At 38.7% G+C, this 123,956-nt stretch overlaps 4 protein-coding genes across 4 annotated transcripts; 3 read left to right on the forward strand and 1 right to left on the reverse strand.

The window, feature by feature from the left end:
- The first annotated feature begins 2,763 nt into the window (after positions 1–2,763).
- tssk6 (testis-specific serine kinase 6) lies at positions 2,764–7,204 on the forward strand. Its single transcript, XM_084725453.1, has 2 exons — positions 2,764–3,018; positions 6,485–7,204. Exons 1-2 carry the CDS (start codon positions 2,764–2,766, stop codon positions 7,202–7,204), a joined length of 975 nt encoding a protein of 324 aa, XP_084581579.1.
- Positions 7,205–9,329: 2,125 nt separating this feature from the next.
- Positions 9,330–22,559, forward strand: hdgfl3 (HDGF like 3). Its single transcript, XM_084722475.1, has 6 exons — positions 9,330–9,612; positions 11,895–11,971; positions 14,074–14,212; positions 14,505–14,666; positions 19,479–19,613; positions 20,869–22,559. The coding sequence occupies exons 1-6, from the start codon at positions 9,529–9,531 to the stop codon at positions 20,893–20,895; spliced, it is 624 nt and encodes a 207-aa protein (XP_084578601.1). The 5' UTR covers positions 9,330–9,528; the 3' UTR covers positions 20,896–22,559.
- Positions 22,560–27,106: 4,547 nt separating this feature from the next.
- LOC146333383 (histone-binding protein RBBP7-like) lies at positions 27,107–41,057 on the forward strand. The gene is given in 13 exon segments (XM_084725602.1): positions 27,107–27,122; positions 28,449–28,593; positions 30,756–30,901; positions 33,213–33,386; positions 33,497–33,612; positions 34,467–34,627; positions 34,710–34,836; positions 34,937–35,014; positions 35,551–35,627; positions 36,592–36,649; positions 37,044–37,154; positions 39,001–39,054; positions 39,057–41,057. Coding segments are annotated over 13 exon segments (1,431 nt in total). The 3' UTR covers positions 39,225–41,057.
- Positions 41,058–46,420: 5,363 nt separating this feature from the next.
- Positions 46,421–60,103, reverse strand: txlng (taxilin gamma). The gene is made up of 11 exons (XM_084722487.1): positions 60,055–60,103; positions 57,773–57,881; positions 56,851–56,995; positions 55,547–55,638; positions 54,146–54,316; positions 53,459–53,653; positions 52,299–52,418; positions 52,034–52,108; positions 51,600–51,692; positions 51,406–51,501; positions 46,421–48,569 (listed from the first exon to the last, which is right to left on the reverse strand). The coding sequence occupies exons 2-11, from the start codon at positions 57,863–57,865 to the stop codon at positions 48,141–48,143; spliced, it is 1,509 nt and encodes a 502-aa protein (XP_084578613.1). The 5' UTR covers positions 57,866–57,881; positions 60,055–60,103; the 3' UTR covers positions 46,421–48,140.
- Between the last annotated feature and the right edge of the window lie 63,853 nt (positions 60,104–123,956).

Here is a 123,956-nt window from a genome sequence, read left to right on the forward strand (position 1 = left end):
CAACTTGCATCATAATGCATGCCATATAGGGTTAAAGATAGCAGAAATCATACCTTACAGACTGCACATCTGTCTTCTGACCTCTCCTGTGAGGTAGATGTTGATAGTTGTTTATTGCTGCCATCTGCTGGAAGACTTTATGAAACACAGTCCTCTCATATGTTAAAAACAGCTGCAGCAATGATTTTAGAAAATAGAAATTAAATAAAATGTTCTCATTGATTAATCCTGTGGTTCCCAAATAGGGGGCAGCCCTCCCCTGGGGGTGCATGGAGCCTCTGCACGAGGGGTGTGTGGATGACCAGGGTAATTATATAAAGCAAAACAAAGTTATATGAATCATGATTTATGTAGGGGAAATAAACAAACCAGTTTGCTGATGCTGCCATGCTGACCTATATGTCACTAAAATTAATCTTGAATCCTTTTTAATCAGTTTCATCTCCAGTTATGATCATAATCATGGGGTCAGGGGGCTTCAGCTTCCGAAGGGGGACATGCCAGGAAATGTTTGGGAACCACCAGATTAATAACAAATTAATAACAAATAAATAAATAAAACAAGTAAGAACTTAAACACAAAGTAATGACATTAAAACAAAAGACTTTATAAAACAAAAGACTGATCACTTGTAAAGACTCATAAATGACATTTTAATATAAAAATGTTGCTAAAACCATTTTATTTCGATATTACAACAAAGGAAGCTATGACTGCTGTTTACTTGCAGTGTGTGTGTGGGTGTGTGCACACACGCATGCATGTGTGTTCTATGTCAGCACTGTGCTTCTCTGCTGGCAGTGTTCAGCATTCAGGGTCAGTCTGGGGTTCAGGCTACTGTATATAGTCCTATATTATATTAGGCTTACCACCATGATAAAAATAGACATTAAATTCATGATGTGTTCTGCACAGTAGTACATAGTTAATTTTCTTTAAGTTAATTTTAAATGAATTATGTCATTTACGCAAGTAGCCTAGATGTAAACCATACCGCAACTGGTCATTTGAAAAGCATAATGTTGGCCTAATAAGCTAAAATTGTGACAGGAGCATCACTATGGGGACAGCTTAAGAGTGGTTCAGACCGCCCTTCGAAAGGGCAAACCTTTCAGACGGTACCTCAAGGTACAGCTTATGATGCACATGGCACTGAGGAGGCTCTGGGAAACGGGCCCCAGTACAGTACAGTACAGTCCAGTACAATTAGTTCCCAGGTTGATCAACAAAGGGTCCCCAGATCTTAAGAAACCTGAGGTAGACACTGGACACAGTAAACTGAATTTCAGACAAGAAACCATGTCTTTTATCCATTCTTTGAAGCAAGGAGGGGAGACAGATCTCTGCTCTCTCAGGATAACCATTTTTCCCATGGCCATACCAAACACAAGGGCTTGTTGTAACACTGAGAGAAGAATTAAAGACAGTTGGAGCAACTAAATATCACAAAAAGACCATCAGGGATTAGTTGGCTGATTATGTTTATGTTGCTGTACAAATGAAAAAATGTCATCAGAGAAACTCTTGAACTTGGGGCAAGACCAGAAAAAATGGCTGATGCTCCTGTCAAGTCTTCACTACAGACATACATTGACTGCTCTGTTTTATACGACCATTGACAGCTGACTTCTCACTCTTCATAACCGACCACTAGGGGCCACAAGTGATCAACAACTGCCTCAGTTTGATATCTTCTTTCAGCTTGTATGTGGAGGTCATGTTAATGTTGGTGGAACTGTGAAACTCTGAATTCTGCTGGTTGTATCTGCCAGTTGTGATGACATTGCAGTAGGTGCTTCACCATCCTTTTCCTGGCAGGGATCTGCACTCCACTGAGTGACCTCTGATAGTTGGAGATTTGATGGCTTGTGTCACAATATAGTATCAAACTCCCTCTCATTTCATGAAATTTTTGTTTGTTGCTTTAGCCTGTGTTAACACAGATTTTACTGTGACCTGCAGTGTTTTATCGTTTTTCTTAGTTTTCACACCAGTTTCAATGTGCAAAAATCTGAATGCAACGAGACGCACTGACTTACTGCCCCAAACTTCTGTTCTCACATAGGAAGTGCCAAATAATCACATGTTCAATACTCAGTATATATTCAACAAAACTGATGATTACTCCAAAAAGGGAAAAATAAATGCACTTTTTTCTTTTTTGTTTACTGTCCAAGTGCACTAAGTGTCTTGTTGTGATGCAAAAAAAATAAAAATAAATACTGAATCTAAAAGCAAGTAGAAAAACAATCTTTCAACACAGTACACCAACTCATAAATTCAAAACTGTGAACAATTGGTCATAAAAACATCTGAAATAAATTATAATTTATTTACAAATAATTTAAGGCAGTATGTTTATTGCTCCATATGTTCCCTTTCATTTACATCAGGTCATAGACTTACATCTCCTGAAATATTCTTCCTGTTCAGACACCAGGTTTTATCAACACATATAGCTGGGTGTCATCTGCATAGCAATTAAACAATATCTATACCTGTGCATGATGTAGAACATTATCTGAAAAGAGCTGAGTGAAGTGAAGATGATTCAAAGTTATATTGTTGCTTTATGGAGGAAATGTATAATTTACATATAGTTTACATACAATTTGAAAGTTCTCAGAATCATGTTTCTGTAAAATGATGTCATAATGTTAAGATTCTATAAACTGTACCAATCTGACCGAGTTTCACTACTAACTGGATCTGGTTTTGGAGAGACTTCAGTACCTCAGCTTCCTCTGCTCATCATTACATTCATGATGACTGATAAGTACTTGGAGAGACAAGGCTATGAGTTCAAGAGCAGCCTGGGAGAAGGCACGTATGGCAAAGTTGTGTGTGCATACTCCATCCAGCTGAAGAGAAACGTCGCTGTAAAGATTATAGATAAGAAGAAGATGACATATAGTTATATGAACAAGTTTCTGTATCGGGAACTGGCGATCATCAAGTCTTTGAAGCATCCCAACATCATCAACACGCTTGACATCCTTGACTCAAACACCGGGAAGGTAATAAATATTTTATGTTTATCTTCTTTTAGTCATAATAGTTTGTAGTTAGTACTAACCAGCTTTACTGGTTAAACTGAGTTAACTGAGTTACTGAAGAAAAGATGTTCAAGGTTGTTCATTTAGCTACTATTCATTCCCCTACTTAATGTCTTTAAGACTTAACGTCTGAAATGTTTGATTATGCTTTCAAATGTATTTTTTGTCAATTGTCAGTGATCAGTGATCACAGTTGTGGATCCACTGTGGATAAATGTCTATAAATCTGTTTAACTCTAGAAGTGCCATAATTCCATAACTACTCGAATGGTCATAAGCATCATTTTGACCTTTAACCTTCAAACTCTATTATCTCTCATGATAAACACCAGACTAAGAGATTAATGCATTTATTCTGTTAGTTTATCTTTTTAAAAATAAAACAACGCCAAAATGCAAATTTTGTAAAAATGTATTTATATATTCAATATGTATGCCATCATGTGTAGTAAACCGTAATGATTGCATATATTCACAGCAGTATTTTTCAGTAGGATAATAATTATCAGTGATCTGATTCAAATTCAAGACTCATTCAGATTCACTCAGATTTTCTAAGATTATAAACATAATAAATTAAATAAATTAATAACCAATTTCTACCTAGAACATCACAAACAATGATCATAGCCTATGGGAAAAGGCTGGAAACGAGTACAAAAATAAAACCAAAAGAAGTTGGAAATGTTGCAATAAGTAATACGTTAGGATACTTTGTTTCAACATTTGAGAGTTTTAACACAAAAATTCAGTGAGTTATAGGTGCTGAGACCAAAAGTGTTACAACCGTCCCTGGGCCTCCCCTACTTCATTTTTAATTGAATCCAATTAAGTTTTATTAGTTTTTTAAATTTTTAGTTTTATTGACAAAGACAGTCATAGTTGCTAAGCAACCGAGATGCATCTCCAACTGTGCAAAAAATTAAGTATAACAGCAGCAGTCCCTGTGTGGTCAGTATGGCTTCCTGTGGCTGAAGCAGGTAAAATAATCACATTTTCTTTGCCTTTTGTGCAATTTAGATAAAACCTCCAAATGAAAATACAGACACTTTTAGGAAAAGTCAAGTACCAGCAGCTTTGTGTTTTTTATTTCAACAAAGTTATTGCACATATAAATTTGAAAATGGTCAAAATGGCCACCTTGACTGTTCCAGTATTAAAAATCCTATTAAAGGTATCCTTATTACTTCCAGTCCCGTTGCATAATCATCAGATGCAGACCTTTTTGTCAGTATCAAAGTAATTCAGCTGATTTTAATTTTTATTTAAGTTTAAATTCAGTGAGGTTTATTTTCACCAGCTTCTCATTGGGTCTCACCAGCTGAATTAGCTGTGCAGTGCAAGAGAAAGCTTGGCTGATGTTCCACAGGTGTTATTTTTACACCATGATCCCATCTTGCAGCTTGCATGGTGCCTGACCTGACAGGAAGCAGAAAGTTAATAAGTTGAAGTTAGGGATCATCTCAAAAGTGCATGCAAATGACTAAAAGAGCTTCTCACAATAGCTTTCTCATTTTTTATCATAGGCACGTTAGACCAGCTGCTCTGGGTCTCCTCCCATTGTATACATAACTTCAATTTTTAAAGCTAAACCATTCAATATGCTCTGCTCATATTTTTTCACAAACCTCCTGTTATTTCTCCACTCGGCCTGTTAGCTTTGATTAGGTTGTTTTTTTTTTTTCAATCTTCTGATGTGGAGTTTACAGCAGTGTATTGTTGCCACACCAGAAAAAGAGAAACAGATCAGTACCACATTATAACATGAAAAGTTTCTTGTTATAACAAGATATTTTCACATTATTACATACTCATAACATTGTAACAAGAAACTTTTCTTGTTCTAACAATATACTGTTCATCTTGTTGTAATATGAAACTTGTTATAAACGTTTTATGTTCTAACAATAAGTTAGTTGTACGGTCGTTTGAACAACAAGTACATGAGCACAGTTGATGTACTTTTATGATTACACAGGCAGATTTGGTCTCTGCAGCGGCAAAAGACCAATATCGATTATAAGCCAGCACTTTGGCCAGGGGTAATGGTGGGGCATTTTGATGGTGGGGGAAAACAGAGCACCCAAAGGACTCCCACGCAAGGACAGGGTGAAGGTGCAAACTCCACACAGAAAGGTCAGGGTGAACTGAGATTTTAACCTACAGTCATATTGCTAATAGGCAAAAGTGCTAACCACTGTGCCACAGTTAACTTCATTTTATTATAGACAACAGTGCTCTAACAGCAGCTAGAGCACTTACAAAAACAAAAAGAGGATATTACTCCACTACACCCCAGATCATGCACTGTGATCATCAGATTCTAGGCTATTAACAGTACAAATATGGAACACACTGCACATCTGATCCTCAAATTCTGTGAATGACTTCAAAAAATGACTTCAAACACACCCTCTTAGAACCTGTTAACCTACCTGACTGTCTTATTTATTCCTCTGATCTATTTCATTTTGACTTGATCCTGTTTCATTTGTCATTCGTCTTTAAGGAAGTAGGTCAGGTTTACTTTTGTAGTCAACATAACACTGCTGGCACTGAAGGCAGAAAAAGGGCAGAAATGCCCTGCGCTTCCATCGGAGATTCTGCAAAACTGTTTCCTGTGAAACTCCAGCAGTGTTTGGTGGACTAACAAAATAAATCTGAGCCTCAATTAGCATGAGGATGAGTAGATAATGACTGAATTTTCGTTTTTGGATGAACTATTCCTTTAATACTTGAGTATTTTAAATTTTACATTTGATTGCTATAACAGCTATGCATGTTTGGTGCCTTGTGTACCTCTTTTTTATCTGATGTATTTTATGTTTTTTCCTTTCTTTGTGAAACACTTTGGACTGCATTTTATTATTATTATTATTATTATTATTATTATTATTATTATTATTATTATTATTAAGAAAGGTATTTTAAAAATGTCAACTGTAGAGAAGCTCAAAACAAGTTCAATGGCCAAACACAATAGCAGCCACTATGAGGGGGAACGTAGAGCCCTTAGGGATCCATAAAAATGAAACACAATAGACACACTGTTATACACACATTATCATACATTCTGTACAAAACATGAAAGCTTTACAACAACCAGATTTCTGCAAGATTTCAAGTTAAAAGACTTTAAGACCATTTGAATGCCACATACCTGCCACCAAATAACTCCAATACAAGGAAGTATTGCACTTTAAAGAACCACATAAATAGGAACCATCAGATGTTCTTCAATGGCTCTAAGAACCATGTAAGAACCATTATTTTCCACAGATTAAGTTGATTATAGCATGTATAATGCAACATATTTATAATGTTCACCATGTGTGCTGTAGGATCAGATTTTTCTCATTTAATTTGCCTTGCATCTGTTGCGCACTGTGTTGCATATGTCTTACTGTGACCTGTTGTATCTCTGTAGCTCTATGTGGTGATGGAGCTCTGTGTGAAAGGAGACCTCTTGGGGCTTATCAACACCAAAGGGCCCTTACCTGGCCGTTCCAGCTGCAGGTTTTTCACCCAGCTGTGCAAGGCGGTCCAGTATCTTCACAACAGCAACGTGGTCCACAGAGACCTGAAAGGTGAGAACCTGCTGCTGGACATGAATCACAACCTCAAAGTGGGTGACTTCAGCTTCAGCAAGAGGCTCACCTACACAGAAGGGCGGATGGTGCTGAGTGAGACTTACTGCGGCACCTTGTCCTATACAGCACCAGAGATTCTGAGAAGCATTCCGTACAACCCCAAAGTGTCGGACGTGTGGAGTATGGGTGTTGTGCTCTATCTGATGCTCTATGCAGTAATGCCCTTTGATTCAAGCAACATTGTGAGGATGGTGGATAGACAAATGCAGCATGATATCAACTTCCCAAACACTCCGTCTGTCTCATCTGAGGCACAGGACCTCATCCGGAGCATTCTGCACCCTGCTGTGGAGCAGAGGATTACAATCCGCAAAATATCTAAGAATCCCTGGATGTTGCAGGGAGGCAGAATGGAGGACAGTGATGAGGCCCCCACATTGACCACTGGCTCTGGGCAGGACGGACCTCAGGATAAACAGGACAAAGAGGATGAGAAACCTTCAAAGGATGATTCAGATCCAGGGGAAGGACCCTCAACTGCTGCTCTGAGACACTGACAAAACTTTAAATACATTCATTCAAAATTCTTAATTAAACATCAACCAGCTGCAAAGTGTATGTGTGACATCCCTCCCTCTGTCTCAATGACATATGGGCCCTTATGGCCCCTGTGCTTTTTGCTGTCTCTCTTAACTTACCCACTTTCCCATTGTTTCATTCCCTGAGTCAGTTTATAACATATGGTCAGAGGTATGTCAACAGTAAAAACTTAGATGTTAGTCAAACTTCACATAGCGGTTTAATCTTTGATGTAAAAATGGAAACCTATTGAGTGTGTTGAGACAAAAGAGTTTGAGATACATCCACCTACTCAAAGTGACTTTTACCACTTTCAAATCAAACCTGTCAGAGAACTACAATACAAATACAGTATGCAGGATATACTATAAGGATCAGGTGCCTCAGCTCGCTAACATCACTTGGGAGATGCTTCCACCATGGCTGCCGACTGTCATTAAGAAGTGGACTGACCAGTGAAAGAAGTACTCAGACCCTTTACTTTCATAATAGTAGAAATACCATCATTTAAAAGTACTCCATTACAAGTTAAAGTCCTGATGCGTAAGTAAAAGTACAGAAGTATTATCAACAAAATGTACTTAAAGTGTTACAAGTAAATGCATGAAATGCACTGAAAAAGTGATTAATGTTACATGTTTTAATCTGGTTCATGTAGTAAATTTTAATTTTATTAAATCTTACTGTCTTTTTTTAAATTCATTTAAAAATCCACTGACTTAAAAAAAAGTTCATTTTACTCAGTTAAAAGTAATTAGAAAAAAAATATGTACAATTCCATTTCCACATATTGTTATAAGATGTCAAGCAACTCAAGAATGGGCTACCATTGTCTTACATTACTTGCACTCTTGTTTGGGAGAGCAAAAATTGTGTTTCAGATCATGACAATAAAGTAACAGTAACAGTAGAAAATATTTGGTTTTATTTATTTTTCTTAATATTGAACTTATTGAAATTAAGATACTAATAAGAGCTAACAGGAGCTCAAATTATAGATGAATTTAATCTGAAATGACTGAAAAATATAAGTACACTCAGCGGAAAAAATATATCTGGATTTAGGTAAAATTATTTCATGCAGTCACTTGACATAATGAAATAAATAAAGTAAATTCAACATAATTTTCAGTGTGACTGCTTTTATAGTGTTATATCTCTATAGAATATTATAGCCCATTATACTCATTTTATCACAACAGTTAGAGCATTTTAAGAAGAGCATTTTAATGTTGTGGTGTGGAGCCATTTTGAGATACTCTGTACATTAATGGGTATAGATTAGTAGTATAGTACTACATCATATGACAAGAACATATCACATTTCCTGTGCAAAAAGTAACTTGTATATAATTATGAAATAAATATAATGGAATAAAAATAATTCCCTTTGAAATGTAATGCAGTAGAAGTGTAATATAACAGTGGAAAGTACAGGCTTGTTAAAATTAAGTAAATGTAATATAAAAAAGTAAAATAGTAAATAGCAATAGTAATAGTAGTACTTAATTACTTTTCAATAAAATAGAGAAATTTTAACTGGAGTTAGGAGTTAGATGTTAGAGTAGGAATATGCAGTTGCTGAAAGGTGGGTTATTTGATCATTGCTGTTAATATGTGTTATATCACTTCTGAATAACAGTTATTACAAACTCTAAACTTGTATAAATAGTTACATTTGAAATATTTTGGTGGAGCATCTTTTCATTGTTGGATTAAATCACACATTTAAAACAGTATTTTAAGCTAATATGAATAAAATAAATTTTACATGCTTGTAAGTTATTTTATTTCATTTGTTCATTTGACTGGGACAGCGCACATTAATGAACATCAGAGAAATACAAGATGTAAACGTGACAATACACAATCTACAATACACAAGTAGAAAAAGACAAAATACATTGTGCAACGTTACCATGGGTTAATTATCAATAAAAAAATCTGCGATGTTTGACAATATTTGCATCTGACTTTGAAGAATAATGCAAAGTTCAATATAAAAGCATTGCTTTTATTTCGAAGAGCGGAAGTTCGATTTTTCCTATTCTGCCACTTTACGTTTCTTACAGGTACTCCAACTTAGGCCATTCTCTATTCCGTTTACACCTGAATTCGTGCGTAAGAGGATAGCCCTCTTCCAGGCCCCGTTTTCCGCGTTTTTTAATTATTTATTTCCGTGTAAACTGCAGCCTTGATATAAAAACATTGATGGTGGATAATTTCGCCCTGCGTTGAGGGCCCCAGGGAGAACTGCACAGCTTTATAAAGTCACCTCAGAGCGCAGGTTTCATCCAGCGACATGGCTCGACCACGGCCGCGGGAATACACGGCAGGAGATTTGGTTTTCGCTAAGATGAAGGGATACCCGCACTGGCCGGCGAGGGTGAGTCTGGGTTGCGGCCGGGCTGGGAGCACAGGGAGGCGGGGTTGATTTACACAATACAGCCGCTGCTTGGCTGGGGGAACCGGAGGGATGCTATGGTGTCCCGAGCTCGGCTGGGACCAAATACACAGACACGTTTGGTGTGTTTGTTTCTGTTACTGACGACTGAAAAACGGTGGAGAAAAACCTTTGTTTCCCGCCAGCATGAGTCAAAATGTAGACATTATAAAATGAGGGGAAACGTAACATTTATTGCGCTCCATTTTCTTAATACGCTTCCTGCTCCATTCAGCTCCTGCTTGAATTGTGTAAAGATATTTTACGTGTTAATGTTTTCCTTCAATTACTTCAACATGTGTTTTTCATTTATTTCAGTACATTTAAGTGTCACCCGTGGAGTAAATGAGCCTGTAGTTGACCTCAGGTAACCCGTAGTAACGTACACGCGTTTCATTTTCAATAAAATATGTACGTATGTATGTTATGTATGAAGAGTACAGCCACCCAGCAGCAGGCAGTATGGCCTCAGAATCAATGGCGCACATGTTCTCATGTCAGGAGTTACTGTGATGTCCACAGTGCAGGAGGCTGTCAGGCTCCATTTGGAACCTTCCAAGTTACAACGAGCATCCCTGCCATTATACACACTGACTCACTTCAGATCAATTTCACCACAGCACAATGACAATCTGTATCATTTAAGGTCATGTACAGGGTGAGGAGGCTTACCTTAAAAATGTACTCTGATACAGTTACTTATTACCTCGTAGTCAGTAACATAATCCAAATATCACGGTATTATAATAATGTAACCTGATTACTTTCTGTTACTTTTGGATCATCTCAGTACCACATATAGTGAAATAGTTTTGCTTAATGTAGTGTTTTAGGGCTGCAACTAATGAGTATTCTTATTCATATTTTTATTTGTTTTATTTGTTTTGTTTCATAAAATGTCATATTTTTTTTACATTTTAGTTGGTTCTTAAAATGTGAAAAATATTGATCAAAGCTCAAGATGATGTTCTCAGATGTCTTGTTTTGTCCACAAGATAAAAATATTCAGTTTACTGTCAGAGAGGAATAAAGACACCAGAAAATATTCACATTTAAGAAACTTAAATCAGAGATTTTTTTTAATTAAAAAGTGTCTCAAGATGATTGATTAATTAATTAACCTGGTCACAATCTTGTTAGTCTTTCCTGTAATGATTATTTACATTATTTCTCCATTAATCAGCTTGCTGTTTGGTCCATAAATTGTCAGAAAATGGTGAGAAATGTTGATCGGTGTTTTCCCAAAGTCCTCAAATTTTTTGTTTTGTCCTGAGCCCATATTCAGTTTTAGAGCTACAATAATGAATCAGTTACTTGATTGTTAAATGAATTGTCAACTATTTTGATAATCAACTAAGTGGTTTGAGTATTTTTTTAAGAGAAAAGTCTAAATTCTCTGATTCCAACTTCTTAAATGTGAATATTTTCTGGTTTCTTTACTCCTGTCTGACAGTAAACTGAATGTTTTTGGGTTGTGAGTAAAACAAGACATTTGAGGACATCATCTTGGACTTTTGGAAACGCTGACTGACATTTTTCACCATTTAAGACACTGAGAAATCAAGAAAATTATTGACTGATTAATCAACTATGAAAATAATCATGACTTGCAGCCGTATTCAGTTTACTGTCAGAGAGGAGTGAAGAAACCAGAAAATATTCACATTTAAGAAGCTGAAATCTGAGAATTTGACTTTTTCTTTTCAATTAAAAATGACTCAAAAAGATGCAGATCAATTTAATAGTCAATTAATAATAGATTACTTGTTGCAGCTCAGTGTTTTCCATTGGTTAGTTAGTACAGCTGTTCCTTCCTTTGTTGTGCACAATTAATTGACTGATTGATTTAAAGACAAAAATGTTGAAATTCCCACCCAGTGAATCATTTTTTCACTAGAGGTCATGATAATGAATTATCAGCTGTGTGTGCACTGTGCATGGTAGGATATCATTCTTTATTTTAAAATTGTAATCCTACTAATAATCCTCATTTTTACTAAATGTATCTGTAATCTGATTACATCTTTTTTTATCTGTAAATTCAGTGGAATACAGTTACCATTTTTGTATACAGATTACATAATGCCATTTCATGTAATTCATTTCTCCCCAATCTTGGTTATGTTTGGATATTGATTGATGGATACTAACAGAGGTATGAGCATTAGGAGGTGTTCTGTGTGATACATATTCAGTAACAGTTTCTCTCTCTCTGTGTGCTTCAGATTGATGAGCTTCCAGAAGGAGCTGTCAAACCGCCTGCCAACAAGTACCCCATCTTCTTCTTTGGGACCCACGAAACGTACGCACCTTTTCTCCACCATGTGCAGTATTCCACTGACACTTATTTTGTTTAAGAGGAAAACAACTGACACACTCTTATTAATATGAATGTGAAAGAGTAGTGTTAGCGTCACACCATATTGGAACTGCCACAAGAAATGTTTCCTGTACAAGTAGGGCTGGCTGTCGTTTGACATTTTTTGATATCCCTGCCAAGGAAATATCTTGTACATTTTATACTTTTTTGTACTTTTTAATACTTTAATTTATAGAATATCAGCATGCTTTTTTCACTTGAGAGCCAAAAGATGAACTAGTTGTAAACAAACAAACAACCTCAGTGGAGTTACATTTTAAGTTGAAAATGCATCCTCTCATCAGTGATACTTTCTGTTGTCTTCGTCACTGTTCAGAGTCCTGAATAACATCCATTTCTCCCACTTTTCTTCTAGTTGTGTTTGTTGCAATCTCAAAGGATGTGTCAGTTTTTCCATTAGTGTAGATTTCTTCTACTATCTCCATCAATTGTTCCTGTGAAGTGAGAACCACTTTACCCCATTTCCTTGTGATAGCTTTCGTGCTGGCTCTCAACAATATTTTGACCAGATATCTCTCCCTTGTTCCTACATTTTCTTTTGTCAAATGAAAGTTACACAGAGTACCATGTAGATAATAGGTACTTCATATCCCAGCATCTTTAGCAAAGTTTTGTACACTAAAACAAAACAGGGATATTTTGTGGCATTTCCAAAATGTATGCAAGTGATCTGCATCTAGTATTCTTCTCTCCAGCATGATATATTTATTTAAAAAAAAAAATGTAAATACATTTTTAAATGAGATTATTCTTAAATATCTAATATCTAATTTTTCTTCTATTTATTTAGTTGAATGCTTATTTGCCATCAATTTTTGATATAGTGCAGATATAATTCAGATTTTTTTCCTTTGTGTGAACTGATTATAATTTGGATCACAACATTCCCTTCCATGGTGGGGTGTATTTTGATTTCATTCTAATAGTAGTACCTGTAGAATTCATGCTTACCCAAAACGTATTTATCTTTCATATTCTGAGAACTCTCTCACTCCCCATCCTTCTCTAAAGTGCACCAGGTTGTGATTTCCTCTGTTAGCCATAATTCTCTATCAAGTTACTATAAAATTCGACCCAGTTTAGGAAATGTGGTTTCTTTCTCTATCCTGGAATTTTAATTTTACATTTAACAAAATATCAATATGTTTGAAGCAGGGACATGAAAGTTCATTCTTAGTTTGACAAAATAATTTTAACTTGTGGTTCATAAGCATTTTTTATGCTTTCAACCACATTATATGGTCTCCATCCACAGATGGAGTTTGTTCAGTTGTCATCACGTGACCTAAATATGGAACTTTGGTTGTATGATTACAATCATATACCACCACCTGTTACCATGGGTTTCATGATTTAGATCAGCAAATATATGCTCAAATTATTGGTGAATTATGAATGAATCTAGTACTTGACAGTTTTGTATACTCAGTGCTACAGATACATTTCTGCCAGTACTAGGGTTGGGCATCGTTTAAAAAATTACGATACAAGTACAATTAAAGTGATACCAATACCACTGGAGTACTTTGGTTGATACGTTTTCTCAAAGGTTTTTCTTTTGTGGTGATTGGCTGTGAACAAAAGCATATAAATTGTAATTTTTTTCTAGATTTTGGTACAAATAGGTTGTAGGTATTGTTGAACTGGAGAAGTTTTGATCCTACTTGGTACTATTTAAACCTTAAAGGTATTGAGTACCAATACCCAGCCCTAGTCACTACTCAAGAACAAGTATTGGTGTTTGATATCCAGGCATATGTGTAAACAAACACTTGATAAAATAAGTGGATTTTTCTTTAACAGGTTATTACAGTTTAACACTCACAATGTTTTGAGTGGGAGTTTCCCAGCTGCTCATATTTTCTGTAGAATTTTATATCTTTGAAATTTAAACCTGTTTTGTGCAAATGTCCAATTATTTCGTGCTTACTGCTGAATGCAAGTCATGTAGCATCATGTGGTTGTCAGTCTGTTTTAGTAATAGTAGTAGCAGCAGTAAATGTTTCCTCCTCCTTCCTCTTTAGTGCATTCTTGGGCCCAAAGGATCTTCTGCCCTACAAGGAGTATAAAGACAAATTTGGCAAATCTAACAAGAGGAAAGGCTTCAACGAAGGCCTGTGGGAGATCGAGAACAACCCTGGAGTCAAGTTCACAGGCTTTCAGGTCAGTCGGCAGTCTATTATGTCTGTGGTTCAGAGGGAAGACAGAGGGAGAAAACATGAGGGGGGGGCAGAGATGGCAGACAGACTTGATGCTCAACAAAGCCACATTGTTGCCTCGCCAAAACTGTAAGACACAAGGGAAAGGACTGCTGAGCTGATAATGTTTGTGTAAGGAAGACTGAATAATTTGTCATAGCTTTAGCATTAACAAATTTGAGGTGCCAGTTACTGTGGAATTGGGCATTTCTGCTTTTAGTTTTACAGAAAAAAATATGATGATCTTTGGTCCACAGGCCATCCACCAACAGAGTTCATCAGAAACAGAAGAGGGGGGAAACACTGCTGATGGCAGCAGTGAGGGCGAGGAGGGCGACTCTGTTGAGGAGGAAGATGACAAGGAGAAGCTGAAGGGAGACAAGACCGGATCCAAACGGAAAAAGACAGCCACCTCCAAGGTACTTCAGCTGGGGGACATATGACACACACAAGAGCCAGGACGGTTCAGGTATAAAGGGCCGTCCACACCAAAAACTATGAACAGTAGTGATGTGAGAATCCACGCTGATGAACGATAGCGTTCTGTAAATGTTGCATACTCCAGCTATGTCTTCAGCTTAGGAAAATGGAGCTATGAGCTGTTATTGTTGTACGCTGCACAGAGGAACACAATGAAAACCAGAGGGACACAGTCTCATGAAGTTCTTTATAGACAAGAGGAGGAGAGCTGTCGTCAAAATTTATTCATACTTTTTTATGAGTCAACATCAATTCAGTATAGCGCTGCAACGATGAATCTAATAATCGATTATGAATTAATCGTTAAATTAATCGGCAACTATTTGGATAATTGTAAAGTCAAAATTCTCTGATTTCAGCCTCTCAGATGTGAATATTTTCTGGTGTCTTTACTTCTCCTTGACAGTAAACTGAATATCTTTGTGCTGTGGGTAATACAAACATTTGATGACATCATCTTGGGAAACAGTGATGGCGTTGTTGTTTTTCACCATTTTCTGATTTTATGGACGAAAAAACTAATCGTTTAATCAAAACAGTTGACAGTTTAATCAATATTGAAAATAATTGTGACAGGAACAACTCAAAAATGTTTGATTGTGACGGGATTATTCAATTGGTTAATCATTTTGAGTATTTTTTTCATTAAAAAAAGTAAAATTCTATGATTTCAACTTCTTAAATGTGAATATTTTCTGTTTTTTTACTCCTCTCTGACAGTTGACTGAATATCTTTAAATGGTGGACAAAACAAGACATTTGAGGACGTCATCTTGAGTTTTAATCAACATTTTTCACTTTATTCTGACATTAAGCAAATAATTTATCAATTTAGAAAATAATAAACACATTAATCAATGATAGTTGCAGCCCTAAAAACACTATATTAGGCCAGGCTATTTCACCATATTTGGTACTGAGGTAATCGAAAAGCAACAGAAAGTAATCAAGTTACATCACTTTAATATTTGGATACTTGGATTACGTTACTGACTACTTTTAATTGATGATGAAAGTAATCATTAGTTGCAGCCCTAATTCAGGTCATCAGGACCAAATAAACTTCTGTGTTTGTATCGTTCATCAAATTGTTCTGAAAATTATTCCAAATATATTGTTTGTCACTGGTGTTGTTGCTTTGTGTGTGTGTGCCTTCCACTTGAGTTAGAACGATTTTTAAAACAGCATATTACAATTCTCATTCTTGGTGTGGACAGACCATAATTGGAGTCCTGAAGATGATGTGACAGTTACAGCCAGGCTGAAGATGATGCCATCAGTTTCATGGCCAGATTTTATGAATTTAGAACCAATCTTTTAATCACCTCTCATATCATTTTGATTTGGCATGAATGGGGCTGGACAGTATATCAATATTATATGGATATTATGATATGAGACTTGATATTGTACTTTGTATTATAAAACTTGATTTTGTACATCATCATATTGTGATATAGCATAAGTATTGTCTTTTTCTGGTTTTAAAGGCTGCATTACAAGTAGTAATTTTCTGAACTTAGCAGACTGTTCTAGCTGTTCTATTATTTGCCTTTACCCGGTAAAGAAGCACCAATGTTCATATCGCATTCATATCAACTAATTTATATACTGTTAGGTAGTTTAATCTACAGCAATGCATCATATTATATAAGATCATGACAAGTTTGCTCTATTTGAGAATTTGTAGTATATTATTGTAGAGAGTTTGTATATTGAGATATATATTGTATATTGTGAAATAGGCTAAATTATTCATAAGCCATATCACTCAGCCCTAAGCAGGAACAGTAGAGATCATCAACTTTGTATCATTTGCAGTACTCCACCCTCAAATACTCTTATTGCATATCATCGACTCATGAGGTTGAAGGCATAGGAATTTAGCACATATGCATTTTGAGATTCTGAGTGTTGTACTTTGGAGTAAATGTTGTGGTCTGATCATGTACAAACAGCATCTCTCAAGGTTTCACTCGCTTCAAACAAACCAGTTTGTGTGACTTGTCCGACCACATCTGAAGACCGAAGTGTTTGTACCTGTTCCAAATGACCACACTTCAAAACCATGATCACAGGCTCCACTTGGCTGCATCCCACTGCCTTCCTGACCACCCTCCACACATTATTTATTGAAGTCTTTGTAGCCAAATGGGGATAACATAACCCTCCTCAGAGGCATTTGTGGTGTTGCACTTGGTTGCAGGCACAAAAGTGACAGAAGTAATGTCTCTACACATGTGAACAAATGCAAATTTGAGTCTTCCAGTTAAGGATTTTTTTAAAATATGGCAATCTTGTTGATTTCTTCCATTTTTTTCTGCTGAAAATGAATGTATAGCTTTACTGTGTGTTATTTCTCAACATTTCATTCATCCAGACATGTTCGTTTCTGTAACAGCCTCTGTTCCTGATGATCTGACTGTCTTCATCTCTTGCGTTTGACCTTGCCTTTATTTTGAAAAGAAGTGTGCAGGTTTGCAGGGAGCGAAGTGTGAGGCGAGCGCTGCCACACTGTGTTACTGTATGAGTGCAGAAGCCATTGCTGCTGTAAATGGAAGCAGGTTGAAAAAGTCACACGCATCCTGCTCTTCACTTAGCAACCACTGTTGCCTGGCAACTGGGCTCCATTACGCACAGCACATGTGGTGCATCCGAAGGAATGTGGCACTGTTGAGAAGCGGTTTGCTGCTGATGTGTGTGTGTGTGTGTGTGCCCTGTCACATCAGTGATACACTGTGTGTGTGTGTGTGTGTGTGTGTGTGTGTGTGTGTGTGTGTGTGTGTGTGTGTGTGTGTGTGTGTACACGGGGGAAATGGAACCTTCTCAGCTGAGAAAAGATGAAATGTGATCTCTGTGTTTATTGGGTGGTGAGAGGGGGCAGCAATCATTTTCATGTTCATCAACCTTCTCTCAGTCCCCTTTCAACCCCGCCCCCTCACACACACAGACACACACACACACACACACACATGCATACTGACCAGTGGTAAAATTATTGAATCTTAAAATGGAGCTGAAGCTTTTAGCGGTGGATGACTGATGCTTGTGTATTTTTATGTTTTTATTGGATGGGTTGAGCCACAGTTACTACTGATGCAAATACTGCTCTTACTGTTACTACCAGCATTTACTATTGCTACTTTAAAAAGAAATTATTAATGAATTAGTGTGACACTGTGCTTGCTAATTACTTTTTCATTAGGTAAAGGCCCAATCAGTAGTTTGTTGTGACCATTTGAGGAATCACGGGGAAAAAAATACTGAGGCACTGGTGAAATGGCACCATAAATTTATTCTTCAAGCAAAAGCAGATGGAACATAAATTTATAGTGCCATTTCACCAAAAGACTCCAGGTTACATGATCTGCTACTAACATCAATTTAGAAGCTGAGAAATGTGTATTTTGAATTACAGCAAGGAGATACTTTAATTTACTTTTGCATCATGAATTCATTTATTCACTTCAAATTATTCTACCGCTTTATATTTAGCATTGACAGTAAAATATTGATTATTCTGTTGTAACCTGATGTTTTATTTCAGCCTATTCAATTCAGTTAAATTTTACTTGCAAGGTGCCAAATCTCAAGTAAAAGACGTGTAAAACTTTATTTGTAAAGCCCAGTATCACAAATTACTCATTACTCATCCTCATGGGGCTTTCCAGTCTGTACAGTGTGCTACACCCCCTCTCCTGTAGACCCTTAACAGAGCCAGGAAAAACAAAACCACAGCTTTTAACAGGGAAGAAATGACAGAAACCTCAGAGAGAGACACAGAGGAGGGACAGACACACCACAGATGTTGCTTATACAGAACGGCAAAATCACAGAAAATACAGTATCTGAGCACAGAGTTTCTGATATATAGAATTATAACATATATACCTCCTGTCCACTGTGGAGACCTGGAACAGGCCACAAAATCACATTATTCACAAAAATTTGATCATATAATAATAATAATAATAATAATAATAATAATAATAATAATAATAATAACAATAATAATAACAATAATAGAAATAATAACAAGTTATCTCAGTGCACTATTCAGATAGAGCAGGTCTAGTCCGTACCGGTCATGGCCCACCAAAAGCAAGCACTGAGGCGACTGTGGCGAAGGAAAACTTCAAACACTGCATTCATTAATTTACCGGTTTATGTAACAATGCAGTTATTCCCAAAGACTGGGTCATGACCCACATCATTTTATTAATGAGAAGAAAAACAAGAGCCTGTGCACTTATTTTGTCTCCTTTATGGCTAAAATGTCCTCTGTTGTTTTCCTGCTAAGAGGAAATAAAAACAAATGAGGTGGCTTGTTAACTCTCCTGAATTTGTTTATTTCTCATTCCTAAAGTTTTAACATGTGCATACATTTTCAGTAAAGTGTCAAGATAATACAGGGTGATGCAGAAATGGTAATAAAAATGGCCGTGAATGTTTATTTATGCACAAATGAACTCCTGGAATTTATTGGTAAGGCTTATTCTGTCTTGGGTCAAGTGTGGGAAACACTGTAATAATGTATGAGATTATAAGAAAAAACATTGCTTGCCACAGCGGCACTCTGTGAAGTCATCTCACACTGCTCTACAGTGTGAATGATTATGATCCTTTTCTAACCATGATTTATCCCCTTCAAAGCATGACCTGCTGCTTCTGACAGTTTATCTCTGTTAGAAAAGAAAATTCTGACACTCAGCCAGTGTTCCTGATCCTCCTGATGTGTGTGTCTGTGGCAGAAATCCTCCAAGCTGTCGAGGATCTCATCTGGAGAGGACGACCTGGAGAAGGATGGGAAAGATGACGACCAGAAGAGCGGCTCAGAGGGAGGAGACGCCGACAACGACATCATCCAAAACACCACCGACAGTAAGGTGGGATTCATACTCAGAGCTCTCATCGGTCTTTAGTGCACATGAGCAGTTTAAAGGTTTATGTCCCATCATCCCTTGCTTCAAATCTCAGTTTTTGAGTGTCTTTTTGATTTTCCTGACCTGAAATGATTTAGTATTCCACAAGCAAGTTTGTGTTATTCTAAATATTATATGTAAGCAACAGCATTTTGTTTAATTCGTATTGTTTATTATTGGTCAATTAATTGCCAACTATTTTGATAATCAATTAATTGTTTGAATAACTTTTTTTAAGAAAAAATTCAAAATTCTTTGATTTCATCATCTTAAATGTGAATATTTTCTGGTCCCTTTACTCCTCTCTGACAATAAACTGAATATTTCTGGGCATTTGTGAGCAAAACAAGATATTTGAGGACGACAGCTTGAGTTTTGGAAACACGGATCGACATTTGTCACTATTTTCTGACATTTTATAAGCCAAACAACTAATCAGTTAATCGAAAAAATAATTGACTGTGAAAATAATCGCTGTAGTTGCAGCCCTACTTCTATCAATACTGTGCTTTGTACTTATAACACAGCTATACAGTTATTTGCATGTTTATATTTGCTCTTAACAATTTTAATTATGTTTTAAGTTCAAAGCACTTTTGTCTACATTCACCCCAAAATCCAAAATATATATTTTTCCTCTGACTTGTAGTTTTATTTATCCATCTAGATAGTTTCGGTGGCTGTAGAGATGTCTGCCTTCTCTCCAATGTAGTTAAACTCAGCTTGTGGTGCTCAAAGCACCAAAAACAGTATCTTTCTAAAAATCTTGACCCGGTTACTCAAAATAATTCACACACCTTGTTGTGGGCATTTTCATGTAGGAACTACTTTTTTTCTGCAGTAGAATCTACCAGAAATACTTTTGAATCTACTGGAACTACTTTAGAATCTTTAGAAGGCTGTTGTGCTCAAAGCATTAAAAAAACATTTAAAATTCAAAAACAGTGTCTCTTTCCAGAAATCATGACCCGGTTACTCAAGATAAACCAAATATCTTGTTGTGAGCTGTTATTCAGTCCCATTATATTGGAGAGAAGGCAGACATCTCTACAGCTGATATCTCCAAAACTCTAAAGAAATCTAGATGGATAAACAGCACTACAGGCCAGGGAAAAATATGTATTTTAGATTTTGGGGTGAGCTGTTCCTTAAAATATGACTATTACTATTGCCAACGGTGCTAATGCTAACTGTGTTTCTTTATGATTGTGTCCCTCAGAACCAGCTGCTCATAGAGGAACATTAAGAGACGACAGCATGGACGGGAAATCATTCTTTGTAGCTGTGATGTTGGATAGGTGAATCTACAACATGATTTCTCATCAGCACCATCTACTGGCTGCCATCGTCACCTCCACTTCTCTGTTGGACTTCCCAGTGTGTGTTCGTATGAAAGATGCACCCATACTAGTACTGGTATCAGTCGTCACGTGGATGCCAGGGTATAACTGGGCATTATGTCACACAGTTTTTTCAGCACTTCAACTTAACGCCAAGGGCCGTGTCACAAAACAAAGCAAAACCTTTGTCACCCAGACAAAGATTCAAATTTTTAATCACTTTTATCCAGTGACTCTGAATGCTTGTACATTTGTGTTGTTAAATAAACATGAAGTCTAGGATATTTAAAGGGGCATTAAGTACTTGAAGACTTTTATCATGCTCCATTGGCAACCATCAGCAGTTTATATGAAGCCTTTTTTCTACTAGGCTCAGACTAATAGTCCAGTCAGACTACAGATGTTTAAAATTATGAGTTATAACCCTTACATAACCTGATTAAGGACAGGTATTTGTTAGACAATTGATCTTTTTCAAAACTTCATTATTTTTAGGCCTTGACCAAATAATCTTGACTCAGAGTTTGCTTACTAGCTTTTTCCAGAACTATCAACTGCATCTCATAGACTTCAACAGCAGTTTGAGTTGTTAGCTCAGTTGTCACAAAGGGAAAGATTATAATATCTTGATGGAATCATCAGTTGGATAATTTCATACAGTGAGGAAAAATATTTACCTGCAGCCAAGTCATAATGCTGAGTCACAGTCGGACAATAGTCAGAGGTGAGCTAATTATAGTGAAGTTCAGTGAAGAACTAATAAATAAATACTGAGTACTACCACAAGTGTGTTGGCAGATGGTATTAGCACCAAGGTGTGTGTAGCTAATGCTAAGCTAATGCTATTTACGTGCTGGGGGGAAAAGCCAATATTGTTATTCAGACCTAGGGTGTAAATAGCCAGTATGGTTATTTTCACCAGAATGGCAGAGAAACCATGATTTTTTTTTCCAAAACCAAACTCAGTAGTTTTGTTTCTTAAACCTAACCAAACTGTGGCTTAAAAATGGAAATAATATTAAACAAAAAAACTGAAAATAAGTCAGTGATGTATAAAAAGTCAATCGAAAGGTAACACTGACTTCTAGTTTCACAGAGGACTCAAACCTCAGCCTCACAGGTTGGGTCTCTAGCTAAATAGCCAAATAGCTGCCCTCACACTGTTCTCGACCAGGCGCAGAGAGACTCTGAAATGGATTTTATTTTGGTTTGACAATGAGACTTCAGTAGCAGAAATGTTGATACGCTGCTGAATATACCTGTTGGCACTGTGCTGACAGAGACGGACACAATAACTACAGTGTTTTGATTTGTGCTAAAGGAGTTTAACACTGACCCATCATGAGTTAATCTTCACAAAATCATTTTTGGCAACTTTAAAGGATGAATGTAAACATATATTATCAAAACGTGATGCTATGTTAACCTGTGTAAAACCAAAGCAAACAATAAAACATTCCCCCAAACCCCCAAAACAAATTAAACGCAGTAGAGGATGAATTTCTCTCATGTCAGTGATACAGTTCCTCCAGGTTTAGGCTAATAATATGTCATTTTAAAATCTGCTACTAAAAAATAACAAAGGAGATGGAACCTAAATGCCTTCTAAAATTGACCCTTCCTACTTCCTTTCTCTTTTTGCTCTGTGCTCCAAGTAAGGGCTCATCAGTGAGCAGGTGTTCATTAAACTATCTGAAGGCGCAACATGGTGGTGAAGAGATGTCAAACCGTTTAACGCACACCTTCAAGCCTTCAACCTTCTACCATGGTCATTTGCCAGCAATATGAAATAAAAAGCATTCACTGGTTTTTTTGGTGATAGTTTTGTTATGAAGCATGAAGTTTTGTTATGAAAGTTATGAAGCAAGGTCTTACTGTTGTCAGGACAATTCTAGTCCCTTTTTCAACCAAACTCAGCTGGCTTGCCGCAGTTGATAGCATGTCCACACATCCGCACTTGAGATTCATCCCTTTGTAGATGAGTAACTTAGGTGTCCGAGTTATTTATTCATAACTAATATAATTTTCTTAAATCAGCTTTGTTTATATATGGTTGGAGGAGAGTTGGCTTCCTTGTAACTCCTAAAATGTCCCTTTTTCCTCCCAAACCCTGTCCTTTTTGAGGATATTCCCATAAAAAGGCTGCTGTGGATCATATGAAAAGTGCTGCTTCTTCTCAACCTCATGAATTACTCTCTCGTCCTCCCTTTGACTGCTTTGATGAGTCAAGGATATTGCATCAAGTTTTAACCAGATACCATATTTTGGAATTGTGTGAAACTGCTGAAGCAGAGCTAGGGTGAGAGATTTTTCAAGCAACTGACATGTCACTCAGCCTGTTCAAGCTGATTAAACTTGACCTGAACTACGTGTGCATTAAACGGTTTTAACACACACACCTGCCAGCCAATCAGAAAAGAGTATTCACCCCAGATCATGGTATAATAACAGTTAAGCAAGCTTGGTACCTTGTGGAACTTCGGTCAATTTCTTCTGTCCTGTTTCCTGTACTTGGATATGCTCTGTGCTAGATTTGTCTATGTTGAATAAAAAAACACATTTTGAAGATGAAACAGCATTGCTGAGGCAATTAGCAAAATGCTAGCTAGTTAGCTAACATTTTGCTAACGTTATCTCTCAGATGTTTGTAACTAACCAGTTAGCTGGCTTGTTAGAACTGTTCTTTGAGCAGAGAGAAAAAAGCGGGGAGTTACGAAGGGTCATCACTTTTCAGTCGAAAAGGTCACTGGTGTCACTTCCTACAGTACATGTGGTCTATGTGTGCTGGAAGAGTGAATAAGATTGCTTACTGCCTCTTTAATTATTGTTGAAAAGTGGCTTGTCATGTGTGCTCAGAAGGTCAGTCTTACAGTAGTTTGTGAAATCTGTGTCACAATAAAAATACAGTATTGGTGCATCTCTACTCAGTATGTGACATGATACAATACCATCACATCACTACATGTCACATTTAGGCCAGATGAAACAGGGAGTCGGGGTGGCATGTGTTCTTCCCAGTACTTCATGATCACATAGTGTAGATAGCCATCAATCAGTATTTATACTGGCCCGTGCATACCTATCTGTATCGTATCACTCATGATCACCTGTCACTGTGTACAAAAGCATTTGACCTCCATAAACAGTATATATACTCTCTACCATCTATGATATATGTTGGGTATTGCAGTGTACTGATCACTCTAGTTGTAGCTTGAAATTGCTTTTTTACCAGGATAATTATGGGAGGGACTTAAGGAATATTCAGTAACTGTCAAACATTATCCATCACCCTATATGTTACTCTTTTATGTACCCAGAAAAAGACGAATGGAAATACATAGATAAATGTATGAAGTGTTGTGCACAACTGGGTTACACATTGTAACTCAATATTAACTATATCTGTATATTTTACTTTTGTTGTAGAATATAGGACCACTATTCTACTTGGACTGCTCTAGGTAACAGCTCATCTTTTTATGGAAAGTGATACATCTGTTCTTTTGTGTATCTGTGAAATAGATCACTGTATATTTCAAAGCTTTTTATAGTGGCATGCTCTACTGTTGTACTCCGGATCATTCTTATATGAACGTGTCAGTTGGTTCTTAGTTTAAAATCACATATTTGTTGGTATGTGATGGACGTAGAGGAAAAATAATACACAATCCACTCTTTTCTGTTGCCTTGTCTCAACGTCTAAACGTGACAGTAAACTCAACCACATTACTTTGTGAGGAGACTGAGAGCTGTGGAGAAGCTTTCATCTGAAACACTGTCAACATCCAGTGTGATGATGTGTTTTAAAATTGGCCAACTTATCATTGTCCCTGTGAGAGTTGACTTAGATTGGTTAAAGATGACACCAGACTGCTCTGTCTTCTAACTCTGTGCCAGTTGCCTTTCTGTTGCTTTCACTGTTGTTGTCATGAGATATAGACCTATTTATTTTTTAATGATAGCTGACACATTCTGTATGTAAACCCATGCTTTTTTTAATTTCCTTAAAGTCTTTATTATGCTCGTATTTGGAACATGCTTTGCATTTTCAAGGTTTGTAATTTACTGTAAACTGTTTTTGCTGTTTATGGATGAGACTTTTACAAAATAAACTCATTGGAATGCATTGTGACATTCTGCTCATTACTGCAGGGGTGAAAAATGAAGAGACTTTCAATTCTTAGGTCCTTATCACTAGTGGGACCAAAAAAAAAAACAGATGGTGGTGCAACTGGAAATCAGTGGTACTTTGTTAGCTGCAAATGTACTTGTGCTCATCTGTGCTTTGGGCTAATAATAAACATTATGATGTTAACATTCTTGTAGTTAATATGCCACCATCAGCATGCTACCTGCTGTCTTTCCAGACTTTGCATGGGGCTAGAGGATTTGAGACATCACTTTTCACTGAGTGTCCATTAAACTCTTTGGAAAATGAGAACACCAATACTTGCAAATATTTATTTAATGCCTTTGTCTCGAGATAAGTGGTAATTATTTTGTTATCTCGAGATAACAAAGCTCATTCTCTCGAGATAAATTAACTCATTACCATGAGAAAATGAGCTATGTTACCTCAGGACAATAAAATAATTAATCTGTTATCATGAGAAAATCAGTTTTGCTATCTCAAGATAACAATATAAAACTTGTGAATTTGAGATAATGGTATTAAAGGTAAGGTAAGGTAAAGGTAAGTGATCCTAGACAAAGATAGTTGATTCCCAGGTCAAATACTGACGTTTGAGGTTGGTGGCAGAGGTGGCAAAAGGACACACATACTGTACTCAAGTAGAAGTACAGGTACTGTGTAAAAAAAAAAAAAGGAGTACTGATTTCACTTCTTTGCTCAAGAAAAAGTGAAAAAGTACAAGAAATGTAGTCAAGCCAACTAAAGTCCATTTCCACTGGCTGTTTCTGTGCAAAGCTAACTGAACCTCACGTTTTCTCCTTTTCTTTTCTGTTTCATCTTGATTCTTTTGTATTGTTTTTATCTCGTTATGTCTTTTTCATCTTGTTAAACTTGTTATCTTGTGTTTTGTTTTCTTACATCTTTTATGTAGTTTTTTTTATCTTGTTGCATCTTGCACAATGGCAGAAAATAAAACAAAGAATCCACTCAAATACATTCAACCTAAAGTAATGAGCCTGTTGAAAATGTACAGAGTAGAAAGTAGATATTTGTGTTTACTTTTTTTTGCTTGTTACATCTTTTCTGCTGTTTTTCACCCTTCATCTTTTTACTTTCTTTTTTGTCTTGTTACGTCTTATGTGTCTTTTTTGTGTTGTGTATTTTGTGCTCTTTCTCATCTTGCTACACCTTTTTGTATTGTTACATCTTTTATGACATGATTAGTTTTCTTACATCAAGTACAGATACCTGAAAAATCTACTTAAGTACAGTAACAAAATTTGTACTTAGTTACTTCTCACCTCTGCTCAACAATCAACCCAAAGCGTCAGTATTTGACTACCTGGGAATGAGACTCCACAGTCAAATCTTTCTCCAGGATCACTTACCCCACCTTTAAAAACATATTTGCAAGTACAACCACTGTCAGCTTCTGTATACTTCAGCACATGCTATTTTCCTTTAGCATTTATAAATGTCTATAGACAGAATATAATGCACTGTAACATATTCATCATCACTGTACAGTACAACAGTGTGATACACTATCTGTTTCAATCTGGCATCTCTCACACTGTGTATTCGGCCTGTGAGGGACTAATTGCTTCTTGACCACATTTATATTTGATGGTTTCAACACTTATGTCGTATGTATATATGTCGTTTCTCTCCATTTCCTGGCAAGTGTGTTTTCAGAGGTTGTGGACTCTGAATGGGAAAGCTCAATATTGAAACAGGGCCACTTTATCTGCGCAGTTCTCTGTCCTATGCGCAATGCGCAGCCTGTGCGCAGTGTTGGCCCTTTTTGGTATGCGTGCACTGACGCACGCGCAGTAGGTGTCGAGTAATTCGGCGCTGAAAAGGAAGGAGTGAGTGATACAAACTAAGCTCTACTTAGCCAGAGGAACAGCGTTATCAAGTAAAACAGCGTCTACCGAGTGACTTTGCTTTCGAGCACTGTGACACTTCGCAGAGTCTGGAACATGGCTGATAAGGAGGGTATGTTTTACAAATACCTAACGAATAGAGCGGTGGCCCGTTTTCCCCGTGTGCCGCTTTTGTGTGCGCACCACTGCCATGGTATTGTCTAGAAGGAAACCCTAGTTTTGCGAAATTCTCGCGGGCTTTGTATACGGTTTTTATTAGTTTGGGCATGTTGTATAAATTATGTTTTAGAATGTAACAACACTGAGGTTTAATACTGTTTATGGTTAACAACAATAAAAACACATTGTAAGGGTTATGCAAAGATGATTGTTTAGGTTGAGATGACCTCTGTCGCGAGATTTTTCGCGAGCCTGGGTTTCTCTTCTAGACACGACCCGCTGTTATGGGCGCTAGCATGACATGCTAGCTCAGAAACGTCCCATCAGTGGGCTCATTGGTTTTGGCCAGTCTGTGTGCTGCTCTCGGACGTGAAAAAGAACGTTATTTCAAACCTCTGAGTTACACTATAAATTCAGTAACATTATACACCCAGTGCATCAAATAGCACTTAGCTTATTTCAACTTTACAAACTGTTTGCTTGTTGTTACGACGCCACAAACCCCTTCATCAGAATACGCAGTAGTGGGTGACAGCAAGGATAGCACTAACTCTGAACCTATGGAAGATGATATACAGTACATGCAACTAGATAACGGCGAAGATAATAATACAGACAACCCAATCAGCTGCGAATCTTGAAGTTCTTTGTCAACATAATATACAAGAGAATCATGAATGTAATGTTTGACGCAAGCTAGCATTAAACATATGTTTGGTGTAATGTGAAAGCACGTTTGTCTGTCATGTCGGTGACCGGCTGAACTCCCTGTTGCTCCAGTGCAGCTCCCATTCAGCTGTATCAGTCGTCTGATACTACTTATACATAAATGTGTGCCTACACATACACACATCCTAAATGACATTAGGGCATTGGAAAAGTAATTAAGAAAATCAAATATAAGTAAAAGGCTGCCAATCAAACTAAAATTAAATAAGTAGAAACAGTCCGCCTTAGTTTGTGCAAAAAGGACAATATATATGCTATATATAATTGATTTTTGGTAACATTGATTAATTAATCAGTCGTTATTAAAAACAAAGATTTTGAATATGCTAAACAATACCACATGTGCTCCCCAACTCAAATTTTTTTCCCACAGCAATATATTGCATTTTCTCTGACAGCATTACATAGCTCATGAAACATATAAAGCAACGCAGAAAGTAATCTACTAAAGATAATCTACTTTCCTCCAATAAATATGTAAATGGAAAATGCACATTAGATGTCATTATACACACTTACCTGTAACTTACACCCTGTTGTTGCGTGGCAGTGTATGATGATGCAGTGGAAGAAAGGGTCATCAATGAGGAGTACAAGATCTGGAAGAAAAACACACCTTTCCTGTATGACCTGGTGATGACTCACGCGCTGGAGTGGCCCAGCCTCACTGTCCAGTGGCTTCCAGATGTCAGCAGGTATTTACTTGTTTACATCTTCCTGCTCATAAAACATGCTTTAAATCGCAGCAATAGTGTCTGTTCACTGACTTATTGTGGCCGGTGTCCTCAATATCTGTCTGCATTCTGGCTTTGTCTTGTCTCTTAGAGACATACCAAAGCCTTTCTAGTTGTGTGCCAATATCTACCACCTGCATGACCACATAGTCACTCAGAATCAATATAAGTATCAATAAAAGTATGTGTACACATGCAAGGAGTTTGACTCCAGTGTTACATTACAGTCAGTGTACTTATTACGGTTGGATCTAAATATTTGGGCCTTATTTTTTGATGGGTAAGAATCAGTTTTCATATTCAAATATTTGTTTTTGTGACATAGCTAGTTACATGTAATCAAATTACAAAAAAATAACTTAGAATCTGTTGCAATTACTGAGAAATAATAAAATGATGAGGCGAAAAAAAGCATTTATCAGTTATTAATGCTTCTGGATATATTTTCCTTTAAGTTGCCAGCATTAGAGACAGCTATGGCTGTAATAAAATACATTAAAATTCAGAAGTACATACCTGTCTGAGTGGGATTACTAGATAACAACAATACACTAAGAGATTCATTAGAGCCAAAAGCATTTTTTACACCTTGGAATTCTTTCCTTTATAAAAGCTAATTGTGTTACTATTTTGTGTTTACTGTCAGCAGTCTTTGACAGTTTGGAAATCACTTTTGCCTTCTTTGCCGGAATCTCTGTGCTAATGTAAACTGAAAGGCAGAGCTATCTGAGCTACACAGTATAGACTCTTTTGGGGCTGACGTCATGATTATGTCAGTGTTAGCTGGAGGCAAAACAAAGGAAAAAGTGGAGATAAACAGAGAAAAAAGTGGAGATAAACAGAGAAGTCCATTTAACCAAGCTGAAATGTCATCATCTTGTGTTGTTGGTGCCAGAATCAAAGTAGTAATGGCTCAGAATTGAAGTTTTATTGCATATCAGCTGCCACTGCCAGCCCAAGCAACGAAAAGAACTAAGGAGATTGCTGAAACTACAAAAACTGGGTTAAGAACTGTCCAACACATTATTAAAACCTGGAAGGATAGTGGTGAACCACCATCTTCCAGGAAGAAATGGGGTCAGAATAAATATCGAATGATCCTGATCGGAGATCACTGAAATGTTTGGTGAAATCAAATTGAAAAAAAAAAAATAAATCAACAGTAGAACTCACAGCTATGTTTAATAGTGAAAGTAAGAACATTTCCACACACACAGTGTGAAGAGAACTCAAGGAATTGGGTCTACTGTTGTGTAGCCTTAAGAAAACCACTTATCAGTGAGAATAATCAGAAAAAAAGGCTTCAGTTTGCTAGAGAACATAAAGTGATGGGGGCATCAGGGTAAGAAGAGAGGTAGATGAAGTGATGCTCCCATCATGCCTAGTGTCGACCATACAAGCCTGTGGGGGCAGTGTTATGATCTGGGGTTGCTTCAGTTGCTCAGGTCGAGGTTCAGCAACATTGTGTCCAAACATGAGGTCAGCTCACTACCTTAATATATTGAATGAACAGGTTTTTACATCAGTGGATTTTTTCTTCTCTGATGACAATGTCAGGATTCACCAGGGTCAGATTGTGACAGAGTGGTTCAAGGAGCATGAGACATACTACTTTGATAATCAATTAATTGATCTTATGGTCAGTATCTTATGATTAATTGATCTGATGTGAATATCTTCTGGGTTTTTTTACCCCTCTTTTACATTAAACATAATATCTTTGGCTTGTGGACAAAACAAGACATTTGAGGATGCCATCTGGGGCTTTGGGAAACACTGATCAACATTTTTCACCATTTTCTGACATTTATTAATTGAGAAAATTATCAACTGATTAATCAACTATGAAAATAATTGTAAGTAGTAAAGTATCAGCCCTAGAATTCAAGTTTCTTTTTTTTTTTTTTTTTTTTTTTTTTTTACCAGGGACAAGCTTTAATTGTTTGTTAATTCAGTAAAACACACCTTATTTAAACTTGACAGACAGACCCCCCCCCCCCCCCAATGTTAATGTGTTTAGGGAGGTTCTCTATGTCCAGTTTGGCCCCGCCCACAAAAAAACATAATGTTCATCACCAGAGAGGGGACATATAGATTAAACAACATGTTGTGGAACTGTGCAGGCCGGAGGGGAAGGACTACACCATTCACAGGCTGGTTTTGGGGACCCACACATCAGATGAGCAGAACCACCTTGTGATTGCCAGTGTGCAGGTTCCAAATGATGACGCCCAGTTTGACGCATCGCACTATGACAGCGAGAAAGGAGGTAATTTGCAGCAGTGAATTGTTGCACTGTTGTGCTTCATTACAAAGATCTGGGGTTTTTTTTATTTTTATTTTGTTAAGTTTAGATTAATATTGCCAAAACCCAACCACAGTTAGAACAGTGAAATGTCCACACAAGGACACCCAGTTAGCAGTTCAGACATTTTCAATATTGAAGCAATTATTATTAATCATGTTCCATTCAATCTTCATGCTGAAAGTGTTCTTCTGTCTTCCAGCAGGTATGTTGATGGTGCCCAGCTGTGTGTAGGTGTGCTGTGTTGCCAGAGGTAGTATCAGTATGTTAGTGTGGCCGCTGAACAGTTTAAAGGTACAGTCCGAGTCTAAACCTCAACGCACACAAAGCCAACCAATCATAAATATGTCAGAATAAATACAGACACCAATATGTGAACAGCTAATATGAATCTTACAATGTGAAGAGGAGATTATATATATTATTTAAGATGAATAAGTTTATGTTTGTGGCACAACACATATGTTAAGAGAGCCTTCACCATTTCTTTATTTTTTCAATATGTAGACAAAGTAATGGTAGACCTTATTGACGAGCATTAGAATAATTTTGCATACTCTTGGGACTTATTTTTTGCCAAAGTTCTTTGACTCTACAGTTTAGAAACAGTGCAAGTCTTCTACAGAAAACCAGCTATGAGGCCTGTGGCATCACTCATCCTCATCTGTCAGGTCTGCAGACAGGAATGTATGGTAGAGAGGAAATGACAATATATTTATCTCATAATATATCAGCCACTGTGCATCCCTTGTAAAATAGACAAACTGACCTGTCACAAGTAAGAGATAATGCACAGTAAGCAGGTCGTTATAATCAGTTAACTCTGACAGCGTGATGCTGGTTTTGAATCATCCTGAAGGAGTTTATTTCACCATTATGACCTGCTTACTGTACATTATCCTTCTTATTACACAGTTACTTAACAAAAAGTCACTAATTTGACACAATATTGATCTAAAAATAGTCTGATTTTAAAAATTATTTTATTGCTCCTTCAGAGTCCATGATAAGAACTGCATTCATAGCAATAAACTGTTATACAGAAATAATAGACCTTAGAATACTGTAATTGACCAATCAGAATAGAGTATGTATGGGTAGAGCAAGTTTCTCAACATCCACAAAGATCTGAATGAAAATAAACATAAGTATTAGAAAACCTGGTTCAAAAAAAGCTTATTTTGCTGTTTACACCATTTTTCAAGACTGAGTGGGTGTGTCAGCTCACATTTGATTGACAGCTGCCTCAGGAGTCCCAACACAGAAGCTAAGTAATGTCCTGCTGTGGACCGCTGTAGACACAGGCAGCAACAAAGTGTATTTTAGTACCTAAACAAAGTACCACCTAAACAAATAAATATGGGTTTAATGAGTCAGCTATGGTTATGGCTGCTTTACTTTGTCATCAGACAACATTTTAGAACAGGGAACTGAAGCTGCTGTCTCTGTTGTCTTTACAACCACCGCACTCCATGGACAGAAACCGTCTTTTTACCTCGCAGGGCACTGGAGTTGTAAGAGTCTGTGTCTGTTAGTTGGTTTGTGTTTTTGTTTGACTTCAGTGATTTAACACATTTGTTTGGGTCCAAACTAATGTTACTTGCAGTGGATCAAAGCAACAACCAGAGAGCAGCAACTCTAGTGCCCTACAAAGGGACACTGACTCTTTTTTCAGTTGAGTTTTGTGGCTGTGAAGAGACAGGTTTAACCTGCGGCCTCAGTTCACCCTCGGTAAAGACTGTCTAACAGACAAGAAAATTAGGGAGAATGTTTTAAATATAGCGTACACTTAAACCAATATTGATTTGGTCCAGGTAAAATGATTGTTTGTGTTAAGGAGTGATATAATATCTTCAGCTCCAGATTGTTGAATTAGCTCAGACTCTGAGAGCTGTGGAAGCAGAGAAGCTTGTTGCACCAACGTGGCAGCTGACGTAGATTTTTTATGACTGGTTTGTGGAATTAATTGCATAATTTTGATGATAAATCTCTGAGCACAGACATGCCCAGTTCAAACCCAAAACAGGAAAGTGCACAGAAACTTGGATGACAGTATTTTGAATTTAGGATTAAATCTGATTTCTAATACTTTTCATATGCTTACTATTATCTGCACAAGACCCTAAATTACATGGCTAAAAGACTTTAGTGGATTTGGGTTTACAGAGGCTTTAACAAAGCCATGCAATAAGTAAGGTTTTAACCTGCAGTTATTGAGTGTCTGGTGTCCATGTCCTTACTTGGATGTTACAGTCTGATTGTTTTGTCTTGCCAGAATTTGGTGGTTTTGGTTCAGTAAGTGGAAAAATAGAGATTGAGATCAAGATCAACCATGAAGGAGAGGTGAACCGAGCCCGCTACATGCCCCAGAATCACTGCATCATCGCCACCAAGACTCCTACCTCTGACGTGCTGGTCTTCGACTACAATAAGCACCCGGCTAAGCCAGGTTGGATCACTGCTGGACTTAAATACTAATGACTACGTGCACCAGAATGTTCACACTCCAGTGAATTACGCATCATGTTGGTGAATGCAGTGTGTGTTTGTGTGTTTCAGATCCCAGTGGGGAGTGTAATCCTGACTTGAGGCTGAAAGGCCACCAGAAAGAAGGGTACGGCCTTTCCTGGAATCCCAACCTTAGTGGAAATCTACTCAGTGCCTCCGATGACCACGTAAGTGACTAGAAATGTTAGTTCCACTTATTTTTGTCATTTTTAATTGGGTGACACGGGATCTTTAGGGGGAGATAGCAGGTCAATAATATATGCCACATAGTGAAACCTAAAATCTTGAAGGTTAATTTGAGATACAGCTTAGCCCTGTGTGTGAAGTTGTGTTTTCTTTAGGTGCTTGGCAACATTTTGAATGTTTTTGTGTTGATACAGTTTTCAAACTGTTTTTTGTGCAAAATGTAACTATTTTTGATTTTTTTTGAATTCATAAAAGTGTTCAAAAGACCCACCAAAACATCATGTTTAGACTCCAAGAAGTACATTGGATTAGCATAAAGTGTGCATGTTGGTAAAAGGGAGACTCTGGACTCCCCGGATATCTTCAGGAGAGACGTCAAAGGACTCTTTTTAAAATCACTGTGCTGGTTTTTCACTTGCTAAAATTTAACCTGACTTGGAACACTATTTACACAACTTCCCAACAAGCTAGCATGATAGGGTTGGTACACATGGATTACTTAGGTCTTCTAGTTTGATACGTTCCCAGAGCCTGCTAGCTGCATCAGCCTCTAAAAGAAAATAATGGCAGCTTGGGGCATGGATGTTCTCATGCAGTTGAAGGGGTTAAATTGAATAGTAATATACATATGAATACACATCACGTTTTGAGGTTCCTATAGTGAAAAGGGCCACATGAAGAGTACTTAAGCTTATCTGAACAGGCTGTTGGAGTACGTGAGACAAAAAGCAACCACTGGTGTAGAGTTTCATCTTTTGATAACAGAGCTTTCCCTTATAACTCATTGTAGCAGAGGGATAAAAACGTTGACTGTGCTCCTTTTATGTCTCTACAGACAATCTGTCTCTGGGACATCGGGGCCGGCCCAAAGGAAGGGAAGATTGTGGATGCCAAGACCATCTTCACTGGCCACACAGCAGTGGTGGAGGATGTTTCCTGGCATTTGCTCCACGAGTCCCTATTTGGCTCAGTGGCTGACGACCAGAAACTCATGATGTAAGTGACATCAAGTTAAAACTGCTCTGTTTAATTTTCAAATTTCTCTAAATAAATGACATCCTCTTTAATTCTCTACCAGCTGGGACACTCGGTCCAACAATACATCCAAAGCCAGCCACGCAGTAGATGCTCACACTGCTGAGGTCAACTGTCTGAGTTTCAACCCCTACAGCGAGTTCATTCTTGCCACTGGTTCTGCTGATAAGGTAGAGAAGACACAAAAATAGACTATAAACTCTATAAGTGGCTACATTGGAGTAAGTATTAAATGCAAATCTTGTCAATCTCATGTTTTGTTTCTCTCAGACTGTTGCACTGTGGGATTTAAGGAACCTCAAACTGAAGCTCCACTCCTTTGAGTCCCACAAAGATGAAATCTTCCAGGTAAGAACTTAAGCTGCTTGTTATTTGTAAGTCCAACACAGCTTTGTTCGATTGTATATTACAAGCATATTTCCACTTCAGTATCAGGCTCTTGTGCTGAAATAAACAGAAAAATGTGTTTTGTTTCATTGACAGAACTACTCCAAATTCAAAAAGGTTTTATTCCTCAGATTTAGCTTCTTTGACCAGGACAAATCTGTGTCTCCTTAACGCACAGTACAGTAACTGGTACTTGAACAAAAAGGTGTACAAGTGGCATTTTCTTTTCTAAGGCAACAACAAGAACAGTATTTTCATTCAAACATCAATGAAGCAGACCACTGTTTATTGTGTGTGGATAACAAGTCTTTTAATGTAACACAGAGCAATGTACGAGTGAAATGTTGTTTGTTGAAATGAATTAATGAAAGTCAGAATTAATTTTTACTAAAGTCTACAAATAGATATTTGGTGTTATTTTGGCATTTGCCAACACTTGTGTTGTGAACACTGTCTGCTGTGCTACTCTCATTACATTGATCTGTCCAATTTATTAGGTCCAATGGTCTCCTCACAATGAGACAATCCTGGCCTCCAGCGGCACAGACCGACGCCTCAATGTCTGGGATCTCAGGTAAAAACTGTCCATCACACATGTTAGCATCTATATGTTTATGTCAAACAGTGGAAGGCATCATTACAGTTTTGCTCAGGAGTTTAAACAGAATTTGTCCAAGTAGACCACGATGAGTACGGAGTAGAGCTTTCAAGTTGTAAAAATACATTTGTCTGTGCTCTCATGTGGTTGTAATGGAGACAGTGGTTTGTATAACTTCAAACACGTCTTAGGCATTTCTACACTGCAGTTACCAGTGTTGATATTTGTATGGAGTTGGATGTGTCTCAGATGTAGAGGGTGACACAGGAGCTGATTTTCAGTCCTGTTCTGTCCCACTTCCATTCTCATCCTGTTCCCATCAATCCACAGTGAACCCACACCATTACACATGTTTATATATATATATATATATGTATATATATATATGTATATACATATATATATGTATATATGTACATATATATGTATATATGTATATGTGTGTATATGTATATATATGTATATATATGTATATATATATATATGTATATGTATATGTATATGTATATATATATATATATATATATATATATATATATATATATATATGTATATGTGTGTGTATATAAAACTGACCCACTGTTATTATAATTCTAGCCACCATTGACTTGTTTCTTCCTAGACCATTGTGGAAAAGGGAAATTGTCTTCCATGGGAATCCCAGAAAAAAAAGCACTCGGGTATACTATGGGTTAATGGTTTGGATGTTCTATTTGTCAACTGCAGAACCCCAGATAGAAGCATGTGAATCACTGTGGATAACATATCATAGGGATCTCTGTTGAGGGTGATGATTAATGGCTAGTTGAGATTTAGAGGAAAACTTCATACCTAATAGTACTGCAAGTAGAGGACACATAACCAAATTCATTTAAAGTGGAAATGTCACATTGGGCATACAGTACATTAATGAGTAACAACGTCATTTTTGGTTTTCTAGTAAAATTGGCGAGGAGCAGTCAGCAGAAGATGCTGAGGACGGCCCACCAGAGCTGCTGGTAAGTCATATCCTGAAATCAAGATTACTCTACCATTTATTGTCAAAGTCAGCTGTAGGTCTACCATAGTTATGACAGCAGCCATCAATCTTCATGCACTTGAACACAAAACACACTGTATGTAATGAGAGCATTTTGATACTAAAAGTGTCAGGTTAATGTGGCTGCGCCTGCCAGATTGACAATGCTAGTTTGAACTTCATCACTTCAGATACTCATACATCATATCAACTGGTTGGTCAATAACTTTGTAACTGCATAGAAATAGAATCTCATATGTTAGGGATCAATATCAGAGTGCTGACCTTTCACTTGTGTAGTGTCCGAACATCTTGATCCTGCTTGCTTGTTAACCTCTGGGTGTTGTCTCTACTCTCCACCCTTCTCCCATCAGTTCATCCATGGTGGCCACACAGCCAAAATCTCTGACTTCTCCTGGAACCCCAATGAACCCTGGGTCATCTGCTCCGTGTCCGAGGATAACATCATGCAAGTCTGGCAGATGGTGAGTACAGCTGCTGTCCTTCACACACACACACACACACACACACACACACACACACACACACACACACACACACTCACACTCACACTCACATTCACACAGACAGACAGACAGACAGACAGGACATTCATATTGTAAAATCAGTGGTGTACCAGAGTTGTATGTACATATGTATATTTCTTAATTCTCTGAATAAATGAATAGTTTGGATTATCTGAAGTGTGGTTGAACATCTTCATAGTCAGTGTATTACCTGCAGTAGCTGGAAGTCAACACATCCCCAGTTTGTAGAAGCAGCAGGAGTACTGGTGTAGGAAGCTAAGTAGTGTACTCCTGTGGTCAGGGTCAGCAGCAAAACATTTAAGACACCTAAAAAAAAATCTTTATCAGTTGAAGTTTATGCTATATTTTTACTTGTTGTCAGACAGTTGTTGTCTGTGACAGGAAACTCACTATTTAAGTCCAAAGCCACCAGACTCCATGGGGAAAAAAATGTAATTTTACCTCGTGGAACACAAGAGCTGCTGGTCTACAGCTGCCTCGATCACCACATCATCAGAATAAGTGTTGAGAAAAATGTTTTAGACTTTTTGAAGAGGACATTGCAGAAAGGAGTTTTTGCAGGCTTTTGCAGAATACATGGCTAATCACCAGCTCAGTACTGCTAAATGCTAGGTAGTTGTACTTTTTAAAGGACATGAGCAGGCCAGAGCTTTTATATTACTCATAACTTCAGAGTGAATTCAAGATAAAGTCCATTTCCACAGCACAGTCATGTTATACTCACCACTCCGCTGCTTTGAGTCTCTATTTTTTAACATAATGTTTTCATACTGTAAGTTAAGTTGTTTCGTCTTTGCTGTACTCCTGATCAATGATAAACTTGTCAACAAAACTCAACACGTATCAACTTATGAAAGGAAAGCATAAATACTTAATGTGAAGGTTCTGGAGGAAGTGTTGAGTGTAATTCATGGCAGCTTTACATAATTCGGGTAAAAAAGGCAAGGTGAATGCCCGTCATATCTCTTGCTGCACTGATGGAGTTAGTGTTGTGGAAACTGACAATATGCTGAATTTATCAAGACAACAGGTAAATGTGGAGGAAGTGTTGGCTTAACTAGAGAACAGGCAAGACTATCAATATTGTTCTGTCTCTGATGTCGGCTAATACAGGCCTGGTTCTCTTTACCATTGAGGAAACTATTTGAGAGTTTATGATATTTTGTCAAGCATGAATATTGCATTCATATGCTCCTTGTCAACCCAGCCTCTAATAGTCAAATACAAGCTGTTTGCACGTTGAGGTAAGAACTTATCTACAAGTTGTGTGTTGAAGGAGAAATCTGTAATATAGATTCATGAATCATAAAATGTCACCAGAGATTAACATATTAAGTTGAAATATTCCTACAGCTGCAGTGTCCTGAAATTTCCATTCAGGGCCAAAAACACTGATCAATGTGAAACATACAAATCAGAGCATTAGTTGTAATAATCTTGTAGAAGGTGTAGATGTTTATGTTTAACTGTTAAAATGAGAAAAAATATTAATGGAGTTTGGCAGCAGTGAGACAGGCAGCCACTTAACGCCAAGTCCACTGTGTGTTACTTCAGAGCAGTGGGCTTTTGTTTTCAGGCTAACAGGCTGAACTTTACATTGACAGACAAGAGACGGTTATAAACAGCTGATCAGCTTATAGTGGAGGACTCACCGAGGCTTGTTACTGTCAGTTTATGATGTTGCAGGTATCCTGCACTCCTGTCTGCTGTACTTCTTTTTGTACTTAGACTAGCTACAGTATTGCTCCTTATTTCATCCTCTTGCTTCTTGTTCATCTCCCAGGCGGAGAACATCTACAACGATGAGGAGCCGGACAACACGCCTGCATCAGAGCTGGAGGCTCAGGGATCATAACCCAGCTGTGCACAAGTCTCTCTGCAGGCACGATGACCCCCTCCTCCAACCCCCTGAGCTCCAGACCCAGCCTGTCGTTTCCCTCTCTGGCTTATCTTGAGTGCAAAATGAAAAGTCTGCTGTCCACATCAAAGAACAGTGTGCAGAGTTAGAGACAGCATGGACTCCACCCTCGCTAACAGACAGTTGGATTCAGTTTCACCCTGATACACCTCACCATGGCCCAGGTACCTGAAAGCACTTAAGCACTTGGAATAGAAGAATTCAGATGTTCTACCTGTTCAGGTGGTAGTAACTCCAGTGTTTGGGGAACAGGATTTTGTGGTGAGGAGGCTTTGAAGACTTCTTTATGTGCACAAATTCTTAGCAAGTTATTGTTCAGACGAGTTCATTTCAAAGGGCTCATGCAGGGAAACATGAAAGTGTTCTTTTACATTTTGACTGATGAGCAACCAGAAAACCAACAGATAGTCGACTTCCCTCAGGATGAAGGTATGTAAGATAAACCTGGACCATAGATCTGTTAGATCTGAGCAATGAAATGCTTTCGGGACACCTGATCTACATCCGTCCAACGTGTGTGATTAGTGGTTTCCACTTACCAACTTCAAATCCTAGTAACTACTTTTCAAGGAATTAAAAGGTTCCTTCAGCCATTGTGGTCTAAAGACCCACAGAAATTAGGCAAATTAAGGCCTTCTCAAACAAGACACTATAATAATTGACAATAGACAATATAATAATTTGCATGATAATAATATATTAAAACCTCTATGTATCCAGCAGAAGCTTCTGTATCAACAGCAGAATTTTTCTGAGTGACATGTCTTTTATTTTGTCAGACAGATTGATTTTTCTGAAGCTTTGCTTCTGACATGAACACATCGACTGATCAAACTGTGTGTAGTGGATGATGTCACGTTCAAAACGTCCAACATGGTCTTGTTTTACATGTTCCACTGAACTCTGTGTACCCAACTATGTTGGGTTTTTTCTTATTTTTAAGTAAAAGAAGCCTCAGGTCATGTTCACTTGATGTTGATACACCATTTTGCTGCAGCTTAAAAATTTATTCTCAAAATCCTTTTGCACTCAATGCAAATAGTCAGGTGGGGTTGAAATCTTCTCTGAAATATTAGCAATTTCACACTGTGTATTCATGTTGCTGTAGTCTGGTGATATTAAAAAAAAAGCAGCGACTGGTCTTGCACATCATTTTTGTGCGTTACTATACAACAATGAAGCCATATAAAGCGTCTCCAGTTCCTGCTGGATTTCAATCTCAGTATAAATACATAATAAGGCCTGGACTTTGCTGTGTGTCTGTAGGCGTTTTTCTGTGACTCCATGCTGATGTGTTGAAGCGCAATGAACTAGAAAATGTGTGCGGCTGCAGATTTTAAAAATGGTTTCTGAAATACAATGCTCAGAGTACCTAACCAATCAGAAATGTTTAGAGCTGAAGGCCCCACCCTCAAAGTTCCTGTACTTTTGAAAAGTACTACCCCCAGAGCAGGGAGTATTTGGAGGATAAAATATTGACCCGACAACGTAATGTAGACCTGGTCCCTGCAGTGGAAACACTGAGGTCCTCAAAATGTGTTTAGTCCCAAAGGAAAGTTCCTGCTGTGGAAAAGCAGCTATTTGTAAAAACTAACCACGATGGGCGTGTCCAGGGAAACCTTCTTTCATACCTGATTTTCCCAGCTGTGTCTACTTTTGTTACAAAGTTTCAGACTTCACTCTCAGACACTTGTTGGCTGTCTTTGAATCAACATTCCCTGCTGTTGCCTCCTGTCATAAGGTACAGAAACTCTTCAGTATTTGGCTTGAGTGAAAGGTGTGGGACTAAATTAATGCACTTGAGGGAAACGCACATCTTTCTCTTTCCTCTCCTCTTTGTGTTCTTACATAATGTGAAATTGTCTTGTTTTGTTTCTTGCACCACAAATTGCAATAAAACTTTTATAACTTTTCAAAACTAAGTTTGCCATTTATGTAACTTTGACATTTCTTCAAACAACCTCACATTTCTTCAGCCTGGCTTCATTAGAACACATCCTACAAAATACTGCACACACAAATAACACCTCAATGATACTGTTGTCTTTGAGGCTGGTTACACCTGGTGTTAACAAGCATCCTGGGTGATCTGATCACAAATGGACAGCTCTGAGTACACGGTGAATGCACCCAAGATCCACTGAGACTCAGACCACATTCAGAGGTGGTTTGTGGCCACATTCTCTGAGCAGTGTGTCCTGGGCCACACTGAAGGGCCGCCTACTCAACTGACCTCCTGTAAGTCCATCATGTGGTTCACTGTAAGCCTTTCAGCAGACAATTTCACTAGTCACTGCAGTATCCCCAGACTCCCTTTAAAAAAAAAAGTTGAGTGAGGAGAAAGAAACTCAATATCTGTGAAATGGTTTCAGCAGATTTAGCACTAAATGTAATATACAGTTTCTCGCTACAGCCTGAGGAAACTCAAGACTATTTAGAAGAAGAGGCGTCAAATTGCAGACGAAGGCTATGGCACACGTTTTAGTTGACGAAACATTAAAACATTTTTTTAGTTCAGTGTAGAGGTTACATGTTTTTACAACTGGAGAATGTAAGGATCACTTCAGGCTACTACAATGATTAATGAAATTTAAAATGTTAAAAAAAAATAACTTCAGAGCCACTGGAGAGGGCAAAAGAGTTGCATGTGGCACTAGAGCTGCAGCTTGCTGGCCCCTGGGTTAGGAGAAATTTAAAGCGATAGTTCACCCAAAAATGAAAATTCACTCAATATCTCCTCACCCCTGTGCTGACGTGAGGATGTAAGAAGATCTCCAGTTCACAAAACCCTCCTGGAGCATCAGTGGAAAACAGTGTTGCCGCCAAATCCAGTACAATTGAAGTGAATGGTGACCAGTTTTAAAATGTCAAAAAAAAAACACAAAATGTCTCCATACTGCTCGTGTGGTGTAATCCACGTGTCTGTAAGCCACAACATTATAATTTGACCCCAAAAGACACAATTTACACCATGTTTTTAGCCTAAATGTCAACTGTAGCCTCTCAGACCTGATCCATGTGCACACGCCTGAAGCGGGTACACAGATATACGAGAGGCTACAGCTGACATTTAGGCTAAAAACATGTAAATGGCTCAAATTTTAATGTGGCTTACGGACACTTGGATTACACCACACGAGCAGTATGGAGACATTTTGTGTTTTTTTGTGTGTGTGTTCTTTTTTTTTTTTTTACATTTTACTGGTCACCATTCATTTCAATTGTACTGGATTTGGCTGCAACGCTGTTTTGCGCTGAAGCTCCAGGAGATCTTCACACATCCTCACGTCAGCACAGGGGTGAGGAGATATTTAGTGAATTTTCATTTTTGGGTGAACTATCACTTTAATAATTTAGGAATTCTTGTAAATTCAGCAAATGTTATACATTTATCTGGTGGTTGTCAAAGTGGGGGATGGGCACAGAGCCACCATGTAGAGTAGAACAAAGTTGAACAAATGATTGATTTGGCAAAATAAACAAGACTTATCCAATGTTGTCATGCTGACCTTCATCTCACTAAAATTCAATTTGAATCTTTTTCTATCAGTTGATTCCCCGGTTATTGTTAATGACTGATAATTGTGTGGTGGGGACTGTGAACGTTTTTTTCAGCTCCTGAAGAAAAGTCAGTTGGCAGAAAAAGTTGTGTCAGAAACATTGTCTCAGTTTGTCCCAAACTGTGCTGATGTAGCTATGTATTTATTTGCATACAGAGCAGGAAGTGACATCAGATCACAAGTGTAGACAAATTAACATTCTCAGAGCTGTCTGCTTGTGATCAGATCACCCAAGTTGTGTTAATATCAGAGGTAAAGAGCCTATTACACAAAAATGACACCAGACCCAGATCCTTACATTGAGGAAATAAATCCATAGTTAGTGCAAATTCTACAAAATGTTTATTGAAAAGCAAGACAGGACTATAAGAACATTGTACAATCAAAGAGGGGGGTGTGGGCTCATCCTTTTATTTTAGTAAAAATAAAGCTCTGAAGCTATGGTGACTCATGCCTCTTCTTTCACAGTTAGTCTCACCTGCAGAGGTAGATTCTGACATTACCTGAGAGTCAATCTGGGGCAACGCCAAACAAAGTATAGAATAGATGCTGAAAAGTCTCCCCTCGGCTTCACTACACCCGACCTCTACCGAGAGAAAACCACGCACACACCACCTGACCCTGTACGTGTTCACAACTGTTATGTTTTTTTAAATCCACACAATGAGAAGAGAAATGCATGAGAAGTTTAGAAAGGCCAGAAGTCACAGGTCAAATCAATGTAATTGCAAGTCACACATGGGTTAACCAACAGCCAGTCACTTTGTGTACAGATTTAAGGAATGATTAGTCAGTTTGATTCTCACTGACTTCACAATATACTGAGCTCAGGAAGGAGCCACTTGAAGAGCTGATGGCTGCTGAGCTGGAACAGCAGGTTAAACTCCGCTGTGGGAGTCTGCTCCTCCAATACACTGTTGACTTAACAAGCACTGCCCCTGCCCATCATGAGTCAGCTCTCAAAGGATGCTGATCTTTGATTTCACCCACAAAACACTGGGATTCCAAATAAGGATGCTGGAGAAGCAACTGCAGTGTGTTATCATGGACAATTTGGTGCTGTACTGAAGATACTGGGCCTGTTGCAGGGTTAAACATGTGACAAAGAGGCCCCAAACAAAAACTACAGGAGCCCTGAGAGGCAGCTGAGAAAAAAAACTGGTGATCTATTGTCTAAGTCTGATCTACGTTGTTTTCCCTCCCATTTTAGTGACATAAGATCAGGTGCAGGGCTGGACTTTAATTTTAAAATAAGAAAGCCAAAATCAGGAAAGAAGCTGTTCCCCGATTACTATTTAGAAACCAAAAGACAGGAAATGGGTGATTTTGTTCGATATTAAAAACAAACAAAGAAGACAAAAAACGTAAACAGAAAACAACCCATTTCCTGTTTATGATGCTGATAATAAAAACCCGTTTCCTGTTTTTTATTTTGACCACATGTTGGCATTTAAATTATTGATTTACATTCAAAAGCACATCAAAGAAAAACATAAAGGGTCATCTTTTGTTGTCAGATTTTTTTTTCCCATATTAAAACAAAAAATGGGAAACGGGTTGTTTTTGTTTCCTTATTTCTCAATGGGACTTGTTGGAGCTCGTTTCTCAATAGTTTTTTTCCTTTTCAAACTGAAAATCCCTTGTACACAGTAGTACAGAGATCCAGTGGATCACCAGTTTATTTTCCCACCTCGCCTCTCAGGGCTCCTGTAACAAACTGTTAAAGGAGAGTTAGCAAGTGTGTGAACGGAACTCGACTGGACCCTGCTGACAACAGATTTTCCTACATTGACGCCCTGATGAGTTTCCTCATGTACAATAACTGCAACTCCTGTAGTCGCTCCTGTTGATATGCATCACTGATGGAAATCAATATCTTTTATTCAAACGCATTAGAAAATCAAATCACATTCAGTTTTCTTCCAGTAGAAAGTTTCAAAAATGACAAGGTCCATTATTCTCATGTACTAAACTGTCATTTTTCAAACATCATTTACATAAAAATTATTTGCCAGTGGACAAAGGCGTTTTGTAACTCCTGACTTGCCTCTTCTCTGTACACCCTGTTGAGCTGACCAGACGGAAATCAAATCACACGGCTCATTAAATCAAACACTGATTGCTGAGATGCAGATTGAAATCATGCAACACATTTTGTGTCATCGCTGAGCTTTCATCTCTTTAGTGTCTCTCAAGTGAATGACAAACAAGAAACAGAATCAGTATAACAACGTTGACCTGTATTGTTCAATTTACATTTCAATTTCATATATTTCTGTAGTGACAGGACTATTCAAACCAGACTGAATACAGAACGGGTCAGAATGGGAGGAGAAACTGTCAAAACAAAGTTCTAATTCTGTAGATTTCAGTCCTGGTTGATCTGGTGACAACTGTGGTAACCAGAGTGAGTTTTAATTAAATATCCCAGAGCTGCATTCAGCAGAAGAGCAACTTGTGTATCTGTAGTTACTGTGGGCTGAGAGGCTTCATCGTGTTACAGTTTATTATTACTGTCGACAGCTGATACGCTCCTGCTAGTTTCCTCTTCATGTGAGCAGGTAGTCGGCTCTATGAGGAACTTTTTTCTTGTAATATGACTCTCATATATATATATATATATATATATGTATATATTTTTTTTAATTACGTCCTTCTAGAAATATTTTGACTTTTCCCAAAAAAGTTCCAGTCTAATTCTCACAACTTTCCCTTTTCTCAAAATGTTTCAGCCCACCACCACAGCGGCCCTGACACCTCACTGTTTCATTTAAATTCCACAAAGTTGGACTCGTGCTACATAAAGAGAAAAATGTATGACTGTTGCTGGAAAAGTTTCAAGCATAAACAGCAACAAAGGTAGACTCTGATACAAAATCATTTGAAGGATTTTAACTTTGAAGATAACAGATCTTAAGAGAAAACTGCACCCAGTACGATGTCTGAATCTGAATTTAGTCCTCTGACACTAAGCAGCAATGAATGGATCAATACATACTCTTGAAGCTACTGTAAGAAGCAAGCTGTCAGTTGGTGTCTGTAGCCACTGGAGGTTCAACATCAGCCCTGTTCAGACAGACAGACTGAGGGAAGTCTTGTTCAGTTTACCTACAAACACTGTTGTTCAGCTCAAAGACCATCAGCTCTTACAGCCTGGTCAGAGGTGGACATTTCTGAAGCTGGTTTTGGTCAAACAGAGCCTGGGCAGATTTATAAAAACAAATATTTATATTTAAAGTTAAACTTTGAGGGAGCAGATAAGTAGAGTCTAAAATAGAGGAAAGTATTACATAAGCCCTGTCACACCAAACTCAAACTTAAGTAATAACAATAACCACACTTTGCTGGGTGATCAACTGCTTAACAAAAGATGTGTGGGGTTTACTGGAGTTGATGGTACAAATATTTCTCTGGGGTAAATGGTGCTGACTTTTTATCCAGTTAGCAACCAAGATAGTTAGTTCAAATTAGTTTGAAAACATTTGGATACAGTGCAGTCCTACTAACAAAAAAAAACTGTTCAGGTTCATTTGAAAGATATGGTTATAGATACACTAATCCTAAAGTTATCCACAGTGCCTCAGCTGAACCACCTGAGTGATGAGTAGAGCTGGGCCATACGGACATATTCAAATCTCACTCTATTTTTCATCAAAATAATCATCAGAAATGTGGATATAATGACTAAGTGGGTAAAGACAAAGAATAGAGCAGCTACAACGGTCTGATATGTTCAGAAATTGACATCATTTTACTGTAACAGCCTTTAAAACCAGGGAAAGAAACACTTCTGCCATATCATCATAGAACTGTATTCAAAATTACACCATATCTAATCTCATATATGATATCTATATATTTTCTGGCCCTACTGACAAGCTAAATTGCATTTTAAAATTTTATCCATAATTCTTCCCTTCTTGGTGTTAAGTCTGAAAATGCAAAATGCCTCCACACATGACTAGAGGTGCAACAATGAATCACTTATCAATCGATTAATAAAGTAATCACCAACTATTTTGAGAATCCATTAATTGGTTTGAGTCATTTTTTAATGAAATGAAAATTCTTTGATTTGAGCTTCTTAAATATGAATATTTTCTGGTTTCTTCCCTCCTCTGACAGTAAACTGAATATTTTTGATTTGGGGACGAAACAAGACATTTGAGGACGTCATCTTGGACTTTGAGAAACACTGATCAACACTTTCTTAATATTTTATGGACCAATTACAATTTTTTAAAGGAGAAAATGATCAACAGATTGATTGATAATGAAAATAACTGTTACAGAAACAACTTTGTACATCTGTGTGCTCCATGTTTGGACCTATTTTTCAACTGACAAGATTCTGACAAGATTAATTAATCGATTAATCAAGAAGATGATCGACAGATTATTCTGCAATGAAAATGAGTTGCAGCCCTACGTCTCACTTGTTTTGGTGTCATGATTATCTGTTCAGTGTGGCTACTTTATCTATTTTGTATTAACAAAGAGAACAACAGCCTGGTCTGTGACAGTGAGTATACTTTAGGGCGGCCTCAGATCATTTTAAATTCAAACTGATTACCAATCCAATTTTGAAGTTTTCTCAGATTAAAAAGTGACAGCCTATTAGCTTGCTTACCAGCAATTATCAAGGCGTCCAGCTTGGTGGACTGATGTGACTAGCTAACAGCTACGGTAGCTTACAAACTGTCCCACAAGTGATCGCTATTTTACCGAGCTACAAAGCAGCACCGACTGTTTGACACACACATGCAGATTCCTTTCACTGTGACACTTTTTGCTCTAATGTAGAAAATAAAGACCTCAGCTGTTCCATGTTGTGATATGAAGTCATCAAACTAGTATTTAACACCCTGTGGACAATACAGGTGTCAAATAAGTCCAAAGCCCAGCTCTGACTTTGTTCTACACTGCGTCTCATTCCCTCATCCAGCTTCTCTCATCACATTCTGACTGTTCGGCTACATGAATAAAAAGTGACCTATGACAATGTGTGTGTGATAAACCCACTGTGGAACTGAATCAAACTATCATTCCCAGTGAGACACGTGACACTACAGGGAGAGGCCGTGTGAAGAGAGACATAAAAGGCCAATTTGACTTTGAACAGTTTGACTGCGTGGAGATTCCCTATGAAAATACAGTTATGGTAGAAAACAGGGAGTACAAAGTGCTCACCACAAAGCCAATTATTACAACCAATGTAAACGTGGGCAGAGTTTTAGAATAGAATCCTTGATACAATCATTTTAAACTATCACACAGAAAAAGATGTGGCTTTAGTTTCTGTGTAGAGACCTGGAGAGGCAAGTCTAGAATTCAAAAAGAAAAGAAATCTATCTCCATATAAGATGCTTTCTCTGGCTAGTTGTGGGACTAGGCTGGAGGTGTGTGGAGCCCTCGTGACACACCCTCTCACCTCCACACATGGCTTCAGTCCTGCTGTGTGGGTGGTGTCTCTGCAGGCTGGCTGGCTGTGCTCGGAGCAGTAGTGGTTGTGTCAGTAGCAGCCGGGTCCTGTTCAGGTGGTCTGGGAGCTTGGTGGATGCCCTCTGTTTCCAGCCCGTTGCCCCGTGGTAAGCCCTCCTCATCTTCCTCCTCATCCTCTTCTTCCTGCTGCTCCTCCTCCTCCTCCTCCTCCTCCTCCTCCTCCTCCTCCTCCTCCTCCTCGTCTTCCTCCGTGGCCGAAGGCTCCAGCGGCTGGTCCTCAGGAGGTGCTGTGGTCCCTTTGTCTCCCTGCTCCTGGAGGAGGCTGAGGCGGTTGTTGAGGTCGTTTCTCTCCTTCTGCAGGGCTCTGCACAGCCTCTCCAGCAGCTCCAGCTTCCCCTGCAGGGCCTTGAAGTGTCCGTCACGCAGAGTTTTCTACAACACAACACAATGTTTCATCAGCATCAAAGTTCAGGTTTACTCTGCAAACAGCAGTTTGGAAAAAGAAGGAAATGAGCCTTAAGATAAGATTAGTAGCAAGTGGATCCTGAGTTAAGCTGTTATTGTCACATTGTTTTATCGTGAAGGAAATCAAATGAAAGGGGACAGAAGTCAATTTACCTTTCTGGACAAAAAGGAATCATTAGCAGGTAATATAACAGACTGACTCATGAAAAAAGTTTAATTAAATTCAGGGAAACGTTGTGATAAAACTTAAACAATCTCATGAGAGATAATTCCTACAAAATCCTCATTAGATTCGGCCTCAACATGAGAATGAACAAGAGTAACTGTGTTCAGACCGAATGCAAAGAGAGTTTCAGAGGTGCAAGTCAATTGAAAGGTGCAATAAGAAGTTTTTAAGACTATTTATTATCACAGGACTTTATGAATCCACTTCATGAACATACAGAAACAAAATGTAACAGCAGAGAGACTGGAGGCAAAGACAGAAAGAACTGCAGTTCCTGTTGATTTATGCCACAGGCCAATCACATGCACATGCTCGGTGCAGCCGTTGCTGTCTAGCTTACAGCTATCGTCTGTGCAGTACATACACTGACTGCAGTGAGGTAAGAACTCAAACCACTGGCTATTAAAAAAAAACATAAAAATTTTGCTTATATCAAACAATATCAAATCAGTTTTTTTCCCTCAGTGAAAGAATTATTTCAACAACAGTATGTTATATACACAGAGCTGCAACAATTAATTGATATTAGACTGATTAAATAAAAATGTTTAACAAGTACTGAGCTAACTGACATGTTGACCTGACAACTGTGAAGAAAAGTCAGAAGATGACCAAAGGTATTACACTTAGGAATGGGAATCATTAGGATTTTATCAGTACTGATACTGATTCACAAAATAAAGACACGACATGCAAAGATGTGGAAGAACTCAGCTGAGGTAACTGAGGTTGAGGGCTGTGGCCATTTCCTGAGCAAAGAGGAAGCAGCTTGGCACTAACAGCACTGACAGTAGCTGTCCTGGTCCACCTTAAAATGTCAGTCCACCTTACATAAGGACTACACCCCCTAAGTCATGAGGAGTTGAATCATTTACTCACCAACAAATAGTCTAAAGTGTTCACACACAGCACTTCACTGACATGTTCACAGCTATAACATCACTCTCAAGTTCACACTCGCAACTGGCAAGTACATAAAGACAGAGAGCAGCACCGTTTGTCCAGGAGCTTAACAATATTTCGGTACTGACAAATCAGGAACCGGTCCCAATTTAGAACCAGGTCTTGATACCAATCCCTAAAGACAATTCATCCTGAGGAGGCTGACAATCTCTCTAACACTCAACAAAATATTTCACTCAAAGCCAAAACTGTCAACCTCATGATTAGGGGTGGGAATCTTTGGGCACCTGCCAATTCAATTACGATTACGATTCAGGGGCTACGATTCGATTATAAAACGATTATTGATGCATCTTTAATTTATGTATATTGACGCACTTTTTCACAACACACATTTCTCTCTGTCTCACTGAATAAGCATTCATCACTTGCAATTTTTAAAAACAGTGCATTTGTAATAAGAAACAAGAGTTAAATTAATTTCCATTATATATTTTATATATATATATGTATATATATATATATATATATTTTTTTTTTTTTTTTTTTGCCACAGCAACAACAGCCTGCCGTCTCCCCAACTCCTCCATCGGGTGGAATTACATGGCTTCTCATGTTTGTTGTGTTGCCAAAGTATTTTATTTTAGCACGACACAGCTTACATATAACGTGGCTCTTGTCCAGTTCACTTCCGCCGTCGACGCTGTAGAAGCCGAAGTGTTTCCACATGTCTGCTTTTAAATTAGAAGGAGCTGTTCGGATCTCACTGCGAGGTGGCTGGCGGTCAGCCATGTTTGTTTTCCTCCATGCGCGTGTCGGCGTGTCCGCTCCAGGTGCGCATCCCAAAGTGTCCCGGATATGACGCATACTGCGCTTCTCAGTTCCGCATTATTTAGAACCTTCTGTATTACTTTAATTAACAGATTTAAATAATCGAAATTTGGACGTTTGTGAATCGATTCAGATTCATCCACGTCCAAATCGCAATGCATTTAAGAATCGGAAAATTCCCCCCACCCCTACTCATGATGGAGCTGAGGGAAAAGCCAGGAAACCATGTTAATTAAAAACTACAATATTTATAGTACAATCAAATCAAACAACTTAACAAAAAACACTCAAAAGTTTTACTAAGTATAATTTGTGCTATGATGATTACAGATGAAGGAAATTTATGATATTGATGTTATTTCTTTTTATCAAATTCCCTGGATTACTGCAAAAGCATAACAACTGAAAACAAAAGGGCTGTAAATATGACTTCAAAATCTTTTGTGTTAAAGTAATAGTTTAAGATTGGAAAATATGAAATACTTGCTCCCTAACTGACAATTACAGTTAGAAACTGTCTGTGTGTTCCAACACATAACTATATAGTCATTTTTACATTTGTGTGTTTATTCAATTAAACAAATGAGATACAGCCTGTTAATTATTGAGGCTTTATAGGTTTCAGGCCTATTTTTGAACTTTGGATACAGGCAGGCTAGCCGTTTCCTCCTGCTTCCACTACTTCTGCTAAGCTAGACTATCCACGTCTTGACTCCAGCTCTGCTCTTCACTCACTCACTCACTCACACACTCACACACTCACACACTCACACACACACAAAGCAAATATACATATTTTCCCGAAGTGATTCACAGTTCTTTTAATCTTTACATTGATCTTACCTCCTCTGCCATCTGCAGCAGGGCCTGGTTGTTACTCTCCCATTTGGTCCTCCACTGTGTGGTTTCTTTCTCCAGCTTCTTGATCTTCTTGGTCATCTGGTGGTAAAAGCAGACAGTTAACAGCCTGCATTGAAACCAGCAAGACCGTCACAAACAGATGACTAGATGACTGACTGAACTGTCCGTGTCCTCACCTTCTCCATCTCCTGTCTGAAAGTGGTGAAGACCTCGTTGCTTTTAGCCAGAGTGCTCTGAAACTCCTCGAACTTGTCCATGTACAGAGAGAGCTGAGACAGAGGACAGCAGTGATGAGATATGTTCAAATCTTTCAGCTGGGCTCAAGTACACTAAGGTCAACACAAGACTACTACAGTCTATAGAGAGACAAAAACACCAACTTCTGGTGGACCACCATGGGACCTAACTTCACAAAAAATAGTAATAGCAGTTTCACATAAACCTAAACAATGACAAATAGATATCTTCTTAACTGGTAAAATTCTGTTTTAAATTGAGACCATATGTATGACTTCATCTCTGGATTCCAAGTGAATAAGTACAGTGTTCTTGTCTTCATTGCCTAAAAACATGTTAATGACTTTTCCACTAACAAACTGTGTGTGTGTACCTGTTGTTTGAGCTGTGTTTCCTGCTCCTTCATCAGCTCACATTTCCGCCTGGACTCTGTGGCATCTTTCAGCAGCTGAAGCATCACAGTACAGTCAGTTCTATATCTCTCTGGTACAGCAGACACTTTGAGTACCAACACCATCATCAATACTGTTCAATTCTTAACACTGTATTTCTGCTCAACTACTGGCTACTTACTGTTGCTATTATCAATTAAGACTAGAAGAGGCCATGAGAAAAAGATGACCAGAGGATGTACTCACAAAGTCTCTCTCTCTCTGCTGCTTCTCCTCCACCTCTTTCATCATCTCAGTGATTCTCTGCAGCTTGGCGTCCATCAGCTGCTGCTGCAGCTCCTTGTGCTTGAACACCTTGTCTATGTGCTTCCAGAGAGAAACAGCAGATTTCTATTAGATTGGACCACCTGTGGTGTGCTCTGCTGTGAGCAACTGTGATCAGTACTGATATACTTTGTTTAAAACTTCTATCTTCTCTTGCAATGGTTTAAAGGAACAGTAAAACCAAAAATCAATGCCTAAGTTTGGAAAAAAATAATTCACAGACCTTGTTGGGAACAGCTTCATGTAGGAACTACTTTATTTCTGCAGTAGAATCTACAGGAACTATTTCTGAATCCACTGAAACTGCTTTCTAATAGGAAGAAAGTAGTTTCTACATGAAACTGCTCACAGTGTCTGTGGATTATCTTGAGCTACCAGGTCATAACTTCTGGAAAGACATGCTAGTTTTGAATTTTTCAGTTATTTACGGTGCTTTGAGTACTACAATCTGAGTGCCATTTAGTCACATTATACTGGAGAGAAGGCAGACATCTCTACAGCTGATATCTCACACTAACAAATATGCTCTATTGTATTATTTTTATATTAAAAAATATTTTTATATATTGTATTATATGCCCTATTTGTTGTGTCACTGGTAGAAGCAGTTTATGGTTATGGTTTATGTTTACACTCTTTCAAATGTTATCCAAGCGTTTACAACTAAAATTCATTTGCAGTGATGAATGTAGTTCTGATTTATCTGTCAATTCTTGCACAAAGTTAAGTTAATAAGTCACTTAATTTGAAAAAAGAAAATTTCAAAGGAAGATGAGTTATGGGCCTTTTCATGTTTATTAAATTTATAAATAACATTATTATTTATGTTTGTTTATTGTGAGGCCCCTGGTCTTCAGTCATTTTGCAAAAGCAGCCCCAAGGCAAAACAAGTTGAGCATTATTGATTTAGATGGATAAATAGCACTGCAGGCCAGAGGAAAAGCATGTTGTTTTTGTTTTGGGTGAACTGTCCCTTTATACACCAGATGACTAAGTGTTTGAGGCTCATACATGACTTGGTGCTCCACAGGTTTGCACTTGCTGCAGCACAGACTGAGTTTTAATCTTGTTGGCAGTCTTACCTCCTCTCGGAGCTCATACTGCTCGATGAGCTTTTTCAGCTTCTCAGCCAGCTCCATGTTCTCCTGCCTCAGCTTGGTGTTGTGGGAGCTGTGCTGCTCCATCTGCACCTCAATGTCACTCAAGGTCATCTGAAAGTGCAGCATGGCCTCCTTCCGTTGCTCCTCGTACTCCCTGGACCGCTGGGCGTTTTCCTCCTGACAGGTGACAGAAGGTCAACAAGGAGTTAGACAAAGAAGAGGGGAAATCCGTCACATCATATAAGAAGAGATGCACTGTGCCGTGGACTGCTGTGTCTTCTTCAAGAAGTTCCTTCATTATTAAAAGGAGGGAGCAATTTTATACGAGAAGAAACAAATCAAAGTTCACAGTCAAAAGAATTAAAGGAGCATCTGTGTTAATGACCATCACATCAGTGCTTTATCTGCCTTGCCTGCCTTCTCTCCAATATAACGGGACTAAGTAGCACTTAAACACACTAAAAAAAATGTAGATGTATATATAGCACTACAGTTAAAAGGAAAAATATGTATTTTTGATCTTGGGGGTGAGTCCCTTTAAACTGTGCTGGTCATCAATATGTGGTAAAAACATTCATTTTTTTTAAAAAAAGTTTTAAGACTGGTTACTGTTAGAAGATAAAAATTCCACTGATGAATGAAAGTGCAGTGGTCTGAGGTGTACAGTACCTTCAGTGTCTTGTTGTGCCTCTGCAGCTCTCTACACAGACTCTCCAGCTTGCTGCGGGCCAGTATGGCCTTGCTGTGCTCCCCCTGCAGGTGGATCTTCTCCTTTACAATCTGAGACTGCTTCTTCTGCAGGGCTTTCAGCCTCTTCTGCATGCAGCGACTCTCCTCCAGCTGAACACCCAGCACACACAGTCAACATGATGGCATTAGGGTTAAATTTGGATACATGAAACACAATATATTCATTTGGAACATGACATAAACGTCATTTATACACGATAACAGAAACGAATAAAAGCCTGACAACCTTGATAACACACAGGGAAAATGCACATGTTCAAAGGCAAGTCTTCATGTATTGTTAGTCTGAAAAAGTAGAAGGCTGGACGAAGTTTGATTTACCTGTTTTCATTAGTGCTAAAACAAATTTAGGACCATCTCATAGCTTTGTCTGTGAAATAGCTTTGCCTGTTGTTTGGTTTTGGCATTTCTTTCATTAGAACATCAAAAAACATAATTTAAGTTTTTTTATGTCCACAAAACACTGCTGGAGGAAAACAGTGTTGCAAAATCTCCCAAACAATGAAAGTGAATGGTGACCAGTTTTCAAACAGAAAAAACTCACAAACCAACAAAAAAGACCAAACAAAATGACTTGAAATGCTACAGATTATTGTTACAATCTGTAGTTCATTTCAAGAATTTCCACACTGATCCTGGTAAAATACATTTACCAGTGATCATCTTACCTACATTTTTACTTAAGTGATAAAAGAAATCCATGTCATTACCAGTTTAAGCTTCAAGTCAAGTACTTAAGTGAAAATACGGTTTGTCCAGTTCAGTAAAACAGTTGACCAAGTGAATAAATACACGTCACAGCTCCTATTTTTGTGATCAGGCATCTGACAAATAGATTCTATTATATAGGATGGAAAGAAGACTAATTTCAAAATATGTCACAATCATCATTAATCTTATGTGTCTTTTTCAGGACTGTGATTGAATATAATATTTAAACATTAACGACATGATATGATATTCTTAATATTTGTTTTGGGTGAATCATTAGATTATTAATTTAAAAATAATTTAATTAAAAAAAAATAATAATCATTAGGTGCAGCCCTAATTTCTACTACCTGTACAGGTGAGAACTCTGAGACAAGATGGTGGCAGAGAAACGTCTCGCAGCCCAAATGCAGCATCTACTTTGTCCATCTATGAACAACAAACTGATGCTGTTTGCTGAACAGAACTAAGATGTGGCCACTGATTCAGAGGTGTGGAACCAGAATGGCTTCATCCACACGGTTCAGCAGGTGGTTAGTCTGTCAGCGTTTGTGGCCTCATGATCCAAGTGTGGCTGTTCGAATCAAAATATTCACATATTCAGCTCACCAGATCTGCATATTTCTTGCACAAAGCAGCCAGTTTCTCCTCAGGAGTGGCGAGAGAGTTCAGGGCCTGCATCAAAAGAACAACCTCCTTCCCTGGAACATAAAGCACAAAACAATGAGACTGACTGAACTTACAGGCATGCTCTCACTGTAAGAACATAATGTAACATTAAGACATTTCATTCAAGTAGAAGACCAATCAGACATTTATATCACCTGAAATAAAGGTGTGACATACTGTCATGTACAGAAATGATGGTTTAGTTATTCTGACTTGCTGACTGATGGTACACAGCAGTGATTTAACACTACTAGTTCATTTAAGCAGTTCTACACACAGTGTGGCTGAACAAACTAACATGCATTACATTTCCATCAAACTAAGTATAATTTGAACCAGAAACTAACATGTGTGGATAATGAGCAGTACAGAAAATCTGAGTAAATTTCTATCATACATACAATATAAATAAAATAAATGCCTTTCAAAATCACCCTTCACTATTGATTAGCTATTACTTGTGATGTGCAACCAATCGGACAGTGCTATATGGGTGGGACAATAAATGAGACAGAATTATTGGACTTTTTTACTGTATACATTGTGTATATCTATTGTCTAGACACACATACTATAATACACAATGTCTATTATATTAAACCATCAGAGAGTATAGTATTTGTAGTATACTGTATTATTATTAGTTGTCATTATTATTCTTACTATTGTTATTATCATTATTATCATCATCATTCTACAGTATTTACTGTTACTACAGACAGAGCGAAGTGGCTACACCAGAACATTTTTTTCCTTTTTTAAAAATGTGTTGACCAGAAAAGTTATCTGATCCGTGACTCAAAACCATGACATGATCTGAACTGTGAGATTTGTCATCTGCTGCACCAGTGCTATGTGCAAAAAAAAATAGATAACATGCAGCTTTGCTTTTAGTTGTTATACATGAGTAGACTGTTGTGTGTTATGACTGTTTTCAAGAAAGACTGTTATCTGATGTCCTACAACTGTCCTGTACAACTGTCTTGGTATAACCTAAACTTTCTCTACTCTGTACCCTTTTCAAATATGGAATATCTAACATTGCAGGCTTCATCTAGTTGTCCAAATACTTGATTAATTGATATATTTATTGCAGTGAATGTTACAGATCAAACTTGGGAAGACTGATTGATACATTTTTACAGAAATATGACTTGGGTACAAAAGAATATGAGCCCGACATGTAAAACTGCCATCACGTTTGTGTAATAACAAGCATGTAAGACAGATTGTAGTGTTCCTACCAAAAGCCTTGTCCTCTCCAGTCTTGGGGTCTCCGGGGTCGAGCTCCGACTCCCCCAGGTCACTGGGACTGTCCTCCCTGCCTGGAGTTTCCCCTCTCTCCTCCTCAGCACAACACAGCCCCAAACCAAACTCTGCAACCTCCTCCTGATGACACACACAAACATAAATATATATCCATATAAATATAAAGAAGTTCTAACACCTCACTGAACAGCTCTTTCAACTAGGAAGTTTTCACTGAGCTGTGCCAATAAACAATTGTCTGCTGCTGGGAAATGTTCCTCACTACACACCTTCACCATGACTTCTGTCACCTCTGTGATATGCTCGGGCTGCTGGGCATCCAACCACAACACTTTTTTGGCACTGATGTGTTTGTATAACCAATCACTGAAGTGTCAAATTTCTAATCTTGTTCACATATTTTTTGATCAGCCAGTAACAACACAAGTTCACAACTTCAACACAAGTTTTTGCAGTTTTTACAGGCAAAAATTCTTACACCTGCATGTGTTTAGACAACATTTAACATATTTATATTTTGAGTGTGTTGGCTTTCTTTTTTTAAACAAAAAAAAAAAGTTAAAATATTGTTTTGGTATTGGTACCAAAACTCAGACAGGCTATTTTAACAGCACTACTAGTAAAAGATGAACTTTTTGAGAAACAATCGTAGCTTATCTATTGCCACCTGCAACTTAGCAAGCAAAACTTCATTTATATAACACATTTCATTCCAGGTGGAGACACAGTGTGCTGGGAGCGAGCAACAAAAGTTGCAGCCACACTAACTATGCAGATAGTGTAAAATAGAAGCAGAAGCATAAAATATAGACCTTACTGAAATTAAAATGGGACACTTGACAGTAACATTAATGACAAGCAAGAAAACATACACACAGACACACACACTTTTTTTACCTGACAGGGGCTGTCCAGCTCAGGAGGAGAATCACTGCCTCCAACTATTCTTCTGGTGGCCACATCAATCTCACAAACTTCTGCTGACTCCATTAGTCTTGATCACAAGCTAGAAATTCACAGTAAACCAAAATTGTTAGATGAGATTATTGCATGACCAAATACTTGTATTTAGTAGGCTAGTATAATGCACAGCATATAGCACTGGTGGCGTGGGTGTGCTGCTTCAGGGATAAGGTCCAGAAATTCAGTTGAATTAATACATTCATAAGGCTCATCAGACTAAAACACCAGAACAAGTCAGTGAAGTTACCACTGAAATCAGTTTCATCCTGTCAGGCTTGGTGGGGTTCAGCATTGGTTATTTTCATATCAAATTTACTTTTCTTGAGAAATTTCTCTCCTGACTGTGCCAGTCCTCTGAGTTTATGTATTTTAGAGCTGTGAGATACAGCAAAAAAAATAACATATTATGGACCAAAAAGCAAATTGATTAATCAAAATAAAAAAATAACTGCCAGATAAAATAAGAATTAGTTGCAACCCTAATTAATTCCAAATGTATCTTTGTAACTTCTGTATCAAACAGTGAACTGTGTATCTAGATTTGTCAACTTATCTGATGTAGACAAACACTTGTTTACCAACTTTTCATGTTTTTTCTTTGCTTTTCAGAAGGGTCTTCCATACTTTCCCCTATATGATCCATGCAGTGTTTCCATCAGGGTTGACCATATGGAAATAAAGACCTGGTGCAACACCTACTACAGGCTACAGCACTGAGCCAGAGATACTGTAGATTCGCATTCGTGCGAACAATGCTTACAGTGTCAACATGTCAATCATGCTACTTCTTACAGTAACTGTGGCTGCTGGCAAGTGACAAAACCCCACTGCGATAAACAAACTGATCACGTTAATCAATGATCAAATACTTCATCAACACCAGACAGCAAAAGTCAACCACGTGTGTAACTTTGTAAGAGCGGCAGGAACAACCATGTCAGTCGTCTCAGGCCTAAAAATACCACAGTTTTACTGTCCCATCCTTCAGTTAACTAGTCATCTGTTAGTTTGGCAGCCTCACACCAACATTTACATTAAAGAGTTCCAACAGGTTGAAGATCGCTACTTTTCAGAGTATGTTTAGTTACATAACACCACTACAACGGAGTGGCACAAAACACAGGTAACAAGTTGAAGACAATCTAGCTAGCTTACCTTGTCGGCTAACTGCTGTGTAGTATGTAAGCTAACTTTTAAATGACTAACGTTAATTTACAGCAGCCTATCAAACACTGGGATCACACTATATCCGCGTTGCTGTTCAGAATATGTGACTGTAATAACCGCTGAATGTATCAAGGACTCGTAGGAGTGACAAGATCACCATCGCAGCAGTGTTCTGCACAGAGTCAACTAACCACTGACAAGCACGTATAACATGGGACCTAGCCGCTGTAACGTTAGCTGCGCTAACTTGTACTGCTCGCTCAGTATGAAGAAAACTTTACGATGACAAAACAACTTTCATATACGACCCCCCCCCCCAAAAAAAAAAACAAAAACAAAACACAATATCCCTGTAATCAATGATGAAGGATGTCTAGACGTGAACTACTAGTCGGACTTTACTGTTTATCCCTGTGTTCAACTTCAAAAAGTTGGAAAAATACAGAAATGTGCACCAACTGAATTCTAATACCTAGGCCGAATTAAAGACCACCGTATTCTACATTTACAAACTGTCTTGAAATTTGGTATCAGCAATGTGGTTTTTCAGATTAAAGAGGTAACCGTAAACTTTCAGGATTGCACTGGGAGCCTGGTGTGACGTTCCTACGGCGCGTGTGGCTCCTACTCATGTTAGCTAGTTAGCTAAAGGCACAGCAGGACGAGCGTTTCATGATTCGCCCCTGAAACTTAACTGCCCTTAAAATTTACAGTATCTGTTCACACATGGCAGGTGTTACACTGGATAGGACGAGCGCAGCTGGGTAATTAACATTAATTAGGCGTGACAAATTCTTACCGTAAGATAACATTGGTTTGCTATTGTTAGCCGGGCTAATCCTGTGCTAACAGCTAGTTGGTGGCTAATGTTAGCCCTGCTGACTACAAGTGAACTTTACTTCGGAAAATACCAAATGTGTGATAGTGAATGCTAAAGTTACACACTTATGCTGTTAATGACAGGTCAGATACTGCGGTCACATTGTGTAGAATCAGCACGTTACAATACCAGTAAAGCAAATGTGTTAGTGAAATGCTGGAGCGTTTACCTGTGTGTTTTCACTGTGGATGGAAGCAGGACACAGTTATAAAGCTAACGGGGACTGTCACATAACAAGTACAACGTCCGGTTTAATCTTTTCAAAATATAACCATGGTCGCGCGTGTCTGAAGGTCAAATTCTACATGTAAAACGTTTGAATATTTTACAAAACGTGTACAAATAAGTGTGTTGTGTAGTCGTCTGACACATTATTACAACGATTTTTACCTCATCGTGTGCCTGTTTTCCTATTAAACAGGCTAAAGAAGGAATTCAAATAATAATAATAATAATAATTTTATTATTATTATTATTATTATTATTATTATTATTATTATTATTATTATTATTATTATTACAAAAGGACTGCTACTGACTATTGCAATGTTGTATTCATTACCAAAGACAGTGCCAAATATTTAATGCTTAGGTCATGGCTTCTACTTTATATTATTTTATTAAAGAAGGAAAGCAGAAGGACTTTAAGTTTAAAACTGATTTTTACACAAACAAAAATGCTGTACATGTCAGATTTATTCTTTTAAAAAGGACACTTTTTAAGTCCTAATTTTTATTAGTTTTTTAATATTGTGATAAATATGGTATCAAGGACTTTCTATTGTATTATTGTACCTTGAGTTTTGGTATTGTTATTACTATAATAATAATAATAATAATAATAATAATAATAATAATAATAATAATAATAATAATAATTCCCATTTGATTCTGCTGGAATTAAGTACCATATATAATATTAATACATTTTTCAGCAAATGTACACAATCATACAAACTGCATCATACACATCATCTGTCACTGTAACCCTCTTTTGCGCATGCTAGTAACTAACATTTTCCGCTCTTACTTTGAAGGCGACACCCTCGTAATTCCGGTACTATTCTGACGAGCTTGGTGCAGCTGAAAGTCAAAACCAAAAGCAAAAATCAGTGATCTTTTTCCGGGACGTCAGAGAGGGAGGAAAACAACAACCACTTGATACCCAGTCTCAACAACAACTACCAAAACTACTTACTTACTGCAGTATTCATCATCTGAGCCACTTCATCCAATTACAAAAATATTCTTGTTGTGACAGCAATATATCTTATTTTTAAGGGACAGTTCATCCCGAAATCAAAAATACACATTTTCCTCTTCCTGTAATGCTATTTATCCAGATAGAGTTTGGTGTGACTTGCAGAGTTTTGGAGATATATTAGCTGTAGAGAAGTCTGCCTTCTCTCCAGTATAATATGATGCTCATGATCCATGAGTAGGTGCACTCCTACTTCAGGGTAGAGTTTAGGCATCAGACTGACCTGCCTGCAGTCCAGACCTGTCTCCCATTGAAAATGTGTGGTGCATTATGAAGCACAAAATATGACAACAGAGACCCTGGACTGTTGAGCAGCTGAAGTCATATATCAAGCAAGAATGAGAAAGAGCTTGACTTTGAAAACATTAACAACATGCTGCTGTCCCAACTTTTGTTTGAACATGTTGCAGCCATCAAATTCAGAAAGGGTGTATATTTACAAAAAACAATAAAGTTAATCAGTTTAAACATTAAACATTTTGTCTTTGTACTGTATTCAATTGAATGAAGGTTGAAAAGTTTTTGCAGATCATCACCTGCTGTTTTTATTTACATTCATCAGAATGTCCTGACTTTTTTTTGGAACTGGAGTTGTATTTTTTGGCACTTGGTGAATTCTAAATACCGTACGGACAGAATGCTTGCAATTACGGATTAATTTTAGAAAGCAACACCAAATAATAACAAGATCCACCAGACAGTTACATTAATGTGTGTAATCCCACAAAGGGAAATCAAAGTCTGAGAGTTTCAGTGTCTGCATTAGTGCTGCAGTGTGCGCCAAAAGTTCTAATGTGTAACACAAGGATTTCTCTGAGCTGAATGCATGATGCACTGGTCCGAACACTTACTTGGGTCTCGGTGTTATGCTCATTGGTGCTTAATGACATGTCATTACTATTGACTTACAGGGCTTCTCAAAGTCTGGACCTCAGTCTCCCTCCACACTGAACAGCAAGTTTCCTACAGAAGCCCTGAGAGGAAAGTGAGATTCCATCTCCTAGGTCTGATCTCATGTCATACATCTGTAGCACACTATTTCTATAACAAATAAATATGTACTTACTGTCTGAGCTGTGTCTGCCTCAGTTACATGCTGCCTCAGTCACATAGGATGTCATTTTAATTCATTGTAACAACAAGTAGCAGACAGACTGGCAGAGGACAGCAGGTCTTTGTAGAACATTTCATTTCCGAGGTTCAAGCAACCATTTCCTCCACCAGGCTTTAATGTATTTTCACTATTTTCTTGACTGTCTTAAACCTGAGTGTATGTTGCTTATGAGCAGAGGTGGGAAGTAACTACGTACTAAAACTTTGTTACTGTATTTAAGTAGATTTTTCAGGTATCTGTACTTTACTTGAGTACTTATTTTTCTGCCAACTTTTTACTTTTTCGACTGTGTATCTGTGTATCCATCGGTGCATATCAAGCACAACATACGAAACAAGAAAAAGACACAAGACAAAAACCATGTAAAACTTGTAACATGATGAAAACCAAAGTAAAAAACAAGACAAAAGACAACAAGATGAAAAACAATGTGAAAGATGGAGTGAAACGATAAAGACGTAACAAGAAAAAAACCTGAAATATGTAACAAAACAAAAAAGACAGAACAAGATGAAAAACATTGGAAAAGATATAACAAGACAGAAAAGACGTAACATGATACAAATATCATAAAAGATATAAACACATGGACACAAACACAACATATGAAATGTAATAAGATGAAAAACTACATAAAAGATGTGACAAGATGAGGTGAGCTTCAGTTAACTTTGAACAGGCCGATGGTCGAACCTCGGATCCAGGAGGAACAATGCGGTTTTCGTCCTGGTCGTGGAACACTGGACCAGCTCTATACCCTCTGCAGGGTGCTTGAAGGTTCATGGGAGTTTGCCCAACCAGTCCACATGTGTTTTGTGGACTTGGAGAAGACATTCAACCATGTCCCTTGTGGCATTCTGTGGGAGGTGCTTCGGGAGTATGGAGTTCGGGGCCCTCTGCTAAGGGCCGTACGGTCTCTGTATGACCGGAGCAGGAGCTTGGTTCGCATTGCCAGCAATAAGTCAGACCTGTTCCCAGTGCATGTTGGACTCCTGCAGGGCTGCCCTTTGTCACCGGTTCTGTTCATTATTTTTATGGACAGAATTTCTAGGCGCAGCCAGGGGCCAGAGGGAGTCCAATTTGGGGACCACAGGATCTCATCTCTGCTTTTTGCGGATGTGTTGTCCTGTTGGCTCCTTCAAACCAGGACCTTCAGCATATACTGGGGCAGTTTGCAGCGGCTGAGATGAGAATCAGCACCTCCAAGTCTGAGGCCATGGTTCTCGACCGGAAAAAGATGGCTTGTTCCCTCCGGGTCGGAGAAGTGTCCCTGCCTCAAGTGGAGGAGTTCAAGTATCTTGGGGTCTTGTTTACGAGTGAGGGGAGGATGGAGCGCGAGATTGACAGACGAATTGGTGCAGCGGCAGCAGTAATGCGGTCGTTGCACCAGTCCGTCTTGGGAAAGAAGGAGCTGAGCCGCACGGCTAAGCTCTCGATTTTCCGGTCAATCTACGTTCCTACCCTCACCTATGGTCATGAACTTTGGGTCATGACTGAAAGAACAAGATCTTGGATACAAGCGGCTGAAATGAGCGGGGCGCTCCCTTAGAGATAGGGTGAGGAGCTCTGTCACCCGGGAGGAGCTCGGAGTAGAGCCGCTGCTCCTCCATGTCCAGAGGAGCCAGCTGAGTTGGCTCGGGCATCTATATCAGATGCCTCCTGGACGCCGCTCTGGGGAGGTGTTCCGGGCATGCCCCACTGGGAGGAGGCCCCGGGGAAGACCCAGGACACGCTGGAGTGACTATGTCACCCAGCTGGCCTGGGAACGCCTTGGGATCCTCCAAGAAGACCTGGAGGAAGTGTCCGGGGAGAGGGAAGTCTGGGCGTCCCTACTCTGACTGCTGCCCCCGCGACCTGGCCCTGGATAAGCAGAGGACAATGGATGGACCTCCAGAAGTCTTTGAGTGAAACATTTTAGAACTCCTGGGCAACATTACCAAAACCATAAGGACCAATACAGCATTAATCATGAGGCTTCAGTCTTTTTTCAAGTTACACTAAAAACATTTTAGAGAACTTAAGAAATTATACATGCACCTTACTTAATTTTTTTTTTTACTAAGCCCTGAAGTTGGTCCCTGTATGAGGTTGGTTAAAGGAACTGTTCACCCCCAAATTTTCACCTGGCCTAGTGCTGTGTATCCATTGACATTTTTTGGTGTGTGTTGCAGAGATATGGGCTGTAGAGATTTCTGCTTTCTGTCCTATAAAATGGACTTTGTTGTGATCAATTTCATCTAAGAACTATTTTCTTTCTGCAGTAGAATCTGCTGGAACTATTTTCTTTTCTACTAGAATGAAAATAGTTCCTCCTGAGCACCATAAGTTGAGTGTCATCTAGTCCATTTATACCTGAGAGAAGTCAGACATCTCTATAGCTGATATCTCCAAGACTCACACTCAAAAAAATCCAGATGGATAAACAGCACTACAGGCCAAGGGAAAAATATATATTTCTGTTTTTTGGGTGAGCTCTCCCTTTAAAGTTTGGAATGCCAAATGTTTACATTGATGTAGTAAGGGCCGACTGTTTGGTTTTGGTACAGTTGGTAAATGGGCTCTTTTGCACAATGCAGTATTATCAGTTTAAATTGATATTTTTGTCAATGCACATCCACAATCCACAAGCAAATACTGGAGGCTCTATCTATTCTGGCAGCGAGCACAAAGCCACTGGCTCCATTTTCTCAGTAGGGCATTCTGGGTAACTGATATACAACACAGCTTACAGAAAGCTGACACATCCCATTTGAGTCTGAGCCAAAAGAAATCAGCTAAGATTCACTTCATTTATCTGTGAGGGCAATTCAGCTCATCCTAGAAGCAAAGGACGGCCAAGGTGCTGAGCCTGTGGAGCACATTTACAAACAAGTCTGTGGTTTGTATTTCATTATCCAGCAACAAAACATCACTGGGACAAAAAAGAAAAGTAGGCATTATATTTGTTCTGATGGATCATCTCAGAATCAGAATCACTTTATATCCCAAAGGTCAAAGGTCAGCTTCAGCGTGACATCATAATGTTCAGCTCTCTATCAGTCCTCTGTCCTCCTCTGTAAAAAATAGTCTGTAAATGAAGACAGCATGTTTCTACCTGGAAAATATTCATTGGAATCATATATGTCCAAAAATGCACTTTGTACTTTTGATTTAATTCCTTCAAAGTATTTACTACAGACATTGTATAAGTCTGGACAGACATGGATGTAAATGGCACATGACACGTTGGTAGAGGCATACAACTCTGAGGTGATAATTCTAGTTCCACCTCATAAACTCCACCTGATCATAAGTCATAAACACGGGAGAAATAATTTAGATCAGAATTAGAAAATAAATCAGCAGAATTCTTTTCTTGCCCTCACACATGGTGGGATCATGTATATTTAAATACAGAACTTGACCTCATTTGTTTTGGCTTTTCTTTCCTAACTTGCCTCCCAGGGCTCCTGTAGTCTCATTCCTTTACAAATGTGTCCTCAAACACTCACAGCCAGTGGTTTAGTATCACACCTCTCAGCAGTCTGGTCAAAGAAATGGTCAAAATGTATGCAGTCTGGACACTACATTTCTCATAATGCACCCAATAGCATTCTTTGACCTTCCTTGTCAGGTAATTTCCTGTGTCTCTTCAAAGTCCTCACCCCCAGCTTTATAATAGAGGCTTTAAATGTGTTCAGTCCAGTAATGTCACTTCAGAAACAGCATGTTTTAAACAAAACATTGTTCACTGGTGACACCAACAGCAAACTACAAAGAAAATTGGGATTTTAGACACATGTCATACTGTAGTCAAAAATGAAAATTCAGTTATTATCTGCTCACCCTCATGCTGATTGAAGGTTGGGTTTATTTTGTTAGTCCACAAAACACTGCTGGAGTTTCACAGGAAAACAGTGTTGCAGAATCTCCCGAACAATGGAAGTGAATGGTGACCAGTTTTCAAACATACTGTAAAAAAAAAAGAAAAGAAAAAACATAAAATGCCTCCATACTGCTCATCTGGTGTAATCCAAGTCTCCTAAAGCCCTGACATGACAAGTGACAAAGTTATTGCTACCATGTTTTTAGCCTGAATCTTCACTGTACATCTTTAGCTTGGAGCCACATGCACACGCACACTGGGTGTGTGTGGTGTGACGGTGAAAACGTATCTGGGCTTTAGGAGATTTCCAGTTTAACATTTGTGTTTTGTGGACTAAACCCAACCCTCAATCAGTATGAAGGTGAGTAGATAATGACTGAATTTTCATTTTTGGGTGATCTATTCCTTTAAGACACTCATTATTTCTGTTTTGTGCCAGCATGTTGCATATTTCCAAATGAATTTCAGGGTATTGCAGAGCAAATCTGGGTTCTGGTAAAACTGAAGGATAGAAAAACTGTACACAGCCGCATGGGACTTCATTTATGTTGCAGAACACTGAACAGGTTAAGAAATATATTCAGAACACAGACAGTCTATCTTGTGAAATAAGTTCCAATGTACCTGCATGGCTTTTCTGTGGTATTTTTAGGGACTTTAATGGTGCCTAGTAGAATTTTTCATGTTGCCAAGGTCAGCTTCTGCAACCTGTGGCTTCGGGACTCTTTTACCCTTCTCATGTGGCTCCCTGTGGCTTTGCCAGAAAATTAAATGGAAATGAAGTTCAGGTATTGTTGTAGGCCTAAAATGATTCTGACAAATCTGTAGCCTATATACATACACAATAATAAATATAGTTTTAATATTTTGTTAAGTACACTGTGCATCACAGCCTACATCTACAGCTCAGCTCCCTTTCCTCTAAATTTTGCTGGCAGTTGGTCTTGAGTGTCACTAAGCTAACTATTGTGGCTCCAGACCAGGGTTGGGCAATTATTTTTCATGGGGGGCCACATGAGAAACTGATCAGGCTGCCGTGGGGCAGACACAAATGATAGCCTTTTAAGCTTGGGAGAGCAAGTTCTCCTTTACTTTTGGGTAGGTGCAACGTTCTGTACCTGACCCTCAGTCTCTGTCGTTGCCAAATATATCTAGAAATCCTCTTATCCCATTCCATGAATTCATTATCTGTGACCTCCACCGGTAAAGTCTGGAACACGTACAGTAACCTTGGAAGTACATTCATTTTTATCACTTCTGCTGTCAATGTGATGCTCATAAAAGGTATTAGATTCCATCTTCAAATATCAGTTTTTATTTTGGACAGTAACGGAGCACAATTGATGGACTTTAATTGGCTTAAGTTTTGAGCTAAATTGATTCCCAGATTTTGATTCCCAATTAATTTAGCATCTTTCTCTAATGGTTTGGTCTGGTCTATAACTGAATGTAATAACCTGAGTCTTTTGTAAATTTATTTTGTAGCCCGATGTTAGACCATAGTCGAGAGTCGACATGAGTGCAGGGAAGGATGTATTTGGGTTGGATAAGTATATTAATATGTCATCTGCAAACAACACTATTTTCTGTTCTCCTGCCCCGGTGTGCCTGTATAATGTTGATCCCACCCAACAGAGTCAAACACTTTTTCCACATCTATCCCAACTACTACTGTCTCTACTTGTTTTTCTATTTCATGTTGCATTACATGCAATTTGCGAGTCTGTTTCTGTTTTATAAAACCTGCCTGGTCTAAATGAATGATTTTCAGCAGAATGATTTCTAAACATCTGGCTAAAATAGCCGTAGACAATCTATAATCTTGGTTAAGGACACGAACAGGTCTGTAATTGGAGCATTCAAACTCATCCTTTCCTTTCTTTGGAATTACAGAGATGATGCTTCTCTCCATGAACATGGAATTTCTCCTTTCTGCAAAAACCAATCAATATAATAAAAATTATAAAAATAAATAATAATAAAAATAAAATAATAGTATTTTTCAAAGCAATTTTGGATATCTTCTGTTTTGTACATTATTTTTTTTTGCCTGCTGCCTTTTCAATTTATATGCCAATAATTTTGCTAATTTACTTCCAGCCTCATTGTATCATTGTTTTATGAACATTTTCACTTCTGTTAGGTTAGCTGTTTCTCCCGTTGACTCAGCTAGCTCCTCTGGTAGCTCTGTTGACTCTTCTGCTAGTTCAGCTAGCTCTCCTGCTAGCTTGGTTTGCGCAATATCTTCCTCTGTGTTTAAATCTGCGTTTTTGCCCGACTTTCTTTGTCTTCCTCTGGTCGTACTCAATGCCCTTTCTTAGATGATCTTCTATTATCTCTCACTTTGTTAACTTTTTGTTTCACAGAGCTTTTTATTTTTCCATGTCGGGTAGCTCACTCTCTATGCTGCTGCCATGTTGGACATGTGCCCAAAAACTGCCCTTTTTCATATAATCTTGACACCAGGAATCAAATTGAAAGGTCAGTGACATGGTTGAACCACTCTTCATCGGCAAACAACAAACATGTATTATTTTAGTTTCCTGAAACTATCCTGAAAATATCAGTTGCAAGGTTATCAAATGAATTTTTCTCTCTCTTGAATATGAGAATATGAAAGTCCATATTCTCATACTTTTATTGCATATTCTGTGACTTCCAATCAAACCTGCCAAAGTGCTATGAAGCCAAGTGCAACCTGGAGCATTTATGACATGAAAGACCAACACCACCTTGTTTAGAGTCCAAACTAAGAGTATTTTAATGTTGAAAGACTGCACATTTCATAAAGGTGGAGGAGGGATGGGTTAATAGGGGCTTTCAGCCATGCAGCTGACCTATTTTGAGTGAAAACATGGAAGTGTTGATATCTATGAACAATTTAGAGTATGAACTGTTTTCTAGGCAGAGCGGGTTCCTTGGCTTCCCAACAGAGGGCGCCAGTGTTGTGTTTTTTTGTCAAACTCTTGTCATGGTTGATAGGCTCTCACAAGACTGAGCTGGTGTGTTGTTTTTAGTTCAGGACTGGATCTATTCTGATCAAGCAAACTCCTCACTGGTCCACTCCAACTGTCCTAGATGACTGAGATATTAAGAGTTTTTGTTTTAAAAAATCTTTTCAGTCGTTTAATTACTGACAGATTCTGAGTCAATGGGCTCTTTGGCACAGACCAGAGCTGCCCCCACAATACCATCTGCTTTACACAGCATTATGGGAAATCATTAAAGGAAACGTGAGTTTTTTTTAAACCTTTATTTATTCAGTTCAGAGAGAGGAAGCCTCTCTCTCGCAGGAAACGCCCTGATCACATTCACATTGTTACACATATTCGCATGTGGAAGCTGCCTAGTACAACTACAGTGTGACCTGCTGGCCACTGAGCAGCTCCACTGGAGCAGTAGGGATTAAGGGTCTTGTTGCTCAAGGGCACCTCAGTAGTGCCAATGAGGGAGGGGCAAAAATATCCTGCCAACCTGGGGACAAAACTTGCGACTCCCTTCTCTGTTCACAAGCTCACTTTTCAAACTTATAGGAACTGATTTACTGTTTCAAAGTAGACTGCTGCCTAAATGTGTGTGTGTGGTTTTATAAGGGAAAAAATATGAAAAATATAATTAAATGCAGGACAGTAGATACTCAATATTAAAGGATCAGGAGGATCAAAACATGTGATTGTTACATCCCTTATTCTGACTTGATAATAGAGCTTTTTCACAGCAGCCATTTTAACATGAAATAGTAAACACTGGTGCTATCAGTGATAGTAATTAGGGTTCAGTTCCATTTAGTGTAGCAGAGCCTTTCCAGTGAGCCAACATGGAGAATAGCTGCACCCTGACTCGGTGTGATGCTTCGTGATCAGAATGTGATCAGATCTGCCTGAATTACTGGAGGTAGTCTGCCTTGCAATACAATTGGATCTTAAGGGATAGTTAGTTAAAATTCAGTCACTATCTACTCACCATTATGCTGACTGAAGGTCGGGAAGTGAATGATGAACAGTTTTCAAACAGAAAAACAACCAAAAAAGAAAACGTAAAATGCTTCCATACTGCTCGTCTGGAGCAATCCAAGTCTCCTAAAGCCCCAACATGCCTTTCACTTGTGTGCACACACCATCACACCACACACACCTAGTTTAGATGTTGCACATGCACATGAATGTGGCTCTAAGCTGAGGATCTTCAATCAAGATTTTGGCTAAAAACATGGTATGACATCTTTCAAGTCAGCCTGGCATGTAAGGTGTTTAGGAGACTTGGATTACACCTGGATTTTTTCAGTTGCTTTTTATATTTAAAAACTGGCACCATTCAATTCCATTGTTTGGGAGATTCTGCATTACTATTTTCCTGTGAAACTCCAGCAGACTAAAAAACTAAACCTAACCTTCAGTCAGCATGAGGGTGAGTAGATAATGTCTGAATCTTCATTTTTGGGTGTACTAACTCTTTAGGTAGGTGTAACAAGAATCTGGATAATGTATTTTGATATAGATCCCATTTTAATACCAGGTGTAAATGGGGTGTGTGTGACTGGAATGGAATGGAACCTTAATTAGTATCACCGGTAACACCTGTATTTACACTACTATTTCATGTCAAAAGGGCTGCTCTGAGATGTGTGTTAGATAACAGAGTCAGAAATTTAATAATGAGTAATAATAATGTTTCAAGTGAATAATGGAAAATATGACTCATTTTAATTTCACTAATATGAGAATTTGCTGTTTTTCTCTGTTATATCAGTGCAAACAACCATTCCCAAACTTAAGAATGTCATGTCCCAGTTTGAAATTCGAAAATCTTCTGCAGCTCACTCAAACCTTTAATCACAGCTCTGATAAATACAAGACTAACTGTACCAATGATGAGAAATAAGATCTGGTGTTAATGTGATCGGTCACCAAATAAGGTGTAAAACTAGGTCAAATAAATGAAAAATAACATAATTTAAATCCCATGTCTTTGTTACTTTTTAAGATTAATCATCAATAATTTAATTGAAGGCCGACCACCTATTCTACGATGGCACTGATTGATCAAGACAATGAGAAGTCTTCAAAGCAATAACATGCTGTCAGTTCTGATATAGCCTATTTCAGTTTGTAGCTCACTTATTTAATTTCAAATTAATAATAATAATCAAAGTTTATAACATTTTGCACATGTTTTTTAATGACACAAACAACAGATTGAGTGTTGAGTTGTGTCTTTGTTCTCCAGCTGTATGTAGGTGAACTGACACACACAGTCACATTCCAGCAGCTCCACTCCCGGTGCTGTAGTAATTTCAACTGGGAGGTCTTTGCCCAGCCAACCAATGAGCGCACGGCTCTGCGTCGGGAGCAGAATCCGATTGGCTCAGAGCCGCGGATTGTTGTCATATTGACAGCCGATTGGTCGGACGGCTTGTCCAAACGCTGTAGACCCGCCCAGTTTTCTCTCTTCAGCGGGGACGACGTTTTCCTTCCATCCAGAGCAGGGAGAGGAGAAAAGGAGCAGAAAGAGAGGAAGCAGCGCACGGAGGTCTGGAAGGAAAAAAGAAAAGGGGGAAATCTGAGCTGCTTCAGCGGGATAAAGAGACACATTTCAGGGGAGACAAGAGCGGTGTTCACCGGGGATTCTTCACGGTACGTTCTCCTCTTCTCCTCTGTCTGCCTGATAGTTTGACTGAGTCCACTGCTGAGAGACACACTGAGACACACTGGTGTCAAATGACACCAAAACCATCCTGTTCTGCTCTCTTTCTCTCCACGAACAGGAGCTTTTAGTCTTTTAATGACCAAATAAGACAGCTGCGGTGTTGTGTGAGGCAGAGTTACTTTGTTGCTGTGTCCATCATGTCTCCTGCTGTGTGTGTCTGATACATTGTTGTCACAGTATGAAGAGAAAAAGCACTTTTGGCTGTTGGAGCCTCAGTGGAGTTCACACAGTGGAGCTGTAATCTTTGATTATTGACTTTTTCAAATGTTTTAGTCCTTTGTAAGTACCTGTAATGGTTAGAAAATGTTCCAGAGAGCCTGTAGCAGGGCTTCCCCCAGTGAGGAGACCCACACAGAGGACATGACTGGCTTCTCCAGAATGATGAATATATTGAATATATATATGTGGATAATCTAATTTTGCAGGAACTCTCATAACTGTGACCATAATGACATCCATGAATGGTGCATTTAGCCACAGCTGTAGGAGTGAATGAAAAGAAATGAAATGTCTGCACAGTGCTGTTTGAGATGTGACTTGAGGATTAATTCACATTCATGTGAATTATGCTGATGTCTTCTTGGTTCTTGGGGTGTGGAATACAGCTGCAATTCACCATTATTTTCATTCTTGATTAATATGTCCATTATTTTCTTGATTAACTGATTAGTTGTTTGGTCTCTGAAATGTAAGAAATGGTGAAAAATTACTGAGCACTGTTGATCAAAACTAGGGCTGCACAGTTAATCAAAATTTTATCAAACTCGCAGGAGGTGCAGTATTTGTTAAATGTGTGTCAGAATTTTTTTTTAAATGAATAAACGTGGCGAGGCAGAGATGTCCTGTCCTACCAGTCAGATTCTACAGACTTAAAAAAACATCTTCATTTGGTACAGATTCCTGCAAAAAGTCACAAAAAACGTTTTCAATCAAAATAAGAATGATGATCATGATTTCTAATATCACAAATCTTATTGCAATTGCAATATCAGTCAAAATAATTGCAATTAGATATGTTTTCAAAATCCTTCAGCACTGATCAAAGCTCAAGGAGAAGTCCTCAAATGTCTCGGTTTGTCCACAACCCAAAGATATTCAGTTTAGCTGCAGCTAATGATTATTTTCATAGTGGATTATTTTGATGATTACTTGATTAATAGTTGTTTGATCAATAAAATGTCTGAAAATGGTGAAAATGTCAGTGTTTCCCAAAGCGCAGGATGACGTCCTCATATGTCTTGTTTTGCACAGAACCCAGATATATTCAATTTACTGTCACAAAGAACAGGGCTGAACTGTGATTATGATACTGACACTGCAATTGCAATATGATTTGTGATATTATAGGGAATGATCATTTTTACATCATTATTCTTTTCATAGAAAAAAAAATCAAAGCTCTGATATTTGTGGTGATCTGTACCAAACTATGCTGAACTACAATGATTTGTTGAGTAATTAATTAATTGATCAGTTGTCAGCTGTTAAATTACTTGGCAACTATTTTAATAATCAATTAATCAGTTTGGATCTTTTTTTTTCTTTAAGAAATTTGTCTAAATTCACTGATTTCAGCTTCTTAAATGTGAATATTTTCTGACAGTAAACAGAATATTTTAAGTGGTGGACAAAACAAGACATTTGAGGACGTCATCTTGGACTTTGAAAAACACTGATCAACATTTTCTGACATTTTATGGACCAAACAACTAATTGATTAGTAATAAAAATGATTAATTGATAATGAAAATAATCATTAGTTGCAGCTGTACAAAGATAATTTCTTCAGTCCGTAGAATCTGATATGTAAGCCAGCACGTCTCTGCAACACCACAGTAATTTTACAAACAAAAATTGGGTTTGATCAAATATTGCACCTCATGTGATTTGAAAATTGCAGTAGATCATATTGTGACTTCAATAAAATTTAAATTAATTGTTCAGCCCTAATAAAGAAGTATGGAAACTAAAAAATGTTCTCATTTAAGAAGCTGGAAACAGAGAATTTTGACTTTTTTTTCTTTAAAAATTACTCAAACCAACCGATTAATGATCAAAATAGCCATTCATTTAATAATTGATTAATAACTGATTAATTGCTGCAGCTCTAATTCAGGTTACTGTCAGAGAGGAGTAAAGAAAGAACACTTAAGAATTTCAATGATCAAATCGGTTGCCGATTAATTTAAAAGTCGATTAGCAATTGATTTATCAATTAATCATTGCAGCCTTAGTATTTGACACTATTATTTGATTCTGAATAGACCGAATGACCACTCTGTAATGAAAATAATCAATATGCATTCCTCTCTACCATCTCATTGTGGGAAAATCCTTGTAATGTTTAGGCTGACTTGTCTAAAAAAAATATTACTACTACAATAATTCCCACAATTCTTCTCAGACCTGTAAATAAATACAACAATTAACCTCCCACTTAGATCATATTAGTTCAGAAATTCCCATCTGAATAGGTTGGATGTTTGTACAGTGCATTCCAGCAGCCAGAGAGAGGCATTTGATTTTGGTTTATCTGGTGAAATATTCTGGGTGGTCTCGAGCCTGTTGAGGTAGAATTGAATAAGACTGTTGCTCCCTTGATGTCAACTAAACTGCGGCTTGTTTCAGTCTAAGTGCCGGTTCCTTAGCCCCGGCGGTCTATGTGCATACAGTATTTGCAGTGACTGAGAGAAAGACTGGCGCTCCAGCTGGAGCTGACCTGCTGCCTGGGTGATCTGCAGTTTGCACACAGAGTCCTGCTGCTGCTGCTGAAGTTTCCAAATCCTCTCTGTTTGTTGGAAGCGGGTACATTTGCTGCTCACCACTTCGAGTCACTGAATCATCTCCAAACCACATAAAGGGATGAAAAATAAGCTCAGCATCCAGAGGAAGGAAACAAACAGAGACGTAACTGGAGGCAGGTGGCTCAGGAGTGGACTGCGAGGTCATTCCAGTCTGAATATTTGATGGGAAGGTGCTGAAGGTGGGTGAGGGGGTGGTGAAGGGGGTTCCCTGCATCTCTCCCACTAGCTGATGCTGTGACTCGCCATCCTGAGGTTTCATGCAGCAGACAGCACCATCTGCTCCGCTGCCTGCAGCTGCCTGGTGTGATGGCACTACAGTCTGCACGCTTCATTTCTGCCTCCGTCGTCACCTCTGTCTCACACTCCCATCACACACTCCTGTCCTCCATTTAACTCGGTCCACTCTGTCTTATTGGCCCTGAATGTTCAAAGCGGTATTCATCCTTTTCTCTGGTAAACACACGCGTACATGGCACTTGGACGGCGGGTGCACACACGCGCGTGCTGCAAACCGAAGGGTGACTTCTGTGTGTGGTTGTCATGGAAACAAAGAGTTACTGAAGGCAAAATGAAGAACAAGAGCCATGTTTGTCAAGGTTCATTTATTTGTCATTCTACAACACAGAGCTGTACAATCAAACACAAGCTGGAGTTTCTTTATGCTGAACAAGAAAAACTGTTTTTTCATAGTGGAGTCCTGAGGATGAATGAAGCAGTCTGACAGTCTGAGGGATGAAGCTGTTGTTCAGCCTGGTGATACAACAGCAGATACCTCTGTCTGATGGCAGCAGGGTGAACAAACCATGGCTGTGGCCTCCTGTCCTGGGCTGCGCACATCCCACAATGCCAGTTTGTGTTTCCAGTCAGCTGCATGCTTTCTGTTGCTCCTCTGTAGAAGTTAACAAGAGCTTGACACAGGAATTTTGCCTTGTTAAATTTCTTTAAGAAATACAGACGTTTCTGCTTTCTTTACTAAGGTGGAGATGTGTGATGTTCATGACAGGTTCTCTGTGGGGAACCTAAAACTCTTCATCTGCTCCACCTCAGCTCCACTGATGTAGACAGGGGTGTGTGTCATTGCCTTCTTTTTTTTCTAAAAGCTTCTTGGTTTTGTTGACATCGAACAGTTGGTTGTTTTCTGTGCACCACTCTGCAAGATTGGTGATTTCCTCCTGATATGAAGTCTCATCGTTGGTTGAAATCCGACCGATGACGGTGGTGTCATCCACGGACTTCACAACAGAGTTCTCTCTGTGTCAGGGGCTACAGTCATGAGTGTATGGCGTGAACAGGAATGAGTTGAGTGTTGTGATGTTTTGACACATTTTTTTACCTTGCAAGGCAGCTGGATTTACAAGATCATGTGATAATCCATTTTACCAGGCTTCAAGTTATGTTTGTGTCTGCACCAAAAGTGGTGCAGCCAATCAGCGTCCTAGGAGCGACTACTGGCAGCTACGGGCATGGTTTTAGGTGTGACAACAGCAAGACGCTTCCATGGAAGCAGCTTGTTTCAAACAAACAGCAGCATAGATACTGTGATAGATCATGATTGGTTGAAGTTAGCCCGTGTTAGATATGATGACAGATGCGTCCAATCACCTGCTAAGTGTTTTTTGAAAGTACTTGCCCTTTTCCAAACAGTTTCTAAGGACAACTTCCCAGATGGTTCTGTGTAACAAACCATAAGGTGTGTCAGGTTAAAACATTTTATCTTTATCAAAAAATTGCAGCTGTGCCATATTGCATTTTTGATAATATTTTGATGTATTGTTAAACCCTAATGTACTCTATACTTATTTATTTATTTTCACCACTTTATCTTGCCATCAGACTTTTCTGATGGGAAACCACTGTTATACCACATAAATATTCCTCTCTCCACAGCCACCAGTGTCAGAGTCTTTGGCAAAAACAGAACACAGGATTTGCTGGTCTGCAGCTTCCTTGACTGGTTAAATATGTTTTGCTGCTGCTGTCCCCAGCTGTACATTACTTAGCTTCCTGTATTGTATCATGAGTTGAATTATGATTGCCTCCCATAGAGATATGCATTTATTTATAGTCTGCTTCTAATGATCAATTTGGTTATGGATTAGTCTATTGACTGTTTGTAGGGTAGCAGAGACAGTTGGTCAGTCCACCACTTTGGTCCAGACTGAAATTTCTCAACAGCTATTGAATTTATATACATATTCAGTGGTAGTAGAAGTCTGCAGGTCTTTTCCTCAAGTAAAAGTACCTGTACAACAATGTAAAAAAAATACCTTTTTCAAACTACTATCTGCAAAATGTACTGACAGTTTCAAAGTAAACCTACTTCCACCAAAAATGGCCCCTCGGACTGATTTATTATCACTGGGGTCTGGAGCTGGAGCTTGTAGTTTTAATTACTTTATGTACAGTTGGCTGGTTTAGTCCAACTTGAGGCCGGGCCCCTCCAAAGGGTCACCTGATAGAGCTGAAAGGTCATGACATGATTAGTGGACAGAAAAGAAGAAAAAATAAGGCTCTGCTATGCATACCCATTTTCATTTTAAAAAATATTTCTTTTATTTGTACTTTTTTGTGAAATCAGGATGATTGCACAGTGATTTAAATGAAACCATCTGAGAAGTGATCTCAAGAGATCTCTCCTCAGTGGACCTGCTAACAACACACATTATGACACATAGCAAGAAAAGCACATGTGCAAATAACAGCTTTAACAATAGTGATCATGCATGCTTGCTCACTTTTATGGCCACCTATGACACTTCAATAAAATAGAGCCTTGATTAGAGTTACTAGTAAAACCCACGGTTCTCCTGCTGTGAAAAAAGGTCCATTGACTCAGAATGTGGTTCATACACTCATGTACCCCCCAGGATGAGCTGTAATAACTTTGGTGATCCTCTGACTCTTCATAGTGTCATCATCATTAAAAAATTCATTGGTAATACTTTGGTTTATGACAAAATACCAGTAAAACTAACAACATTATCATCTGCCTCAGCTGTACTTTGTGTTTAGTGCTAGTTAGTTAATATTAGCATGAAAACTCACTAAACTAATGAAAACTGTAAATATCAGTGTGTTAATATTGTCATCCTGAGCATGTTTGCAATTAGCAACATCTAGCTCAAAGCACTGTTGTGCATTAGTAGGCTACAGCCTTATTGAGCTGCCACAAATCTCAAAGACTACTGATACATTACTGATATTTAAATCCTATCATTAGTCTTTATGTTTGGCATTTTTACCATCACAAATTACCATCACAACTGATTATCAGCTGTTGAATTATATCCTGTCAGCTGACTAATCAACTCTTCATTTCAACATTATAATTCAATGGAAATTAGCTGAATAGTAGAGGTGCTATGGTACGGCTGGGTATTGAACATCAGTACTTTCTGAATGTGTCCACAGGACCAAGTATGGAAAACTGAAGAAAATCTTGGTCAACTGAATTCTGTCTACTTTTAAATTATTTGATTGTTTTAATGGGGGAAAAACGGCACATTATCTCTAGATGAATTAAATCAGCCTGCTAGCCTTGTCTACACTACTAGCCTGGGTGCTTCAGTTCTACACCGTTGACAAGTAAATGAATTCCTGCAGTTTGACCTTTTTCCACAAGTAGCTACATCATCATCTTTAAGGCACGTCTGTAAATCTACACACAGCTTCAACACAAAATTGCATGCACACACCAACAACAAGCATAATAGAACAGAACTTATTTGATTATAATAACAAAGCTAACACCAGCGCAGCTCATGCTGCTGTTTAAACTCATTATTAAGTTGCTTGAAATGAGGCTTAACGTTCACACAGTTTCTCTTGACTGTCCCTCGATATTACCTCACCAGTCCAACATCAGCCCAGCCTGTGGGAACAGCCACATTAGCAACATGCTTGTACCAAATGCAATGGGATTGCCTATAAAGTAAACAGTAAAACAACATAAAAACATAGCAAAACTTGCAGCTTTTGAGTTTGAATTTGGGTCACAGACATCTGGTATCAATCTCCCATTGACTTTGAACAGTTACCAACCGGTTGTCTTTGATGATGCAGCCGACAGAGTAAAATCCACACATAAGTTGTCATCAGAAATAAACTTTTGTCCACTTTTTATTCTCTTCTGTCCTCTGAGGCTGGGGGCTGATATAGTGATGTGAGCTGTTACTTTTTTCATGGTGTCAATTAGTTTGGAGCCCAGTAAATGTTCAGCAAATAGTCTTTTTCTCAAAAATAAAATAGATTTGACTGCTATTTAAATGGACAAAAACTGTAAGATGATGTGTTTATACTTCTATCAGAGGCTGTCATTATGGAATTGGTTCTGAAACTGAAACACATGCTGTGGGACAGAGTTTCATCACTATCTGAGTGGCTTTTCCATCATGTTAAGTATATGTTTCTCAGTGAGGGTAAACACTGCTGTGTCCCCATGTGAAATATGGTTTGGACTGTTCTCTCCGGTGTGTGTCCTGTGTCAATCCAGCAGACCTTTTGTTTGTCTGTCTTCCTGTGTGGAATATCAACATCCTGTCATTTGTCGCTCCACCCACTGAAACTGAGGCCAAACCAGAGGAGCCCAGTCTTTCTACACTACTACCTCTGTCTGCTACACTTTTCTGTGTCTGCAGGAGAAAGAATTGTGTCTCCCTCACTATCAGAGCACATTTGGCTCTTGAGGCTTGTGACACTGTGGTAAGAATGCTGTCATATTTGTTCTGGTGCAGCTGGAATGTGGCTGACAGCCTGTGTGCCAGGCTGACAGTGTACCTTCACTCACATTCCAATCCTCTCACGCTGTTTACTCTCCTCTCAGCAGCTGCTTTCTGCCCAGCTCTCCTTCTCTTTGTTTATTTTAAACTCTCTCTGTTCACTTGCTTCTTCTCTCTCTCTGTCTGTAATTCGGTACTTCCTCACCTCTCTCCTCCCTCGCGGTGTTTTTCTTTCCGGCTCAGTGACTGTCAGGCCTCTCAGAGGTCTTGGAAGTCAAGCTGTTGTCAGCGTGGGGTCTGTAACTGATTTACTGTGTGATCCAAACACCCAGACGATTGCGGCAGACTGCTTCTTGAATGATGTCACCTTTGATCTTGTACTCCATCCTGTCCTCCTGCATCATTCACACTGACAGACACACTATGAGTGCTACATGACACCATTCAGTTTCTCTGTTTGTCAAATGCACAACCAGGGATCAATGTTAATGTTTTTTTTTTTCACCTGTACAAATTGTGTTATTATAGCAGTTATCAAATAACAACAAAGGCTGAAGTTAATTGTCATGTTTAATCTAAGGATGCAACATCTATAAAATGTCTGAAAAACTGGGATGGACAATGTAAACAATTTTCTAAGTCAAGTCTTCATATATCTCATTTTGTCAGTCTAACATGTCATGTTTTTCTGTTTAATATGATAATAAACAGAGAATAGCTGGAAATCTCCATATTTTAGAGGCTGAAAACATGACATTAGCCATCAATTGATTATCAAAATAGTTGAATTCTTTCTCACTACTTTCTTGGTCGGGCAAATAAGTTGCTAGATTTACTTGCCTGACCTGTTACTTTACTTGCCCTGGGTAAGCAGGCTAGCCTTTTTGTTTAGCTCTGACAACAATTACAGTGAAGCAGTCATAAGCAATTACATTCTTGTTCATAGGCTCCTTCTAACAATGCTCATACAGTGTGTATAAAAAGCAAATCATACAAGTAAATGAGACAAGACATAATAAAATAAAACAGTGCAGAAATTAAAAATTAGTAATAAAATGTAACATCAAATAGAATAAAACCACATGAAAGTTACCATTTTCATCAACACATAATACAGCAGAAAGGCCAAGGACATCAACACAAGGGACAACATCAATTCAAAGAACTGGCATATGGCAATATATCCCCCCCCCAGGTATGCCCGCACCACCTCTGGTGTAGACTCAAACGGAAAGTTGGAAAGATGGATTCTAGTGCAGTTTTCATTACCCTCTGTAATATCTCACTGGTAAATTCCACCATGATTCTGATTGGTCCTCCGTACAGCTGTGGCGCCCACCAGCAGCGTTTACTAAGCATTTTAGCAGCGGAGCATTTTGCTTGCCTGATTGTGTTTACTTACTCAGATTTTGTTTATTAGGTCCTCTTTCCTTACTCTTTGTGCTTCTACCATGGATATGCAGGCTACGTGGTTAAATAGTTTCTTTTCTGTCTGTCTTTATGATCATGAGTCTGCACTGGGTCTTTTATTTTGAAAATTAACCAGATTCTCCCTGCCTTTTCTGTGCCTGACTTCCTGCCTGTTTGATCTGCGCTGTGCTAATTGATGCAGCATTCATCAATAACAGACTCAGCGCATTGCTTCTGGTGGAATCACAAACATTGTCTAGAATGGATGGATTGCTCTGACTGCTGCAGCGTGGTTGTAGCGTGGCACAGCCATGCCTGGTGAAAATTGCAGGCTGCTGTTGAGGGTGGTGCATCTGTAATACCAGCTGGTGCAGCTGGTCAGGATGCTCTCAGTGGGGCACCTGTAGAAGCTACAGTATCCTGGAGTTCATGTTGAACGTCCTCAACCAGCGGAGGAAGAAGAACTGTTGTCTGTCTTTGTCATGGACTGAGGAAATGCATTCAGTAATGGAAAATTGGATCACGTCACTTCCATTTCTGTCTGGATTATAGATTCATTTACACTCTTGCCGTGGCTCTTTATGTGGACAGAAGTATCTCTGACAAGCTGACAGGCTGATGGTAAAGCCTGAGCTCCATCAGTCTGCCAACATAAACAGAAGGATGTGTTTATGTTAACACTGTACTGCACAGTCAGCTGTACTGACTTACAAGGTGTGATGAGAGAGAGGTGGAGGTGTTAGAAAGACTGCTGTAATCTGTTACTATGCAGAAAAAGATGACAAGGATGTGTCAGAAAACATCATTTAGACTGGTTACTTTCAAATCACCTTTGTTAAGAAATTTCTCACCATCATACCTCTCTGACTGTGCCAACTGTCTACATCCATGCATGTCAGGTCATTCTCAGGTTTAGGTTCAAAAGTCTCAAGTTTGTCAGAAACCAGTTGGTGAGTTTGCAGTCATTGATTGATTGATTGATTGATTGATTGATTGATTGATCGATTGATATTTTTTGGAAATTTGAGTAATAATAATTCAGAAAGAAGTTGTACAGTTTTTTAAACATTTTCCAGGCACACTGTGAACAAACTCTTTAAAAACTTCAGACATTTATCTGGGTCCACATCCACATGAAGAGTTTGTCACACACGCTGTGGCCCATGGCCTGACCCGGTGCAATTTAACTAATAATCTGGTTCAAGTTAGGGATGTGCACAATTAGTCACTACATGATTAAACATCGCCACCCTCGCTAGATGGCACCAGAAATTTTAGTTGGTTAAACTATTTATCAGTTATTTTTTCATCCACAATGCTAGTTAACTGTTACCTGTAAGATGTTATGCAGCTGCCTGCCACTATTCTGGGCTGCGGCCCTGTCACATGGCAGCCCCTCTCGCCCCGATGGTCCACGCAACCCCGGATGTTTTTATCATCAAAGTCAGACACATGACAGCTTGTAAAACTAGCGTGGTTTGTCAGCGTTTCGATATAGAAAATGGAAATCAGGCTGAATTTAGGCTGTGCCAGAATAAAGTGGTATATAACCACTGGAGCAACATGTGACCACATTCAGCCATTAACCTGCAAACACAGCTGCTGCTGCTGTTAGCACTGCTAATGTGCATTTTTCACATTGCACGGCACAAACTGGCACACATTACAGCTGCATTTAAAATACAATTTACTGATTGTGACTAACAGCTTCAAATGACTGTTAATGCACAGTATTTTTTCAGATGGTGTTAAACATTATCAGTTAATAAATTTAAGTGCTTGCTGAGTTACTGTTAGACTAGTCGACTGGTCTAAATAAAAATTAGTGTTTAATTGACAGGGAAATTAGTCGGCAGGAACATCCCTAGTTCAAATAAAATTTGGTGTGAGGTTTTTGGATGTTCTACCAAGCACTAAACAAACAGATGAAACTGAAAAGTCCTTGGTGGATGGAACAAGCACATGAAGAACAACAGTGTAGGAGATGAAGATGGTTCCCTGGAGAGAGATACAGCACTCTCATATGTCTTTCCCAGATGCACACCTGCATCTGAAACTTAGCCTCATTGTTTTGCACAAGTAGGCTGTCCTACACAAACAGAAGCAGAGCTTCAGATTGAAACCCTGAGGTTCTGAGCTGTGAGGCGACAGTGTTAACTATTGATCCAACACACACTGAACAGTGTAACACTCACTGAACAGTGGAGCTGCTGTTAATTATCCAGTGTAAATGAACAACATCTAACCCTGAGGTCTGACTGGTTGCATGAAGAGTTATCAGACTCCAAACAGAATCAGTCCAGAGCTGCTGTGTGAGTGCAGGCAGTGTTTTATTCTTGGAAGGAGTGTGTTTCCATCTGAGTGGAAGAGTGTGTGTGTGTGTCTATGTTTAGCTGTGTTTGTATTGGACTTGGTAATTATGGCTGGCAGCAGAGTGTGAGTTAGAGCAAGAAGAGGAATGCCTTTGGTCTGCTTCTGTCACTGAAACCTAACCATGGGCTTCTCAACCTGAGAGTGTGTGTGTTAATATTGCATATTAGGTTGTGTATTTTGTGTTTTGTGTGTGTTTTTGCTTGTTTCTTGAACCTATTTACATATAATGTAATTTGTGTGTAGGTATCTGTGTTTTATGTGTGTGTGTACCAGATGTTTTCATGACACGTCCATTTTTTGGGATGTAATGCATGAGTTTGCATTTTTGATTGCTTGCACGTGTGACTTTTTTGCCTGAGCAGGCACAGCCCTCTGAATTCTTGAACACACACGTACACATACATTCTCGTTCCAGGAGAAGCCATAACTTAGACCGTAACACACTCACACACACACACACACACACACACACACACATAATAAACACACATACATATAGGGACACGCAGCCTTCCTGTTTGGGTGGAACCTCCGGATGACGTCATTGGCTGCTTCTGGTGGCCTCTAGGTGATCTGTCTTCCAGATGTGGGGAATAGGAGCAGCAGATGGTTGTGCTGGGTGGAGTCACTGACAGTTCGGAGTCACAACCACCTGTTTTTTAGGCCAAGTTTTGGTTGATAATTGGAGCTGAAATTCAATGTTGCCTCCAGTGTATTGCAAACTATTACAACAGGGATCAACATTACAGACTTTTTTGATGCTCGGTCAGACAAGTGGGTCACAAATCTACTTGCCTGAAGCCAGTTCTTACTTCTCCCTATGACTTGTTTTATTTATTAGCAGTTATCGAATGATGCCTTCGACAAGTCATGTTGCTGTGGTGTTGCATACCTTGGTCAATTGCACTGGGGTACACAGTGTGTACACAGACTGGTATGTGTTTTTTGAAACATCATACGGTGTGGTCTGGTGATCACCTGACTTGCCTCAGCATTCATGTCTCATACAAGCACCTAAGGCTGTGTATTGGCAAGAATCTTGCAATATATATCACGATACAGGGGTTACCATTCAGTATGTTGAAGTATAAGCAGGGTGATAATTGCTATTTTTAAAATGTAATTTTAGGGAAACTGTCATTGTATAAAGAACGCACCACCGTACGCCAAAAACTGGAGTTAAAAAAGTTGTCATATGTCATTCCAGCAGCGTTTTTCTGAAACTTAACATGCTTTTGAAAACCCTTTATCAACCAGCAAACTGCACAATACATACAGTTGGAGTTTCAGCCACATCCTCTGACGCCACCCAAACAATCTAATGTTTCCAGGAAAACTGAAAGCTCACTCGTGCTTCAGATCATTAACCATTTTCTCACCTGTCCCCAATTGGTCCTATACATGTGCAACTCTCAACAGAGATGAGAGGGAAGTGAGATGGCTCACTGCTTAGCTATGTCCAACATCAGCTCCAGAAAGACTGACGTGTTTAGTTCTGTTACCATTTGCCCAACTGGGCTAGTAACTTGCCCAATTTCCTCACTCGATGTGGCATTGTACTTGCCCCAGGCAAGTAGGCAATCCATGATGTTGAGCGCTGTACAGCAGCATTAAGTATATCAATGCACAATTTCATTTTTAACAGCAAGGCTGCAACTAACAGTTATTTTCATTATCAGTTAATCTGACAAGTATTCTTCTCAGTTAGTTCTTTGGAATGTAAAAAAAAAAAAAAAAAAGGAAGAGTCCTCATTAAAAATTTTTCAAGACATCATCAATGTCGTGTCTGATCAAGAATTGGTTGCGTTCGACCAATATGGCTTTTTTGGGACTAATACCAATACTTAGGGCTAAGCAAAATGGACAGATTTAATCACAATCACAGTGTTTTTCAAGACATAACTCAAAATCAGTGTGGATCAATATTGTGACAACATTGTAGTAATGACTATTTGTGCTCTCAAAAAATATTAACACACATTCTCCAAAAAAAAAGAACATTTCAACATTATGTTTAAAAAGTACAGGGAGCTCCCAGCAGCATGTTTTCTGAAGTTAACTGAGGACTCACTGTCCTCAGTAACTAGTCCCAGTCCAGCAGCAGCAGCAGCAGAGTTGCTCAGCAGATCCACTCAGATGACTTCTGTTCTTCTCATAAATTGCAGAGACTCAGTAAAGACTGACTCACTCAGGACAGACGTGGGTGGTGAGGTTGTTATAGTTAACTGTACATCACTTGGACAAAGTTTGTTATTCAGGCAGAAGAGCAACTGATTTAAAAGCCATAGCTTTCGCCTCCAGTGAGTGAAATCCTGCAGGCTGTGATTTTGAGCATCGTCACTGGTGTAACTGGGGACCTGGGCTGCTCGTCATCTGAGGAATACATCATAAGATGACATATCTGCTGCTGTCTTTGGATACAACTGCGCTCACTCACAGGAGTACCACCAGTCTGCGCATGAGCTCCTCTTTGCCCGTCTGTGGTGCAGCTTTCAGTGTTGATATGCTATTACTTGTGATGTGTAACCAATCAGATTGGGGCGGCACGGTGGTGCAGTGGTTCAAATCCAGGTTTTTCTTGTGTGTGGTGGTTGGATGTTCTGGGCACTCTGCCTGCCCGTGCCTGTGTGGGTTTCCTCAGGGTGCTCCAGTTTCCTCTACCATCAAACACATGTGTATCAGGTCAATTCTCCAGTCAGTACCTCTGACCAATAGCTTAGATCTGCACAGCAGCTGCTCAGTGCTCCTGTTGCCACGATGGGTTGGATGCAGAGACTGACTCTGACTGTATAATTGTAGTTTGTATGGCTGTATATGCCACAGTAAAGTTGATCTTTACCTTTTCATGCTGTGGCGTGCCATTTAGTGAGACAGAGTGGTGACCACAGACAGACAAAGAGAGGCAGCTGCATCACAGTCAAAAAAGCACATTTTGACTTTATTTTGTCAGCATTTAGATTGATTTTGAAAAAATATCTAATTGCTGTTATTTTGACTAATATTGCAATTGCCATCTGCTTTGTGATATAAGATGGAATGCTACTTTTTTACATTTTTTTAATTCTCATTTTCATTAAAAACATCATTATGGTGTGATTTTTGCAAGGATCTGTACCAAACAAAGATGTTGTCTGAAAGATATAGTTCATCCAAAAATGAAAATTCATTCATTCAGTCATCATTTACTCACCCGCATGCCGAATGAATGTTGGGTTTAGTTTTAGTCCATAAAACACTGCTGGAGTTTCACAGGAAAACAGTATAGAATGGTGACCAGTTTTGAAATGTAATTAAACACCAGAAAAAAACATAAAATACCTCCATACTGCTCGTCTGGTGTAATCCAAGTCAATCTAATGCTCCAACATGCCAAGAAGACGAAAAAAATATCCACCATGTTTTTACCCTGACTCTTCACTGTAGATCTGTACGTTTACGTACACATGCACACTGTCTGAACTGTGTGTGTGTGGTATGACGGTCTGCAAACAGCTTGTACTACATTATACTGCAGTATGCAGTATAAAATTGCTGTATTATTATGGCTATATTGTGATACAATTTTGATAAATTGTTCAGACCTATAAATATAAATACATAAATAAATAAATAAATGGAAAGAACTATTCTGATAATCATCAAAAATGCTGACTATCTCAGGGCCACTAATCAGCCAGTCTGATAAACGGTTGACCTCTAGTCCAAGACTCAGAGAGCAAATGGTCACAAATAATAAGGTGGAGCTGTCAAATCTTTGGCGTTTCTGCTTGACAGATGACTTGGTTCTCAAAACAGCTGCATAGCTGCATGAGTTTAGCCAGGTTCAGTTTGCTTTTTGCTGGGCAACCCTGCTTAAAAAAAAAAGAAACAGATGAAACACCATATGTTTTCAGCTATTCAGTGTCACAGGCTGCAGGCGTTCTCTAGTAGAACTTATTTAACCTGGTAAGTCATTCTTATTTACAATGGTGGCCTGACAAAAGACAAAATCCTCTTGAAGACAGGGGGTAGGAGGTAGTAGGTAGTAGGGGTAGTTCATAGTTGGTCCACCAGAGAGATACACTGACAAGTTTATGTTTCAGCTTTAAAATGTCTCACTCACTGCAGCTTTAAAATAACCATTTTATGGGATCTTATCAGTGTTTGTGTATGTTATGTTCCGCTCTGCTCTCTATCAGACAGAGATCAGCCTGCCGCCTCTATCTTCCCCTCCACCACGATTAGCAGGATCACTTAGTGTGGCTTCTACTGCCTCAGATCCATGTATAGTTGAGACCGGGCTGCCATAATAGATGCCAGAACTTTGTTTGACATTTATTTGTTCGACATATGTCACCTATGTAATTTTTCTCCTCCAAATTTCAAGACCACAAGCAGGCAGTGAGTCAGGTGGAGCGTCTCTAATGAATCATTTGACCCTCCAGATGAAGCAGCCAATCAACAAGTCTCTGTCTTCAAGCTACAAAGCAGGTTTTTGTACAGTTCCTTTCTGGATCATCTCAGTTTGACTAAGCTTGTTAAACCTTTGTCTGTGGTTAGTGGGTAATGTCTCTTTCACATTTTCTTGCTGCACTGTTGCAGTCCTGACTGATGACTTTAAACAGAAAGAGGCCTACACTGAAATTAGGATGGATATGTCACTGGAATATTAATTGGATTTTATTGGCTGTTAGCGGCCAGGCTTTGCTGACTGTTTCAACCAGATAATAATATTTGGCGCCAGCAGGGCCAATCCTGCTGTTAGAAGTGAGCCTGTAAAACTGCTCCGCTTCCTTTTACAATCTCTATACGTCTTTAATGTGTCTAAACTCATGTATGCTGGTGTGCAGCAGGCACGCATGTAATGAGAGTAGTGGAAAGAGCTTTGTTTGAGGCCGGCGTCAGGTACACTTCTCATACTGTTGAGTGTTGTGTTGACTGATCAGATCCAGAATGGAACCAACTGTCAGAAATCATCCTCAGTGTTGATGATGCCTGTTTACTGGATTGATGTAGCAATTTTATTTTGTCAGGAACTGGTTTTGCAACATTTTATAGACAAAATACATTCCATTAGGAAAGGTGTGTTTAGTTACATACGTAGCTTTAATTCATTTTTGGATTATTGTTCTCATTGTCATTGAATATGAGAATAATAAATGCATTTTTAAAAATCATGGTGTAATTTTTCTTTTTTTTTTTAATGGACAACTGTGCCTGATGCTTTCTTAGCTCTGTGTGATATGTTGTGTAGGTTGAGACATCTCTACAGCATGAGAATATTTAATCTAACATTGTATTATGACACACGTTTTGCCGAATATTGCACCTTCTTCACTTTGAAAATTTCACCAGGCCATACCCCTACTCGCTAAAAACAAGATAAAATGTTCAGCTGTAGTTATAAAGAATTTAAACTGCAAAAAACACTGCACCCTGAAGTCACAAAGTTGGATCAGTGTAAAAATGATAAAGAGAAGACTTTTCTCTCTGCACAGTTTGCAGCAATGTAAACCCGCAACAGAGAATATTTAATGATCTATTCACATCATATTAGATTTTTCATTTATGTAAGCTTCCAGCAGGAAAGACTTAAATACAGCATCCCAGTGGTCACTGTGTTTAACATGTGAGCTTTCTTTCCTACATAAAGTGTAGATTTTTCCAGTTTATAGTGACTGATGGACTGTCTTCTTCTTCTTATGATTAAGATTGGTAGGTATGATCAGTAACATTGACAGAACTGGAGTGGTGCCTCAAGGGTTTTCTATCTTCAGTGAAGAAATTGACTCAGGTGTACAGATTTTTCAAATGAAACAATAGTTTTAGAGCTTTTAAAAAAAACAATAGCAAAGTCAAACATTTGTGCATACATCCAGCCGTGGAGATCCCAGAAGCCAGTCAGGCTGAATTGTTAAAAAAAAAAAAAAAAAAAGTGAATGAGACCCAGCAGGATGAAGCATCAGCTTTAGTTTTAACATGGTGTAAATATCACATAACAAGATCTGCACTCAGATCTGCATTTGTCAGTCAGATTGTGATACTGACATGCATTCAAGCGTGTGTGTGGTTAGAGTCCAGCTTGAATCATATCGAGATGACAGAGTGTGAATGTTAACAACAGGTGAGAAGAGAGGCTGTGTTGATGGGATGCACAGCTCAGACTTGACCTTTCTGCTTCACCTACCTGAAAGCTTAATTAACCTTAAAGCAGTGTGTAATTAATGGGTCTGCAGAGGGTCTGCCCTTACACACTCATCTGCACACTCAGCTGACAGCAGGCTTTATTTGTTGACACCCCTCCAACTTATTAAAGTTCGCTCACTGTAAACTCCTCTGTTTGCAGCTTCCTGTGTGACACAGAGCTAAATTATTGAGTGACCTATTGATAAGGTTAATTAAGTCTGGTGTGAATAAGCATTAGAAATTGAGTCAAAAGCTGGTTCACACTGTGGTAACTCTCTGAAGAGAATTCAGTCTTTTAAAACAATTTTAACAGAACCTTTTTAAATATGAAATCTAAAAACTGGAGCAGAGGACATAGAAAACATTTTAATTTGAATTAGTGCATCATAGCCTTTTGAGGACCTTGGCTGGTCAGTTATCTTCTCAATTAATCATTTAGTTGTTTGGTCCATAAAATGTCAGAAAACAGTGAAAAATGTTGATCACTGTGTCCTGAAATCCAAGATGACGTCCTCAAATGTCTTGTTTTGTCCACAACTCAAAGAAATTCAGTTTACTGTCAGAGAGGAGTAAAGAAAGCAGAAAATATTCGCATTTAAGAAGCTGAAATCAGACTTTTTTCTTGAAAAAGAACTCAAAACAATAATTGATTATGAAATTAGTCAGTGAATTGATTCATTGATTAATCGTTGCAAGTTTCCATAGTCTGTATCTCTCTCTTCTTATACAGCTATTCAAACAACAAGTCCTCTTCTGTACACCGTGAGTCCAACAAAGAAGACCTGGTAGAAGGTCACAGCAGTGGTGTGTATGAGTGTGTGTGTGAGATTAGTGCCTTCACACACCCATATTCCCCCTTTTTGAAGTCCTTAAAGTCACTGCATAAGCTCCCATGTGTCTGTGAGGTGCAGGGTAAGCTTGTTTGGCTGATTTGCCTGCATTTAAAAAGTGGTCTGATCACCATTAGTAGCTGTTAACCCTCTCAGTCCCACTGAGCTGCGTGTCACTCAGGCTGTGAACCCTGCTTCCATGTGGGAAAGGATTAGAGCCAGACAAATTCCTGGTCATCTAAGGATATCCAGACAGTATCAGACAACAGTTCCAAAGCTCCTCAACTGTGTCTCACAGTTACAACTGCAGTCTGGCTGTTTGTCTCATCCACACACACCTACTGCGCACTGTTTAATGTCTGTGATTCAGTCACATGTTAATCAAGCTTATCAGTTTTAGACAAAAGTATAAAAAATTTTTAGTTAAATGAAATGCTTTTCATTTCAGAGCCCATACCATCAGGACATTCCAAGACAGCAGCAAGTTCATACATTCAATGAGGGCATTTTAAGATTGGAAATGTTGTGTCCCTGAGTGAGCGTTAATATTTAAAAATGTAGTATGTCACAGAAAAGAAACAGTTCACCCCAAAATCTAAAATATATATTTTCCTTTTACTTGCAGTGCTTTTTATCCATCTAGATAGTTTTTATGTGAGTTGTTGGAATAATAAAAAATACAAAAATACATCTGAAAAATTCAACAGTAGGGTTTCTTTCCAGAAATTGTGACCTGGGTGTTGTTTACTAGAAAGAAAATGGTTCTGACATGACACTGCTCACAACAAGGTGTGTGAGTTATCTTGAGTAACCAGGTCATGATTTCTGACAAAGCTGTTGAGGTTTTAGCACCCCAAGCAGAATGCTATCTAGTCCCATTATATTAGAGAAAAGTCAGACGTCTCTACAGCTGAGATGGATAAATAACACTGCAGTCCAGGAGAAAAATGTTGAGTGTTTTTGATTTTGGTGTGAACTGTTCCTTTAGATTCCATCATGAGTGAGCTTTAACATTTAAATACTAAGTTTGTAACATTACAGTGCATACTGGATGACTCATGAATTTATCAGTATAAAAAGAGATGAGGTCAAATGAAAAGGGCACAACAGAAGCTTGCCATTTGTTACCGCTCAATTCTATGTGGTGTGAATACCAGACAATTTTTTTTAAAGGTTTAATGTGCAACATTTTGAGGTTTCTATTTGCAGAAATGGATTATAACAATATTCATATAAAGATGAGTGTATAATCATGTGAAAATATGAGGCATTGTGTTTTTTGTTACTCTAGAATGAGCTATTTTTTATAGACTGCAGGTCCTCTGCCACGTTTCTACAGTAGCTCAGAGTGGACAAACACAATAGTGCCTCATGTTTTGTGTGAGTTTCATGGGCACTGTAGTTTCTCTGAGACACTTGACAGGTTATTTGGTTTAAATCAGCTACTTCACCACTACATGCCACTAATTCCTACACACTGGTCGTATAAGTGATGTAATCCATCATGCAGTAACGATTAATCGGTTAATCAAGTATTAAGCAACTATTAAATTACTCACCAACTATTTTAATAATTGATTAGTTATTTTGAGTCAATTCTGATTAAGAAAAAATTCTGATTTCAGCTTCTTAAATGTGAATATTTTCTGGTTTCTTAACTCCTCTCTGACAGTAGACTGAATATCTTTGTGTCGTGGACAAAACAAGACATTTGTGGACGTAATCTTAGGCTTTGGGAGATGGTGATCAACATTTTTCACTATTTTCTAACATTTTATGGACCAAACAACTAACTCATTAATCAAGACAGTAATCAGCATATTAATCAATAATGAAAGTAGTCAACCCTACATCATGTTGTGGATATCAACAATGAGAGCTGTGAGACTCAGTTAAAACAGTAACACTGTCGGCTGTAAAACCAAAACAATGAGCTAAAAGATGCTAAGACACTGAGTGAAGCTCAGTGGAGTTGGAGAGTTCATGATAATTCTCTATGGCTGCATCACTATGAGCAACATTTTTAATGTTACACATCATGATTGGAGCCAGTGTTGACATAAAAAATATTAATCAGTGCAGTTTTAATCTTAAACTCATGTTGAGGTGACAGAGTTGCCAGTAAGCCTTCATCGTTTTGGCAGTGAATGTGGAAGATATGAAGTTTTATTGAGAAGGAGGAACCTTTCATCTGTTTTTCTGCGCAGTGTTGATATCTCTTTCCATCTCCCTCCTGGAATTTCATCATCTCCACCTCAGCAGCTTCTCTGCCCAGGAAGAAAAAAGAGCTGTGTCCTCCATCTATTTACCTAATTGTACGCATTATGCAAACCTCTCTCAGCTTCTCCGAGTGGGTGAAGCTTTGAAGCTGTGGTGCCCTGCAGAAATGCACCTTTTTTTAGCTCTGCTGTTTCAACAGCTGAGGCATGCTGAAGATGCACCAGTATCTTACATAATGATGATGATGAAGGTGACAATCTGTGTCTGACTTTTGACTTAAAACTAAACTGGAGGGCTCATTTAGGGAATTGTCACCAAAAATGCTTTTTATCACCTCAAAAAAAAATCATTAAAGTTCAGCCATGTCTGTCCCTGAGCAACACAGAGACTAATGCACGCTTTAATATCCAGCAGGCCAGACTGCTGCAGCGCTCTGCTCTCTGCTCTACCCAAAAAAGTCATAAATCACTTCTAATTGATTCAGAACTCTGCTGCCTGAGTGCCGACTAGAACAGGAGAGAACACATTAAACCTGTTTTAAAGCTCTTACATTGTTGCCTGTCAGTTTTTGTATTGATTTTAACAGTCTTGCACCAGCCTCTTCTGACATGCTTACAATGTACAAAGCAGGGCACACTCCCCTTTGTATTTCTTGTGTGTATTAGTCTTTACATCTGACTAACCTGCACAAAGGTGATGCACAAAAACTTTGATAGCTCCTGATGCACAGGACAGCATCTGGCGTTGCATCCCCCCCAATCTGTGTATGACTGGGTGAATGAGAGGAATAATTATGGTCTGTTTACCATTTATCTTTGAATATTTTCCTGCCTTAGACTTCTATGATAGTAAATTAAATATCTTTGGGTTTCGGATTGTAGGACAGCCATAAAATGTATTTTGAATGTGTCAGCCTGAGATGCACGCAAGCTTAAGAACATCATTAAAGATATCCTGTGGAGTTTTCTTGTAAACAAAGTTTCTGCTCATAGGGATGGGTGTCTTTTTCATAGTCATTTTTTGATAGCGGTGCTAATTTAAGCTGTTCCAGTATCATTAGCAACACTGAGCATGAAAGTCACTGTGTTCCCTGGTGCAGAGCATGAGATGCAGCTGAAAAAGGAAGTAAGAACCTTGAGTCTTTATTTAACAAAGCATTTTTTTTTATTAAATCTCCAAGATATTAGCAGCATCAGTTTTAATTTATTACATATTTATCAGAATATGCCAGCTGACAGATAGATTTCAATGCAACGTCATCACAGAGATGGTCACCTGACTAGGAGGCAGAAAGCAGGCTTGTGCACATAGCACAACCAGTGTTGCCAACAGACTATAACAACTTTTCAGACCCTTTTTAGAGACTTTACTTCAAAAAAATGAGTATGGACAAATTTAGCAACTTATTCTGCAAACAGTGTAGGGTCGCTGTCCTCCTCTCCCTCTCTGGGGCCACTGGCAGGCAGGAGGACAGTCACATCTAGAGGGGAACCCCAGACCCACGAAAAATCTCATGAGAGTGATCATTCTAATCTAAACCATTATCTTGCGAGAGTTTTGCAAATCAAGGGTTCCCTTCTAGACATGATGAGTTCAGGCTCAGTGTGTTTCTATACAGAGCAGATCTATAGATAATCTGTTTAATCTTGTTTCTCACCATTACTGAGAACCTTTTTCTGAAGATTTTTGCTTTCATTTAATGAACTCTTTGCTAAACCCCGCCTCCAAACAGTACCTGTTCAATCATAGGTTATATGTTTAAGGTGTGCAGGAAGTGATACTCATGAGTCTGGATGGTGACGTCTTTTTTTGTCATCTCTCAAAAACGTGAAATACAAGAGCACATGTGTGGTGAATGGATTAAAGTCTGTCTTCATCTGCTCTAACATCAGCTGTGAATGTTAGCATGTCCGGCTAACCAACACTAGCTAACCAGCTGCCAGACTTGTTAGATCCCACTGTATCTGCATTTGTTCTGTGGGGGTTTGAGGAAGAGGATGTGGGCTGATGCAGAATCAAAGTGGGTCCATGACAATGCAGGCACAAACGAAACCTGTCACTGATCAGCTGGAATAGTGTTGTGTGGCTTGGCTTGAGCAACCTTTTGCTTCCCATTTACAGAGCCAGGGCTATGTAGAGACATCAGTTTTGCGCACACAGAATGGGGAGCTAGAGGACGTGAGGAGATATTTGCTGAATTTAATAAAAAGTGTATGGGATTAGAATGGTGCACTCCTCCTTTAACTCATTCCTGACTAGCTATTTCTGGAGCCTTCAGCTGTATGTCATGGTCTTCATTAGTGGATGAAGTTTGCTCACAGAAAACCTTGAGTCACATCTTCTTCTTTAACTACTATTTTCAACATAAAGAATAAACTTTTACCCTTTATTTAAAGTTAAAGGAGCCAAAAAGAACAATACTTGTCATGCAACATAATACTCTAAAAAATCTTTGGGGCACTGATAGAGGGACAGTTTTCAATAGTATGGACTAGAGTCCATCAAATCATTTACCACAGCTGTGGATTTTTAACAAATCCAAAAAGTTGTTACATCAATTTTCAACATTGAAAGCCAGTGTTATAATCCAGTGTATTTTTTTCAGCCTAAACTGGACATTTAAAATGTTAGAAATAAAATATTGGTAACTTAATAGGTAATTTCCAACCTGCTGTGTTTGCATGGTTAGTTTTGCAGTATGATCAAATTCATGACTTAACAGTCCCGCTAGGATTTTGCAGGCTTTTTTGAGATTGTTGTGGCCTAAAATGCCTGGTTTCATGGCAGCTTTTCTAAAAAGATGCAATGTTTTTAGGGATTTTGAGAGCAAGAGATATTTGAAAAAAACAAAAGCATGAAATGATTAAAAAGAAGTGAACAGGGAACTGATAAATGTCCATAACAATGATAAATTGTATGCTCTTTTCAGTACTCATGACAATATAAAAAAATATATACAAAACAAAAGTAAATTGTAAAACACTGACAGATGACGTTTGCATGGGGGACTGATATGACTGGAAGCAACAATGATTGGTAAAATTTGCGGAAAAGTTAAGATGATTGGACAAAATTGCAAAGTCATGCAGAATCCATGGGGATTTGTTGAATTTAATTGGTGCAATCGCGACATCACGTCTTCCTGGAGGGACTGACTTCATTGCCAAGCTGAAGTATGTCAGTGCTAATCAGGTCTTGCGTGTCTCTTCTCTCATTGAAGTTAATGAAAAGGATTTCCTCTCCTGTTCAGGACAGCCTTTGTCTCAGATGTCCTGGGCTTTCTGCTGGCATCCAAATGTAGAAGTGTCTCCCTGTCTTTAGTTTCCCATCTATCATCCTCCTCCTCCTCTGTCACCTCCGTTCATCCCCTCCTCACTCCTCTCTGTCTCTGGATCCTGCTGAATAAATGATGGCAACATGATACCGCACTACCAGCTGTGCTGAGCTGGACTCTGACACTGATCCTACCCAACCACCAAGACACACACACTTACTTTCTCCGTGTCTTCTATTATGACTCTGTCCTTGAAGCAGAAACTCACGCACACTTTGTTGCTGTAACTGTGAGTTTGTAGATTTGCTCTGAAGCACGGTGCATGTTTGAGTTTGTGTGCGTTTGTATTGACATGTAGTGTGTGTGTGTGTGTGTGTGTGTGTGTGTGTGTGTGTGTGTGTGTGTGTGTGTGTGTGTGTGTGACAGAGGGAGAGTCATGGCTCAGGAATGTTCTGTATAATTTGCTACAGTGGAGCCTCTCGCTGCAATAACACCTGGGGCCCCATGGGAGATGAAGTTCTCTTGTTTGATATGTTTTGCATAGAGCTGTGTGAGATGGAGGAACTATTTTATCCAGCAGAGTATACAGACACATGGTGGTACTAAAACAGACAGAGTGTCTGTGAGTGTGGTTGTTGAATGGTCCATCAGACTTTGAAATCAGATTAAACATTCAGAGTATTAAATATAATTAACAAAATAGTTAAAAAAGCAACTTTTCCTGTAAGAAGTCTTCAGAGATGTTTTGTTGCCCAGCTACAGCAGACCAGTGTTTGCTGTGGTGTGTGTGTGGACTGGGTAAATAGCAGCTCATGTGATTGATAGCTGTAATAATACTTGTCAGTGCTGGTTGAGCAAACCAACTGTTTTTGACTCTTTCTGTCACAGACTCACATACTCACCATTATGCTGCTGCCTGGTATGGTTACCAGTGCTCAGTTGCCATGCTGGCAGGGTTTGCTGTTGAGCAGGACAGAGGGCAGCCATCTCTTATCAACCCTGAACAAAAGCTAGACATTAATGGACTCAGCGGTTAACTGCTACCAGCGTGGTTGTTCTAGTGACGGCAGTGTCAGTCTGCCAATTGGTCGTCCACCACGGTCAGACTGGAATATCTAAACATGTGTTCAATAGATTGCCATGAAATTTTGTACAGACATTCATGATCCCCAGATGATAGGGCCAACTGACTTTTGTGATTTACTTATTGTTTTTTTTTTTTTCAGCACCAGCAGCAGGTTGGTTTATGACTAAATGCCTGTGCGATTAATGACATGCTCATCAGCCTCAGCTGTATGTTGTTTGTTAGGAAATGAGTTAGTGAACTCGAGCTGATGGAGGGTGACAAAATATCCAGATATAATAGGTTGGAGGTGCGTAAAACTTCACTAAAAAGAGCCAAAGCAACCTAAGTGCAAAGCAACCCGTGAGAGGATTGGAGCAATTGGCTGTTCACTGTCTCACTGGTTTGCATCGCTTCCAATTAGGAAGTGATATTACATGATAATGAAAATGTTTTTTCTCGCATTGGTAAGGTCAATATGACATGAAGGGCTTTGTGCCATTTATTTTTATTTTGACTGTCCAGGGAACTGCAAAATTATTGGTGAAGCAAAAAACTTATTGTGAAAATTTAATTAAGCATAGTGACTGCCACTGTGAAAACTCAATATCCTACAGTGCTCTAGGTCAGAAATAATCTGTAATGTTCTGTAATCAATGGTGTCAAAATCTAGAATTCTGAAATAGAAAGGAGCCTCGGAAAACTAGCAAAAACTAAACTCAATAAGAGGAGCTGAACTGTGTAAAGAAGGCTCCTGAAAGATTATAAGTCAGTGCAGTCTCCATGGACCAGCCCTCAGTTTGCTCTATCTGTACTTAAACTACAGTAAAGCTTTCATTGTATTGACCTCTACTGGACTCAGTGTGTTTTCTCTGATTTTTCTAAAGTTATTGTTGGACATTAAGAAAAGTATGTTTTGGAGGCCTTAGACTTTTGGCCTGTCTGACAATAGTGACAATAGGGAACATCACATGTCAACATGTTTGCATTGTCAATGTGTGTGTTAGCATGCTGACCATAACATTGAGCTCAAAGCACTGCTCTGCTCGTCTGGTGTAGTCCAAGTCTCCTAAAAGCCGAACATGCCAAGTTGACTAAAAAAATGTTATTTCCACCATGTTTTTATCCTAAATCTTCACTGTAGAATCTTTATTTGGAGCCACGTTCACATGCACATGCACACTGTCTGACCTGTGTGTGTGGTGTGACGGTGTGCAAACAACATGTCTGGGCTTTAGGTGACTTAGATTATACCAGATGAGCAGTATGGAGGAATTTTATGATTTCTTTCCAGTAATGTTTTATGTTTGATAAACCTGACATTTAAATGGCATGAAGATGAGGAGATAATGACTTGACTTTCATTTTTTGGATGAACTATCCCTTTAAGTACAGCCTCAGTGCTGATTCTTTAGCTGATATTAAACTTTCCATGTCTGTGAGTACACAAGGATCTGTTAGGTCCATGTGATGTAGATTTTGTCATCAGAGTGCTATGCGGCCATCTGCGTACCCTCACTTTATTGTAATGATGTTGATCCTACAGAGGCCTGTCTACTGAACATGTTTGGAACACGTCCTTGAATTAGACACCAGAAAGGATTATAAACAGAACTACTACACGTTCTTGGTATCCTCAGTGATCTGTGTACGTGTTCCTGTTTGATATAATGTTCCCTGACTTAAAACCTAAGATATTGAGGTATTTTTCTTATACATACTAAGTAAAATAAGAGGTCCTTATTCATGATGCATTTGGGTAAGTTTGGCTTATTTTGTAAGTTGCAAGAAGTAGAAAAAAACATTAATATTGCCCCAAACATACATACATATGAATATAGATCAGAACATAAACATTGTAAAAAAACAGTAATCACTCATCAAGTTATGTCAAGTTCTACCTGAGGAAGATAACAGGATCATACTGTACATAAAGCCCTGAACAGCATTCATTCATATACAGTCATCGCTCTGCTGTTTGCAGGATTTTTGATGTTGATTTTTATATTTTGTATTTATTTTTTTCCACACAAACTCAACATGAACAAACTTTCCGTTGGATAGGAACATCTTGTGCTCTCTGGTAAACACTGTTTCTAAAGTGCCTGAATACACCAAGCATACAGTATCTTTGGCATTTCTGTTGTGCAGTTTCCTGTGGTTTATCAGTTTACTTATACACTGATGCGATAAGCTGACATCAGCCCTGCCAATTCATGACAGAGTCTCTTTGTACCTTCATGAAAGTGAGTCATGAAGCAGCACATTACAAAGCAAACAGGTTATTAAATAATGACCTCGTCAGTGCAGCTTTGTAACTCGATCCATGTTGCTCACTGTGCTACTCTGCACAAATGACTTTTTCAGACAAAGGGAAAAGAGTGTTGGCGAGCTTCCAGGCATTTATGCGCCCTCTTCAGAAAGGTCAGACTTCACTACTGCAGCCAAGTAAATACAGTACAGAGTCACAGCTATTCTATGTATGAAAACAAACCATCATGCTTTTAAAATGTTCTTCTAGGAAGAAAAAGCCAAATCCTTGTCAGGATATGTATTCTTTATTCAGAGGCAAATAGAAGCTGAGCCATTAGTTCATTATATAAAATGAACACTTCAGTACCACTTGAGTAAGCAAAAGAACGAGGCAGTTAAACATCTGAGCCAAATGACTGTAAAATCTGAAGTATAACCTCCCACTGTACCATCAGACTGGCTGTGCTTTTATACTTACATTTCTTGCCAGATTTACCTGAATGGAACCTTTTATACCTTTATTTTATAGTAGAGCTGAAGATATGACAGGAAAGTGGGAGAGAGAATGAGAGAATGACATGCAGCGAAGGGCCACAGGTGGGAGTCAAACCCACAGCTGCTGCAGAGGACTCACAGCCTCCATACATGTGGCAAACACTCTACCAACTGAGCTATCAGGCCACTGACAATGTGATTTAAAAGCTGTCTGTATCTGAGGTTCCCATAAGGCAGAAATTGTTGGTGAAGTTTCATTATTGAACGCTTTTACTAACCCAACAACTAATCAGAACAATAAAATGTTTGTCGTAGCAGTTCAAACGTACACTGGAATATCTTTCTCAAAAGAAATAAGAGAAACAAATAATGCAGTATCAGAATCTTGATCCACCTTTGATCTTTGAGTCTCGGGAGCCTGAGGCGTTGTGTTGGACAGACCTGCTGACTGGATGCAATTGGACAGACCTACAGCCACTTAGAAGAGCGAAACATCTGACATGTTACTTTTCGAATCTGGGCGAGTGATGCTCCTCTGTCAATCGTTGTAAAGAGCCCAGCGTATATGAAATAAACAGCTGTGATTGGCCTGATGGGGTCCAAGGCTGGTGGATTTCAGTCTGAGTGGAAGGAGGGCCTGACACATCAGCCAGAGACAATAAAAAAAATGAGCTCAGCAGATTGCTCTGGTTCCCAGGCTGAGAAAAATATGGATTCATGATGTAACTGTTCATGTATATCATCTGATCACAACTGGGAAACCTCTTCAGGTGTCTGGAGAGTGTAGGGTTAAGAATAGAAGTGAAATCCTGCTAGTTATCTTTCATCACACCGTTACAACTAAGTTCTCTCAGATCTTTTCTTTTAATAGAGTGGATAAGATAGTTCTGCTTGAAGAGGTGTCTCACCTAGCAGACTGTTTACAAGCCTGCATATAGATTCCTTCCTGTGAAAAACTGTTATTTCAGTTGGTGGGTGAAAGAAAAACTCTCCAGCTCTGCTTTGATGTTTGGAAATCTCCCACTGGCTCCGTTTCAAGAGCCCTCTGACTTGGAAGGGGAGGAGGTTTGATGTAGAAGTTTGGATCCAAAGCTGAAATGATTAGGCTTGCTTGCATTAGAGCCACAGAACTGTACTGTCAGCCATTTTTAATATAATGGGACGGCTTCTGCAGGCTTTGTTCTGTATATCAAAAGAAATATTACTCTTTGTGAAGGGTTTCCAGTTTGCACAGAAAATGTTGTGTATTTGTGAAGTGATTCAGGCATGAATGTGTTTTTAATGAGTTAAAACTTCTGATACATTGACTTCTTGTCCTGACCTCGTCTTTGTGAGTCACTTGTCATTTTGTGGTCGGCCTCAAACTCCATGTCGTTCAGAAAACTGTGTGTTTTCATGTGTATACAAAGTGCAGTTCTGGAATCAGTCTTTGTTGTAGGCCATCTTTCACATGCTGTGGAATATTTCTCCAGTTCATGCATCAGGGTTGGGTTGACAGCTTCAGCTTAGGCCAGGACACTAAGTCGATGTTGATCCAGAGTCAGTGGGAACGTGGATCTGGCTGTGACAGATCAGGCCTCTGTTGAAAGGCCAACTTGTAACTCCAGCATGTTGGAGCAATGTCACTGTCAGATCAGAGTAACTGAATTGAATCAAGCCTCTGAAGGTGAATTTCTCATGTTCAGACTTAAGTTACTACACTTTTCAGATTTTGGAGGCCCATGCTGACATTTTTGACAAAGGTCTAATTTATTTTTGGCTGTATTGCAGGAGAGCTGGAGGCCAGAACTATAAATGAGAAAGTCTGTGACTGAGTTACTGACCGAGTGATGAAGTTACACCATTGGTTGGTTGAGTGTTGAGTTGAGTTCTGAATAAGGACATGTACAATTAGTCGACTACATGATTAAACACCACCCTTGCTAGTCGGCGCTAGAAATATTAGTTTGCTAAGCTTTTTATCAATATTTTATTCACGCACAGTGCCAGTTAACTGTTGCCTTTAAGGTGCTATGAAGCTACCTGCCATGAGTCACGGCTGCAGCCCCATCAGACAGCAGCCCCTCTCGCCCAGCCTGTATACCCCAATGCCCCACACAGCCCCACATATTTTTATCAGCAAAGTCTGACAGATGACAGCAAGTAAAAACAGTGCGGTTTGACAGTGTTTTGATATAGAAAATGGAAATAAGGCTGAATGTAGACTGTGACAGAATAAACTGGTATATAATCATTCAGTTGGAGCAACATGTGACTACATTCAGCAGACACAGACAGAAATCGGCAAGCAGAGTAGCTGCTCCTGCTAACACTGCTAATGTTAGCCACACTGTGTATCAAGCTGCAGCTAACGTCAGCTCCGTGTATAGCACAACATGTGCCACACATTTCGCTGCCATTTAAAGTATGATTTGACGATTATAGACTGTGATAAACGGCTTCAAATGGCTCTGAATACACACAGTTTTATTTTTTGGACAGTGTTTAACATTGTCAGTTAATAAATAGTGCTCAATTTTAACTGTGTTCTGAGTGTTTCTTACTGTTAAACTAGTCAACTAGTCTTCCTTAAATTTTGCAATATTTGTTGAAGCCAAAATGTGTCAAAAAACCACATCACATCAGATTCTCCAGACTAAAAAATATCTTCATTTGATACAGATTCCTACAAAAAAAAAAAAATCATACCATAGTCATTTTAACGTGTAATGTGAAAAATGATCATTATCTCCAATCTCACAAATCATATCACCATTGCAATATCAGTCAAAATGATCACAATTAGATATTTTTCCAAAATCATTCAGCTCTAATCACTGGTCTGTCATCCTTCACTGTATCAGTCTGTCTTTTCTTGCTTAATTGGTCAGCCACATCATATGTACACCACTTCCTGTGTCCGTTTCATATTAAAGACCTTCGTTTCAAATGAAAAGCGTTTCATACTGCACACTGTCCAGTAGAGATGCACCGATTGCAATTTTCTTAGCCGATTCCAATTTCCGATTTTTATAAGGGTCTGACCTGCTGATTCCAATTTCGGCCGATTCCAATCTTCAGTCTTTCTAAGAACTGTAATTGACAGCATTCACAAACATTTTTGCAACTTTTCTTGTAAAAATTAAATTAGATATTCATAATAAGACACTGACTATTAAATATTCATTAAATACTATTTAAATTTTCTCCAAAGTCCTCCTGGTTACAGCCAGGGCTTGTTATAGTTTTACATTAAGATTATGAATCAGCTGAACGTGATCTTGCAAGATCATGTAATCTTGCGGGATGCAATTTCATGTGATCTCCTGTGGAAACAGATGTAAACAAACCGGAGACTGATGTGGTGCAACAGTTTGCTACAGTAAAACTTTGCTGTGAGACAAACAGATGCAGAAGTTAAATGAGTCTGGATGAGAAAATGTTTGAGGAGACACATCGACACAGGTTGTTTATTCTTCAGACAGAACAGGAGGTGAGATTTTAATTGTCCCTCTGTGAACAGCAGTCTGCTGCTGGCTAGCATTAGCCTGAAGAGCTGCAAAGTTTCCGGTTGTTTTGCGACATTGTCAGCTGCTCTGTCTCGTTGTAGACCGTCTGTCTTCACTTTATCCTGTTCTTGGAATCTGACGCTGACACCAGCTTCAAGCAAGCATGTGTCAGAGTGTGTAGCTGTTATCAGCGCTGTGATGATATCAAGGTCAGTTTGTCTGCTGCACGCATGACGTGACCATCGTGCAGAACATCTGTGTTACACTGACCAGCACAGAATTGGATATGTGACGCTGACCGGCCAGTCACCGGTCAGGGCCGGTCACGCTGAAAACCGTCCAGTTCTGGTCTCTGGCTGGTCGATCAGTGCATCTCTACTGTCCAGCCATATATTAGGTTTTGACCTAGTCTTGTGACAAAGTTAAACAGACTCAGTAGTCTTTTTTAAACTTGTATAGTGAGGCACCTTACATTTAAAAAAGATACTTGTCTGTGTTGGCCAGTGAACCAACTTTCAGAATAATCTCAAACATATTTTCTGCTGTTTGTGCTGGAGTTTCTTGTGACTCATCAACATACAATATCCTCCTTTACAGTCAGTGATATTACTTATTATTCTTTTCAAAATGTTCCAGAGCAAAGGCCGTCTTTCATGTTTTTCAACTCAACAATGGCCTCAGACACCCTGATGAAGGCAAGACAGCCAATGTTTGATGAATACAGTGTGTTGATGTTGTGGAGAAGAGAGCTCCATCACCAAAGTCATTTGGATTTTTCCTCTTGGAGCTACAGTATGATTGTCTGCACCAAATGTCATGACAATCCATCCAATAGATATTTCAGTCTTGGCTCAAACTCAGGCTGTGCAGGGAGTGAAACCACAAATCCTGTCAGTGGCCTTCTGCTCACACTGTAACATCACTGCCTCTGTGCCTTTAGACACACAGGCTGTCTGGTTATATAGCAGAGTTTCCTGCAGAGAGGTTGGTGGAGAGGCATATCTCAAAATTAGAATAGCTGGTCCACCAGCCCCCCCCCCCCCTTCACTTTAATGATTATGAGACAAGCACAAGGAGCATGGCTTGGGTCTTGAGGAGTTGTGGCATTTTTTCACAGACAAACAGCCTAAACTGCACACTCTGTACTGCTGTTATTGCAGCTATAAAGTAACAGGTAACTTCAGACTAACCACTAACTCACCTGAAAGTACTCTCATGTGGGCACACACACACTCAGACACAGCTGACTGCTAACCACACCCACCACCACATCTTGCAATTTTGTCCAATCGCTTCAACTTTTCCTCAAATGTGACCAATCATTGTAGCTTCCCATGAGTTCCACCAATCATAGCAGTCTCCTGCGCAAATGTTTTCTCTCTATCTATTTGATCATCGATTAGTTGTTTTTAGACATATATTCATTGCAATCGCCAAAATTCTCTGATTTCAGCTTCTTAAATGTGAATATTTTCTGGTGCACTTCACACAATTTATCATCACAATTTAGAAAAGCTGCTGTAAAATCAGGCATTTTAGGCTGTTAACAATCCCCCCAAAAAATCCAGTTAAATCCTACAGGGAACAATCCTACACTCTCACTGCACTTTACACACACACACAACCTCACTGAGTCATTCCTTAAAGGAGTTTGCTTCTTGTTCAACACATTTTAGTTTCAAAAACATCTTAAAAATGCATTTTTTTGAATTCCCTGGTGGGCTGCTGGGCTTGCAGTACGCTGCTGGTAATCGTGTATAGAGAGATGCATTCTCCTGTCCTTGTATCATCTGTACTGATGCAACTCAGCAGCCTTAACACCCAGTCACATGGAGACGAGCAACAGGAGGGAGGACTTGATTCATTTTTCAAACACACTGCCCACTGAACACATGTAGCTGCTGTCAGATGAGAACATTTCATCTGCATGAAATGAGCCGTGATGGGGAGCCGTATCTACCTTGTGACGGCCATTTATAGCCGCAGTCACAGCAGGAGATCTCAGCAGGCTTTGAGACGAACTTCTCGTGGTAAATAAAGAAATCGGTGGAATCATCCGCGCTGATTCACAGACTCATCGTGACATGTGAATGGAGACGGCGTGATTCTGATTTCCTTTCACTTTGTGCTTGAACCTCGCAGGCTCAGCCAATCACACTGAGCCAAAGTTCTCCAAGGCTGCTTCTCATTTAGAGGAGGGAGCACACATGCTGACTCACTGCAACATACAAACGCACACACACACAGAAATGTTGGCGAGTGCTGGGGGAAATCCTTTGCGCCGCCATGCTGTATCCCTTTATGGTCACATTCACATAAATCAAAGCCGTGAACACACAACCCCTCTGTCACCCAGGGGGTGTGTGTGTGTGTATTTTGTGTTGGCCGTGACCCCTCTGCTCAGACCGTGACTGCTGCTCATTTCAACAAGATAAGCAGTCATTTGCATTGACATGTGGGGGTGAGGATCGGGTTAGAACTCTTCTTCCCAACACAGGGTCAAGTGTGTGTGATGATCTGTTTGTAACGTAGAGTATATGAGAGTGGAGCTGAACATTAGTCAGAGTTTGGGCTGTGTAACATATGGTCAGCGGGGGCAGATGTTCTGTCAAAGAGTTTATTACCCCGCAGCTTGACCGACTGGCTGCCTGGCAGTGTGTTTTATGGGCCCTGTGAAGACAGAGGGTGGGGTTCACATGGAGGCTGGGCCAAGAAGGAGAAAGAGGCAAACAGTGGAGGAGTGGTGGAAGAGGAAAAAGCAAAACGGAAAGAGAAGAAAAGTGAAAATAGCAAAAAGCTGTGTTTTATGATTTATCTCCAGCTGAAGTAACTGAGCTCACAGAGGAGATGGAGGTAAGAATGAGGGTGGACGTTCACTCGGGTGCCAGAGTTTTCATTCAGGTCTTATGTGAGAGCTGCTGCCTGAGTTTTATTTCTACTCTTGTAAATTAGCTGGAACTCAGTTTGTCTGGATGAAACTGCAGCTACCAAATATCATGGCACAGTGTCCAACCTTCAGACTGCAGAAACAAGGAAGAGTTCAATACAGAAAAATTTCAGTTTCAGAGACTTTGTTTCCTGCATTTTGGTGACTTTTAAGGGACAGAAATCAGTACACTGCAACAGCATTTTTATTTTGAATGCTGCAACTATTAAATGAATAATTGATTATTAAATGACTCTTCAATTAATCGCTTACTATTTTGATAATCGATTAAAAAAAGTCTCATTCTGTCTTCTTAAATGTAAATGTTTTCTGGTGTCTGAGGACGTCATCCTGGCCTTTGAGAACATTTTCTGATGTTTTTATGGATCAACAACAACTAAAACAAAACTAAAACAAACAACTAATGGATTCATCAAGAATATAATGGATAGATTAATCAATAATGGAAATAATCATAATAGAAAAGACAGGATTAATTAATCGATTGATTGAGAAGATAATAATAGAAAATAATAGTTAGCTGCAGCCCTAATTATTAATATATCATTACATTAGTTGCCAACTGTTTTGATGATCAGTAAATCATTTTGAGTATTTTTTATTGAAAAATTCTCAGATTTCAGCTTCTTTGATGTGAATTTTTTCTGGTTTCTTTACTTCTCTCTGACAGTAAATTGAATATCTTTGGGTTCTGAGGGGAACAAAAAAATTGAGAACGTCATCTTTGGGTAACACTGAGATTTTTCACTAGGGATGTCCCGATACAACTTTTTCACTTCCGATACGATGCCGATATTGCAGCCTTGATATTTGGCCGATATCGATCCGATACGATATCAGCATGAATCATACATACTTTTGTTACTTATTTTGTAGTGTGGAATGTTAGAAAAGTCTTGATGAAGTGACATTTTAAACATTTTAAAACCATTTTGCAGCCCTAGAATTCTAAATTTTACTGTAATTCTCAGGAGAGAACACAGAATAACTAATGACTCTTGCATAAACTATCATCACTTTATTTTCATTCATTTATTTTTACCCCTGAAAGAAAATTGAGGCAGTAGATTTTACAAAATGCACGCCCCTGACCTTTAACACTGTGCTTAAGAAAGAAGAATTCTTGTTGGTGTAGCAGTATTGTTGTCTGGGTAGACCTTTAGAGTTGTACTGGGCTTGTACACAATCTACAGTGTCAGAAACAAGTTGTGATTATTTAAAAAGAAAAAAAAAATGTGTGAAATTTTGTCAGAAATTGGGAGGAATACAGGAGAATTGTGAGCCCGGGAGGAAATAGGGAGAGGTGATGGAAAAACAAGAGTCTCTTGGGAGAACAGGAGGTTTTGCAAGTCTGCACTGCACATTTTTAATTCTGTCAGTAGAATGCAAAATGCAGTAGAGATGCACAATATTAGATTTTTACTGATTTCTGATATGCCAGTATTTTCAACTCATTTTGGCAGGGTTCAACATTAATGTTTTTTCTTTTCACTTGCCCAGTTGGGCAAGTGGGTCATAAATCTACTTGCCTGAAGTCAATTTAGGCTTGCTCCTGTACCAACTGGATGATTTACTGTGGTTATCAAATAAAAAGAATCATCATGTTTAAATGAGGGCTGGAATGTCTATAAAATATCTAATATATAAATAAATATCAGAGAATAATGAAAAATAACTATCCCAATTTTTAAAAGTCCAAGATGATGTCCTTAAATGTCTCACTTTGTCAGTCCATAGCCAAAGATATTCAGTTTAAAGGGACAGTTCACCCCACCCTGTAGTTCTCTTTATCCATCTAGATAGTATTGGTGTGAGTTGCAGTTGAGTTTTGTAGATATCAGCTGTAGAGATGTCTGCCTTCACTCTAAGCACTTGGCTTGTGGTGCTTTATACAAAAGTCATGACCTGGTTCCTCAAGAAAATCAATGGACCTAGTTGTGAGCAGTTTAATAAAGGAACTACTTTCCCTCGATGGTACAGTATACCAGAAATACTTTCTTGTTGCAGCAGACTCTACTGGAACTTCTTTCTTTCTACTAGAAAGTGGATTATTTTGAGAAACCAGGTCATAATTTCTAGAAAGAAATTGTCAAATGTATTTTTTTGGTGCTTTGAGTGACACAAGCCAAGTGCAATTTTGTCCCATAACACTGGAGAGAAGGCAGACATCTGTTATTTTGAAAACTTGGCAACTTGCACAAAAACAATCTAGATGGATAAATAGCACCTCAGCTTAGAGGAAAAGTATGTAATTTATATTTTGGTGTGAACTGTGTCTTTAATATGGTAATATTGAAGCTTGAATTTGAAAAAAGCTGGAAATTTAGAAGTTGAAAACAGCATTTTCTGCATGAATGATCACATTCTTTTTTACTTCTTGCCAATTTGGGCAAGATTTACTTGCCCAACATGACATTTTGGGCAGTCCTTACTGTTGAGCCCTGAACTTTGGCTGGTTGTTGATGCCGATATCAATATCTGCATGTATTTTTTCCACGTTCTTGTCTTTTCCACCTTACATCAGGTCTCTCCTGTAGTGGAATTAACATATTATTCTGCCTGGTCTTATCATGGTGGCCCACTGTCAGATGCAGACATGAAACACAACACTTTTCAACATGTTGACTGGGAGAAATAAGAAAATTACTGCTGGCAGGTTTTTTTCTCAGTGATCTGGATGATGGATTATAGATGGGCAGTTCAATATGTATCAATTTGACCATTTTTGGCTGATATAATACTTAAAGCTTTTATCGGTCTGTGTTTATGTCCTGACAGTACATTATGAAGATAAAGTTTCCATGTGCTTTTTAATTTTGGGATCTGTCCAAAATTAAAGTTAATGAAGGCAATATCTGACACACTGAAATACACAGCTGCAGATGCACACCTCAGTTTTCATGAGCCACTTAATCCAAATACTGGAGATGATCATAATTCATGTAGATACTGAGTCAAACATTGTGATATTTCTGTTTTTTGCATGTGTATGTGCTCACGTACTTGTAGGTTATCTGTTCCATCTAGTAGAGTGTCACAGCGATGAAAATGCTCTGATTGGCTGCAGCTCAGCTTGATATACTGTCGTGCCATCCATCAACTTAATGATCAGCTGATCCAAAATAAACGGTGGCTTGATTACTCAGCCAGAGACATCAGTCACTGTGCTGGCTTGAGATCCAGCAGTTGAGGGGGAGAGAGAACCAGGGGCACAGACACACTGTGTAAACTCAAGTGTTACATTTCATTCACTGCTTTTTTGTGTTGTTGTAGGTGAGGTTCAGTATGGACACTGTTAATGACAGAGTCCTAATACTCTGAACACTGCTGCTGTTACTGTCTATGATCAAACTGCTGCAAAAATAGTCATATGATCTGCACTGATGTGACCGATGTGGAGTAAAAAATCAACCTCTATCATCATCTTTAACACTAGAACTACCAAGGCAGTCAATTTGACTGTTTTTAAATTTTGCAATGTATTAAGAAAAGAATTCAAACCCATGCGACTACAGGACTCTAACTTTTCCTAAATGTGTCTATATTAATAAACAGAACTCTTTCTGCACAGCCAGTCTCAGGGATCAGGTGCTGGTCGGTCACAGAAACACCTCAGGAAAACCATCAACATTAACAACAACGCACTGAACTGAGTTACTGTGATTTTATTTGAAGCAAACAGTGTGTTTCCCCTGTGGTCTCTTCAGGTTCGCTCAGCAGATTCACACGAGCACCGACAGGTGTGACAAATATACAACGGGTCATATGACTCATTATCATAGTCTTTTCTTTTTTTTCCCACATTGTTTCTTCAACATGTTTTCAAAATTTTCAAAAAACTGGGAAATTATTTTCTGAAAAAAGAAAAAATGAAATGACTTCAACAAGTGCTGTTACATTACAAAAACATTACTCAAATCAAAAAGCACTGGTGGTAGAAAAATATTTCAGTGAAAATACAAAGTATTCTTGTTGAAAACTACTCAGAGTATTAGTTACATTTTAGTTGTTGACATTTAATGAATTATCAACAGCAGCGTTCAATTAAATCTGCTCAGTGGTCACAGTCACCTCTCCAAACTTTTCACTTAACCTTAATCATTAATAATTTATAAAATACAAAACACGTCTTTTTTTTTCGCATCTTTGGTTTTTGTCATTTAAGTTTCCTTGTACAACAAATGAGGTGCAGTTACCACAACTTCTAGACTATTGATTTTTTTTTTTTTGTGATCAACTTTTTATTATTTTGTGCTTCAGATTAGCAAGAGATAATTCAACATTTACATGAAATAAACAAACAACAAAAGAAAAAAACAGCAGACCTGTGGTGATCCCTCCCTCCCCCACTCTTCCCCTCTCCATGACTCTCCATATTCAGTAATATGTGCAGAATGTAAGAAACCAAAATTTAAGTTGTGAAATGACAATTACAGCAATTCTTTAATTTTATCTGCCATCTCTTGCCATGCAGAAATAGTGCCGGCTCCAGCACCATGCACCCTCACCACTGAGAGCTCCACACTGATGATATCAATATCCGTGTTAATCCACTGAGTTTTTGTGATGCTAGCATCTTTTTGGCAGCAGTGATGCCCTGCTGCAGCATTTTGGGGGTTTTCATCTTTGTTTTCATTGGCCTGTTTGTCTTTAGATTGACTTATTAGCTACTAAAATGCAGATGAAAGGTTTGAATAGTAATTCAACTTGGGCTCAGTACTCTATTATGATTTTAAAAGTATCTAAGTAGATTACATAGTGTCATGTAATTTCAGTATTTGTGATTAGTTACTTCCACCCCTGTTTGTATGTGGCTGTTCTAGCAGTTATAAATTGTGGTAGTTGTAGTGTTAAGATACGCCTTTATTTTGAAATTCCCATGGCATGTTGTGTCACAAATGTGTGGAAGAGTTCAGTTACAAAATTGATGAGTCATAATTTAGTTGCATTTTGTGAGTTGACATAAATGTAACTGAATGTGTTAATCATCAGATGTTGATCTCAGGCCCCTGAATTGAACTGAATCAAAATTGTATCGCTGCAGTGTTATATTGTACAATTGTACAATATCAACTTGTAATAAAAGTTGTGATTTACGCTCGTACTGAATGTACAGATTAGGGTCAGTTTATCTGTTGTGTGCAGTACCACTCAGCCTGTGTCCTCTGTGTCTCTGGAGGACATTTGTTAAATCTGTGAATATGACTCCAAAGTTGTAACTGATTCATCACATTATATTGATTTCATGCTGTTCCAACAGAGTAATGAAGGGCTAACAGCTGCAATATTTCTCCTGATTTTATTTTTGATGAAGTCAGAGGGACTACTTCCTCATTCTGTGACACCTTGTGGTAACAGTTTAGAGTTTTGTGAGTTTGGTGGATGCAGAAAGCAGCTTCTACATGCTTGGTTCTATCAAAGTGATAGCACAGAATAATAATTACTCCACTACAGTTTTGTAAACTTTATGAAAGTACTGAAGTTTTCATTTTTGTGCCATTTCCACTCAGATGCTGCAGTTGCTGCACCAGCATCTCTACAGACATAAAGATCCCCAGGCTGTAACTGAAATATGGTGGAGAAAAAGAGAAATTTGAACATTTTCAGCATACCACACACACACACACACACACACACACACACACACACACACACACACACACACACACACACACACACACACACACACACACACACACACACAGAGAATTGATGTAGTAGGGTGGTGCAGAGAGGGAGTTCCAGTGCAAGTTAGTGCAGGTTAACAATGAATGAGATTGTGTTTTACACATTCCTACACTGATGTATATGAACCTCTCCGTGCTCGGTCCTGTCAGCTAACACACTCTCCCTCTGCTCGCCTCCCTTCATTTGTTGCTCCATGGCTCAGGAGCTGACTGTAAATCAGGGGTGTGTGTGTGTGTTTATGAGCAAAGGGGGAAGCCCTGTTCAACAGAACCTCCCCGTTACCATCTGCAGTGTTTGGACCCCACCCCCCACCCTGCACTCCCTCTGATTTCTGTTACCATGTCTGCCTCCAGAATGATTACTTGTGTTATCACATTTATGATGAGAGCCAATAAAAATGGATAACTATTTCTCACATAGAGGGGGAGGGGGGTGGATGGTGAGAAAAACATTAATGCCAGTGAGTGATCCAGTCCCAGTGTAATGATCATTTGACTGAGCATTAGCTAGGTCTGAGGAATCGATATCAGTCCACCTATTGATCCTTGAAATGGGAGATCTGATGGTAATGTTAGGTTGACTCATGATTTCAGACATTTTAAATGTCTATGTTCTTTCTATTCAAGGCATGGCTTTAAATTACAGAAAGTATGAAGGGCTGTCTACTCCAAGAGCTATAACTGTAACTATAAAAAAAAATATAGGTCTAAAATCATTCTAACTCAAGTGGATGGAGGAATCCACACCACAACTATAAAGCTGCAGTCTGGAATCCATCATCCACTGAAGTTAGAATGATAAGACTGCAGTCATTTTCATTGTTAATGAATCTGTCAGTTATTTTCTGGATTAGTTGTTTGGTCAACAACATTTCAGAAAATCATGAAATAATTGTTTCAGTGTTTCTCAAAACCCAAGTTGATGTCCTTTTGTTCAAAACTCAAATATATTGAGTTTACTGACATAAAGGAGCAAAAAAACAGAAAATATTCACATTTAAGAAGCTGAAGTCAGAGAAATGTTCTTTTTTCCCTAACAATATGATTAATCGATTATCAAAATAATTGTAGATTAATGTGATAATATTGATATGAATTAATAATTTGATTAATCATTGCAGCTCTAATATTGTATATAGTTATAGTTAGTGGTGTGGACGGCCCTTTTCACTGTGATTTGATTGCTGGCAGCCTCTTTTATCCAGCTAAGTGGCTGGAGCCTCTCAGTGACCTACACTTTTACTGAAGCTTGTCATGGTTAACAATTTTGACCAAATAAAAAAAGTTGACCGAACTTTCTGGAGACAGCAGAGCAGAAGAGCACAAACTTCCTGCTCTGTCAGAGAGGGCTACGTGAGAAACGTCATGAGCCTGCAAACTATTATTGACATGAATATGATGCCATCTTGGAAGATGGAATCTAATTCCCTTAAAGGAGCAATATGTAGCAATTGTGTGTGCAAAAATGAGAGCAGCAGTCCACATACTGACTTGGAGCCAAAGACTATATAATAAATAAATTAAATCCTATTTAGTATTTCATCTATGGTCGAAGCGAGTTGTTTCAGCCCACCCCCTCCTCCCCAAACTCAGGAGAAGCTCTGGCTGGCTGCAGGAGCACAAGATGCACACAACATCATAAACTGACACAAAGTAATGCTACTGATGCTCCTGACTGTTTGTTCAATGAATAAAATGTAAAATTCCCCAAATACCTTGTTTGTTCCTTGTTACTGATAACAATCCCCTAAACATCTCAAAACAACAGTACCAACAGGAGAATACTCTTTTTGACATTTGGCACATTTCACTGTGGACCCACCCACAGAATCAGCTGTGCTGGTCATCCCACTAATGCAGGATCTTTACAAATGGAACATCATTGTAAATGGAAATGAACAGGGGGTGGTGATATAAGATGCATTACCATTAATACAGTGACATCAGAGGTATGAACACAGATTACCAATTTTTTTTAAGTTTAGCTGAGATTACACACACATTGACAGTGACCTGATTTGTTTTTTTTTCTTTAGTGCCTAAAGATTAAATTGTTTTAATTGAAAATATTAAAATTTTAACATTTACTGTCACTTCAATGAATTTACTCAATAAAAATAAAATTTCTAAAAATTCAAAGCTTTAAGTTTATCTAAAGAAGAAAAGTAAATGATCTCAACTAAAGATGAGAAACTTTTTCAAAACTTCAGAATCTGTTGCCTTGAAATTTTGAGTTTTCTCAGCTTTTTTGTTTTTACAGTGCAGCTCTGGTCCAGTAAAAGTCACTGAACACTGTGTCACTGTCTGGTTTGCAGTGATTCAAGACAAATTTCAGGAAGGAGACTGAAGAATGAACTGAACTGTTAAAAGAGCTTTGGTGCTTTTGATACTATCGAAGATCAGTATTATATTGTTTTAAATGTGATATTAAGAAAAGTCTTAGCCTTAGTGTGAACAGGTGAACATATTTGTAAAGTGCTTTATAAGAGTGGTCGATATAGATGACAGAAGTCCTGTGTGAAAATCCTGTCCAGTCCAGTTTGTGCTGTTCACTTGTGTTGCCATGATATTTCAGAGCAGTGTGTTATCAGACCTCGAGCCTGTCCTGGTTTTTAACATAAGGACTCTTTTCAGTGTGGTTTGGGTTTCGCTCCAGCATGAAAATGGAAGAACAATGTGGGCTAAATAATGTGACACTTTGATGCCACAATGTCCTTGTAACACAGCCAGATGTGAAGGCGGTGCTCTGTGTGTGTGTGTGTGTGTGTGTGTGTGTGTGTGTGTGTGTGTGTGTGTGTGCGTGTGTGCGTGTGTGTGTGTGCACTGTACCCTCAGCAGGTGTGATTAGTGTGGATGCAGCATCCAAAGCCAGCTTCTTGTTTTATATGTCAGCTCTGTTCCACGCTTCCAGGTGTCTCGCCTCTCTGACTTGAAAATAAAAAATGCAGTAAATACTACTCTGTGTGTGTGTGTGTGTGTGTCTGTGTGTGTGTCTGTGTGCGTGCGTGCGTACATCTGAATCAAGACCTTCAGTATTTGGAGCATGTGAAAAATAAGCAGACTGAACAACAATAGAAGATGATTACAGCTCGTTGAGTTTTACTTTTCGTAAGTAAAAGTTCCCTGCAAACTTGCAAATGCACAATTTGTCATTGGTTTTCTTATTCGTCAAATTCTATTAAACACTAATTGAATCTTTCATTTTTTTACTCCAGTAGCACAGGGCTAATTCTGTTCTCCTCTACAGCAGAATGACTCCATTCATATTTCTGTGTATGTCCCAGGAATGTGAGCTTGTCTGTGTGTGATTGGACAGCTCAGGGTCTTACCAGGTGATACTTGTGTTCCAAGAAAGGTTGAGCTTTATTTGCCAGCTGACTCTGTGTCCTGAGCTCTGCTGTAGGAACGGAAGTTGGTAAGATTTTATAGATGCCAATGCCGTTCTTTATTTTATTTGCTTTACTTGTCCCAGGCAAGCAGGGAATCCTTACTGTTGAGCCCTGGTTTCAGCATCATTTCTACTTGAAATGTCCACATGACAGACATTACGAGCAGCTCTGTTGTCATCTGTCTTTGTGAAATGAAACCACGATTTGGACCGTTTCCTCCTCTTCAGCACGACTCCTTCTTGTTGAAAGTTTCCAATGTGAGTTTGTCGTTGCCTTGCAAATAACATGCTGGCATCAATCAAGGGACTTGCTCAGAGACATACAGTTCAGATGGATTGGATAATTTGGAACTGGGTCTCTACTGGAACTGGTTCTTGATTCCCATCCCTACCCTGCTGTGCAGCACAGAGGCCTGATTGAAATGAAGGAGTGTGTTATCACACAGTGCAGATGTCAGTCTGAACATGGAGTCTTCTGTGCAGGACCGCTCATGGCAGCCTGTCCATGGATGCTGCATGTCCCTTCAGTCAGGGCAGGTGTGTAACTGGACAGCCAGATTGAGTGGACTGACCTCTGGTCTCCGTCAGTGCAGCATCAGACTGACATGATATTCTGATCACGGCTGTTCTTCCACCACCGACTGAATCCTTTTAAAAATTCATGACTCCTCGTCAGTCTCCCTGCTGCCCTACCTGGTGTTTGTTTTCTCTGTGCTGTAGCTGAGCAGACTGTTTACTAATGACAGGACCTACTTCTGTGTGCTCCACATGCTTGGACCTGTTTTTCAAGCCTTTCCTGTAACAATTTTCATTATCAAACAATATGTCGATCATTTTCTCTACTAACATGTCTATCACTGTTTCCCAAAGCTAAAGATGACGTCCTCAAATGTCTTGTTTTGTCCGCAACCCAAAGATATTCAGTTTACTGTCAGAGAGGAGGAAATAAACCAGAAAATATTCACACTTAAGAATTTGGACCTTTTTTTGTTTTAATTAAAACATGACTGAAACAGATAGTTGGTGATTTGTGTCTTTGTGTGTGGGGAGAAACCTTGCCACATATCTTACTTGTTCTCACCAGAGGAGGATCACATGACAAGTTTGTCTGGCCAACACTGACACATGAAGAGTTGATTGTTAGTGCTTTTACAAACTTGTTATAGACACACATATCTGCCTTCTCGTCTCCTAAATCAGCCAGTATGATGCAGTTTGTGGGGTATATGACTTGTACCAGCATATATAATGAATTAAATCACGAATATGGTCATGTGTGGTTATTTGAAAATATTATTCCAGTTCAGTACCTCTCCATCAATTCGCAATCTCATCTGTCCTAAGAACACATTATCCACTCATTGTCATTAGGGCGGTGGTGGAACCTGTTGTTTGATATTTAGAGCTCTCTGCAGCGTGGTACGATCACTGACAAGAGATGGAAATGAGAGGGTTGACTCTGGAGTTCTAAAATAACCAATTTAAATGTCAACATGCATGTGACCTGCATGTGTCTGTGTGCTGGTGTAGTCATGTGCAATACAGTAAATGTGTGGATTTAACTTTCTGTGTGTGCAGATGCAAGTGTGTGTGGATCTGCATCAGTTTAATTATTTAAAAATATCTGTAGATGCACACTTGTTTTTTTTATTATATTGTTCTGTCCACTAGGGCTGCACAACTAATCAAAATGTTATCAAAATCACAATATGGTTGTGGAGAGCCAGAGATGTCCTGTCCTACACATCAGATTCTACAGAATCTTCTGTGTAGAAGTGTGTTGAAATACTTACAAACAAACAGGAAACAAATCCAAATCCAAATCCAACATTCTTCGTTCAAAAAAGAGCTATAAGAACTGAATAAGAAAAGAAAACCATCTTCAAAGACCCAACTGACCCACTCTTTATCAAATTACAAGCACTAAAATTTTGAGATCTGGTCGACTTCAAAATGAGTCCAATCATGTTTAAAGGTCCAAAAAAATCAGTTGTTACCCAGAAACATTATCCAGAAGCTGCACAATTAATCAAAATTGTATTGATAATACAATATGGCTGTCTGCAATTTTCAAATAGCAAAATGTGTGTCAAAAAACGTGGCAGAGGCAGAGACATCCTGTTCTACAAATCAGATTCTACAGACTTAAAAAAAACAAACATATTCAATGGGTACAGATTCCTGCAAAAACATCACACCATAGTCATTTTAACATGTTTTTGAATCAAAATAAGAATAATGATGGTGCACAGTGGTGCAGTTGTTAGCACTGTTGCCTCACAGCAAGCAGGTTCTGAGTTCAAATCCCCCAGCCAGCTGGGGGTTTTGTCTCTGTGTCATCCCTGTGATGAACTGGTGACTTGTCCAGGGTGTACCCTGCTTCTTGCCCAATGTCAGCTGGGATAGACTCCAGACCCCCCGCAACCAGGGTTTACAGACAATGGATGGATAAGAATAATGATGTAAAAATGATCATTACTGCTAATATCACAAATCATATTGCAATTGCAACATCAGTCAAAATAATCATATTTTTTCAGAATTGTCCAACACAAACTAATTAAAGGAACTTTCCTCTTTAAAAGCATATAATACTAAACAGATGATAGTTTAGTAACAGACCATATTCTGCTTCAAATCTCGACTGATAGCTCCAGCTTGGTGAGAATCAAGGTTTATCTTCGTTTTACATCTTCACAGCAGTTGGTTCCCATGACTGCCGCTCTCACAGCAGTTTGACTAAAGCTTGACATTTACACTTCAGCCCCAGAAGTCCTCGACTGCACTTAAATTTTTCACTCCAAAACATCTGACTTTTTGAAAATGCCACACTACAGGGTTTGAAGTTGTGCTGCACTACAACATGCTGTATGTTATACTGCTTTTTCCTTCAGTATGTCCGCCGCCTGTTTCATTCATCATTACTGATAGTGATGCCAAAAACAAATATTTAAAAAGCTGCTGAAATTGATTTTCAAACACTGCAAAAACATCCGATAGAGTGATGACATCTGACATGTGTCCTCTATTTAGTCAGACTAATTCTCAACATATTTTTTCCAACTAGAATATATTGCAGCAGACATCTTGTTTCTATGATACAAAGGCCTTTTGTAGGGAGGTTTGTTTTGAACACTGTAATAACATTTTAAAACAATGTGCCAACATCATGTGTGTTCCTGAAACTGTGTTTTTTTTTTTTTTTATAAAGAGTGCTTTTTATTTCATTTTACAAGTGTTTGCTGCCTTGGACATAATTGTGTTGTGTGTGGCATCTTTTCACTTATTTTCAAGCAACGTCAGTTAAATGTGACAGGTGGCACAGCTACATCTGTCTGTCATTCTGTTCTGTGCATCCTCGCTCTCAGCTCCACCACAAGACTTTGTTCTCCTCCAGATGCATTTTAGGAATTGAGACATTCTTCAAGATGGAGCGCTGGGATCGATTTCTGTGTCACAGGCAGGAGGATGGCGGAGAAAGGAAACAAGGAGGCACAAACTAGAGAAATGAGAGGAGCCCAGTGGGTCCGTTCAATACCATAAATGTGTTGAGGTTTATCAGAGCTCACTGGGATACACAGGGCCAATGAGATCATCCTGTGACTCAGGCAAATACAAACAAATAAGCTGACAGATCAAAATAGGTGGTTGGAGATGAGCCAGTCATGCAAAGAATCCATCACCAGCAATCACTGCACAATGCATGCTGGTTTGATGTGTCCAACTTGAGCCATGCACATGTGGGCAACGATAACCTCTTGAGATTAAGGCAGCTGCCGTTTTTGAACCGGGTGCTGCAGCTGCTCTCCACCAGCTGCAAACACCTGGCTGTCACCTGATCAGTGAGCTGACAGGCTCTGATTTTGACAACAAACACCATGCATTGTGTAAAATGCTAATTTTCTGTGTAACTGTAATATCTATGGTTGGACATATTAGTCTGGTGTTGTGCAATAAAGTTTTAATCTATTAACAAGCATATTTCTTGTGGCTGATAATAATAATAAAGGTTATATATATGACTGATCAAACGAACAGTTACAAAGAGCTTTACAAAGCAGATAAACAGTAGGAGGATCTTTTCTATTTCAACTTAAACTGCGTTCTTGATTGCTGTTAGTGTCACTTCCTGTATTTTCTCTGAAGTCTGCTGGAAACTGTCCGACTTGATAGCAGCTTTTTGTCTCTACCTCCTGCTACGGCTGCCTGGTCTCGTCTGCTCTCCAGGCAAGGCGCAGTTCATCTCGAATGAGCCTAGTAAGATGACAGAGAACACATTCAGGAGCTGTAATTAATGAGGCAGTTACATTGAATTGACCAGAGTAGAGCAACACAATTGGTTTGCAATATTGTCAAAATTGTAATATGCGAAGTGCAATATCCAATTTGCAAATTGCAGCCAAAATTACAACTTTTTGAAAAGAGAAAAATATGTGAGAAAACAGCATTATAATTAGGCACTATAGTGCTGCAGAGACGTCCTGACCTACAAAGCTTGTTTTCCAGATGGAAGAAAACATGTTTGTTTGGTTCAGACCCCAACAAATATCACATCATTATTTTTTAATAGTAAAAGTAAAAATGATATGATATGTAATATTTCTGTAGGCAAAGTCAGATTTTCAGTTTATCCTTTAAGAATCATGGAAGGAGAATATATGGCCAATCGTACGTGATATCCAGTGTTTTATACCAATTTATTCTGTACCTATAATTAATAACAGACTGTTGACACTGAATCTAATATGTCATCAACTTCAATGTCTTCTGATACTGTCAGTCTAAAAACTGCATGTTAAATTAGATAAGATTAAATTCTATTACATTTTTAAACATTTTAAAAGAAAATACAATAGAATATACAATTAAAGAACTGACTTAACAGTAAACATTCAGCAGAAATAAATAATTTGCATCTGAAAAGGAGTAGGAAGAATTTGATGTTATCTTACTTATCAAGTCCTTCCTTTGTTTTTTAGTTAATTGATGAAATCTCTAAAATGCTTGAGTATTTTTGCCCCAATTTTCACCAAACACAACAGTAGGCAGAATAAAATAAACAAAACACCAAAAATCAAAATCAACTATGCATCAATTCTTTCCATTCTTTCCCCTGTCTGATCATCCATAAATATATATTTAGTATATATAGTAGAATCCGTCAGTGTTGGACCTGTTTTCATTTTGTCATTCCGGTTATTCCACAGAGTAAATCTGTTGATTTTAATGAAGTGGCTCTTAGTGTTGGTCCTCACTGGTTGCTTTTTGATCATAAAAATTCCTCTCAGATTGTGCCGACTTTCTCTCATTTGAAACAGCTTTTGGATGCTGCTGCTCAGTAATAACTGATTTTTCCCTTTAATATGTGATTTGAAAGGTTTTGAAGTCGACCAGGTCTTAAAATTTTAGTGCTTGTAATTTGATAAAGAGCGGGTCGGTTGGTTCTCTGTAGGTGGTTTCATTTACAGTTCTTATGGCTCTTTTTTGAAGGATGAATGTTGGATTAGTGTTTGTTTCCTGTTTGTGTTTGTCAGTATTTCCCCACACTTCCACACAGAAGGTCATATTTATATAATATATATTTATTATTGTCAAGTGCTGGACTGGTTTGGACACTGGACACAGAGGGCTGTGGTGAGTTTTTGGCCTTTTTCAGACACCATATACACCTGTCTGTCCCTGCTGGTGTCTGACTGTCCACCTCACTGCTCAGTGCTCCTGAATCTGTCACTTTTAAAGGTCCATAGTCTGAGTGGTTTTACCCTCCACTAAGCCTCCAGCTGCTAATGCTAAACCTGCTTCATTTCCTTTCCTGTTCTCCTGGAGTCATTCCCACAGCTCCACATCTCCTCCGGAACTTCCTCCGCCTCCTCTGGAGAGGGGAGAGGGGGTGGTTGGGGAAGAGGGAGGGAGGGAGGGAGGGAAGGAGCAGAGCTTTTCTTGGCCCAGAGAGAATGAGGCCAACCTCCACCACAGCCAGAGATGGTATTTTTCTCCAGGATTTCTCAACCCAAACCTGGCACTGACGCTGGAGATAAGATCAAAGTTCTTCCACTCATCCCTGAGGGGACATTTAGTGGTTACGGCACAAATGTGTTTTATCATGATCCACCAAAGACAAATACAAACGGAAACTTTATATTATTGGAGCACTAGACACTATAAAAAACAAATGTGAATGAAAAGTGTTCAAGTATGATATGAATACACTCATTAGCTGAGCATTGTAAGATAAAAATGAAGATAAATATGCACATAGTGCATATAAAAACATTAAGGTAGTTTCTGAGTATAAATGTTGTGTGCATAAAGAAAGATGGCTGGGTAGAATGTGGATGAGGGAGAGGACGATGTGGTCACGTCAGTCCAGTGTGCAGTTTAGTTTATTTAAAGATGATGTGACCCCAGTCATTGCATGCGCATGTCATGGGAAAATGTCTACTTTCCATAAATTTTCAGCTTTTTGTGCTGCACAAAGAGAGACATGATATTCTTCTGTATTTATGATACTTAAAGGGACAGTTCACCCTAGAATCCAAAAATACACATTTTCCCCTTGCCTTTCATGCCCGTCATCATTCATTCAACTCCATATTTCTCCCAAACCCGGCACACCAGATGGTTTGTTACACAGAAACATCTGGGAGGTTGTTCTGAGAAACTGTTTGGAAAAGGGCAGGCACTTTAAAAAAAAAAAGAAGATACGTGGCAGGTGACAGGGTAAACAGTCTGTCTATCACATCTAACATATGTCTCACTGTCGTCACACCTAAAACCACGCCCCTAGCTGACAGTAGTCTCTTCTAGGATGTTGATTGGCTGCACCACTTTTGGTGCAGACACAAATAGGTAACTTGAAGCCTGGCAAGATAGATTCTTGCATGATCTTGTGATCTTGCAAATCCAGCTGCCTCGCAAGGTAAATTTTTCCCCTTATTATATAAGCCCTCCTACAGTGGCTCTATGCCCCGCCAGTGGGGTCTAGGCCACAGTTTGAGAAACACTTGATCTAGATAACAATACATCAAAATTTTATCATAATAACAATATGGCTAATTGCTAATTACTACAACTTTGAAACTGCAGGCAGCTCAGTATTTGTTCAAGAGAAAATGTGTGACAAAATACCGTTTTAAATGAAACATTGTGGTGCTGCAGAGATATCCTGACCTACGCATCATATTCTATAGACTTAATTAAACATCTTTGTTTGGCATGCATCCTACAGAAATCTCTACATAATGATTTTTCTCTGCAATAAATACTGTAGGGGGGTCAGTTTGTTACCATTCATAAGTAATTCACACCATAATCATTTTAATATGTTTTTCAATGAAAATGAGAATGGTGATGTAAAAAATATAATTTCCTGTAATATCGCAAATTATATCACAGTTGCAATGTCAGTCATAATAATGACAATTAGATTAGTTTTTTTTTTAATTGTCCAGCCCAAGTTATCAGCATAGAGAAAGCTGCCTTCTTTTCAATATAACAGAACTTAAAGTTCCAAAATAATACATTTGAAAAATGGAGAAGGGAGCGTGCATCTACTCACAGGAGAAAGGTTGAAAACAGTGTGAGATGTAAACCTTTTCCTCCACATTTAGCAGACACAGTGTGACCTTAGCATTCATTCAGGGCTGCAACTAACAATCATTTTCATAGTCAATTAGTTGGTCAGTTATTTTCTCAGGTAATAGTTGTTTGTTTTAAAATGTTACAAAATGGTGAAAAAATGTTGGCCATTTTTTCCCAAAGCCTGAGATGACGTCCTCAAATGTCTTGTTTTACTCACATCCCAAAGATATCCAGTTTACTGTCAGAGAGGAGTAAAGAAAGCAGAAAATATTCACATATAAGAAGCTGGAATCAGAGAATTTTGTCATTTTTCCTCAAAAAATTACTTAAACTGAATGATCAATTAATTGATTATCAAAACTAGTTGGGTATTAATTAAATTATTTAATTAAATTAATAATTCATGAATCGTTGCAGCTCTACATTCATTTGTAGTTGTGTTGTGCCCTATAGTCACTGCTAATTTAATTCTGTTTTGTTCATGAGGGAAATATCTGTCTCAGCTGCTAAATGCTGCACTGTGTTCTCCAGCTCGTCTCTCGCTGTGTCTGTCTGCTGTTTGCTGCTGAGCAGGTAGCGTACTGTAAGTTTTAGAGCTTTTTTTTTTTCTATTGAAAACAGCTGCCTGCTGCGATGGAAAATGAGGTTGATGAGAGTGAACCAAAGCAGTTCATCTGTGGACCGCAGAGACCAGAGGCTGAGCTGAAAGATTCGACAACGTATTTGTTATGGATATCTGTTTTTGATTAGCAACAGGAACATGTGAAACTTGATGTTCTCGCCAGGGTTCGGTGGTCTACATGGTTTTCAGTGTGCTGTCTTCAGTCATTGTGTCATCATCATATGTGCTCCTGTCGAAGTCTGTAAGCACGTTGGTGTGATGCGTTTAGTTTCTGTAGGTTTAAACGCTCTCGAGGTCTGGAAGTGGAAGGAGAGCAGTCAGAGGGATTATAGTGGAAGGGAAGGGCGAGAGGATGATTTATAAAAGTGGCCTGCTGACAGAGGCAGAGATGAAAGTGTGAACAGGAGGGTATCAGGTGTGCACTAAGTTCCAGTGAGAGACTTTGGACCCATGCTGGATACAGTGTGTCTGAAAGTGTGTGTTTCAGATTAATTCCTGTCTGTGTTTCTCTTTGTGTTCTCATGGCCTTTTGGGTTCTGTTTTACATAGAGCTGCTTCTCATTAAGCAGTAGAAGTAGTTTCACTCTTTTCAGTCATGTGACCAGCTGTCCAGCCTCTCTTGGGATTTATTGAGTTCAGACAGCAGATCAGGGCTTTTCCTCCCTGAAGGCAGCACAGTGCGTGTCTCACTAATTTCTGTGTTCTAAACTTAGATTCTTTTATTTTTTTAATAACCTTGAATTGTTTTTTCCTGGGTATTTAGCTTGACAGTTCGTCGTCCTATAATACGTGCATCAACCAGAATAC

The sequence above is a fragment of the Lutjanus erythropterus genome, chromosome 1 (genome assembly GCF_056507025.1).
Source record: "Lutjanus erythropterus isolate fLutEry1 chromosome 1, fLutEry1.hap2, whole genome shotgun sequence".
Lineage (NCBI taxonomy): Eukaryota > Metazoa > Chordata > Actinopteri > Lutjaniformes > Lutjanidae > Lutjanus > Lutjanus erythropterus.

What these genes read in the sequence shown, in the direction of transcription:
- tssk6 (XM_084725453.1), top strand. Translation starts at nt 2,764, where the DNA reads ATGATGACTGATAAGTACTTGGAGAGACAAGGCTATGAGTTCAAGAGC. An exon ending in TTGACTCAAACACCGGGAAG is followed by an intron (nt 3,019 to 6,484) that starts GTAATAAATATT and finishes GTATCTCTGTAG; the next exon opens with CTCTATGTGGTGATGGAGCT.
- hdgfl3 (XM_084722475.1), top strand. Translation starts at nt 9,529, where the DNA reads ATGGCTCGACCACGGCCGCGGGAATACACGGCAGGAGATTTGGTTTTC. An exon ending in AAAAGACAGCCACCTCCAAG is followed by an intron (nt 14,667 to 19,478) that starts GTACTTCAGCTG and finishes TGTCTGTGGCAG; the next exon opens with AAATCCTCCAAGCTGTCGAG. An exon ending in AAAACACCACCGACAGTAAG is followed by an intron (nt 19,614 to 20,868) that starts GTGGGATTCATA and finishes TGTGTCCCTCAG; the next exon opens with AACCAGCTGCTCATAGAGGA.
- txlng (XM_084722487.1), bottom strand. Translation starts at nt 57,865, where the DNA reads ATGGAGTCAGCAGAAGTTTGTGAGATTGATGTGGCCACCAGAAGAATA. An exon ending in AGCTGGACAGCCCCTGTCAG is followed by an intron (nt 56,996 to 57,772) that starts GTAAAAAAAGTG and finishes GTGTGTCATCAG; the next exon opens with GAGGAGGTTGCAGAGTTTGG. An exon ending in TGGAGAGGACAAGGCTTTTG is followed by an intron (nt 55,639 to 56,850) that starts GTAGGAACACTA and finishes TTTATGTTCCAG; the next exon opens with GGAAGGAGGTTGTTCTTTTG.